A 125,390-nucleotide genomic window follows, 5' to 3' on the forward strand; every position below is an offset into this window, starting at 1 on the left:
CTTGCAAAATGTGGTGAAACTTACTTAACAATGTTCTAGCAACCAAAATGTTGGCTCAGAAACTCTGGAATTTGAAACACGCAAGTCTTAAATCTGTCAAGTTGCAAGACCTTTGCACCCCTAACCCTTTAGAAAAAAAAACCTTAGAGGTGTTCAAACTTAACAGCTTTAAGACTTGTGAACTTCAACTCCCAGAATTCCTCCTTTTGCTCTTCATCTTGATGATGTCCGGATGGGTGGGGGGAGGAAGGTGGAACCGGTTCTAAACGGCACTGTAGATATGTGGAACTTCTCCTATAGAAGAGGTTAAAACTGGTAAGCACCCACCCCTGGATAGAATCAAAATTATGTGAAGATTTAGTGTCACTTTACAAAAGCTTAGTACGACCACATTTGGAATACTGCATCCAGTTCTGGTTAGCACAATATAAAAAAGATGTTGAAACTCTAGAAAGATTGCAGAGAAGAGCAAGAAAGAAAAGGATTAGAGGACTGTAGGTTAAAACATTTCAAGAAAAGGTTCCAGGAATTTGGTATGTCTAGTCTAAGGAAAAGAGTGGGGGGAGACATGATATCACTTTTTCAATATTTGAGGGATTCAAATATGGTTGTTCCAAAGATGCTTTTTTCAAGAGGCAATTTCTTTTTTTTTCCTCAAAGATTTTTCACTTCTTATCCAAGAAGCTTCTTCCGGGTTAGGGTTAGGGTTCTTCTACATCTAATTTAATATTGAGGAATTGGAAGGGGAGAATCAAAGGAACCTCAAAGGAGAAGACTTACCTGCCATGGCTTCACAATCTGGGGTGATTGATGATAATTACCCCGCATTCTCCTCTTACTCCATTGGGAAGAAGAAGCAGCATTGAGGACCCAGGACACAGCTTGAATTATTTGGGAAATACTGGAGGAATCCTGAGACAGGATTCTTGCAATCACATCATGGGGTGGGAATTTCCATTTCTCTTTTTCTCTGCATTTTTTCCAAACTTTCTTAGATAACAGAGGACTTGAATAGGAACATTGGAATGCTTTCTTTCCATACACTAGGACCATAGATGCATAAGATTTATAGTCATAATACTGAGCCCTTCTCTTTCTATGGATGGGGAAGGAAAACAAAGCATGTTTATTTTGGAGATCAACGGAGTGGGCAAGCATACCTACACTTAAATCTGTCAAAGTTGTTGCCATCCACACCCGTCCCACAAGGGATGCAGTAATCATATCAATTCCTTTTATTGTTTGTGCTAACATAACTGAGGCTTGATAGTCCAGTTGGCATACTATAATTTTTATTTGACTTATCATAAGAGAATAGAACATGTTCCTTTTTTCTTGCACTTTTTCTTCAGCACTTGTCAGCATATTTGTTTCTGGGACGGTTCCTGAGATGACAATGCAAATCCCATTTTTTAGAGTGAGAACTTCCAAATGCCTTTTGAATTTTTCTCCTTTTTCATTGTCCCGAGAAAGGAGGCCAATCCACGTCCATTGGAAATGCAGGAGAAGCTGGACAATGGCTGAGTAAGGAGGTTCTTGGTTTGGGGTCAACCGATATGAAAAAGGCAAATGACGATTTTGCTCAGCCATCTGGTTGATGACACTGTAGTTGATCTAAAGATAAAAGAAAAGTTATTGGTAGTTTGTGCCAGTTTTAATGATAAATGTCAGGTAGTATATCTAAGGGCCTTTCCCCACAGCTGAGAGAAGTTTAAAACAATAACTGCATGAATATTGGTAGTTTGCTTGATGTCCTGTATTTTTTTCTTTGTATGCTCCCTTTGAAACCAGGGAGCTCTGAATTATCTGTGGGTAATGTTCATGGGTGATCCTCATAGAGAACCCGTCAGCTCACATTATAACTCACCCATTCACTCAGTCCATTAGTCAATCAGAATAGAACTGGGGTGTCTTCTATTCAAGCAGGACACCTTAGACCAGGGGTATCAAACTCAAGGCCCAGATCCGGCCTGCAGGGTGCTTACACCTGGCCCATGGGCCTGCCCTGAAAATAGCCCACGGTGGCTCTGCCAGCAAAAAGAGAGCTAGAGCATGATGCCCCACCTCACCCGAGCACTGTTTTCACTGGTAGAAGGTTGCAGGAGCTGTCCCATCTGAAAACAGAACTTGGGAGCCCATTTCTGCTGGCAGAGCATTTGAGCTATCATAGGCCCTCCCAGACACAAATGACATCAAGCTGGCCACATCCACCTTGGCCTCACCTCACCGCAAAAGTCAAACACAACCCTGATGCAGCCTTCAATGAAATCAAGTGACACCTCTGCTCTAGTCCTCAAGCAGGAGACCCAATACCATTTCAGACAAATGACTGTCCTGTCTCTTTTTGAAAACCCCCAGTAATGAAATTGTTTAATATTGGTATATTATTTCATTGTCTTCATTCATATAATTGATTTCAAATATTTCTATATAAACTCTTTAATTGGTCTGGTACTCCCATTTCTTTAAGAACTTGCCACAGTTTGTTGTGATCCACACAATGAAAGACTTTAGCATAGTCAATGAAGCAGAAGTAGATGTTTTTCTGGAACTCAAGCTTTCTCTCTGATCCAGCGTATATTGACAATTTGCTCTCTAGTTCCTCTGCCTCTTTGAAATCCTGCCGACACTTCTGGAAGTTCTTGGTCCACATACTACTGGAGCGTAGCTTGTAGGATTTTGAGCATAACTTTGCTAGCATGTGAAATGAGTGCAATGGTGCAGTAGTTTGAACATTCTTTAGCATTGCCTTCTTTGGGATTGGAATGTAAACTGGCCATTTCCAATCCTATGGCCACTGTTGAGTTTTCCAAATTTGCTGGCAGAATGAGTGTAGCACTTTTACTGCATCATCTTTTAAGATTTTGAATAGCTCAACTGCAATACTATCACCTCCACTAGCTTTGTTGTTTCTCAGACTTCCTAAGATCCATTTGACTTCACAATCCAGAATGTCCGGCTTCAGGTCAGTGATCACCCCATCGTGGTTATCAGGGATATTAAGCTCATTCTTCTTTTGTCCTTCTGTGTAATTTTGCCTCCACTTCTTAACCTCTTCTGCCTCTGTTAGGTCCCTGCCATTTTGGTCCTTTATCATGCACATCTTTGTATCAAAAGTTCCCTTCATATTTCCATTTTCCGTGAAGAGATCTCTGAATGGTCCTCCCTTTTCTATTGTTTTCTTTTTTTCCCCACTGTTCATTTAAGAAGTCATTCTTATCTCTTCTAGCTATTCTTTGGAATTCTGCATTCAATTGGGTGTATCTTCTTCTTTCTCCCTTGTCTTTCACTTCCCTTCTTTCTTCAGCTATTTGTAAAGCTTCCTCAGACAGCCATTTTGCTTTCCTGCATTTCTTTTTCTATGGCATGGTTTTAGTTGCTACCTCTTGTACAATATTGTGAACCTCCATCCATAGATCTAAGGAATCAGACCTAATTTCTTAAATCTATTTGTCACCTCTTCTATATATTCATCAGCAATATGATTAAGTTCATACCTGAGAGGCTTAGTGTGTTTCCCTATTTTCTTCATTTTAAACCCAAATTTTGCAACGAGAAGCTCATAATCTGAGCCACAGTCAGCTCCTGGTCTTATGTTTAATGTCTGTATAGCGCTTCTCCATCTTTGGCTGCAGAGCACATAATCAATCTGATTTCTGTGTTGACCATCTGGTGATGTCTAAGTGTAGAGTAATCTCTTGGGTTGTTGGAAGAGATTGTTTACTATGACCATCGTATTTTCTTGACAAAAGTCTACCAACCCGTGACCTGCTTCATTTTGTACTCCAAAGCCAAACTTGCCTGTTTTTCCAGTTAAGTTTTGCCTTCCTACTTTAGCATTCCAATCCCCCATGACATCATTTTTGGGTGTTAATTCTATAAGGTACTATAGGCCTTCATAAAACTGGTCAACTTCATCCAGTTCAGCACCAGTGGTTTGGGCATAGACTTGGATTGCTGTGATGTTGAATGGTTTTCCTTGGATTCAAACTGAGATCATTCTGTCATTTTGGGGATTGTTTCCCATTTCTGCTTTTCCTAATCTTTTATTGACTATGAAGGCTGCTCCATTTCTTTTGAGGGATTCTTGCCCACAGTAGTCTACCTGTTGATCATCTGAATTAAATTCACCCATTCATGTCCATTTTAGCTTTCTGATTCCTAAGATGTTTGTTTGTGTGTGTGTGTGTGTGTGTGTGTGTGTGTGTGTGTGTGTGTGTGTGTGCGCGCGCGCGTTTGTGCATACAGTGGTGAGATGCAACCAGTTTAACAACCGGTTCTGTGAGTATGCAATTTGCACCCATTTGCAGCATTTAAAATACACCAATTTCAAGCTCTACAGCAGTGATGGTGAACCTATGCCACACGTGCCACGGGGGGCACATTGAGCCATTTGTCAGGGCACATGAGGCGCTGCCTTGTCACCTGGCCAGCGTGCATGCACCCATTGGCCAGCTGAGTTCACCCTTTTAAAAAGCCTTTTTTCGCGCTCCCAAGGCTCTATTAGAGGCTTTATTAGAGCCTGGGGAGGGCAAAAACTGCCTCCCCTGCCCCTTCAGAGGCCCTTCGGAGGCCCTCCGGAGGCTTCATAAGCTTCCCTGAAGCCTCCAGAGTGTAAAAAACTGGCTGTATGGGCAAACCGGAAGTTCAGGAATGGATTTTCAGACGGTGGTTTTGACTGCTTCGGAGGCTTCAGGGAAGCCTCCTGAAGGTCCCTGAAGCCTTCAGAGCAGTCAAAACAACCTCCCTGGCAAACCGGAAGTGACTTCCGCTTTGCTCAGAGGGTCATTTTGACTGCTCCAAAGGCTCCAGGGAAGCCTCCTGAAGGTCCTTGAAGCCTTCGGAGCGTTTAAAACGAACCTCCGAAAAACCCGGAAGTGACTTCTGCTTTGTTCAGAGGGTCATTTTGACTGCTCCTTGAAATCCTGCACACTGGGAGGTGGGGTCACGCATTGTATTATGGGTGCGGCAAATCTGCACATGACCGCCCCTGCTCTCCCCCCGCTTATGGCACATGAGCTAAAAAAGGTTCACCATCGCCACTCTACAGCTTACCTTCTAAGGCCGCCCCCGTAAGTAAAACAGGTGAGTCACAGAAATCCTCTGTACCGTGTGAATCAGCTGAGCTGAAAATTGCATACATTTAAGACAGTATAGGGCGGGTCCGGGTGGGCAAGCCAACTGATCTTAGAAACTACATAACTACATATGTATGTGCCCGCACACATACAATTCACATACTTTGTGAATTAAAAATTATTTCTTACTCTCTGACTTTCAATTTATTTGGAGAACTTTATTTGGAGAAATATGTTCAAGTGTTGCCTTCTATTCAAATCTGAACATTTTACAACTTGGAATTAATTCCATTTTCCTTTATACCTGTGGAATTTTGTAGATGCTCATGACATTAGATATATGATCAAAGAGTTCAGAATCCATCTCTTCAAGAACTGCCAGCAGGTTCTTTTGTCTTCCACATCTGTAATTTGGGACGCTCTCCTGTCCTGTAGACAGCACATCCAGCATGGCCTCATATGTCATTCTTGCACTGAAAAAGTTCTGATAGATGTTGTATCCCAGGGTGATGTTAGGTAAGAGCCAAGAGTTCCGATTGACTTCATGAACAGCCAACAAGAAGGGCAGAAGGTGGTAAAAGGTGTTTATACTGCAACGTAAGAAATTTCATCATCTTTTTTTCCTCTATAGCAACGATTTATGTGATCAATTTAACAGCAATTATTGATTGCTGTTAAATTGATCACATTTTTATCGATCACACAAAATTATTCAATTCTACAGATAATTCTGTTATTTTGCAAAGTGATCTCCACTATTTGGCTCTGTCTTACCTATTGGTAAATGTAATCAGAATGTCAAGTATAAGGTAGGTGGCATTGATCTAGCAAATGACACTCACTTTGTCAGAGACCCAGGTGTACTTATCTCTGACGATTTATACTCCAAAGCTGACTTTATCAGCATTACTAAAAAAGCATTAACAGTTATAAACTTTATTTTGAGAAGCTTTTTTTCTGGAAACTTTGTATTGCTAATTAGCTCTTATAAAACGTACGGTAGACCAATTTTAGAGTTTTGTTCAACTCTACTCCTGCACTCTTCTTGCACTCTTCTGTACAAAATAGAGTTCTTTATGCTACTAGGCTCAAAATTCTCCGCTTGGATAACTTAGAACTGCATTGCTTGCAGTCAGACCTAGGTATTGCATACAAAATTATACGTAGTAATGTTTTACCTGTAAATTATTTTTTCTGTTTTATTCACAATAATATGTAAGCAAACAACCGCTTTAAACTCCATGTAAATCATTCTAAACTTGACTGTAAAAAATATGATTTCTGTAATAAAGTTGTCAAAGTCTGGAATGCCCTACATGACTCTGTTGTCTCAGCTACAAAATAGCAATAGCAATAGCAGTTAGACTTATATACCGCTTCATAGGGCTTTCAGCCCTCTCTAAGCGGTTTACAGAGTCAGCACATTGCCCCCAACAATCCGGGTCCTCATTTTAATCATCTCGGAAGGAGGGAAGGCTGAGTCAACCCTGAGCTAGTGAGATTTGAACAGCCAAACTGCAGAACTGCAGTTAGCTGAAGTAGCCTGCAGTGCTGCATTTAACCACTGCGCCACCTCGGTGGTTGAAAATTCACAGTTTCAGTCAAAAATTGACTTCCATGGACCTTACATAAAAAGTGCACTAATTTGCAAATTGTCCCTCTCATTGTATTTTTATTCTCTTGTTTTTCTTTGACAAATTCCAATAAATTAATCTTCAGTTTGGATTTTGATGAAAGCATGTCATATTTACTGTAGCTTTATATCTATGTGGTGCAAAGCCAAAAAGATAATCAGGTACTCATTATTCAATTAAAGTATTCAATTTATTTGGACTTTGCAATGGATAGACATTTTTGAAATTTCTATGAGATGAAAATGGCAAAAGTTGTAAAGGGTGGAAAGAAATACTGGAGAGGGTGGTATAAATTATGGAATAAATGAAGGGAAAGAAACAGTGGGGAGAAAATACATGAGATCTTCCTCTATTCTAAGGTATTCATTCAATCACTTTATTAGGAGCTACTATTGAACTATTATTCATAAATAAATTAAATAAATGGGAATAAATAAGTTGCTGACTCTCCAGAGCCTCATGGTCATTATTTTGAAAGTAGACAGAATTCCATCCACGCGAAGGTCATTGTGGGACAGTGTTGGCAGTACCCAGTTTTCCCGTGACACTTGTGGAAGAACTTGAAATGAACTTTTACAAAATCATCATGTTTCCCAGGAGCCTTTCCTCTAAAGGAAATTGGGAGAAGCAATAATGAATTTGCCTTTCTCAAGATAAGGAATCGGGGAATGGAAATCATTCCTAGAAAAGACATTGGAGCAGGTAAAATCAATCACCAGAATCCTGGACGTGCGGACAATTACCTTTTAAGTTGGTGAGTTGGAGACGTTGAGAACGAAAATTCATACAATCGAGCTACGATTCCAGACATTATTCCTGTAATCCAGTAGTCTCCTGGCTTGTAGTAATGGAACCATTCCTTTTCTTCTATTATCACCTTAAATGGACATTTCACCAGCATACTGGCACAGGGAATTTGAGACAGAATCTGAAGCAGAAAAAGCTGTATATGCATCAGCAACAACATTTGACATACACTGCAGGAAACCTTCCTATAGTTCTTTCTTCAGCACAGAGTTAAATCTCTGAGTCTACAATTACAGTGAAGAAGTTCCAGTTTGCCCCCAGATTTGGAAGTTTTATCTGCAATTTCAGATTGCTACAGTATTTGCCCAGCTTTACCCCAACCTCTGCTCTCATCACAGAAGGAGGCTGTTACAAATCAGAGAATCGGGTGCTGTCTATCCCATTTGTCGTCACATTGATTGGCAACTAATTGTGGTGGTGGAAATTTCAAAGGAGAATAAATAATACATGCTTATAAAAATTAGAAGGGGAATTGGGAATGAGCATTGCCACAAAAGTGTGCAGTTGGAGAAAAGAGTTTTATTTGACTCAGGAGAATAATCCTAATTTGAGAATCAAGAAGGGAACAATTAGGGGAAGTTTGATTGTTTTCTTAGTCTGAAAACTTATTCTTGAGTTTCTAAAGCGTCCAATGTGGAAAAGCAGTTCAATATCCTTAAACTAGGTAATGAGCCATTATGTTTGTTTGTTTGTTCGTTCGTTCGTTCGTTCGTTCGTTCGTTCGTTCGTTCGTTCGTTCGTTCATTCATTCATTCATTCATTCATTCATTCATTCATTCATTCATTTATTTATTTATTTATTTATTTATTTATTTATTTATTTATTTATTTGGAGTTTTTATATGCCGCCCAATCCCAAAGGACTTCGGGCAGCTTACAAGAAATATAAAAAGCACATACCGACAAAACAATTTAAAAGAACAGACACCCCTGATACATTCATTCTAGTTGGGGCCGGACCTCTACAGTGAGGTCAACAGCCCCAGGCCTGCCGGAACAGCCAGATTTTTACAGATTTCCTGAAGGCCATCAGATTGGGTATGGTCTGGATTTCTGGGGGGAGATGGTTCCAAAGAGTCGGAGCAGCCACCGAGAAGGGTCTCTACTGAGGGCCCACCAGCCGATATTGTTTGGGCGACGGCATCTGAAGGAGGCCCAATCTATGTGATCTTACTGGCCGCTGGGAGATATGTGTCAGCAGGCGGTCTCGAAGGTCTCCTGGCCCTAAACCATGTAGGGCTTTAAAGGTAATAACCAACACCTTGAATTGTGTCCAGAGACCAATAGGTAGCCAGTGCATCTCACGGCGGATAGGTGTAATGTGGGTGTACCTCGGCACACCCAATATCGCACGTGCGGCCGCATTCTGAACTAACTGCAGTCTCCAAACGCTTTTCAAGGGTAGCCCCATGTAGAGCGCATTACAGCAATCCAGCCTCGAGGTGACAAGGGCATGAGTGACCATTAGAAGCACATCCCGGTCCAAATAGGGCCACAATTGGTGCACCAGACGAACTTGGGCAAAGGCCCCCCTGGTCACAGCCAACACATGATGCTCCAATTTCAGCTGTGAATCCAGGAGGACTCCCAAATTGTGAGCCTTCTCTGAGGGGCGTAAATTTTCTCCCCCCAGGGTTAAGGATGGACTGTCCAAACAGTCCTTCAGGGGCAACATCCAAAGCCACTCAGTCTTATCGGGATTGAGCACAAGTTTGTTTGCCCCCATCCAGACCCTAACAGCCTCCAGGCATCGGCACATCACTTCCACCGTCCATTTCACTGAGCTGGCAAAGGGCAGAAAGATATAATTGAGTATCATCGGCATACTGATGATACTTTACCCCATGCTGTCGCATGATCTCACCCAGCAGCTTCATGTAGATGTTAAATAGGAAGGGGGACAAGACCGAACCCTGCGGCACACCACATTCGAGGGGCCTAGGGGTCGGCCTTTGCCCCCCCTGACCAACACCGACTGCGACCTGTCAGAGAGGTAAGAGGAGAACCCCCATAAAATGGTGCCTCTCACTCCCACCTCCCCCAGGCATCACAGAAGGATACCTGTTCTGTCCCCACTTCTCGGCTCGATAACAGATGACAAGACAAATAAACTTAAAAGGACTTTTCTTTATCAGTTCTCAGTTCAAAGTGGCTGCGAGCCAAAATAACATAAATACAGTCTCTGCCAGAAGATAACAAACTGAAAAACAAATCTTTCTTACGGCAATACAAGGTGAATCAAATGAAAGCAAAGCCCTTCTTCCAAAGTCACTACGAATCCGGGTTACAGAAGTCAAACCACTTTTCCAAGTGTACAGCAAAGAAACCACAATCAAGGATCAAGGAACGCACGAAGGAACATTGACTCCTGCGGCTAGGGCGTGGCAGCATCCATCCTTTTATCTCCAAACCTGCCTCTAACAAGCCCCAGCTGCATAATGAATCTTGTATCCCGAAAAGACCCACAGCAGACATCTGCTGAGTCACAACAGATACCATGGTCGATGGTATCGAAAGCCGCTGAGAGGTCAAGAAGCACCAGCTAGAGGAATATCCTCTAGCTGGTATCCCTTTGGAACGAGCTCCCCGTGGAGATTCGTACCCTCTCCACCGTCCAAGCCTTCCGCATAGCCTTGAAGAACTGGCTCGCCCGTCAGGCCTGGGGATAAGGATCGTTACCCCGCCCGAATGATGAATGTATGTTGTCTATTATTTTATTATATGTTGTTATCTTAATGTTGTATCCCCCCCTTCCTGGTTTTGTGTGAGCCGCCCTGAGTCCCCTCAGGGAAAAGGGCGGCCTACAAATGCTAATAAACCTAAACCTAAACCTCTATCCCTGGCCCACCAGAGATCATCGGTCAGGGCGACCAAAGCGGTTTCCATGCTGTACCCAAGCCGGAAACCAGACTGAAAGGAGTATAGATAATATGTTTCATTCAAGGTCCGGTGGAGTTGAAGCACCACCACCTTCTCAACAACCTTCCCTAAAAAAGGAAGGTTGGAGAAGGGATGATAGTTTTTCAAAACAGCTGGGTCCAGGGAGACGGCTTCTTGAGGAGGGGGTCTTACCACTGCTTCCTTTAATGGTTGTGGGAAAAATCCCTGCTGCAAAGTTGCGTTGATAATCATCTGGAGAAAGCCTTGTGCTGGTCGAAACCAACCAGGAGGGGCACGGGTCCAGTAAACAGGTGGAGGCACTCATCGCTCCCATGGCCTTGTCCACGTCCTCAGGGGTGACAAATTCAAACTCATCCCAAAAAATCTGATTAAGACTAGCCCTCAGCATCTCAGCTGCTACTGCCCAAGCGGAGTCCAGGTCTGTCTGAATCTGAGTGATTTTATCTGACAGAAACTGAAGAAACTCCTCAGCTCCTCCCTGCAAGGATTCCCCTGCCTCCTCACCTTTCAGTAGGGAGCAGGTCACCCTAAACAGGGTGGCTGGGTGAGATTCCGCGGACACAATAAGAGCAGAAAAATGCATACATTTAGCTGCCCGTATCGCCACTAGATAAGTACTAATAAAGGCTCTTAATAGTGATCGATCAGACTCAGAGTTACTAGCCCTCCAACGTCGCTCTAGGCGTCTCTTTTGGCGCTTCATCTCCCAGAGTTCCTCGGTAAACCAAGGTGCCCTCCTGGATCCGCTGCTGCGGAGAGGCCTCAAAGGCGCAATCCGATCCCATGCTTCAGCCGCCGCACTATTCCAGGTAGCAACCAAATACTTGGCCAGATTGCGGATAAGGGAGTCAGGTATCTCTCCAAGCTCCCACTGAAATCCCTCCAGGTCCATCAGGCACCTTGGGCAGAACCACTTAATTGGCTCAGCCTCCCTGCAGTGAGGGAGTAGTGTCATGAAGTTAAGCCTCAGCAAGGAGTGATCTGACCATGACAAGGGCAAGGTCTCTATTCCCCTTAAATCAAGATCACGTCTCCACTGCCCCAACAGAAATACAAGGTCAAGTGTGTGTCCCGCCCTATGAGTTGGACCCTGAACTACCTGGGTCAAGTCCATGGTTGTCATGGAAGCCATGAACTCCTGTGCCCCATCTGAGTGTTCACCGAGAGACAGCAGATTAAAGTCCCCCAATACTATAAGTCTGGGGAACTCCAGCGCCAACCCGGCTACTGCCTCTAGTAGCACAGGCAGGGCTGTCGTGACGCTGCTGGGAGGCAGGTACATCAACAGAAAGCCAAATTGAACCCTTAGGTCCAACTTCAAGAGGAGAGACTACACCCCACAATCTCTGGGGCAGGGATCCTGCAAGGAACTAACGACATTTGGACGATAAATGCTACTCCCCCACCCCTTTCTCTGGTATTGTGGTTGGTGGAGCACTTGAAAATACAATACAATAATTTAAAAGTGGGAACATTTTCTCTCACATTCATACACTCCCAGCAAACCAGCTAAAATGCCGTTCCTGAATAGACAGGCAATTAAAATAATTACAACGGTAAAAATAAATGTCCCGGAAGGGAAAGAGACGGGGGGAGCACACAGACAGAGGCACTGGTGAGCGGTGGCTGGGTCCAGGGTCAGCGTGGCAGGCACTGGCTGGATGTCCTGGAAGAGGGATTTCCAGATGGTGTAGTGCAGAGGCCCCATGTATTTCAATGTGGGGAAATCCTCATAGGCAAGACTCGGTTCGTGGATCTTCCCCTTCAGCCTCTCTGAGAGAGAGGCGATGCCTGCCAGGAAGTTGTGTTTGTCGGTTTCTGCCAGTCTTTTCTGCAGGATCTGGCTATCTTCCTGCACTTTACGTAGCTGCAGGCTGTAGCATTAGATCTTCTGCTCGATGTCAGTCAGCATCCGTGTCTGCTTCCAGCTCCTCCAACATGGCCTTCTGGCGTTCACAGAGCAGCCGATGCATCCGCTCAGAGGCCTCACCGATGTGCCCACGCTCGCTGTCCTAGAGGGTCTGCAGCTGCTCCTTCAGCTCCCTCTACAACTCCTCGAAGGCCTCGTCCAGCCCGGTGACCTGGTGCTGCTTGATGGTGCTGCAGGGTGGGACGGTCGCAGAAGAAACAGAATCTGGTTTGGGTGGCCTTAGGAGGCTTCTCGAGTCCTCCAAGGCCTTCGTTCAACACCTTTCCTCTCTCTCTCTCTCTCTCTCTCTCTCTCTCTCTCTCTCTAGGTCTCGCCCCTTCTTGGTCGGGGGTCAGGGGTCCGTGGGGGGTCTCTCGGGTGGGTGCGGGCGGAGGCGAGGGTTGCGGAATTAAACAGCATAATCACCTTGGAAGCCTTGGAAGCCTTGGCCGGGGAAGCAAGGCGTTGCGTTTCCTGCTGTTTTACCAGGAGTAGGTCTGCTCCACCATGGCGCCAGCCCTTCTCCTCGTCGTCCTCGTCATCCTCCCGCTGCCGCTCTTGGCTCGCTCCGTGTCTTGCGTTAACCCAGAGTTGTTGCCACCGCCGCCTGCTTCAGTTCCATGCCGTGAGAAATCCCCATGTGGGTGGGGCTCCTTTCCGCCTGGAGCGAGCCCAGCACAGCCTCCTCTGCTCTGAGGCGCCCTTGGCGGATCCAGGGGGGGGCTTCTGTGTGATGTAGATGGGGCCATCTTTCTCAATGGTTAGATCAGAGGTGATATTCAGCTGGTTCAGGCCAGTTTGGGCAAATGGTTAATGGTGACCTGTGGGTGGGGCAACCCCCTGGCCCGGCCCACCCCCGGCCCTCCCACACATCCGGCTCCATGCTGTCTTCTTTAGCCACAATTTTTAAGCCATGTGCATGAGGAAGGCACATCCATGGAACATCGTGCACATGAGTGGAAGGTGCACATGCTCACAAAACGAGAATGCACACACGGGGCGAACTGGTGGTAAATTTATGTGAAACCAGATCTTCCTCTTTCTCTTCTACAACAGTAAGCTGCCTTTTCCATCTCAAGAAAGATAACTGTCTCTTCTAATTTTCTTTTAGCCTGTGGTAGCTTTTGGTCCATTTCGTCCATTTTTTCCCCAGTTTGCTCAGACCTTATTTCTATTTTCTGTATCCTCTGTTTATTCTGCACTATCATTTGCTGGAAGTTCCCTATCTTTTCATCCATCTTAGGTATATTCATCTCACTCATTTCATTTTTGATCTCATCAGAGTATTTTGATATAACTTCCTGACTTTTGGACATGGCTTCTCTGATTGATAGTAGCATCGCTTGCATACTCTGCATGGAGCTTGACTTCTTCGGGCCTAACTAACAGGCCTCAATTTTTAATTAGATGGGCTTGATGCCTCCAATGATGTTGCTGATGATGATGTAGATGAGGTTTTCTTTCCGCTCTTTGATATGTTCGATGCAGGGGTGGGATTCAATTTTTTTTACTACCTGTTCTGTGGGCGTGGCCTATTTTGTGGGCATGGCTTAGCGGTCATGTGACTGGGTGAGATGGACAACTTGATGTCATTCACCAGGAGATGTCATGGATTGGGTAAAATGTGGTGAAGCTCTCTTAACAACGCTCTTGCTTAGGAACCAACATTTTGGGCTCAATTATAGTCATAAGTCAAGGACTATCTCTGCCTTCCTCTTCATAGCAGCTTTGTGCTAGTCAACTCCTTCTCCTTTCTGGCAATTTTCCTATCTGTTAGAGGCACCAAAATAATCCAGACAAGGTAAGGTTTCCTGCTGCAGCAGGGGGTTGGACTAGATGACCTCTGAGTAGACTTCTAGCCCTAAATTGCATGCTGTTTTTCTTTCTTTCTTTCTGTCTTTCTTTCTTTCTTTTTCCCTGCCCTCTGTGGGAAGCAACCAACACCCACCCACACACAGTAAAATATTACTCCCAGAATGGCTCATTCCACATGCCTGCCAGATAAATAATGGGATAATGAATCTATAGAAAGTTTGGTTCCATTCACAAGTTGGAAATCTTAAAAAAAGCTTCTGACAGAGGTGTGTTGGCATGGCCAAGCCACCATTACTAATGGACTGGTCCAGTACACCAGATTTTCACTACATCTTATGGCATACCGGACAGTACCAGTTCAATGTAATTGTCATCTTTGATAATCAAAAAGTACTTCTCCAAAATAGCAAACAAAGTAATTATTTTTACAATGTTTAAAATTATTTCCCATACTTCCTGGTGTATCACATTCAACTGGGGCATACACATACATCGGACAAACCAACAGAAGAATAAGTGCACGCATTGATTAACACAAAAACGCAATCAGAAAAGAGGAACCAACTTCTTCCCTGGTCCAACACCTTAAAGCCACAGGACATAAAATTGATTTTAATAAGACTAGAACTATCGCCAAGGCTGAACATTTCAACAACCGAACAATCAGAGAAGCAATTGAAATAGAAAAACGCCCACACAGCATGAACAGGCGAGACCATACCTCCCGCCTGCCAGCCATTTGGAAGCCTGCCCTTATTGATAAACGAGTCCCGAACATGATGAATGACACCAGGCCCACACTCACAAGAGCCACACAGAATATCACCACCAAACATCCACAAAGAAAACAGACAAAAACACAAACTGATGAGGAGGCACGACCGAGGACCAGAAGCCAGACTGCAAATGCACAATTAGCCTCTTTAAACCCCTCCTATCCTTACATGAAACACAAACCCCCAAACAATCAGAACACACCTCCACCCAATCAGGACACAGCCAAGCCCCCACCCAATCAGTTCAAACCCCCACTGGCAGTTAAAAGGAAGAAACAGCCGAGATCTCACATTGCTCCTGGAAGCACCAAGCCTGAAGTAACCTGAAGATGACGAATGAGGCTTCGTCGAAACGTCGCCAAGACATCTCCAATTTTACGCGGGAGAAAACCCGAATAACTAGAGACCTACATACTAACACCCACGAAAACCTCCAGAAAACACACACACACAGACATATATATATATATATATATATATATATATATATATATATATATATATATATATATATATATATATATATATATATATATATATATATATATATATATATATATATATATATATATATATATATATATATATATATATATATATATATATATAGTGTCACAACCCCTGGTATGCCCAAATATGGGAGGGAGCATACTGCTTCCCTTTTCTGTCTATCGGCTCACTCTGGGAGCCATCCAGGCTGAAATTCATTTTTTTAGGTTGCCTTGTTACATTTGTGTTGCATGTGTGCTGATAAATAAATAAAGGGAGACCAATATAGAGCTATTTCATGCTATTTAGCTTTCATCAGCTAGCCATACCCTTACTGGGAATCGAACCTGGGCTGTATTACATATTAGGCAGTTACATTAGCCACTAAGCCACAGGCTATCCTCCTTTATCAGCTAAGCCAGGGAAATAGGTATGTATTGTCTCTCTCTCTCTCTCTCACACACACACACACAAATACACATACACACATACAATGTTAATAATTAAGTATTAATCATTAATAATCAATTACTCATATGTCTTAAGAGTAAGCGCTTCCTCCATTTCTTCATTCAGCAGTAAAATTTATAATTCATATTAAATTTATCCACACTCTCACTATTGTAGTCCTTTGGGAGCCTTTTTGGAAATTAAAGTTCATAATCCACCGAGGCTCCAAAACCCATTAAGTCACTAAACTTTTTCCCAAAATAATATCTATATAGATGTATAGTTTCTAAGTTCACCAAGAATATTTCTCTTCTTTTTTCACTTTTCCATATCCAAATTGGTTAATGTCTTCTCTGAATATCACAAGACTCTTTATGGAGTAATTATAAATATTGCATCAGTCACTTCCCTTTTGTATGCACTTTTCTGGTCAGTATAGATGGTGACCTTGTTCTTTTTTAAATGCTGGAAGGCTTCTCCTTAAATCCGACATCAGTCCAACAACAATAATAGGAAGAATATTCCTAGCAGTCTTTGATTTTTTTAAAAGTTCCTTCAAAAAACTTAGTCTAGGCTTTTTTTCTAGCTCAGCCTCTGATTTTTTTTTTATTTCTTTGTTAATCTTTTCCGGACACGTCAATAGCTCTGAAAGCTTAGTTGCTGTTACTCTTGTGGAGTGAAAATCCTGCTACACTCCTTTTTTGAGTCCCGCTTTCAGTTTTCTAGTGCTATATCAGGGTAAATTCATTTGCAGAAGATTAGAGATTTCTCACCCAGGGCAGCCATGTTGCTTTTTGATTTTCATCTTCCTGTCTCTCACCAAGCTGTCACAGCTTTGGGTTGGCCATGATGACCATCTTCTCTCCAGTTGTCACCAAAGGGTTTCCCTGTGTTATATCAGGAGATTGCCTTTCTCCATATAGTCTTTGGGGCTTCTCCTCGACCTTTGCTAACTCCTCTGGGATTAAACTTGCTCTGAAGTTCATGTTGATATTCTATCTATTCTTAATATATGGAATGTTATATGCTTCTTTTTTTCTATTTCTTGATGTCTTACATTTATTTAATTGTGAGTGATCTTACATTATCCACCCAGAAGAGATCAATCAACAATACACAGCGTTTGATATTAACTCTTTTTTAAAACCACTTAAAACCACATATCGGAAAATCTCTGATAACTCTTTATCTAGCCTGGTTTCAGAAATTTTATTAATGTGTTTGATGATTTTTATGATTTAATATGAATTCAGATTATGACAATTGAAGGATATGGTTATTTCAAATAGTTTGAGTTGTTTTAATAACTTTTTATTCAATTATTATAATTCAAAATTCATAAGGAATGAAGAAAGATAAGCAACAACACATAAAACAATACTTCAAATTATGTGATTTAATGCTGGATGTAAACTGAACAAAAATAAATACCAACATAAGGAGCCTTAGTGAGTTTTCATCATCAGATGTTCTTTGGTGTTCAGGTCAGGTCTCAGGATAATAATGTGGCATTTGGGGATAAAGATGCAGCCCAGTAAACCCAAGCTGGATGCCAGAATGGAGAAGATCTGCACAGCCACCATATATTTCCCCTTGGTGCTCAGGTAGGTGGGGACAAAGGAGATCCAAACACTGCAAAAAACCAACATGCTGAAGGTGATCAGTTTAGCTTCATTGAAGGAACCAGGCAGCTTTCGAGCCAGAAATGCCACAAAGAAGCAAATGGCAGCCAGGAAACCCATGTAGCCAAGAGCAGAGTAGAACATGGTGACAGAGCCTTCATTGCATTGCAGCAGGATGTGTTCTGGTTGGGAATGAAAGTCAGAATCTGGGAATGGGGGAAAGATTCCCAGCCATATGATACAGATGCATACCTGAATACCGGAGCTGGATAAAACAATAGAGTTGGGCAGTCCCTTGCCCAGCCATTTCCTCATGCCGCTGCCTGGCTTCGTGGCCAAAAATGCAACTACCACCATAATTGTCTTTGCCAGCAAGGAAGAGACGGCAACTGAGAAAACGAAATAGAATGTGACTTGCCGAAGAAGGCAAGTCACTTTCTTGGGATGACCAATAAACAGAAGGGTGGTCAAGAAAGCAAGCAAAAGGGAGATCAGAAGAATGTAGGTGAGGTCCCGGTTGTTAGCTTTGACTATGGAAGTTTTTCGGTATTTAATGAAGATCCCCAGAATAAAGGCAGTGGTTAGGGACAAAGCAATGGCAAAGAAAGCCAGGATGAATCCCAACAACTCTTCATAGGATAAGAAGCTTATTCTTTTGGGGACACACTGATCCCTCTTCTTATTGGAATACTTGTCATCTGGACATTTTTCACAATGGGCTACATCTGGAAAAAATGGTTAGCATGTAACTGTTTCTGCAACTGTAGGAGCATGAAAACCGCATAAGAAATCAACTACTTCATTTTCAAGGAATAATATAATATTTCTGCCCAGGGATATTCATATGATACAACATTAACTAAAATAATCAACACTATTTTTAAAGGCTAAAGATGAATGTGATTATCAGCTCTCAAAATTTATCCTCTTTCCTAAAACCTAACAAGAAAGTAACTAGTCAATAGAAATCAGTTACCCTTCATTATTTATTTAAATGCTCACATCATCCTATAAAATTTGGTGTCCGAAAGATTTGGGAATGCTTTAAGAAAGTTCATGTTTTTCTTGCTTCTTTATCCAATATTCCCCCAAAACAATAGAGAATATTGATTATATCCTAATTTTTTTTTTGAAGGTACTTACTGTACCTTCTTGCACAGAGTATGTTCCTTCCATACACAGAGAACAGTCGTAGCAGCAAACTGGGGCTCCCTCTCTCACAAGCTTGGTGTAACCCGGGGAGCAACCTTCTGTACATCTTGCATAAGGCACCATCTAAACATAAATAGAAAGATTATTTCAAGGCATTGTATGAATTAGAAGGGTTTACTGAAATCAAGGGGCTTCCAGAAGCTCAGGAACACATTGAGCAAAATCAGTGAAGGAGTAGTGGCATGAACTTTGCAAGGGGCAAATCAAAGGCCATTCTCTTTTTCTATCAATCTCCACTGTAGATCCCAAAACAGACTCATTGCCCTATTCTTTTTTCCAAAGGAAATTAGATCCAGTGCAATTCTCCATGCTCGTTAGGGCATGTATGAGAATGCTATAACCTAGACCGTATTTTTGGAGTATAAGATGCTCCAGCCTATAAGAAACATCTAGGTTTTGTAGATGAAAACAAGCAAAAAAAAAAAAATCTGCCTCTGCCTCCCAGCATCCATCCGGTATTAATCTGGGCCATTTGCTGCAGCCCTTTCGAAATGGCCCATTTACCACTGCTCATTCGCTGTGGCCCATTTGCTGTGGCCCGTTTGCCACCACTGCCCATTCACCACTACCACTGCAGTCCATTTGCCACCATGGCCCATTCTAGAACAGCTGATTGGCACCATACCAAGCCCCCCCCCAATATTCCCTGTATAAGATGCACTGAATTTCCACCCACTTTTTTTTGGGGGGGGAGTACATCTTATACTCCAAAAAATACAGTATATTTTTTTCTCCATCTTTGCTCCCTCAGGAAACCTCTAACATGTAGCTTTCTCTAGAGTCCCTATCTTTCTTTCACACAACTTGTCATTGTATCATCATATGTAAATGACTTTTTAAAGCTGCCCTCATTTCCCTCACCACATTCTTAATGACTTCTTTCTCTTATGCTATTCAGTGGGATAAACCCTTCATATTCTATATTTTCTCCCAAAGGTGCTTCTTCAAAAGACAATTGATCTTTTTCCTCCCTGAAGACATTTTTGCCTCTCATTCCAGAAGCTTCTTCAATTCTGACTGAATGGTGGAGTATGGAAGGATTTATATGCCTTGCAGTCATCTGGTCATTTCTGAAACTTGTTGACACCACTTGGAATTCATGTGTGCCCTCAGGGTCATGTGACCAGTGAAAATGGGTGTGGAACCTTCCTGCAATTGCTGAATCTTTATCCTGTTTACAACACTGTCTTTTCAGCAGTTCCAAATCTTGCCATCCTCCACCATTCAGTCAGAACTGAAGAAGCTCCTTGAATGAGAAGTGAAATATCTTCAAGGGAAAACAAAATCCATATGCCATTTGAAATAACCATGGCCTGGATGAATGAGAATCTCCATAGACATACTGGATTTTCTCTTACTGAAAACAAGATGATTTGATGTACTGTAACTTATGGCAACATATTCCAGTTTAATAATGTAGATTGCCAGTTCCACATTACCATTGATGGTACATCAGGTTCCAATGTGCGATAAATTATTGAAAAACCTCTAAAGCAAAATTATATCTAATAAATTAATGAGGCTTAAAGTTCTCTTATTTGGAAGTTATTACAATTGGCCTCAATCAGAATTATTTCTAAGCAGAAACATTTCCACATATGGAGTTAAATAGAAGACCAAAAACCAAGGAGCGTCAGTTACTTTATTAAATGAAGTTGGCCATTGGATGGCACTTTGATTGACAGAAATCTTGACTTCCGAGGGGGATTGTCTTTCTACGTTCCCAAATTTCACACCCGCAGCAGACGTTTTAAAAAATGATGCCCATTGCATGATATCAAAGTCACCAACAGGAACTCCATTTTCATCAAAAGAAATCTCTTCTCTGGAAATATTGTGAAGTTGGAAGTTTCTCAGGAACCTATGAAGCTGCAGAAACATAGGAAAAAAACATGACAACTAGAGCCTTTATTCAATGTGTTTTTCTTGCTTTATTGTTCTAGATTGGAAGTTCTCTGAATAATTCAACCACTTCAGATCATCAAGACAACATGAAAGAGTTTCATTCAGCATTTCACAGGAAGCTTCTCTCAGTCATTCTCCAGGGCTTCACAACTCTTTTTCAGATATTTACATCACATTCTTGAAAATGTGGAATAGACATGACCACCACCAGGTAATTAGTTGACAAACCTCCAGGGAACTGCATCCATATGGTGGGAAGTAAGCAGTGAGGTAACCTCAAGGTTTCATCTTAGGCCCAGTACTCCTCAAAAATATCTTCATAAATGATTTCAATGAGGTAATAGAAGGGCAACTGATCAAATTTGTAGATGACACTAAGCTGGCAGGAATAGCCAAAACCCCAGAAGACAAGCTCAAGTTCCAAAAAGATCTTGAAAGACTTGAACGTGGGCCCTATCTAACCAAATGAAATTCAACGTAGATAAAAGTAAGGTTTTGCACTTAAGATGTAGGTATAGACTAGGTGAAACATGGCTTAATGCCAGAAACTGGGCAAGGGATCTTGGAGTCCTAGTGGACAATCAGTTAAATTTGAGCTAACAGCGTGTGGCAATAGCCAAAAATACCAGTACAATCCTAGGCTGCATTAATACAGGGATAGAATCATTGGTGGGTTTCAAAAAAAAATTAGAACCTCTTTAGAACCTCTTCAGCACGCAAAATCTGTCAAGTTACAAGACCTTTGCACCCCTTACCCTTTAGAAAAAAAAACCCCAGAGATGTTCAAACTTGACAGCTTTAAGACTTGTGAATTTCAACTCCCAGAATTCCTCCTTTCGCTCTTCATCTTGATGATCTGCGGATGGTGGGGGGGGGAGCTGGAACCGGTTCTAAAACAGCACTGTAGATTTGTGGAACCTCTTCTATAGAACAGGTTAGAACTGGCAGGAACCCACCCCTGGATAGAATCAATTATGTGAAGTTTTAGTACCACTTTACAAAAGCTTAGTACGACCACATTTGGAATACTGCATCCAGTTCTGGTCAGCACAATATAAAAAAGATGTTGAAACTCTAGAAAGATTGCAGAGAAGAGCAAGAAAGAAAAGGATTAGGGGACTGGAGGCTAAAACATTTGAAGAAAAGGTTCCAGGAATTTGGTATGTCTAGTCTAAGGAAAAGGAGGACTGGGGGAGACATGGTATCACTTTTTCAATATTTGAGGGGTTCAAATATGGTTGTTCCAAAGATGCTTTTTTCAAGAGGCAATTTCTTTTTTTCCTCGAAGATTTTTCACTTCTCATCCAAGCAGCTTCTTCTGCTTAGGGTTAGGGTTCTTCTACATCTAATTTAATATTGAGGAATTGGAAGGGGAGAATCAAAGGAACCTATAAGGAGAAGACTTACCTGCCAAGGCTTCACAATCTGGGGTGATTGATGGTATCCAGCCCGCATTCTCCTGTTACTCCATTGGGAGGAAGAGGCAGCATTGAGGACCCAGGCCACAACTTGAATTATTTGGGAAATACTGGAGGAGTCCTGAGACAGGATTCTTGCAATCACATCATAGGATGGAAATTCCCAGTTCTCTTTTTCTCTGCATTTTTTCCAAACTTTCTTAGATAAGAGAGGACTTGAATAGGAACATTGGAATGCTTCCTTTCCATACATTAGGACCATAGATGCATAAGATTTAAAGTCATAATACTGAGCCCTTCTCTTTCTATGGATGGGGAAGGAAAACAAAGCATATTTATTTTGGAGATCAACTGAGAGGTCAAAAATACCTACACTTAAAGCTGTCAAAGTTGTTGCAATCCACACCCTTCCCACAAGGGATGTACTAGTCATATCAAATATTTGTATTATTCCTGCTAACGTTCCGGAGGCTTGAAAGTCCAGTTGGCATACTATAATTTTTATTTGACTCTTGATAAGAGAAATGAACATTTTACTTTTCTCTTGGAAGACAGGGTCTCCAGCACCTGTCGGCATATTTGCTTCTGGGACGACTCCTGAGAGGACAATGCAAATTCCATTTTTAAGCGCGAGAACGTCCAAGCGTCTTTTGAATTTTTCTCCTTTTTCATTGTCCTGAGAAAGGAGGCCGATCCACGTCCATTGGAAATGCAGGAGTAGCTGGACAATGGCTGAGTAAGGAGGTTCTTGGTTTGGGGTCAACCGATATGAAAAAGGCAAATGACGATTTTGCTCAGCCATCTGGTTGATGACACTGTAGTTGATCTAAAGATAAAAGAGAAGGTATTGGTAGTTTGTGCCAGTTTTAATGATAAAAGTCAGATGGTAAATCTAAGGGCCTTCACTGCTGAGAGAAGTTTCAAACAATAACTGCATGAATATTGGTAGTTCCCTTGATGTTCTGTCCTGTTGTCTTTTATGCTCCCTTTGAAACCAGGGAGCTCTGAATTATCTGTGGGTAAGGTTCGTGGGTGGTCCTCATAGAGCACACCCTACGGGTCACATTATACCTCATTCATCCACTTAGTCCATTAGTCAATCAGAATAGAGTTGGGAAATCTTCTAATCCAACCGCCCTGGAAATAGCAAAGAACCGGCCTGTGTGGCCCTCCCAAGCTCCATTTTGCCTGGCAGAGGGTTGCAGGAGGCTGTCCCAGCCAAAAATGGAGCTCGGAGTGACACCGCTGCCCTATTCCAACCCCCTGTTCAAGCAGGAGACCCAATACCATTTCACACAAATTACTGTCCAGTCTCTTCTTTAAAAAAACCCAGTGATGAAGCACCCAAAACTTCTAGAGGCAAGCTGTTCTAATGGTTAATTGTCCTCACTGTTAGGAAGTTTCTTGTTAATTCCAGGTTGCTTCACTCCTTCATTAGTTTCCTCCCTTGTTTCTTGCCCTACCATCAGGTGCTTTGGAAAATAAACTGACCTCCTCCTCTTTGTGGCAGCCTCTCCAATACTGCTTTACACTCATGGAATATCTTTTAAAACTGACAAACATATTAATTTCCTCATATATTATTACTGCTAATTTGATTGTTTCATATGTTTAGATTGAAATATTGTTTGCTATATTCTCCCCAGCAATTGTTCAATATTGGTATATTATTTCATTGCCCTCATTCATTTAATTGATTTCAAATATTTCTATATAAAGTCTTTAATTGGCTGAATTTCTTTCAGGCATCTGGAATGCAGAAGTCAGTTTAATAACCTCACTTTATAAAAAAAAATCCAAGACAACTGGCATTGTGCCAAGCTCCAGTTCAAAATAAGAAAGAATATTATGACATATACATATTTATACACGCGCATGCACACATACACACACCCAAAAAAAAACAACCCACACACACTTACACACTTTGTGGATTAAAAATTCTTTCAGTTCTTCTAATATTTACTCTCTGATTCTCAATTTATTTGGAGAAATATATACAACTGCTGCTTTATCAGCAAGTCTGAACAATTTACAACTTGGAATTAATTCCATTATACTCTATACCTGTGGAATTTTATAGATGCTCAAGACATTAGAAATATGATTAAATAGTTCAGAATCCATCTCTTCAAGAACTGCTAGCAGGTTCTTTTGTCTTCCACAACTGTAGTTTGGGATGCTCTCTTGTCCTGTAGACAGCACATCCAGCATGGCCTCATATGTCATTCTAGCACTGAAAAAATTCTGATAGATGTTGTAGCCCAAGGTGATGTTGGGTAAAAGCCTTGAATTCTGGTTGACCTCATGAACAGCCAACAAGAAGGGCAGAAGGTGGAAGTAGCTGTTTTCACTGCAACAGAATAAAATTCCAAAGATCATCATCTTCAGTTCTAGTTTAATGAAAAGAAGGACTAGGGTGACATGATAGCTGTGTTATAATATTTCAGGGGCTGCAACAAAGAAGAGGGAGTCAACTATTCTCAAAGTTCCTGAAGGTAGGACAACAAGCAATGGGTGGAAACTAATCAAGGGGAAAAGCAACTTAGAACTAAGGAGAATTTTCCCGACAGTTAGAACAATTAATTAATGAAACAACCTGCCTCCAGAAGTTGTGAATGGTCCAATACTGGACATTTTTATGATGTTGGATAACTATTTCTCTAAAGTGGTGTAGGGTTTATTGACTAGGCAAGGGGTTTGACTAGAAGACCTCCAAGGTCCCTTCCAACTCTGTTATTCTATTCTATTCTTGATGGACATTCTTGGGCAGCCTTCCTCTAACCCTGTTTGTCTATGGAGCAGGATGTTCCTGGGTAACTCCCTGCCCTGTGTTTTTTATTTACTCTTCAAGGATGTGCCTAGCTTTGAAGCAAAAAACAGATGTGAGAAACCAGATAGCAAAGGATACAATTCTTAACAAGTGAGATTTAACATAACTTCTCTTCCCTCCTTGAATTTGGTTCTTAAAAAGTATCCCTTTCATTAAAAACCAAAAGGAACAGGGAAGCCACAAAAGTAGCAAAAGTGCTAAAGAGTGGAAAGAAAGATTGGAGAGGGTGGTAGGCAACATAGAGTAAATGTAAGGAAGTGGAAGAAATGGTGGGGAGAAAGTATAAGAGATCTCCCTCTATTCTAAGGCATTCATTCAATCACTTTATTGAGAGTTACTGCTGAAATATTGTTCATAAAAAATAAAATAAATATGAATAAACTGTATCAAGGTAGTCATTTGAAAGCAGGCAGAACCCCATCTAGGCAAGAGTCATTGTGGAATAGTGTTGACATTGCCCAGAGTTGAGGCTGACACTTGTGGAAGAACTGAAAAGTAACTTTTACAAAATCATCATGTTCCCCAGGAGCCTTTCCTCTAAAGGAAATTGGGAGAAGCAGTAATGAATTTGCCTTTCTCAAGGTGAGGAATCAGGGAGTGGAAATCATTCCTAGACAAGACATTGGAGCAGGTAAATTCAATCACCAGAATCCTGGATGTGTTGACAATTACCTTATCAGTTGGTGGGTTGGAGGCTTGGAGAATGAAAATTGGTACAATCGAGATGTCATTCCATACATTATAGCAGTAATCCAGTAGTCTCCTGGTTTGTAGTAATGGAACCATTCCTTTTCTTCTATTATCACCTTAAATGGACATTTCACCAGCATACTGGCACAGGGAATTTGAGACATAAACTGAAGCAGAAAGAGCTGTATAGGCAGCAGCAACAACATTTGACATACACTGCAGGAGATCCTCTCTATAGTTCTTTCTTCAGCATAGAGTTAAATCTCAGAGATCACAGAAGACCACAATTACAGTGAAGAAGGTCCAGTTTGTCCCCAGATTTGAAAGTTTTATCTGCAATTTTAGACTGCTACAGTATTTGCCCAGTTTTATCCCAACCTCTGCTCTCATCACAGAAGGAGGCTGTTACAAATCAGATTATCAGGTGTTGTACAGTATATCCCATTTGTTATCACATTGATTGGCAACTAATTGTGGTGGTGGAAATCCCATAAACCTTGTTCAAAGGAGAATAAATAACTATGATTTTAATAATTAGAAGGGGAATTGGGAATGAACATTGCCACAAAAGTGTGCAGTTGGAGAAAAGAGTTTTATCTGACTCAGGAGAATAATCCTAATTTGAGAGTCAAGAAAGAAACTCAATGAAGTTTGATTGTTTTTTTTAGTCTCCAAACTTATTCTTGAGATTCAAAAAAATAAAATGTAAAAAAAAAACCAGTTCAGTGCTTTTGAATAGGCAGTGAGCCATTATAATGAGTGGGGGATTCAATTTTTTTACTGCTGGATCTGTAGGTGTGGCTTGGTGGGCATGGCTTGGTGATGGTCATGTGACTGATTGGGCATGGCCAACTTGATGTAACTCATGGCAAAGTGGGGTGGCATGTTGCTGTGAGTGACATCGAGTTGGCTCTTGAACTACGCAGTGGGCCATTATAATCAGTGGTGGTATTCAATTATTTTTACTACTGGTTCTGTGGGTGTGGCTTGGTGGGCATGGCTTGGTGAGGGTCATGTGACTGAGTAGGTGTGGCCAACTTGGTTTAACTCACGGCAAGGGGGGCAACATGTTGCTGTGAGTTCGGCCAAGTATTCTCCTCCTTCTTGGCCTCATACACACAGCAAACATGCACAATCTATCAGACCTGGAAGCCATCTTTTACATTTTCTACTGTGGGAAAGTGGGAGGGGGGGATTACATAGAGGGTGGGTGATATATAGTCAAAATAACATTCTTTCTCAAGGACACCTCACCCTGCCGCTTTTATGAGATGACTGGGAGGCATCTCCAGTGTTGAATGGTGCCTGATTGGGCCATGTGATGGACATGTGGGTGCTGGGCAGGGAGTTGAACTTTCTTTTGGGTGGGGAAAACCTGGAAGCTTTCAGATTCAGGTTTTCCCAGATGTGCCAATTAGACATCTCTAATAAAGTGGAGCTTTGAGGAACCTCAAGCCTCGGAGTTTTCTTTCATTGTGGGTGTTACTTGGAACCTTGACCCACACCTTTTGGCACTGGGATCTTCTTCAAGGAGACATGGGCAAGTCCCTCCAGCGCAGTCGGCTATTCTAATGGCTGGGTCTGGCCAGCATTCCCTCTAAGCTGCGCATGTGAGCGGCCGTGCAGGTAACAAATAAACACCGCACACAAGTTTTAAACTGCAGTGCAGTGTTTTTTAATGTCTTTAAATGTGACTGAAAATATCCCCCTTCCTTCCCTTCTGAACTCTGATTTCTGATTGGTGAAATCAAGGAAGACTCTGCCCGGAGACCGATGATGCTAGAGAAGGGAGAATTCCCATTGTTCCTTGGGGCTTCGTCAGTTCCTGGGAAAATGGGATTTGCTGGTTGTAGCCTGCGTTTCTCTGCACATCCAGGGTTTCTCAGGCATTGCCTCGTCTGAAGCCCCATTCTGGGCTCAGCATTTTTTCTGTGATCCCTTCGCTTTGGGGAGAGAGGGAAGCAGCGTGGGATTGGACTGCCTGAGCCAAAGGGGTCCACATGATCTTGAGACTTGATTTTTGAGCAGTACCAATCCTTTCCACTCTTTCCTTTTCCTTTCTGTCCTTCTTCTAACTTCCTTTCTTTTTCCTTTCCTTTCTCTTTGCCTTTCCTTCTTTTCCATTTCCTTTCCTTTTTCCTTTCCTTCTTTTCTATTTCCTTTCTCTTTTCCTTTCCTTTCTCCTTTCCTTTCCTCTTTCCTTTCCTTCTTTCTCCTTTCCCTTCCCCTTTCCTTCTTTTCTATTTCCTTTCCTTTTTCCTTTCCTTTTCTTGTTTTCCATTTTCTTTCCTTTCCCTCCCCCTCCCCTCCCTTCCTTCCAGGGGGTCTGAGGGAGAGGGAGGGGACCCTTTTCCTCCTTGCCCCCCTCCCAACATCTGCTCTGATGGCAATTATGGCTAAAAAAAAATCAGGTGCTCAGGCATGAAAATGTGCTGCTCGAACACTATACTTTTCCACGCACACGGAAAAAAATTAGTCTGGCCGCAAGTGGCACAGGCAGGCAATGGGGTATCCGGCCAGCGCAAAGAACAGGGCAGCAACAGTGGCAATGGGCCTGGCCATGTCCCCACTGCCAGCAAAGCCTTGCTCACCCACAAATCCCACAATTTTGTAATGTGCATAAATATAAAATATTTATTTTAGGTTGTCTCATTGTCACACTGCCTGGTCCTTTCTTAAAAGATTGATCAAATTTTCTGCTGCACTAATCACTGCAAAGATCTGATTCCCATGCTCAGGAATAGCTACATTTCCAAAACAAATATCCGACTTCTGCAGCACTTTCTAGGATATAAAAAACTGGCAAATTAATAGCAATGTAGGTTCCCCCAGAACATGGAAGTCTATGACAGTCTAAGAGTGCAGAGAAGAGCAACAAAGACGATTAGGGGACTGGAGGCTAAAATATATGGGGAACAGTTGCAGGAACTGGGTATGTCTAGTTTAATGAAAAGAAGGACTAGGGGAGACATGATAGCAGTGTTCCAATATCTCAGGGGTTGCCACAAAGAAGAAGGAGTCAACCTATTCTCAAAACACCTGAGGGCAGAACAACAAGCAACGGGTAGAAACTAATCAAGGAGAGAAGTAACTTAAAACTGAGGAGAAATTTCCTGACAGTTAGAACAATTAATCAGTGGAACAGCTTGGCTCCAGAAGTTGTGAATGCCCCAACACTGGAAGTATTTAAGAAGATGTTGGATAGCCATTGGTCTGAAATGGTATAGGGTTTCCTGCCTAGGCAGGGGGTTGGACTAGAAGATCTCCAAGGTCCCTTTCAACTCTGCTATTCTATAAGAATTGTGTAAGGTCAATGGAAATAAAAAAGGGGTTAGTCTTACTTAGACTGTGATAATGTAATGACACAAAGTCTCACCTGAGCATTTTAGGGTCTATGGGTGGTCCCAGTCTGCAGTGTTTGCAACATCAGTGTTGGGGAGCAAGGCATTGGCAGCCTTGGAGGCTGGATATTGATGAGGGCCAGGGTCAATGTGGTGTTGGCCAAGAGGGCAGGATGGCTGAATGGCACCAGGGGCAGGGTGGCTATAGGATCAGAGATGGGCTGGTGGGAGTATTGAGGGCAGGGGCAAATGGTGAAATTCATTTCTTTTACAACCGATTCTGTGGGTGTGGCTTGGTGGGCAGGGGAAGGATACTGCAAAATCTCCATTCCCTACCCACTCTGGGGCCAGCCAGAGGTGGCATTTGTCGGTTCTCTGAACTACTCAAAATTTCCACTACTGGTTCTTCAGAACCTGTCAGAACCTGCTCAATTTCACCCCTGGGCAGGGGTCAGGATTGAGGGTAGGAGGCAGAACAGTGGCAGCGTTGGGGAAGGTTGGTGTCTGCAACAGTACCAGTTTCTCATGTATGGCTTTAAAGGTCAAAACCAACACTTTTATCCTGCATTTAGAAGCTAACAAGTACCAAAAATGTCAGCACAGAATCCCTTTGACCTACCAACAGCTGAATAATTGCATCCTAGTCCAATTGAAACTGCTGAGTGGTCTTTGAAGAAACACCTATGTACACAGGGGTGAGCTGCTAAGGGTTCGTGCAGGTTCGGGTGAATCCTTAGCTCCAGTGATTGTTTGGCCCCACCCACCTACCCCTGCCTTAGTCTGTCCTTTATTTCTGCAGTTTTGAAGGTCAGCTGTGGTGCAGCACAGTGGAATACCATGCTTCAGCTGTTTTACTCACCGGCCTTGCAGTGGAAAGTAAGTTGTAAAGCTGTAAAATGGTGGTTTTGTAATGTCCTGTGTATGTGCAAAGTGCACACTTGCAGAACTGGTTGTGAAACAAGTAGAAGCTCACCACTACAGGTACAGCATTTTGAAGGTGGGGAAAGGGCTTGAGTTATTCCAGAAAGTTCCTCTTATTCCAGATTATATTATAAAAGATGTATTAGACATATCTGGGAAAAGGTAGAAGGAAAGAGAAGAAGAACATGACTAGCATCAAGGTAGATAGACTCAACTAGTGTCGAAGTGTGTCACTGAGATACACAAAGGCCTAGGTTATGGATCATCCTGAAGATCTTCCAGCTATGATGTCAGTAGATGTTGATGCCCACATGACAGTTGACAATCAATCCATATGGATTTATTCTCTACTAGCTGATAATCTGGCATTGTCCAGGTATTTATTTATAGGGGGAAAATGTCCGGAACAAACATAATATCTAATGTTGGATTTTCCCCCTTACCAGAGAGAGCCCCCTTGTGGAGTACTGTGAAGCCGTTACCATGGCAACTCCACTGCACTGTACAGTAGAAGCATTTTACGGCAGTACAATAAAAGTAATTTTAAGGCACCAGGCTGGATTTTAACAGAACACCACCATCCCAAAGGGTCTTAGGAATGTCTTACTCTCACAGTATTTTTCTCCAGTTGTGGTGGAGCATACAGACACACATTATATATATGTGTGTGTGTGTGTGTATGTGTGTGTGTGTGTGTGTGTATGTGTGTGTGTGTGTGTGTGTGTGTGTACACACACACACACAGAGAGAGAGAGAGAGATAGACAGACAGACAGACAGACAGACAGAGACAGAGACAGAGACAGGTAGGTCCAAAATGCAATATTCAAGAAAAAATCATTCAAAACAATACTGATGTTACCTGGAAACAGAGGAGGATTGCCAATTTTTTTTACTACTGGTTTGGGTGTGCACATGCGCAGAAGCATCTGGGCGGGTGGCTGGAACCTCCCGCCACTGCTACTACTGGTTCAGCTTATCCAGGCCAAACCGGGAGCAACCCACCTTTGCCTGGAAGTAAGCATTTTGGAATATCTTGACCTTCATTGAAAAAGATGGTCTCATCTACACAAGATAGAATAAGAATACATTAAAATGTCTTCCCTGGGAGATGAAAAAGTTTTCAATTGTTTTACTACATGACAATCTTAAAGAGTGCCAAAAATACATTTATAGAGTTAAAAAAAAACAACCAGCCAGACTTTCCTGAATTATTCCCTTCTGATTATTAAATTTAGACTATGCCCCTGAGCCATAGAAAATTGTTTTTGCCAACTGCACTGTTCTGATGTAATAGTCATTCCCAATTCCCTTTCTAATTATTAAAACCATGGTTATTCATTCTATTTTGAACCAAGTTGATGGAATTTTCACCACCACCTTTCGTTTGAAAGGATGCGATTAAAAATGGGATGTAAACAACTGAAAAATCTGACTTGTAACTATCTCCAGCACTGTTGAGATAAGAGGTAGAATTCGGCAGGGACTATGCTCATCTGAAACTGTGGGTTTCTTTTCCATATCTGGGGTGAACTGGAAGATCTTCACTGTGGATGAGCTATTTTGCTATCTCTTCGTGCCAGAGAAAGAACTTAAGGAAGGATCTCCATCAATATCTGTCAAATGCTATTGCTGAAAACACATTTCTTCCTGCTTCTATTTCTGTCCCAATTTCCCTGTGCCACGATGCAGATGAAATGTCAATTGAAGGTGACAATAGAAGAATTTAAGAAGTTTAATTACTACAAGCCAGGAGATTACCTGATTACTGCAATAACATCTAAAATATTTTCTCGACGCTACCCATATGTTTTCTCTGAGGCTCCAACCCACAGATTGAAAAGGTAATCATTGGCAAGTACAGAATTTGGGTGATTGAGCTTTCCATCTCCAACGTTTTCCCTTTTCCCAATTCCTCACCACAACAAAGGCAGGTCATTAAGGCAGGTCATCAAGAAAGATTGCAGGAACTGGGTATGTCTAGTTTAATGAAAAGAAGGATGAGTAGAGACATGATAGCAGTGTTCCAATATCTCAGGGACTGCCATAAAGAAGAGGGAGTCAAACTATTTTCCAAAACACCTGAGGGCAGGACAAGAAGCAATGGGTGGAATATAATCAAGGAGAGAAATAACTTAGAACTAAGAAGAAATTTCCTGATAGATAGAACAATTAATCAGTGGAACAGCTCGCCTTGAGAACTTGTGGGTGCTCCATCACTGGAGGTTTTTAAGAAGAGATTGGACAACCATTTGTCTGAAATGGTATAGTTTCTTACCTAGGCAGGGGGTTGGACTAGAAGACCCCCAAGGTCTCTTCCAACTCTGTTATTCTATTCTATTCTGTTATTGCTTCTCCCAATTTGTTTAAGGAAAGGAAGGTTTCTAAGGTACATAATAATTCTTGAAAAACTGAGTGTGCAAAAGTTCCTTTTAACTTCTTCCACAAGGTCTCAACACTCAGCCATTTTGGTAGCACCCTTTGAAGATGATTCTTGCCTGATAAGGTTCTGCCTGCTCTTAAATAATTACTTGGTAGTGCGGAGAGTCAGCAGATATTTATTTTTATTTATTTATGTGCAAGTCATAGTTATATAGCTGCCCACAGTCTCATAATCAAGTAACTCAATGACTTTCAGCAGAAGGACTACTCTTGAAGTTGCCCCCCACAATCTCCTCCCTTACACTGCATTGTATCCTTCCTTCCATGCTTTCCAGCATTACTATCCAACCAATGGCCTTTGACCTATTTAAAAAGCTTTTGTGACTTCCATTTTATTTTTTATTTAAATATAAGGAACGCCTTTCAAAAACCTCTACCAAATGGAAGAAGATAACGTAAGAGAAATGAAGTTCCTGAGAGACTAAGAGAAAATGGTTGAAAGGAGGAAAGAAAGAAAAGGACTTACTAGTAGAATAAAATGAAATTTAGTAAATATAGCCTATGCTATACATTCAATATAATGTGTGGGAAATAGATTAAAACTATTACTTGTGGAAAACTAACTAAATGAAATGTTTACTATATAAAATTAAATTTAAGGATATATGTTATTAACAGTAAAACAGAATAATAGATGGAAATAATATGTTAAATTTGATTAATTTGGAGAGGAAAATAATGATATTGTAAAGATATTAAGAAGAAATTAAAATTAAGCGGGAGGATATGGAATGAAAAGAAGATGACTGAAATGTAAAATGGAAACATGATGTAAAATGTATTATGCATAAACAGAAGATGTAAAGGGGGGAAAACCAAGACGACACTTTATTTATAAAGAAACTGAATGCAGTATATCACATCTTTAATGTGATCCTCTGTAGCTAAAATGTTAGCTCATCATGTGAGGTCTTTATCCTTCTTGCATAGAGGTGGGTTTAATTAAATTATGTAACAATTTTTTTAAAAAAACTTTGAAAAAAACCCACCTCTATGCAAGAAGGATAAAGACCTCAGATCATAAGCTAATATTTTAGCTACAGAGGATCACATTAAAGATGTGATATACTGCATTCATTTTTGGTCGCCACGATGCAGAAAAGATGTGGAGACCCTAGAAAGAGTGCAGAGAAGAGCAACAAATATGATTAGGAGACTGGAGGCTAAAACATATGAGAAACGGTTGCAGGAACTGGGTATGTCTAGTTTAATGAAAAGAAGGACTGGGAGAGACATGATAGTAGTGTTCCAATACATCAGGAGTTGCCACAAAGAAGAGGGAGTCAAACTATTATCCAAGGAACAAGAAGCAATGGGTGAAAACTAAACAAGGAGAGAAGCAACTTAGAACTGAGGAGAAATTTCCTAACAGTTAGAACAATTAATCAGTGGAACAGTTTGCCTCCAGAAGCTGTGAATGCCCCAACACTGGAAGTCTTTAAGTAGATGTTGGATAGCCATTTGTCTGAAATGGTATGGGGTTTCCAGCCTAGGCAAGGGGTTGGACTAGAAGACCTTCAAGGTCCCTTCCAACTCTGCTATTGTATTGTATTGTAGTATATGTTTGAATATAGTGCATAAACTCTGAAGCCATCAATATTCTGCAGCAAAATAATATCTAGGTCTAACAAAGGCTTTTTGGGAAGAGGAGCATCTCCAGATAGGTGATATCATTTTCTCAAGAGTGAATCCATCACTTGACTCCACCTATTAGTTACCTCCTGACTCTAAAAGGTAATATTCAGCTGACTTCATCTGCAATTTGACAGTTCAAATCTCACCAAGCTCAAGGTTGACTCAGCCTTCCATCCTTCTGAGGTGGGTAAAATGAGGACCCAGATTGTTGGGGAAAATAGGCTGACTCTGTAAACCCCTTAGAGAGCACTGTACAAGCACTATGAAGTATATAAATCTAAGCGCTATTGCTATAAGTCTAAGTGCTATTTGTCATATTTTACAACATTTGGTTTTAGCATTCCTTTTTAGCATTCTGAAGGCTTGTGAAGACCTAGCTTTTCCTCCCAAGCATTGGGTTAGGATGGTGGTTTGTGATGTGGGGATGCCTGGTCCAGTTTCTGGGGTGAAAAGTTTGTTTTGAACAATATTTTTTTAATGGTGGTGTGCAATGTAGAGTCATTGTAGATAGCCTATTATTTTGCAGTAAGTCGGCAATGTTCCGTCATACTCTGCTCTTCCTCTTGGCTGTTCATGAGATCAACCAGAGCCCAATGGTGCTACCCAACATCACCCTGGGCTACAACATCTATGATAACTTCTTCAATGCAAGAATAACCTATGAGGCCATGATGGACTTACTGTCTACAGGGCAGGAGAATGTCCCAAACTACAGATGTGGAAGACAAAAAAACCTGCTGGCAGTCCTTGAAGAGACAGATTCTGAACTCTTTGATCATATTTCTACATTCTTGGGCATCTATAAAATTCCACAGGTATGAAGCTAAATTAAACTTAATTAATGTCATAAATGTTGCAAATTCTTCAAGTTAGCCCAGAAGGCACACATTGTTCATACCTCCAAATAAATCTGGAGGCAGAGAGTAGACACTGAAAGACCTGAAATAATTTTCTTTCTATTAAATGTATGTATGCATGTATTCAAAGGGACGTGGTGGCTCAGTGGCTAAAATGTTGAATTTGTCAATCAAAAGGTTGACAGTTCGGCGGTTCAAATCCCTAGCACCGTATGTTCAGTGAGTTCTCGTTACTTCTCCTAGCTTCTGCCAACCTAGCAGTTTGAAAGCACACAAAAATGCAAATAGAAAAATAGGAACCACTTTGGTGGGAAGGTAACAGTGTTTTGTGTACCTTCAGCATTTAGTCATGCCAGCCACATGATCACAGAGACATCTGAATGGTGCTTCTGTGTTCATTCCCCTACTAAATCATGAATGTTCCAATGCAACTATCTTACCAGAATCAATTGCAGAATAGAATAGAATAGAATAGAATAGAATAGAATAGAATAGAATAGAATTCTTTATTGGCCAAATGTGATTGGTCACACAAGGAATTTGTCTTTGGTGCATATGCTCTCAGATACATTCATGAGGAATCATAAGGTACAACACTTAATGATAGTCATAGGGTACAAATAAGCAATCAGGAAACAGTCAATAACAATATTAATAGTAAGGATACAAGCAACAAATTTACAGTCATGCAGTCATAAGTGGGAGGAGATGCATAATAGGAACGATGAAAAGTAATAGTAACGCAGCTTTAGTGAATAATTTGACAATGGTGAGGGAATTATTTGTTTAGCAGAGTGATGGCGTTCGGGAAAAAAACTGTTCTTGTGTCTAGTTGTCTTGGTGTGCAGTGCCCTATAGTGTCGTTTTGAGGGTAAGAGTTGAAACCATTTATGTCCAGCATGCAAGTGATCTGTAAATATTTTCACCACCCTCTTTTTGACTTGTGCAGTGTACAGGTCCTCAGTGGAAGGCAGATTGGCAGTAATTGGGTTTTTCTGCAGTTCTGATTATCTTCTGTAGTCTGTGTCTGCCTTGTTGGGTTGCAGAACCAATGTAGTAGTTGGTGACCCACACAGCGTTTAGGATTCATGTGTGTTAAAACTGTTGGTGGCAAAAGTGCCCCACACTGCATCTACTCTAATATGTAAATCACATGGCTTTGATCAGAAGGATGTGTTGACTCATCACTGGCTCCCTTTACTCCAAAGGAACTAGGACAAGAGGAAAGAACATCAAAGGAGCCAGCATATTTAATGCAGGTGTTCTTTCCTGCATATGTTTCTCAGCAGTGGAGAAAGGCCCTTACATTGAAACATCTAACTTTTATCATTAAGCTGACACAAACTAACAATATTAAAAGGTCTGTGGTGGTGCAGTAGTTAGAATGCAGTACTACAGGCTACCTCTGCTGCCTGCAGGTTACCTGCAATTTGGCAGTTCAAATCTCACCAGGTTCAAGGTTGACTCAGCCTTCCATCCTTCCGAGGTGGGTAAAAAGAGGAGCCAGATTCCTGGGGGCAATAGGCTGATTCTGTCAACCGCTTAGAGAGGGCTGTAAAGCACTATGAAGCGGTATATGTCTAAGTGCTGTTGCTAAATGCTAATATATTCTCTTTCATCTTAGATCAACTATGGGGTCATTAGCCGCATTCCTGATCAAAATCACCATTTTCCTTTTTTCTACCGGATGACCCCCAAACCAGAACCTCCTTACTCTGCAATTGTCAACCTGCTCCTGCATTTCCGATGGACGTGGATCGGCCTCTTTTCACAGGACAACGAAAGAGGAGAAAACTTTAAGAGAAGCTTGGAAATTGTAGCTGTTAAAAATGGGATTTGCATCGTCCTCTCAGAGACCATCCCAGCCACAAATGTGGATATACGTACTGGAGACATGTTTGTGGAAGAAAAAAGGAAAATAATACTTCTTCTTGTCAACACCGAAGTAAAAATTATAGTTTGTCAACTGGATTGTCAGGCCATAGGAATGCTATTAGCAATAATCTATGGCGCAGAAAAGATTAATACATTCATTGGGGGGAAAGTGTGGATTGTGACAACGTTGTCCTTTTTAAGTATAGGAGTATTTTCCTATAGGCTTGATCTCCAACATAAGCATGCTTTGTTTTCCTTCATCACTCAACAGACAAACAGAAGACAATACTACAACCTTAATTCATATTCCCCTGCTGAGAGAGAGTTTGTAGAGGAAGCATTCCAGTGTTCCTATTCAAAGCCTGTGTTGTCTAAGAAAGTTTGGGAAAGATGCACAGAAAAAGAAAGCAGGCTATTACCACCCCAGGATGTGCTTGCCAAAATGCTGACTGAGGATGGCTCCAGTATTTCCAGAGCAATCCAAGCTGTGGCCTTAGTCCTCACTGTTGTCTCTTCCTCCCACATGAGTAAAAGGAAGATGTGGATTGGAGACCATCTCTCACCCCAGATTGTACAGCCGTGGCAGGTAGGACCAGTGGTGGGATTTAAATAATTTAACAACTGGTTCTCTCCCCTAATAACCAGCTGGGTACATGTGGCTCAGTGATCATGTGACTGGGTGGGCGTGGCCAACTCAATATCACTCAGGTTGATGGGGTCTTCGCCTTAGCTGTTACAATGTAATAAGGGTTAACCATAGAGGCAGTTTCTGTAATCAGTGCAATACAGATTAGGCTAGAAACAACACCAGAATGTTTCCTTCCTGCCTTCCTTACAGGATTATCCCTGTAAACTGGAAAAAAACAAAAGGACATTTCTTCCAACAATAGGTTCTCCAAACTGCTTAGAAAGTTAACAATCTGAGTGAGCTCCCATTACTTGTCCCAGCTTTTGCCAACCTAGCAGTTTGAAAGCATGTAAAAATGCAAGTAGAAAAATAGGAACCATCTTTGGTGGGAAGGTAAAAGGATTCCATGCATCTTCGGTGTTTAGTCATGCCGGCCACATGACCATAGAGATGTCTTCAGACACCGCTGGCTCTACGGCTTTGAAACAAAGATGAGCACCATTCTCTAGAGTCGGGAAAAACTAGCATATATGTGCAAGGGAACCTTTACTTTACCTTACCATTTATTTATTTAGTGTATGCCATTGTTACATTAGCCAGGAGTTTGCAATGCTAATGGAGAGTAGTAGTTGGCTGCCTGTTTGCCAGCTCTGTTTGCATGCTTCCCAAGGTGCACTGGGCTAGCTAGCTCCGCACCAGAAACTAAGACAACCAACTTTTCCTGCAGCAGCATCCAAGACACTCACCCTCCTCTGAAGTCACCTTGCAAATGGCTGTCGTAACCAGGAAGGTTCAGTGTTAGCAAGATTCTGACTGACACACAAAGTGCTGGCTTGTCTTCCCACTGAACTGGTACCTATTTATCTACTCACATAAAACATGCTTTCGAACTGCTCAATGGGCAGAAGCTGAGGCAAGCGATGGGAGCTCACCTCCTCATGTAGTGCTAGGACTCAAACTGCTAGAGCAAGGGTGTCCAACTCACGTCATCACGACAGTGTCACGTGACATATGGGGACCTTTTCCCCACTTTGCTAAATTGGGCTAGGGCGGAGCCAGCACATGACGCATCTGGCCCATTGGCCATGAGTTTTGCACCCCTGTGCTAGAGTAAAGGTCTCTAGCATCATTAAATCACTGAGCTCTCCTATAATCAGCCTACATTTTTTCCTCCAATATTTTGCCTCTACAGCTTCCATGTAATCAGTCTCTCTTCACTCTCCATAGCCAATTGCTGGTGCTGGCTATGCTGTCTGAAGACTGAGTAAAAGCTGAAATAGAATGCTTGCAATCTACAAAGCAATTGACAGTGTGGTTTGCTCCCCGTACAGAAACTCTTTTAGATAGCAGGAAACGGGCTATGATTTCATAGGAAAACATTTGGATGTCTAACATAATTCAATTAATTCTTGAAATTTCAGCCTTAGGTAATTTTCATTTATATTAAAATATTTGGTAGGACAATATAGTGATTCCTTCAAGGAAATGGAAGACATATCAGAAGAAGAGCTAGTATTCCATGGAGAAAGAGGGAGAGAAGCTTCCTATGAAATCCTGAATCATTCTTTTTCAGATCAAAGCGATCAACCGAAGAATTGAATTATTCAGAGTACTTCCAGTCCAGAATCACAGCCAGAATAAAGCACTCCATAAAGGCTCAAATGTGTAAGCTGCATCTATGTCTTTGTAGCTTCATCGGTTGCTGAGAAACTTTCAGCTTCACAATATTTCCAAGGATGGAGTTTATTTGGATGAAAATGGAGTCCCTGTTGCTGATTTTGATATCGTGCACTGGACAGTTTTTCCCAACAAGTCAATTGCTGGGGTCAAAGTTGGGACTGTAGAAAGAGAAGCCTCCTCCGAAGTCATGGTCTCCATCAATCAGAGTGCCATCCTATGGCCAATATCATTTCACAAGGTAGCTATTGCTGCTTGCTTTTTGGTTTCTATTTATGTCCTCATGTATTCTGCTCCAACACAATTCATATCAACCTCCAAGTAACAAAACCTATAGCCCAATGGTGGGTTCTGGATCCCATCGCAAACGGTATGCTGCGACGGGGCCGGGCGTCCACCATGGGCATGCACGCTGCACACACATGCACACACATGGCTCTGCAACGCTCCAGCTGCTCAGCAGAGCATCTCTCAGGCACCTTACGCTGCATGTGTGTGCACAAATGGCCTGCTAGCTTAAAAAGAGGTAAGAAACAAGGGCAGGTTGGGGGGCAATGGAAACACCATTCGGTATGGTGGCAGCTGCTCCCAGCTGCCACTGATATGCCCGTACCAGGGTATACCGCCCGGAACCCACCACTGCTATAACCCCTTTAATTCCGTAGATGTTATGTATCTTTCGTAGTTCTTCTGTAGCTTAATCACTGACTGGGTGGGGATAGCCTGATGTAATAATATATGACCTTTTCCATAAAGGCTAATGTTATTTTAAATATGTCTCCAAGAGATAAAAAAGGAAAGAAGATGGGACCTAGCTTTTGGGGAGAAAAACAAGGGGGGGATCTGCTTTTGCTTCCCAGCAACCTGTCTCCTTGCAACAAACAGCAAACAGTACAGACAATATACACTGTTTATAGTGTTACATTTCAGACTATACTTGTACAGACGCTGTTAAAATTGATGTGCTTTCTGGAAGTATAGTTATTCTCTGATATTTAAAAGAAGATACAATAGCACTGGGCCTCTTCAGATGAAGCATTTATTTTAAAAAGCTTCTTCATTTTGTTAAGTTGTCTAGAACAATAATAAAGCAGTCTTTAAAAAATAAGTCTAATAATTTGAACATTCTACAGGCATTTATAGTTATTGACTTACTTCCTTACAGCCTGACAGCCAAACAGTCTGATTAGCACAAGGAAAAAAAAATCTGCTTCTGCCTCCCAGCAATTTGCCTCGTGGAGCAAACAGCAAGTTTCATTTTCAGTTTAAGCGTGCATCCTGATCATCAGCTGTTTCAGGCTGTAGGGATTGCTATAGCCTATTGCAGCCTCCGCGAGCCTCATATTCCCTGTTTGCTGCAAGGAAGTAAATTGCTGGGAGGCAGAGGCCAAAGGGTGGTGGATGGTGGGTGGGTGAAGCTACATTCAGTGTATAAGACATACCCAAATTTTCACCCTCTTTTAGGGGGGGAAAGGTGTGTCTTATACTCTGAAAAATACTGTAACTACTATGCCACTACTCCTTGGCTGAGTTGGCTCAGTGTATTTCTTGGCTTCCAGAAATCAGTTCACTGATGTAAACCCCTCTTATTTATATGTTGCCCTGGCTGAGCTCTACTTTTATGTTTAGACAGTACCGTCTTCTAGATGTTCCGAAAGTTGTTACCCAGGATATGCGAAGGTCATGAGAAAAGAAGCACCAGTTTGCTGCTACGACTGTTCTCTGTGTATGGATGGAACATTCTCTATGCGAGAAGGTAGGTGGCTATTGAAAAAGAGAGAGAATTAATGATGCAATCAAAATTTATTCCTGCTTTTCTGGCTACATTTTTTAAAGTTCTTTTCTTTCTTGCTAGTTATAGACCTAATTAATAGCATAGGATTTTTGTAATTCTATGAAGTAAGAAAAATGAAGGGTTCCACAAACTTTTCAAAGGTTGAGTACTATCACTCAATTTTGCCATTAAAATAAATAATGAAAAGCTGCTGTAATATCTCGAGTTGCTACTGCATCTTCTTACCTGGTTTCAGGAAAGAAGTCAAGTCTTATGAGTATTGACCATGTCATTGATTTTCAGCCTTTATGATTGTTCCTAAATTAACGTTGGGTCCTATAAAATGTATCTGAAAGAAATATTGAATTGTTCCTATGCATGCTACCAAGGCAGGTGCCAGGGTTCCAAATAGCATCCTCCATCAAATAAGAATGTGAGGCTAGAGATTCCTCAAAATTCAAATTTATTAAAGAAGCCATATTGGCACATCTGGGAAAACCTGAATCTGAAAGCTTCCAGGTTTTCCACACCCAATGGGAAGTTCAAGACCCTGCCCCAGCACCCACATGTCCATCACATGGCCCAATCAGTCACTGTCCCAAAGGAAGATTCCTCCCAGTGACACCCCTCCAGGTGCAGGGGCTAGATGACCTTGACTCTCTGAGAAGGAATGTTATTTTGGCTACATATCACTTATGCTCCATTCAATCCCCCCTCCCAGTTTCCCACAGTAGAATATGTTTGAATATGTGGCAAGACTTGAAGCCAAAGATGGGTTCCAAACCTGACAGCAGCAACCATATCCCAGCAATAATTAAGTTATTTAAAGCCAACGTTCTAGACTTGTGCTGACCCGATTCTTCAGATAGGATTTAAACAACAGTGTTGCCTGTCATTGTGATATGGGTCTCCCTGGTGGACAACAGAGTTCCAGCATGGGTCCTTATCTTGTCACAGTCCAGACTTGGTGTCCTAAGAACCACACTCCATAATGAAAATGAAGATTTCCCGCCCACCTATTTAGACATGAATGGTTATGATTAATATCACTTCAGTCCATATATTCAACAACTTTCTTCTACTTGTTGGAACAATCAAATGAGTGAACCTGGTATAACAGCCCAGAGAGCATCCCTTGCCATCATCAAATACGTTTCAGGGTTCCAAGTAACACCCCCAATGAAAGAAGACTCCGAGGCTTGAGGTTCCTCAAAGTTTCATTTTATTAGAGATGTTATATTGGCACATCTGGGAAAACCTGAATCTGAAAGCTCCCAGGTTTTCCCCACCCAAATGAAAGTCCACGTCCCTGCCCATCACCCACATGTCCATCACATGGTACAGTCGATGCACCATCCCAACTGGAGATGCCTCCCAGTCACGCCACTCCAGGTGCAGGCTGAATATCCTTGGCTCTCAAAGAAAGAAATGTTACTATGGATAGATATCCCCCGCATGTCCCTGAAATTCCCCCCCCTCCTCATTTTCCCACAGCACTATGTGTGGCAGATGGCTTCCAGGCAGTGGTGAAATTCAAAAAAAATTACTACCGGTTCTGTGGGGCTGGCTTGGTGGGCATGGCAGGGGAAGGATATTGCAATATCTCCATTTCCACCCCACTCTGGGGTCAGTCAGAGGTGGTATTTGCAAGTTCTCTGAACTACTGAAAATTTCCGCTACAGTTCTCCAGAACCTGTCAGAACCTGATGAATTTTACCCTTGCTTCCAGGGCTGACAATATGTATGCTAACAAGGCAGCGGCCACACCCCAACAATAATTAATAATTAAATTATTTAAAGCCAAATTTCTAGACTTGTTTCAACCTGATTCTTCAGGTAGGATTTAACCAACAGTGTGTTGTACTACATTTTAACTGTTCAGGCCAGGGGTGGGTTCCTGCCAGTTCTAACCTCTTCTATAGAAGAGGTCTATAGAAGAGGTTCCAAATGTACCATGCCATTTAGAACCGGTTCCAGCTCTCTCCTCCCGCCCGTCCGTACCACGCTTGCCCCACCCGCCACTCACCGATTGGCTGGCTCACCAATTGCACCGCCTGCCTCTAAAAATCCTATCTAAACCTTAAAGTCTTAAACCTGTCACATTTGAACACCCCTGGGTTTTTTTTCTAAAGGGTTAGGGCTGCAAGGGTCTTGTAACTTGACAGCTTTAAGATCTGCAAACTTCAATGCCAGAGTTCCTGAGCCAACATGACTGGAGGAGGAATTCTGGGAGTTGAAGTCCACAAGTCTTAAAGCTGTCAGGTTTGAACACCCCTGGGGTTTTTTTTCTAAAGGGTTAGGGGTGCAAGGGTCTTGTAACTTGACAGCTTTAAGACTTGCACACTTCAGTGCCAGAGTTCTTGAGCCAACATGACTGGAGGAGGAATTCTGGGAATTGAAGTCCACAAGTCTTAAAGCTGTCAAGTTTGAACACCTCAGTTTTTTTTTCTAAAGGGTTAGGGATGCAAGGGTCTTGTAGCTTGACAGCTTTAAGACTTCCGTGCTTCAAATGCCAGAGTTTCTCAGCCAACACTTTGGTTGCTAAACAAGAGCATTGTTAAGTGAGTTTCACCACATTTTATAAGTTGGCCATGCCCAGCCAGTCACATGACTGCCAAGCCACTCCCACTCACTCACATTGTTGGCAAGCCACTCCCACCCAGTCACATGGCCAGCAAGCCTCTCCCACAAAGCAGGCCACACCTACAGAAGAGGTTCTAAAAAAATTTGAAACCCACCACTGGTTCAGGCCATACTTGGCTGCATTTTCCATAACACTTCTTTACTTACTGCTCTTTTGTTCATTCATCCTTCATTAATATGTTTTCTCACCATTTAAGTTAGACCTTAATCAAGTAAAGTCAGAAAGTATTTTCTAATCTCCTTCTCTCCCAATGTTTCTTTTTACCTGATTACCTTTAGAAATACATTTTATGTATTGTAATATAAATTGGTTCATTAACATTTGCCATGATCCTACAGCTGCAGAAACAAACATGTGCCCTAAATATTTTTCAGATGCAGCCCATTGTGAAAAGTGTCCAGATGATCAGCATTCCAATAAGAAGCGAGATCAATGTATTCCCAAAGTTATAACTTTCCTGTCCTATAAAGAAAACTTGGGTCTCACTCTGGTTCTCTTTGCCACTTCCTTATCCATAACTACTGCTTTTCTTCTGGGAATCTTCATTAAGTACCGAGAAACTCCCATAGTCAAAGCCAATAACCGGGACCTTACCTATATTCTTTTGATCTCCCTCCTACTTTCCTTCTTGACTTCACTTCTGTTCATTGGTCGACCCAAGAAAGTGACCTGTTTTCTTCGACAAACCACCTTCAGCATTCTTTTCTCAGTTGCTGTGTCTTCCTTACTGGCCAAGACTGTCATGGTGGTGGTGGCATTTCTGGCAACAAAGCCAGGCAGCAGAATGAGGAAATGGCTGGGGAAATCTCTGGCCACCTCCATTGTCTTGTCTTGTTCTGGGGTTCAGGTAGGCATCTGTTTCATATGGCTGAGTATTTCTCCCCCATTCCCAGATTCTGATCTGCATTCTCAACCAGGACACATTGTGCTGCAATGCAATGAAGGCTCAGTCACCATGTTCTATTCTGCCCTTGGCTACATGGGGTTTCTGGCTGCCATCTGCTTCTTCTTGGCTTTTCTAGCCAGAAAGCTTCCAGGTACCTTCAATGAAGCCAAATGGATTACTTTCAGCATGTTGGTTTTCTGCACTGTTTGGATTTCCTTTGTCCCCACTTACCTGAGTACCAAAGGGAAATACATGGTGGCTGTGCAGATCTTCTCCATCCTGGCCTCCAGTCTGGGATTACTGGGCTGCATCTTTATCCCTAAATGCTTCATTATTATCCTGAGACCTGACATGAACACCAGGGAGCATCTAATAATGAAAAACTAGGAGGGCTCCTGATTTTAGAAACTATTTTTGTGCAACTTACTGGTGTTATAAAATAATATGCCTTGTAATTAATCTCCTTTGTAGGTATTCTAAACAATATTTGTCCATCCGTGTTAGATCTGGGTTATAACATCTAATTACAAGTAGTTTTTGGAGAATGACACTTATAAACTATTCAAAGGCAGGACTAGCTGTCCCAGTGACATGCTCATGAGCTAAGCACTTTGTCAGAGTTTTTGTTGCAACAGCACATCCAGCAAGCATACACAAGTAAATGAACTTCTGCAGGATTCAATTATATATAAGAAACTTCTTTATATGCAATACCATACAGCAGAATTAAGTATACAATATCAGGAACACAGAAGCAATATTCATAGAAGCAAGTCATTACAGAATAGAGAGAAACAGAGGCTAATATTGTACAGAGGTCAAACCAACTTTTATACAGTTCAGCAAGTCTAAGCCACGCCCAGACTCCAAACTCTTATGTCTCTTATGGCCCCATATAAACAAATACTATGTTTCAGTTTCCAATCAGTCCCCATTGGCTGACCTGTTGCCATGTCTATTCCAAAAATCCCCATTGGCTGACCTGTTGCCATGTCTATGCCAACAAACCCCATTGGCTGACCTGTTGCCATGTCTACTCCAGTCTATAAAATCTCATTCATACTCTGACACACTTGGCAACTGGCTCTCACTTATGCCACATAAGTAAGTTGTCAGGCCTCCAGCCATATTCCTCTTGGATCTTTGGCCTGCCACACTTTCTATTATTCTACTATGCCTTTTCTATTGTGGGAAAATGGGAGTGGGGATTGTATGGAGTTAGATGCTATGTGGCCAAAACAAAATTCATTTCTAGAAAACCAAGGTCATCCTTTGTTTTTGCATCTCCGCACCTGACCAATACTGGATGGGTGGAACTACCAGCATGGCAATGGCAGATTGGACCATGTATGGCCTGGTGGGTATGGGGCATGATCACGAACTTTCAACTGAGTGGGGAAAACTGGGAAACTTTCAGATTCAGGTTTTCCCAGATGTGCCAACATGGCTCTCTTAATAAATTGGAACTTTGAAAAATACTTGTCTTGAACTCTGATTTAATTTTGGATGCTATTTGGAACCCTGACATAAGACATCATCACCATTTGCAAGCTTTCTTTCTGGCCTCCCACAAGCAAATTTAACAGGGAAGCCACCAGGAAAAGCTGATAAGTCACTTCCCACCACTTTTTCACCCAAGAGCTTCCTCGCTGATTTTGCAGACATAATTATCAATGTATTATTTGGCATTTTAGCAATGTCTCTGAGCTATATTTAGATAACAAAAAAAGTTTAAAAACAATGCTTTGCCTATTCTGAAAGCCCAGTGTTCTAGAGCCTCCCACCCAAAAGAAGGGGAAGGAAACCAAAAGGGTGAAGAGCATTGAATTGGAGTAAGACACAAATGATGTGGTGCAGCCTTCCCAGTTGGTTTTTTGGTAAAGGGGGCATCAAGGTTCTGACTGACGAACCCAACCAAAGCAAATATGATCAAGATTGTACAAACTCCTTATGCAAAACTTTATTGAGTACATCATTTCGGCATGTTTAAAGCAGGGGTGGGTTTCAAATTTTTTTACTACCGGTTCAGTGGGCGTGACTAGATGGGGGGGCATGTGACTGAGCAGGCATGGCCAACTTGACATCACTCATGCACACTCAGTCACACGACCCCCTCACCAAGTCATACCGACCAAAATGGTGGGGAAAAGTTTTGATGGGGGGGGGGAACTCCAGCCTTGCCAGAGGTAAGGGAGCGCCTGTAAAAAAAGGCCCCCAGGAACACTCTGCAGGCTTCAGCAGAGCTGAGGGAAGGCAAAAATGACCCGTTTCTGCATGAAATGGGAGGAAAATGGACTGTTTTTCACAAAAACATTTTTCCCTTCCCCCAGGACCGTTGAAGCCTGCAGAGTGCTTCTGGGGGCTGGGGGAAGGCAAAAAATGCCTCTGTTTTTTGTGAAAAATGGCCCATCTTTGGGACCACTCTGGGATTGGCATTCACACACCATTAAAAAAGGAAAAAATATATATTTTTTCAATGAAGACTATTCTGCATATGTGCAGAATAGAAAATAAAGATGGCGGCATCCAGGATAGAACCGGTACGGTCATGTGTCTGGCCAAGTTACTACCTATTTGGCCAAACCGGTCCAAATCGGTAGGAACCCACCTCTGGTTTGAAGTCAAAACTGGACCTAGATCTTTCCCACACTAACCCCTATAGTTAAAGTTCAAATTCTAACAACCCCCACCCCCTTTATCTCGGGTCACATTGTCCAATGCGGTTTCTGGATTTTGTTATGGGAAAGTCTTTTTTGGCTTCTAGAAGCACCTGATGAAATTTCCTTGGGTCTCATGCTGATATCTTGATGCCTGGGCCATTTTCTATCTCCCTCTCTCATAGTTTGTTGACAAGCTGAGTGTTAACCCTGAAGCATATCCAGCAAATTGTTCTTTGAGGAATATACCTGCCTCAGAGTTCTGCTTTCAATGGGTGCATTACTTGGAACATTGACACTGAGATGTGATAATAGTTGCAACAGCAAAAGAGTTTTGAAGTTTGACAGGAGGGGTCTCTAGATTGTCTATAGCCCTTAAGGCAGCCATTTTGTCAGGATGCCTCTCACCTCTTCTGTGAATATATCCACCAATCCGAAAACTTTATCAAAAAATGGTTATGGTTGTTGATGCTTGAAGCTAAATGGAAATGATGGGAAACCAGACTAAAAGAGTTTGTGATGTTTTCCTTAATACAGAAGCATTCCAGTTGTGGCTTCAGTGCAAATACATTTTCCGCAACATAGTCCCTGCTTGAAATCCCAGCCCATGATCTTGGTGTCCCAGGAGACATCGGAGAATGAAATAAGATTGATTTGGCATGATCTGTTTTTAATAAACCCATGCTGGCTACTAGTTATAACTTTATTTGCTTCTATTCCAAGCTTAATGGAGTTTTTTACATCCTTTGCTGCAGTGGTGGGGTTCTAATAATTTAACAACCGGTTCTCTGCCCTAATGACCAGTTGGAAAGACGTGGCTTGGTGGTCATGTGACTGGGTGAGTGTGGCCAACTCAACGTCACTCATGTCGATGGGGGCGTCATCTTAGCTGTTACAATGTAATAAGGGTTAACCGAAGAGGCAGTTTCTGTAAGCAGGGCAATAAAGATTAGGCTAGAAACAACACTGGAATGTTTCCTTCCTGCCTTCCTTACAGGATTAGTGAAGTGGAAAAAAACAAAAGGAGATTTCTTCCAACAACCAGTTCTCCGAACTGCTTAGAAAGTTACCAACCGGTTCTCCCGAATGGGTGCGAACTGGCTGAATCCCACCACTGCTTTGCTGTCAGTTTTCTCATGTTTCACTTGCTGCAAATTTTTAACACTATATATTTAAAGATAAATACTGACACTTTTCCCAGAGCTTCACCAATGGAAAAGAAAAACCATGACTGTGATTTTTACAATTACAAAGGATGTAATACTACTGCCATGTTCTTAACCTGCTCCTGTGCAATAACTGGAGAATAGCTGAATGCTGTATTTTTCATAGTATAAGACACATCGGAGTATAAGACACATCAAGATTATGAAGAGGCAAATTTTTTAAAAAAGGTTTTCCACTCTGCAGATCTCCCAAAAACGGACTGTTTTTTGTGAAAACGCCCCCTCCCCTTTTTTAAAAAAGGGCACGCATAACTTTTAGGAGGCTTATAAAGTGTTCCTGGAGGCTGGGGGGAGGGGGGGAAATTGAGCAAAAAAACAGCTCATTTCTTCGCTCATTTCTGCCCTCCCTAGCACCCAAGAGCACTCTGGAAGCCTCCTAAAGGCTATGCATGGCCATTTTGGTGAAGGGGCGGGGTTTCAGGAGGCAAAAAATGCTGTATTCAGTGTATAAGACACACCCAGATTTTCAGCCTCTTTTCTGAGGGAAAAAGGTGCATCTTATATTCCGAAAAATATGGTAGCTGAAGAAACTATGCTGCAGGGATTTGCCAGTGTGACTATATGTATTTTTATGCTACACTATGAGGCAAAATTAAAGAAGCTGTTCCAAAACACTGCATGGAAGTGAGAACTTTCCTTACTGTTAAATTAAGAACACTGTTTTCATGGTAGCTGCACTAAATGCCTCTGGGAAGCTCCCAAGTGGGACCTAAAGGGTGATTTTTGCTCCTCTTTTTAGAATCTCAAAAATAAGTTTCTAGTGCAAAAGGGAGTCAAACCTTCTTCAATTGTTTGCTTCCTGACTCTTAAACTGGAAGTAAGCCCTTGAGTCTGGCAAATTTGTTTTGTCCAACTGCACACCACTGTTGCGACAGTCATTCCCAATTCCCTTTCTAATTATTTAAAACATGATTATTTTTTCTATGTTGAACAAGGTTTATGAGATTTCCACTACCACCTGTGGCAAGAAATGGAATATACAATGACTGAAGATGTGACCTGTAAGTACCTCCTTTTCTGATCAAAGCAAAGAAAGGGATAGAATTAGACAGGGACTATGTCAGTGTGAAATTTCAGATTCCTTCTCCAGACCCAGGGTGGATCATCTTCAATGAAATTATCTTCTTTTGTGAGCTCTGAGATTCAATTAAAAAAGAAATTATAGGAAGACTCTGCATTAATGTATGTCAAATGTTGCTGCTGGAAATACATCTCTTTCTGCTTCTGCTTCTCTTATAAATTCCCTGTGCCATGATGCTGATGAAATGTCCATTCAAGGCAATAATAGAAGGAAAGAAGGAGTTTAATTATTATAAGCCAGGAGATTACCTGATTACTGCGATAACCTCAGTAATATTTTCACATCTTTACCCATATGATTTTTCCAAGCCTCCACCCTATAGATTGGAAAGGTAATTATCAGCATGTACAGATTTCTGGGGGTTAATTTTATCTGTTTCTATGTCATTTTATAGGAATGATGTCTTTTTACCAATTCCTCAACATTAGAATAGAATAACAGTTGGAAGGGACCATGGAGGTATTCTAGTCCAACCAACTGCCTAGGCAAGAAACCCTTTACCATATCAGACAAAAGGTTGTCCAATTTCTTCTTAAAAACTTCCAGTGTTGGAGCATTCACAACTTCTGGAGGAAAGTTGTTCCACTGATTAATTGTTCTAACTGTCAGGAAATTTCTCCTTAGTTCTAGTTTGCTTCTCTCCTTGGTTAGTTTCCACCCATTGCTTCTTGTCTGCCCTCAGGTGCCTTGGAGAATAATTTGACTCCCTATTCTTTGTGGCAACCCCTGAGATAGTGGAACAATGCTATCATGTCACCCCTAGTCCTTCTTTTCATCAAACTAGACATACCCAGTTCCAGCAATCAATTCGTATTATGTTTTAGCCTCCAGTCCCCTAACCATCTTTGTTGCTCTTCTCTGCACTCTTTCTAGAGTTGCCACATCTTTTTTACATCATGGTAACCAAAACTGGATGCAGTATTCCAAGTGTGGCCTTACCAAGGCATTATAAAGTGGTATTAACACTTCACGTGATCTTGATTCTATCCCTCTGTTTATGCACCCTAGAACTGTGTTGACTTTTTTGGCAACTGCTGCACACTCATATTGAAATGATTGTCCACTCGGACAAACTTGAGAAAGGCAGGTCATCATTGCTTCTTCCAATGTACTTTAGGGAAAAGGCTCCTAGAACACATGAAAGCGGAGCATAAAAAATTTACTTATAGGTTCTTCTACATGGGTCAGTATCCAAACAGGACAAGATAACTCTTGCCCAGGGTAATAGATTCTGCCTGTTCTCAAATTTATTACCTTGCTACTGTAGAGAGTCATCAAAGACTCTGTGGTTAAAAGGTTAAAAGAAAGGAAAACATGATAGTTATGTAAATGTACTAGATATATGGACTTGAATAATTACTGTATTAGAAAACTATATGTAAAATTATAATGATTTGCTGCTAAAATTGAATAAATATGTTTCATTCTCTTTTTCATTTTTTTTTAGGAAGTACTTTTTATGTGTTTTTTTACATTGCTGATATAATTTTTTATCTTTGTATTTTTCCATTTGTATTGCCACTACTTTAAAACCAATCAAATGATAAAAAATTTAACATTAGGTGTCTGATGATATTTTACGCCTTGCAATGTAGAAATATAAATCCCCCATAAATATGACTTTATTGAACTGAAGAAGAAAATCCAGATGGGTAATGTGATATCTGTTACGTTGCAGTATGAATACGAGCTTCTACCATATCTTGCCCTTCTTCTTATCTGTTCATGAGATCAACCAGAGCCCAAAGATGTTACCCAACATCACCCTGGGCTACAACATCTATCAGAACTTCTTCACTGCAAGAATGACCTATGAGGCCATGATGGACTTGCTCTCCACGGGGCAGGAGAATGTCCCAAACTACAGTTGTGGAAGGCAAAAAAACCTGCTGGCAGTCCTTGAAGAGACGGATTCTGAACTCTTTGGCCATATTTCTACTATCTTGGGCATCTACAAAATTCCACAGGTATGAAGCTAAAGCAAACTTAATTCCTTGTTGGAAATTCTTAATCTCCAAGCAAATCTAGAGAGACAGAGTAGATATTAAAAGAGCAGAATGAATTTTCTATTGCTATTGCTATCTATAACTTACATAGATATTTTTTTTTGCATCCCTGGCATAAAATGGCTAGGAAACAATGCTTAAGCTTTATGATGTCTTTTTTTTTGCCACTAAAGAATCCTTTTTTCAAAAAAGGATAACAGCATGTAGTTAGTTGACTTTATTAATTAGCCCTTGGGCCATGTCAAAGTGCAGAGTTCCAAACACAAATTATGATTAAAATCTGATAAAAACAATTTTAAATGGAATAAAATAAAATACAATTTAAAATGAAATTGGAATAAAAATAAAATAACTTAATATATGGATAAATAAAATATGATAAATTTATAGTTCAGTGTCACCCCTACAATGTACCCCAATCAGTCCCACAAATGCCAATCTCAACCAAACCATTTTGCTCAAGTACTGTGCTGTATTAAATATTGTTTTCAAATTCTGCACAGAAGTTAAGTTGTTTTGATATGGGATTCCCAATGGATTATTTGTTTAGTTATAAACCAAGGTACTTGTCTCTCATCCTCTTATACAGTAAACAATCAAATAGGATGTAATGAATGTACATGAAGTAAGGTCCCTTGCTAGACTATTATTAAAGTTGAGCAAAGAAATGTTAATACTTGGAGAAAGGGAACAGGTACAATGTGGCCTGTTTCAAGAATTGGTATTGGTTGAAAAACCCACAATAGCTCCATAGAACAATGTGTTTCTGCCCACTTTGTGAAATTAATATGTGTATTGATAATGGTCACAAGCAATACTAAGATGAATTGGATGAAGTAGCCATTGGATTTTTGAAAATGGGTATGACCAACAGGAAGACAGAGACCCAAGAATATATGAGCATAGAAGGAGCGAGTTTTAAATTGAAAAGTTAATGACCAGAACTAAAGAGGCAACTTTGATCATAGAAACATAGAATGGAAAAATACTACGGGGGCCTTGAGCTGTTCAGAACTGTTCAGGATGCAGAAGTGGTGGGCAAGTGTACGTATGGGTGAACATTCCCACTTGCACGAGCAGTGGGCAAGCACATGTACGCGTCAGTGGTTGGTTGCTGCCGGTTTTACTACCGGTTTGCTTCTCACACACTTTGCGCATGCACAGAACAATTTACAATGAACTGCGTACTCACAGTCACTAGAAAACAACATGGTGGCGGCATCAGCGGCAGTGAGGGAACTGTTCGGGGTGTGTGTGTGTGTCAAGCCTGGGTCACCACACTGGTTCTGTGACCCAGGCCAGTATTTCACTACCGGTTCAGCCGAACTGTGCCAAACCGGTAGCAACCCACCTGTGGTGTGTATGCACTATTTGTGCAAGCAGCAGGCGTGCATGCCCACCACTCACACAGACCCATCCCCTCTCCCCCGCCTCTCCTGCTAGTCTGCAAAAGCAGAAAAGTTGGGGAACTCTGCTCTAGTCCAACCCCCTTTCCAAGGTAGGAATCCTCAGATTATTACAGACAAATGGCTGTCCAACCTCTTCTTTAAAACTTCCAGCTATGAAGCTGCAAGAGGCAGGCTAGTCCAGCACTTAATCTCTTTCAGAATCAGCAGATTCCTCATTTGTTAAAGTATGAGTCTAAAGATCAAATTGTAGAAGACAGATATGATGGAAAAGTGAATGGGTCTAAGACAGGTCGGGAACCTACAGCTCTGGAGCCGCATGTGGGTCTTTCATAGAGCCGAGGTGGCGCAGTAGAGCCGAGGTGGCGCAGTGGTTAAATGCAGCACTGCAGGCTACTGCTAGATCAGCAGTTGAGCGGTTCAAATCTCACCGGCTCAGGGTTGACTCAGCCTTCCATCCTTCCGAGGTGGGTAAAATGAGGACCCAGATTGTTGGGGGCAATATGCTGACTCTCTGTAAACCGCTTAGAGAGGGCTGAAAGCCCTATGAAGCGGTATATAAGTCTACTGCTATTGCTATTGCTATCCCATTGCTGTGGCTCCATCACCAGTCGGCTCCTCAATGGATAGGGTTTTCATTTAGGACAGGTAGAGGAAAAAGGACGCCACACTAGGAGGAGACTCTATGGTGGGGGAACAGGACTTCTGGTTGGCAGAGGAAAAAGGACTCCATGCTAGGAGGAGACTCTATGGTGGGGGAAACGGACTTCAGGTCAGCTCCAGAATTGAATGGGGGCTTCTGGTTAGGACATTTGTGTCTCTTTGAGTGTTTGAGCCAAGGTGGCGCAGTGGTTAAATGCAGCACTGCAGGCTACTGCTAGATCAGCAGGTCAGCGGTTCAAATCTCACCGGCTCAGGGTTGACTCAGCCTTCCATCCTTCCGAGGTGGGTAAAATGAGGACCCAGATTGTTGGGGGCAATATGCTGACTCTCTGTAAACCGCTTAGAGAGGCCTGAAAGGCCTATGAAGCGGTATATAAGTCTACTGCTATTGCTATTTAAGGTTGCCGATCCCTGGTCTAGGAAAACCATAGAAGAGCATGGAGAGTTTAAGGCATATCCAGACAGAAGTTTTAACATGCTTCCTGTAGCCCATAAGATAGAACAAAGGATGTCACCATGAATTTATTCCTATCTATTATGAATTGGAACTTGCCACGATGTCAATTCTCTTGGATTAAAGGTAATAGGAGGGGAATTTACCACATTTGCAGATGATACTAAACTGGCTGGAATAACTAACACTCTAGAAGATGGGCTCAAGATCCAGATGGATCTTGACAGACTTGAACACTGGGCCCTATCTAACAAAATGAAATTTAATGTAGAGAAAAGTAAAGTCCTACACTTAGGTAAGAAAAATCAAAAATACACATATAGACTGGGTGAAACTAGGCTTAATAGCAGTAGCTAGTTGATGTTCATGAACCCTTGTTTTCAACTGCTGTTTGTCCCACATAGAATTGTTTACAATGTGATTGATTTTGTATACTATTGTAGGAAATTAAAACCCACCCCTCTCCTAGAAAAATGAAATATCCTGGGAAATATTGAAAAGGCAGAATATTATATTTCCCTGGATAAGAAATGGAGAAACATGTTTTTAGGCAGGAAACAGACTCACTCTTAATAGCCCCCACCTTTGTCAATGGGCCATTAAAAATCCTGAGCCAGTCTATTCTACATAACACAGATCCCCCCTTCAGCTCCAGGATGATGTGTTTAAGGCATGATAGTATTAGCCCTTTACCAATCTCACCACAATTCACCAGGAAGAAGCAATGCTCAACCAAATTTGGACTCAAAGCACAGCTTAAAGAGTTGTCCCTGCATGGCCCCATGGGACTCTGACAACCAATCAGAATACAAGTTCAAGATCAAAAGCCAGATGGGGCATAAAACTAGGGACTTTCAGCATCTCTGTCTCTTTTTCTTCCTCACCCAACATCTTGAAGCATGTGATTCCCTCTTTTCTGTTCAGGAACTCAAACCATGTGATCCTCTCCACCATTAAACCATCTTTCCAAGCAGCCTCCATGTTTCCAGTATCTTTCCCCCTAGTTGGAGCTGAACCCAGATGGACATGTCTTTCAACACTATGTTGCTGTTAGATTTAAGCTGTTAGATTTAAGCAGCTGTTTTTTGTCATTAAAAGTGACACAAACCACCAATGTCTTTTCTTTCATCTTAGATCAACTACGGTATCATCAGCCATGCTCCTGAACAAAGCCATCACTTTCCATTTTTGTATCAGTTGACCCCAAAACAAGAACCTTCTTTCTCTGCAATTGTCAAGCTGCTCCTGCAGTTCCGATGGACATGGATCGGTCTCATTTCTCAGGAAAATGAAAAAGGAGAAAACTTTAGAAGAAGCTTGGCCAATCTAGCTGTGAAAAATGAGATATGCATTGTCTTTTCAGAGATCATTCCAACGATGAACATGGACCGAAGTCTTAGAGGAAAAAGAACAGAAGGTCTCCTTTCTGTTTTCAGTAGCCAAGTCAAAATTATAATCTGTCAACTGGATTATCCGGCCACAGCAACGCTATCAAGCCTAATACAATATATGGATTCAGTGAATGAATTCATTGGGGGGAAAGTGTGGATTGCAACAACTTTGTCAGATATAAGCTTAAGAATATTTTACCACTCTGTTGATCTCCATCGTAAACATGCTTTGTTTTCCTTCCTCACCCAGACAAAGACAAGGACACAATATTATATTTTTAATTCATTTTCTCATATTGCCACACAGTTTGGAATGGGAGCATTCCAGTGCTCCCATTCAAAGCCTGTGTGGTCTAAAAAAGTTTGGGAAAGATGCACAGAAAAAAAGAAGTGGGAATTCCCACCCCATCATGTGGTTGCAAGAATCCTGTCTGAGGATGGCTCCGGGATTTTCAAAGCAATCCAAGCTGTGGCCTTGGTCCTCAGTGCTGTCTCATCCTCCCAATTCAGTAAGAAGAGGATGCTCTTTAAAGACCACCAATCAGTCCAGGTTGTACAGCCATGGCAGGTGAGAAGAAAGTTCGACTGATGCTCCCCTTTCATTTCTTCAAGTAATGCTTGATTGACTGTAGGGAGGGGTAGGATATTCCAAACAGCAAATCATCATCATTTAACGATCCCATAATCCTTTGAGGGATGGAGTGTGGGCCACTGAATGGAGCTAGCAGAGTGTTTAATGGCCAGGTGCTCTTCCTGTCGCCAATGCGGAGTTTTGTTCAGCAGATATATATTCTCAGTGTGCCCAGAGAGAGAAATATCTGCCTCTACTTAGGATCGAACTCATAGCCTCCTGATTGTGATGCGAGAGCTCCAGTAAAGCCGAGTTTACATTATTTGAGAATGAACATAAGAAAGATTATGGGGATAAATCTTTCAAACTGTCTGTGCTCTTTTGAGATGCTTTAATGACAGAGATAGCTGTATGGTGATAAAGCTATTTTCCCCATTTGCAAATTAAATAAGCATCAGGATTCTCCAGCAATCCTCAGCCTTTTCCCTTGAGCATACTTGCTGCTCTTGTGCATTTGCTAAACCAAGGACTTAGTCCTGACTGTTCTGATCTTTGACCTACATATCTTGTAGGTCTCATCTCTTTTTACATTCTGATTTGCCTTGGCCAACGCTCTTGGGCTTCTTTTGTTGCATTTATTAGTCCAGTTCCTGTCTTCTTAAGACAATGCTCTTAATTCTAGACTCTTTATACTCATTATAATCTACCTCTTATCGAAATACCTCTCTTCTACATCTACTCCAAACTATACCTCCAAATTGTTGAATCATTATACCTACATATTTCTCTATTGTTCACTTCTCTATCTCCCCATTTCTATAGCATCAATGTCTACATTCCTAGGTGTGTGTGTGTGTGTGTGTGTGTGTTTGTGTGTAAAGGGGATATCTATTCTGATTTCCAACCACAGTCACTCACTTTTATCTCTTTGGAATATCTCTTTTCTTCTGCTCCATCAAACACTCCACTTTTCCTACAATGACCTAAAGAATAGAATAGAAAAGAAAAGAAAAAAAATGGAATAGAATAGAATAGACTTCTTCATTGGCCAAGTGTGATTGGACACGCAAGGAATTTGGTGCATATGCTCTCAGTACATATGCTCTCAGCTAAAGGTGGGTCTTTGGGATCCTTCTTTGTTCACGGTTGAAGTACTTTGGGCTTCAGGAAGGCTCCCATTTGGTGCTCTCTGGCTCACCTTTTTCACAAGTCACTTGGATATCCATCAGCTGGCAGGTTTTTTTGTCATTTCTCCTGGGTACTATGACAAGCCTTCTTGTTTCTCCCACTAACTCCACACTACAGCTTCCATGCAATTGCTCACCCTTCACCATCTCTCTCTCTCTCTCTATCTATCTATCTATCCATCCATGTGTGTATGAACACACATATATACACAAAGATTTTATTAATAAATTAAAGTAGAATAAATTGTAAAAGTATTATGCAGTATCACAGGAAAACATTTGGATTTAATGTGATATAGTTTCAATTTCAGCTATATGTGCTTTTATTTTTTGTTAAAATTCTTATGCTAAGCTATGATTTGGTAGGATAACTGAAGAAGGAGGGAGAGAGGTTTCTCATAAATTTCTGAATCATCTCCTTGCAGACCAAAGTGCTGAGCTAAAGAGGTTGAATTATTCAGTGCACTTCCAATCCAGAATAGCAGACAGAAAACATTGGATAAAGGCTCAAAGGGGAATAGCTAACCTGCACAGGTATTTTTTTTCCTATGTCTTTGCAGCTTCCACAGAAGCTAAGACACTTCCAGCTTCATAATATTTCCAGAGATGCAGTTTATTTGGATGAAAATGGAGTTCCTGTGGCTGACTTTGATATCATGCACTGGAGAATGTTTCCCAATGCGTCGGTTGTTGGTGTGAAAGTTGGGAGTGTAGAAAGAGAAACAGCCTCTGAAGTCAAGGTGTTCAACAATCAGAATGCCATTATATGGCCAACATCATTTAACAAGGTAGCTGATGTTGCTTAGTTTTCCTATTATCTCTCCACATGCAAACACTTCTGTTCCGAAATAATTTTCATTGAGGACAATCAAGGTAACTTTCAAATAAGGAAAGATAAGACACCATTAATTCATTAGATACCATGATTCTTTAGAACTTTCAGTAATCAAAGTGGAATCTGCCACACCAATAATTGCATTAGCTCTTTACAGTCTATATTATTAAATGGGAATATGGTATCCTACTCAATTGTTGTGGTCCTCCAGCAGCCAGCAGAGCAAACTCAGACAGTGAGGAGGTTGGGGAGGAACATGGGCCAGTCCTGGAGTCTGAGGAAGGCTCTGATGAGGGCTCTGTATCGGAGGCAGAGATGGGGCTAGTGCATCTGACAGTTATCTGATAGTTATCAGCTACCTTCTGAGTCACATATCAGTGGGGCAGAAGAACAGCTGGAGCCTGTTCCCAGGGTGCACATGAGCAGAGCTGCCAGGAGAAGGGAACAGCTAAGGAACAAGGGCCGACTCTGGAGTAAAGGCATAGGTGGAGCATGAATGGGTCCTCCGATGGGGAATAAAGAGGAGGGAAAGGGGAGAGGAGTTTGCAGGAGACAATTAGTTCAATTTATTAGAGTGAAGATCTGTTCCTGATTTGTTGCCAAGTAATTGCTGCTACAGAGTGGCATTTGAAAGATATCAGCCTGGCAGCTCTCCAAGCCTGATAATGATCTGTAGTTGTGAAATCTCTTGAAAGACTGTTGGCCGGGACTTTGCTGGAGAGGAATTCCCTTTAACCTAAATAAAAGGGGTTTTATTGGGATGAGGAGTCGGCTTCATGCGTTTGGGAAGCCTAGGTCATAGCATCAATAATCTATCTTATTTTCAGAAGAGAAAAGCCAAAGTTTCAAGGGAAGAGCACTCTGCATTACATGAGAGAAAGATATCAAGTTAGTAATGCAGTGAAGGAAATTAGGGCAGTTTTTAAAAAAAAGACATTTTCTTGATGCAACGTTCCATTGCAGGAGAGAAACTTTTGTCACACTGACAAAGAAAGCCAAGTTTTGGAGATTTCCTGCCAAAGCAAAGATGGAAAGTAAACTACAAGATGTAGCATTCCCACACTTGCCTAAAGAAAAATACATTTTTCAATGGAACTACTTTCCTTTACAATGGAGAATAATAGAAATAAAATGTTTCTGGATTGCCAATAGATGTGATAGAGAAATCTATCTCTTTCACTTGTTGCTTGTCTGCAGAGTCCATTCCCATAAAAGGTGAATGTTAGATGGTACCCCCAATGGTTAGAAATTGAAAGTTGAAGGTTTGCTATGCTAGTACTCCTTGGTTGAGTTGATTCAATGTGCTCTTTGTCACCCAGAAACCAATTGATTAAAATATTCATATATTGCCCGGGTTGATCTTGATTTTTGTATTTAGATGGCACCTTCTTCCAGATGTACAGAAAGTTGTTACCCAGGACATGCCAAACTCATTAGAGAAGGTGCCCCAATTTGCTGCTATGACTGTTCTCTTTGTATGGAGGGAACATTTTCTGTGCAAGAAGGTAGGTGGCTATGGAGACAAAAAAGAATTGAGAATGCAATCAAAATTCCTGGTTTTTTGGGAAACATTTCTAAAAATGTCCCAAAAGTACTTTTTTCAAAAGGCAACTGGGCTTTGTTTTTCCTTGAGGATGTTTCGCTTCTCATCCAAGAAGCTTCTTCAGCTCTGATGCAAGAAGAAGCTTCTTGGATGAGGAGCAAAATGTCCTCAAAGAAAACCAAAGTCCAGTTACCTTTTGAAAAAAGCACTTTTGGGGCAACCGTAACCTGGATGACTAAGAACCTCCACAGATATCTCTAAAATTTCTTTCCACAGACATTTCTTTCCTGTTGGTTATATACCTAATGGCTAGCATGGTTTCTTTTACAATTACACAAAGTAAGAAAAAAGTTCATAAACTTTTCAAGGATTTGGTAACATGTTGCCTGACGATGGGGCCATTAAAATAAATAATGAAAGGTTGCTGCAATCTCTCAACTTGTTGCCCTCTTACTGGTTTCAGTAAAGAAGATAAGTCTTATGAATGTTGATGATCACATTTTTCTTCAGCCTTTAAAAAAAAACCTGTGTCAGGGTTCCAAGTGATACCCCCAACAACAAAAAAAAGACTCCAAGGCTTGAGTTTCCTCAAAGTTCCATTTTATTAGAGATGCCATATTGGCACATCTGGGAAAACACGAATCTGAAAGTTTCCAGCCACCCCTCCCCAATGAAAGTCCATGTCCCTGCCCAGCACCCTCATGCCCATCACATGATCCATTCAGGCACCATCCAAAACAGGAGATGCCTCCCAGTTACATCATCGCAGCTGCAGTCCCAGATGTCCTTGACACTCTGAGAAAGGAATGTTATTTTGACTATATATCTCCCATACTCCATATAATCCCGCTCCCATTTTTCCACAACATTATATGCGGCAGGCCTGAAGTCCCAATTCAAAAGATGGCTTCCAGGTCTGACAACCTGATGATTATTTCTAATTAATGTTGGGTGCTTTGAATATACAGTAGAACCTCCAGTCATGACCATAATTCATTCCATAACTTTGGTCGGAGCCCAATTTGGCCGTTACCTGAAATTTGGTGTTTACTAAAATGCAGAAGGGGAAATTGGCTGCATTTGATCACCACCTGAGTATGTGTTCACGACCAGATTCAAATCTTTTATTAATTTTTTGGTTGGAACCAGATTTGGATGTGGTCAGAAGCGTTTGTGATCAGAAGTTCTACTGTATCTGGTATCTATCTCTGAGTTCCAGTATGGGTTGTTTTTTCCGTCACAGGCCAGACTTAATGTGCTAAGAGCCACACTCCCTAATAACAATGGAGAGAATACAAATCTGTACTTTACTTAAATTAATGAATGATTTCAATTAATACCATTTCAGCTCATACTTCCAACTATTTTTTCCTCTTTTGAAATAGAGACCCCTGGTGGCACAATGTTTAGAATGCAGTATTGCAGGCTAACTCTGCCCACTGACAGGAGTTTGATCCTGTCAGGGTTTGAGGTTGACTCCACTTTCCATCCTTCTGAGGATAGTAAAATGGGGACCCAGATTGTTTGGGGAAAAATGCTAACATTGTAAACTGCCCAGAGAGTAAAGCACTATATGGGGCTGCATTGTTGGAGCAATCCAGTGAGTGAATTTAATATAAGTACCCCAAAAGCATCCCTTTCCATTAAAATATGAGGAAGGCAACAACACAACAACATCCAAATAGTAATTAAGCCATTTAAAGCCAACATTCCAGATTTCTGCCCATCTGATGCCTCCTGTAGAATTCAAAACACAATGTTGCACAACACTTTTACATTTCAGGTGATATTCAGGCCTATGTTCCATACGATTTCTTCAGTATTACTTGTTCATTTATCTTTCATGAATATGTTTTCACACCATCCAACATGGTGTGAAATAATAACTAATAATAACTACAGTGGGAAAGTATTTTCTGATATGTTCTCATCTCAACCTTCTCCAATATCCTCTCTCACTCCATCACATTTAAAGAATAGCAATGTTCATGATTCCACAACTGCAGAAATAGATACATGCTGGCAAATGTTTTTCAGATGCAGCCCATTGCACCAAGTGTCCAGATGACCAGTATTCCAATCAGAAGCGAAATCAGTGTGTCCCCAAAAATATAAGCTTTTTGTCTTATGAAGAAATTTTGGGTCTTATCCTGGCTTTCTTTGCTCTTGCTTTGTCCCTTACCACTATCTTTGTCCTGGGAATCTTCATTAAATATCGAGAAACTCCCATAGTCAGAGCCAACAATCGGGACCTCACCTATATTCTCCTGGTGTCCCTCCTCTTTTCCTTCTTGACATCCCTTCTATTTATTGGTCATCCCAAGAAAGTGACTTGTTTTGTTCGACAAACCATTTTCAGTGTTGTCTTTTCTGTTGCTGTGTCTTCCTTGCTGGCCAAGACTGTCATGGTGGTTGTAGCATTCCTTGCCACAAAGCCAGGCAGTAGGATGAGGAAGTGGCTTCGGAGGAGTCTGGCAAACTCCATTGTCTTATTGTGCTCTGGTGTTCAGGTATGCATTTGTATCATATGGCTGGGAATCTTCCCCCCATTCCCAGATTCTGACTTTTACTCCCAACCAAGACATATCTTGATGCAATGCAATGAAGGCTCTGTCACCATGTTCTACTCTGCCCTTGGCTACATGGGCTTTCTGGCTGCCATCTGCTTCTTGGTGGCTTTCCTGGCCCGAAAGCTACCAGGAACTTTTAATGAAGCCAAGTTGATCACCTTCAGCATGTTGGTTTTCTGTAGTGTTTGGATCTCCTTTGTCCCCACTTACCTGAGCACCAAAGGGAAATACATGGTGGCTGTGCAGATCTTTTCCATCCTGGCCTCCAGCCTGGGTTTACTAGGCTGCATCTTTGCCCCAAAATGCTATATTATTATTCTGAGACCTTCCATGAACACCAAAGAGCATATGATGCTGAAAAACAATGAGAGATCCTGATAATGGTGTTTTTAAAAAAAATAGTGTATAGGTAGTGAAATAATGTATCTTGGAAGTAATTTTTTATGTGTTGTAGCTTATCTTTCTTCATTCCATGTGAATTTTGAATGATGATAATTGACTAATAAAGTTGCTGAAACAACTCAAATTGCTTTCAAGTTCTTATATTCTTTACCTTTTGCTGTCATAATTCATGTTAAATTATTTCCATTACTGAAATTAAGCCAGATAAACTTTTATCAGAGATGCTCTGCATGATGTAGCTTTAGAGGAAGTCATTGGCTATGGCTAATGGTGATGACTGTTTTTGTTACTATATTTTGAGGTTATATTTTATTTGCTTGAAATTTATTCTGAGATTTTAAAATTTCTATTAGTTTCAAATATATATTTGGCTGAAGGATGGGTAACAGGGTTGCAGGAAACAACTCTCACTCGGAATGCAACAGACAATATTCTTCTCATCTTTTTTTTATCCAATAATATCCAGTAATATTCTCCAGTTTATCTTTTTTGTTTACATTGGCTAATAGGCACATCTTAAACTGATTTCTGCAAATTTCCTTGGTACCGCTATGTACTCCACTCTACATCTGTACTTTAGAGCTGAGTTTCTGAATCCAGACCCTCATATCTGACAGCCTCCAGTTGATTTGAATGTTCCTTAGCCATGTCACATCTGAAGTTGCCAAATAGTCTTTAAAGAAACATTCACGTACAGTGCTTTGAAATAGTCCAAGCAAGTCTATGGAGATTTTCAGTCATCCAGGTCATGATCATCCTGAATGTGCTTTTTCAAAAGGCAACTGGACTTTGCTTTTCCTTGAAGACGTTTCACTTCTCATCCAAGAAGCTTCTTCTTGTGTCAGATCTAAAGAAGCTTCTTGGATGAGAAGCAAAACATCCCGTCAGGCCTGGGGTTAAAGATTATAATCCGTCCCCTCCCGAATGATGAATGAATGTTGCGTATATTTTAATTACGTACTGTTTTTATATGTCATTGTGTGTACTCCCTTCCCTATATGTTGTAAGCCGCCCTGAGTCCCCTCAGGGAAAAGGGCGGCCTATAAATAAATTTATCTACAATTTATCTACAATTAACGAAGTCCAGTTTTTGAAAAAGCACTTTGGGGACATTTTTAGAAATGTTTCCTGGAAAACCAGGAATGAATTTTGATTACATTCATTAGACTAGACACACATTGGGTGTGTCTAGTCTAATGAAAAGAAGGACTAGCGGAGACATGATAAGAGTGTTCCAATATTTGAGAGGCTGCCACAAAGATGAGGAATGTGTTTGTCAACCTATTTTCCAGAAAGCAAGACAAAAACAATGGATGGAAGTGGCTTGGTATGGTATCGGATTGGTAAGATCCCAAATCTTTGTAATTTTAGCTGACAAGGGAAAAAATAATATTAGATTGTTTCAAAGTCCTCAGTAAAAAAAATCTTCTTAGTACACAGTATTGCATAAAAATAAAACTTCAGGTATTAAAATATCTTTAAATTACAAATTTCCCATATCATTCACTGAACTTGACTTTGAAAGAAACAATTTCGCTTATTCTCTTGTTTCTCATTAATTGTCTGAGAAGTGAATTTGAGGCATAAATAATTATGAATGAAAGAAATTTGTAGTGCAATAAATTGAGTAAACGTTTAACTGATCAATGATTTTTTTTATTGCTACAAGAGAATATCACAGCTTCTTACTAGTAATCAGGTCCAGGTTCTCTGTCCATGTAAAAAAGACAATTCTTCCAAACTTCATATAAACCACCATATGTTGGGGGGGGGTGCCTTCATGTCAGCATTTTGTTTTCAAATTAACAATTGAAATTGTATACATGATCTGTAAGAATTTCTTTTTAAATAATGGCTTCTTGGTACCTCAATTTCATTTATTAGGTCTAAATCAAAGCTGACATAGAAGAAAGAGAGACTTCCTTGTAGATTCTGGTGACAAACTAGCTTATTTTATACCCTGTTTCTCCAAAAATAGGCCCTCCCCAGATAATAAAATCAATCAGACATTGAACACATGCACTAAAATAGGCTCTCCCCCAAAAATAATCCCTCCCTGAAAATATTGCAACACAGCAACAGCCATGAGGTGCATCTCAAAAATAATTAGGCCAAGCACTTATTTAGAGGGTCAACACAGTATTTCTAAAGCTTCTCTCCCCCTCTCAATGAAACATCAAAATCATGAAGCCTCCTAGTTTTTCATCATCAGATGTGTCTTCGAATTCAGATCAGGGCTAAGAATGATGATATAACATTTGGGGACAAAGATGCAGCTCAGTAAACCCAGACTGGAGGCTAGGATGGAGAAGATCTGCACAGCTACTGTGTATTTCCCTTTGGTGCTCAGATAAGTGGGGACAAAGGAGACCCAAACACTGCAAAAAACCAACATGCTGAAGGTGATCCACTTGGCTTCATTGAAGGTCCCTGGCAACTTTCGGGCAAGGAAAGCTGCAAAGAAGCAAATGGCAGCCAGAAAGCCCAAATAGCCAAGGGCAGAATAGAACATGGTGACAGAGCCTACATTGCATTGCAGCAGGATCTGTCCTGGTTGGGAATGAAAGTCAGAATCTGGGAATGGGGGAAAGATTCCCAGCCATATAAGGCAGATAACTACCTGAACTCCAGAGCAAGACATGACAATGGAGTTGGCCAGAGTTTTCCCTAGCCATTTCTTCATTCTACTGCCTGGCTTTGTGGCTAGAAAAGCCACGATCACCAGAACGGTCTTAGCCAGCAAGCAAGATATGGCAATTGTGAACAGTATATTGAAAGAGATTTGTTGAAGAAGGCAGGTCACTTTCTTGGGGCGGCCAATGAATAGAAGGATGGTCAAGAAGGAAAGCAAGAGAGCCATCAAGAGTATGTAGGTGAGGTCCCGATTATTGGCTTTGACTATGGGAGTTTCTTGGTATTGAATGAAGATTGCCAGAACAAAAGCTGTAGTTGCAGATAAGACAATGGCAAAGATGGCCAGGATGAGACCCAGCATTTCTTTGTAGGACAGGAAAGTTACATTTTTGGGGATACATTTGTCTCGCTTCTTATTGGAATGCTGATCACTTGGACACTTTTCACAATGAACTACATCTGAAAAACATAAGCAACCAATGAAGTTAGTAACACTTATCACTTTACGACCAAGCAACCACAATGTTGGAGTGTGACACAGCTAGGATATTAATTATTTATTTTAACTGTCTCATTGCCTGGACTTTTCTTACAAGACTGGTTGAGTTTTTTGCTTCACTAATCATTGCATATATCTGATTTCCCCACTCAGGAGTGCTTGAACATATCTCCAGTCCAAAAGTCTGTTTTGTGAGGCATTTTGTGGGAGAGGAAACTGGCAAGAGAGTAGCAACTGAGGTTCTTCAGAACATGGAAGTCTTTAACAGGTTTAGATTCAAAGCAGGATGAGACTTGATATGGCCATGATGGCGAACCTATGACACGCATGCAACAAGTGGCATACAGACCCCGCTCTGTGGGCATGCAAGTGATCACCCCAGCTCACCTCCACTGTGCATATGCCTCATGTGTAAATAAAACCAGCCAGCTGATTTTCATGTCTATACCCACATTTGTTGGGGGGGGGATACATGTGGGAGATGCACATGCATGTGTGGGAGTGGGGGGAGCACAGGAGGGTCATGCACACATACACAAGGGGTGGGGCGTGCAGGGGATGTCATGCACACATAGCATTATGTGCTTTTGGCACATGATGACAAAAAGGTTATGTGGTATGGATTTGTATAGTGCTCCTTCTTTACTCCTGAGCTACCTACCTTCCTTGATGGAGATAGTTCCTTCCACACATGGAGAACAGTCATAGCAGCAAACTGGTGCTCCTTCTCTCAGGAGTTTGTTGTATCCTGGGAGACAACTTGGAGTACATCTAGAAATTGGCACCTTTGTAAATAAAGAATATCCTGGATAAGCAATTTTAGGGGTTTATTATATATCACATTTGGAAACTGCCCAAATCTCACACTCAGAATGTCTGGGTTCCAGTTAAATGAATGGAAATTACTTAATGGCCTGGTTAAGAAACAGTGCTAAACCAATGGTGAAATTCTAATTTTTTACTACCAATTCTGTGGGTGTGGCTTGGTGGGCATGGCAGGGGAAGGATACTGCAAAATCCCCATTCCCACCCCACTCTGGGGACAGCCAGAGGTGGCATTTGCCGGTTCTCTGAACTACTCAAAATTTCTGCTACTGGTTCTCCAGAACCTGCTGGATTTCACCCCTGTGCTAAACCATAGTTTCCTTAGATGGGAACATAAGCATTACACACATTACACACATTTACAAAACCCAATATACGCAGTTAGAAAGTCATTTGAGCTAAAAAGTAATCAAATCTAAAAAAGGCTTAATAGAGTGAATGAAGGAGCATTGAGCAGAATAAGAGTTGTACTGAACTTGGTTCTTAGCAGAAATCAAGGTCTTCCAAGAATTGTAAATTTTCTTAACTCAGAATGGTACTGTATCTAAACTTGTTAAATGTTGGAATTCTGCATGTCCACTTGACTTATATTTTGAAAATATGGTGCTTTCCCCCCCCAAAAAATAATTTTCTTCTTTTTCTAAAGAATACCCAGAAGTAGACCTATTTTAGCAGGATTTGACTCTAGAATTGGCTCAACATTCATATACAGCAGGGATCTTTAGCTTTCTGTTCGAAGATGATGTGATTTGGATATCAAATCCCATCATCACTGCCCACTTCTAACATCTATCTCTTAAATATCTATTGCTATTTGTAATGCATGCTCTAATTCAGACAAAGTCTCCATTAAGACACTATACAGCTAGTTCATCCTCCTTGAAAGAGATTTGCTGAATGTCACATTTCCCTAAAGGCTGCAAGAAAGGCTGCAAGAAACAGAAAAATTCATCTTACAAGACTGGTTGAGTTTTTTGCTAATCAGCGCCCATCAACCTGAGTGATGTTGAGTTGGCCATGCCCACCCAGTCACATGACCACCAAGCCCTGTCTACCCAGTTGGTCATTATGGCAAAGAACCGGTTGTTAAATTATTTGAATCCCACCACTGGAGAGCCCTGCTCTAAATAATCAGCCCAATTTACCGGGTTAAATGACGTTGGCCATGTGATGGCATTGCGGTCAATGGAGAGCTTGGTTTTCAAAGAGGTATCTCTTTCTGTATTTCCAATCTTCACCCCAAAAGAGGACTTGTTAGGAAATACTGCCCAGTTCATTATATCAAACTGAGCAACAGGAATTCCATTTTCATCCAAAGAAACACCATCCTCGGAAAGATTGTAAAGCTGGAAATGTCTGAGAATAAGATGAAGCTAAAGCACAAACACACACACACAAACACATTAAAAATCAAGAAAATTACCCCTGTACCCTCCCTGTTCCCACTTGAAACTTAGTCTGCAAATATTGGGTGGTGGATTGAAGTTAACTATGTGCCCCCACTCCCTCCCTCCCTTCCTCACTTTCTTTCATTGTTTCTCATGCTGCAGATCTGCTACTTCTAAGATCCTAGAGGTAATGCTGTCAGAACTCCCTATATCTACTATTCTGTTGTGATTGCAGAATATTTTCCCACTGGCCAACAATGCACAAAAATGACAGATAGTAGAAATGGAGAATTTGCTTCCATTCTGACCCATTATATCTGTGATGATGAGCCTATGGCACGCATGCCACAGGTGACACGCAGAATCCACTCTTTGGGCACACGAGCCATTGCCCCAGGTCAGCTCCACCGCGCATGTGCCAGCTGATTTTTGGGTCTCTGCTGCACATATGGAGGGGGGGTGCACCCCACCCCATGGCCCGTTTTTGCTCCCAGGAGGCTGCAGGGAGGCCTATCTACTAGGCTCAAAATAGGGCAATGTGGGTGGCCATGTACACATGTGCAGGGGGAAAGGGGATTGGTGGGGGGTGGAGCATGTGGGGGGTTGCATGTGAATTGCATTATGGGTGCGGGTGTGCGTGGGTGCTGTGACACGTACATGCATGTGCTTTTGGCATGCATAACAAAAAGGTTAGCCATCACTGCATTAGGTGTGCATAAGAGCACAACAAGGCCTTTTGGAAGAACTTAAAAAACAATGGCAATACATTTCATGCCTGTGCATTTTTCCCATCTCCTGGGTTCTGAAGTTTCAATTCCTCATAGCTTTATGAAATCAACTGATGGTGCTGGGAAATAGAAGGGGTGGAGGAGTTGATGGGGTACCACATTCTAGATTTTTATTTGTAATGGAGGGAAGTAGGAAAGAGCCTTGGGACTTGATTCTCCATGTTCAGGGCCGGATTTTCCTATAGGTTAACTAGGCTTCAGCCTAGGGCCTCAAGATCAAGAGGGGCCTACATTCAAATTGTTAGCAAAATTAAAATTACACTATTCTAAAAACAGTGAACACTAAAACACTAAACCGAAAATAAGGAGAAATTCTACACATATAACTAATAAACAAACATAAAAATGTATTGGTTAAGATCGTTCCAGCGCCACGGCAGTTGGGGAGCCCGCCCACATTCCTGGCAACGGCGGTCGGGAGAGAGGCACAGCCGCTCCCAGTAGCCGCCCCGTCGATGCAGAGCCCACCAGCGGCCAGTCAGGTGAGGGCGAGGGGGCCGAGCTGGGCAGCTGAGCGCAGCAGGGGAGGCGGCTGGCCTCACTGCCTTTGCCGCAGAGCAGAGCCGCCCTCCGTTGGGAGGCCAGCTATATATATTGATATATATTGATATATATCACAGTAATGATGTATTTTATTGTCTCTCATGTAATTTACAAACTTAAAAATGGGAGGTGAAAGGGCCTCATAAGTGGAATAGCCTAGGGCCTCTTTTCATCTAAATCCGGCCCTGTCCATGTTGATTTCTCCATGGTAAATTTCTCCTTATTTCCAAGTTGAATCTCTCCTTTATTCCTTCTCCGGCCTTCAGGTGTTTTGTAAAATAGCTTGACTTCCTCCTCTCTGTGGTAGCCCTTCAAATATTGGAATACAGCTATTGTGTCTCCCCTGGTCCTTCTCTTCACTGCACAGTTCCAGCAACCATTCATTGTATGTTTTAGCCATTATTCAGCAACAGCCTTTCCTTCATATTCTCGTTCTCTAAGCATGTTGAGAACTAACACTAGAGACTGGATAACTGCTTTTCGGCATAGCCACCCCTACTTCCCTACTCCAAGAGATAAGGAAGGAACTGAAGGGGTTCTATCAGAGGAACTTCAAAGGGGGAAGCTCACCTGCCATGGTTGTACTTCCAGAGATATCCAATGGTTTCCAACCCTCTTTCTTCTCCTGTTCAATTGGGAGGAAGAGGCAACACTAAGGACGTGGGAGATAACCTGGATCGCAGTGGAAATGCTAGAGCCATCCTGAGCCAGGATACTTGCAACCATATCCTGGGATAGGTTTTTCCACTTCTCTCGTTCAATGAATCTTACCCAAATCTTTTTAGATAACACGGGTTTTGAATGGAAGACCTGAAATGATGAAATCGCAAACTGTTTTATAGGATGAAAAGATGTTTTTAAATTGTAATTTTGTGCTCTTCTTTTTGCCTGGGATAAGAAAGATAATAGAAGGTGTTTATGCTGCAAGTTAACGAATTTGTAAAAATATCTCACGCTTCGGTCACTCAGAACGGAGGCAATCCACACTTTCTTCCCAAACACTTTAGGAGTCTGGTCAAATTTTGATATTGCTATGGTTAGAATCATTGCAGATTTTAAATCCAAATGACATACAATAACTTTCACTTCCTTGGGGATAAAATGAAGACTTTTCCTCATTTGTTCCTCTTCATCATTCTGTGGGATGTTTTCTGAGAAAGCAACACAAACCCCTTCCTTTATAGCTGCAACCACAAAGGAGTTTCTGAACTTTTCCCCGTTTTCATTGTCCGGAACAAAGAGGCCGATCCATGTCCATCGGAAATACAGGAGCAGTTTAACCATTGCCAAGGGAGGAGGTTCTTGTTTTGGACTCAACCGATAGAAAAAAGGGAAATGATCTTTCTGCTCAGGAATGTGGCTGATGGTCCCATAGCTGATCTAGAAAGAAACAGAGAAGACAGTTGGTTTCTCTTACAGACAAAAAGGAGTATTAAAACCTGTGAGTCCCTTGGACTGCAAGCCAATCAAAGCAGTCAGTCCTAGAGGAAATCAACCCTGACTGCTCTTTAGAAAGCCAGATCCTGAAGATGAAACTCAAGTACTTTGGCCACCTAATGAGAAGGAAGGACTCACTGGAGAAGAGCCTCATGCTGGGAAAGATGTAAGGCAAGAGAAAAGGGGGACGACAGAGAATGAGGTGGCTGGATGGAGTCACTGAAGCAGTAGGTTTGAGCTTAAATGGACTCCAGAGGATGGTAAAGGACAGGAAGGCCTGAAGAAACTTTATCCATGGGGTCACAATGGGTCGGACACAACTTCACAATTAACAACAACAAAATCTGAAAATCTTTTCCTCTAAACAGCGAAATTATTTTTATCTTCCCTTGATTTTCAACCACGACTTGTGGTCTCTCTGCTTTAAGAACTTTTCTGTGTTAATAATCTTAACCTCTCATCTGATTTGCCTCCATGTTGAAGGAAGGGGAAACATAATATTTTAAAAACATCTTAAATTTACATTTTGATTGTGTGGGAAGAACAGACAAGATACTATGGCCATGATGGGAAACCTATGGCATGCGTACCACAGGTAGCGTATGGAGCCATTTGTTAGGGCACGTGAGCCATTGCTCTGTCAGCTCTAGCACATATGCATGCACTGGCCAGCTGACTTTGGCCTTCATTTGGGAGGGTCGCACACATAGCATTATGGGTGTGGCATGCCCACACACGACCCCCCTGCACTTCCCCCTCTTTTGGCACGGGAGCCAAAAAAGGTTAGTCATACTATGGTAACATCTCTCGATCTAGCCATGTCTCTTCTGGATTGGACATGATGTAACAGAAAACAATATGGTTTAAATGTTTTTAGCTGATAGAGGGAAAAGATTCACTAATATTTTCCCCATCAGCTTAGGCTTGCTTGTGCTTCGCTGCTATCTGACTGCCATGAGCTGAAATGGGGAGCTAAAGTGGGGAATACCTAGGGAAACAAATGTAAGTGTTGCATCTCCTTGAGATGCTGCCTCAAGGTAATCCACCTGGAAGAAAGTGAGGGCCGCATACCAAATTGATTTGGATTGACCATTATGAAAACATCTTGCATGAACCAAAAATGCTTTTTCAAGAAGCAACTGGACTTTTTGGGTTTTCTCTGAAGATGTTTCATTTTTCATCAAAGAAGCTTCTTCAGCTCTGACAGGATGGTGGGGAATGAAAGGATTTATACTCCTTGCAGAAAGTCCAGTTGCCTCTTGAAAAAGCATCTTTGAGACAATCTGGATGACTGATGCATAGGGATCTTGCCTGAACTGATTGGTTACACTATGGTGAGCAATGAGAGACAGTTAAGGGAGGGGAAAGTAGAACTTAGGAATTTTGCCATGCAATTTTCAGTTCTGGCTTTGCAATGTTGCAATACACTTGATCTCTAATAAAGCTATTCCTTTCGCATCAAATAGAGCCAAGGATCATTTTTATTTAGAGGTTCAAACTGTGGGCAATCTGACAGTCCCCTTTTCAACTTATTGAGTCTTTCTTTAAATCTGGATGGATTTTGATAAATAATTCTTTGGTCTTAGAAAGAAGTCAGAGGATTGCAGTGACTGGAAAACTAAAAGAAGAGACAGGAGAAGGATTGCCGAGTAGGATGGGTATTTCATTCAGAGATTGGGTTCCAGTGATTCTTAGCTTGAATGCAATTCAACAGCAAAAAATGAGGAATTTGCAAAACAAATATAATTTCAAAAACAGTGCTGTAAACTGATACCACAAGGAATGTGCACAAATGGATAGACTAGTACTTAAAGTTAAGGAAAAGAAAGACACTGAATATTTTTTAACATGGGTTTCATTTTATCAATGGTTAGCCAATAAAAAGAGAAGTTAGAAACATGGAAATATAAGGAAAAAACTAATGCTATAAGGAAGGATTGTTAAAATGGATATGCAAATCTTATTGTTATTATGTGGATAATCTTTGGTGAGATTCACAGCCTTTGGGGCTGGTTGGTAGCTCAACAGCTCGAGTCCTAACCAAGGACCTAGGAACTGTTAAGGTAACGTCGGAGGATATAAGCTATCCCAAGTAGGGTGGTTTTTTGTAGAATCAGAATGTTCAAGTCTGATAAATTTAGAATTTCCAAATAGCGAGGTAGCCCTTTAGGTATTGCTCCAAGGGCTCCAATTACAATCGGGACAACACACGATTTCTTTTTCCACAGTCGCTCAACTTCAATTTGCAAGTCCTGGTACTTTGTGATTTTTTTCTTGCTGTTTATCTTCAATTCGTGCATCTCCAGGTATTGCAATGTCAATGAACCATACTTTTTTTCTTTTCAACTATTGTTATGTCAGGTGTGTTGTGGGCCAAGTGCCTGTCAGTCTGAATTCTGAAGTCCCACAAGATCTTGACTTTCTCATTCTCTAAAACCTTCTCAACCTGACGGTCCCAGTGGTTTTTGCTGTACTCAAATCCAAACTTTTGACACAATTTCCAGTGAATGATCTTAGCAACGCGGTCATGGCGTTGTAGGTAGTCAGTTTGTAAAATTTTGCTGCACCCACTGATCAAGTGGTCGACTGTCTCGTCTTTTTCATTACAGAGGCGACATTTGCTGTTGGTGGTAACATGTTGAATTTTTGCCTTCATGCAGTTTGTGGCTAAGGCTTTTTCTTGAGCTGCCAAAATAAAGCCTTCTGTTTCTTTTTTCTTTATTATTGTTTCATTATTATTATTATTATTAGTAGTAGTAGTAGTAGTAGTAGTAGTAGTAGTAGTAGTAGTAGTAGTATTTGATTAATATCAATATAATGATTATCATTTTAAACATGGTTGTGATTTCTTAAAATTATTTGTACCCAGACAACATACTGTTCACTTAGAAATTGAATTTGTATATGCAATAAAATAAAATAACATTATTAAAAAAAGAAATAAAGAATTATTTGGATGCATAATAGGAAAAACCCCAATTATGATTCTTTTTTAACTTCTGACATATCAGTTTATTTCTTTATCTTTACCATAGTCACCGTTTAAAATATCCAGAGAATGTGCCCAGTGAAATTAGCATAAAACCTCTATTCATACCTGTGGGATTTTGTAGATACCCAGCATAGTTGAAACATGGTTAAAGAGCACAGAATCAGTTCCTTCAAGCACAGCCAAAAGATGTTTTTGTCCTCCACATCTGTAATTTGGGATAGTCTCATTCCCCGTAGAAGGAAAATCCAACATGGACTCGTATGTCATTCTTCCATTGAAAAAATTATCATAGATGTTGTAGCCCAGCGTGATATTTGGTAACAGCCTTGGATTCTGATTGATCTCACGAATGGCAAAAAAGAAAGGCAGGACATGCCACCAGGTTTGAAATTCACTGCAAGGTACAAAAAATTAATAGGCCTTGGTTTGGATTTTCATCTTAGTTTCTAAATTCTTTTTTGTCCCATTCCCTGAAGGGAATTTATAACTCATAGGTTGCATTTCTATCTTTTGACTACATCTGTGATGGTTAAGACATCTTAGTCTGATGTCAGTGGATGTGTGAGGGAATCAATCGTTTAAATCAAGGGTGTCAAACTCAAGGCCCAGGGGCCGGATTTGGCCCGCGGGTCCTAGATCTGGTCAGTGGGACTGCCATGGAAACTGCAAAAGCCTGGCCCACAGTGCCTCTGCCAGTGAAAACAGAGCTCCATTTTCACTGGCAGAGGGTTGTAGGACGCCATCGTAGAAAATGGAGCACAGGAGCCTGCTTTCACTGGCAGAGTGCTTAGGTCACCACAGGTGCCCAGAACATGAGTGGCGTTGAGCTGGCCACGCCCTCCCTGTCCACCACCACCACCACCCTGAGGTCAAACACAACCCTGATACAGCCCTCAATGAAATTGAGTTTGACACCCCTGTTCTAAAAGGTGGAAACAAATCTGGATGGTCTCTTGAATGGTACAAAAGGACAGAATCTCATTCTTATCAAATTGCAATGTTAGAGTTATTGCCTGCGTAAGCGGGGAACTTTAAAGGACATGCCAGTCTTTTGTTCCCAGAGTTGTTCCATTGGGTTTTGAGTTAGAAGAATTTGGGGTGCCTTTTTTGAGAGGGTTGGCTAGAAACTAAATAGCTGTGGTTAGAATTCTGATAGGGCTTTTTAAAATTTTATCTCTATCTCTATCTCTCTGATGTGTGTTTAACATTTATTGCTTAATTAAAAACTACATTATTTTTGAATCATTTATTTATAGGACCTGTCCAGAGTGATGGACTTTCCTCTCAGAATGGAAAGTCCCATTTACCCCCAAGGGAAGTTGTGTCCAAAAGGCACATGAGGAACTTTTTCTTTAGGAATTTTTTTTCTGAATGATGACTTAGTACAATTGCCTTCAAATGTGGCATGAGGACCCTTATTGTCTAGCTATATTAGACAATATTTAATATTTAGCTAATATTTAGCTATATCCTACAGGTCATTTTTTCTACATTCAGACATCTCTGCAATGTTCCCTCTCATTTAAGCTGCTGATTTTGCTCTACACCCTAAACCACAATGTTCCTGAATGGACTGCACCAAATTTTCTTTTTAATAAATGTGTACCTAATCTCCATAAAACTAAAAAAAAAACAACAGATAAAGGATAGATCATCCTAGAGAAGGGCAATCTGTGGTTGTCATGCCTGGAAGGCATCTTTTGAATTGGGCCTTCAGGCCTGCCACATTCCATGCTGAGGGAAAATGGGAGGGGGATTATATGGAGTTTGGGAGATATACAGTCATAATGACATTCCTTTCTCAGAAAGTCAAGGACATGTTGCAATGCATCTTGAGGGGTGTGACTGGGGGTAATTTGAATTTTCTTGCAAATGTGATGGAACTTTCATAGTGTCAGGATATTGGATCACCCATGGCCACCCTCCCTCTCAAATTCTACCTTTAAAAAAATGCATGGAAAACCCTTTTTCCTAAAAGAAATAAGGAGAAAAACTGGGACATGATCAACAACAGCAAAGAACCAGGAAATGGGAATCTTTCTCTGCTAAAAAGAAGACAGTGGAAAAGATAAACACCAGAGTTAAATACCTTGCATATCTGTGGAAGGGAGTCCGGATGAAAAGATATGGTGCATAATTTCTAGCCGATGTAGATATTATTCCGTTTATCAGGAAATCTCCTGGTTTGTAGAAATTGGAAAAGTAGTTCTCTTTTAACATACTGAATCGGCAATTCATCATCAACTTCGTACAAGGAAAATAAGACACAAGGAGAAGCAACAGCAGCAGCATTTGACACATCATGAGGAGATTTTCTGCCGCAGTTCTCTTACACAGGTGCCACTGTCTTTCTTCTCAGATGTTGCCTTATGGAGAAGCACAATTCTCTCGCCAAAGAGCACAGCCACACTAACTCTGTCAAGGGAGATTAAATGCAGTCTGGTACATTAAAGGTACAGCATTAAATTTCAGACTTACATCGTCTGGGCTATAGGATTCTGATCATGTGGCCATCAGAGAGCTGAAGGTATTTTGGAATTTTGGTTAACATGAAGTGTTGTCAAATATATATCATGTTTGTTTGGTTGGAAAAGTATAAGCATTCTTTGCATTGGTTACCAAGATGATTGGGGAGGGAGGAGGAGGGACAGCCCATATGCCTCTGCTCTGTGTAAATAAAGTAAATCACTGTAATTTTGATAATCATCTCTACAAGTGCAACTGGAGAAAGAAAGTTTTGTGACCAGAGTCATAATTCCAGTTGAAGTGATTAATAATTCCATCAAGGAACCAATTCCAGAAAATTTATCTTTTACTCACCAAATGTGTTCTTGAGATACTAAAAGTGATAATGAGGTAAAGAAAACTGAGTAGGTTGCCAGTGGGATGTTCTGAATTCTTTCCCACTCTGTCTGCAAACACCTACCAATGTTCAGATGAGATGCCCCAAAACAATCATATCCAAGTGATAATATTTCTTTTTTTTTTTCCAATCTTTTATTTTTATTTTTAAACATAAAAATAAAAAAAACAATATTTAAAAAATGCTCTCATCCATTACATACAGCATGTCGTTTGGTTACAAGTGTTTTTGCATCCATATTCTCAAATACATTTACAATCACAGATTTTTCATCTAGTATAACTAAATACCTCACTTTCATTGTACAACGTATATTCAATTTCAATTAATATTATTATTTTTTCAATAAACCTAATTCCCTTACCTTCTTGATTGTCTATTTAATAACAGTATACCTTTATATAATCACAGATCCCAACATGAAAGAGATTTACCAACCATTTATATTTGTATATCACTGTTTTCAATTATGTATAATTCTACCAATCAACTATCAAATATGCTTATGTTCATTATTGTCCTTGTACATCATATATTCAAACAAAGATGTTATTCCTTCATTTTTCAACAAGGTATTCTAAATAGTCACTTCATATATATACCAATTTTTAATTACTTCCTTATTAAAATTATTTATCAACTACAAGATATTTTTGTAATATATTCTTAGGGTTATACATTATATCACCAATCCTCTATCAAGTATACATAAATTCATTGTTATCCTTATCCATTTTAAAACAAAAAGTTCTAAGGTATTCAATTCATATATTATCAGTTTTTCATTGTATCATTGTTAATCTATTTCACAGCATGATTGTATTATCACTTAATTCCTTCAGTTAAAACATAAGTAAAACATTTTTCATTTCCAGGTTTTTCCCCACTGGAATAACAATCTAATATTTCTTTTTGACTATGAAAGGCAACTGTTCAAAAGTTATTTTCACCAGTTTTTGCTTCTGTCAAGCCTGAAGCCGACCTGGCTGTGGCCCATTTTCTTTCTGGGGGGAGGGGGTGTCTTCTTTCCTATTGAGGTGCTTACCACAAGGTTTCAGGTTGACACAATTTGGAGCTGTGTAGAGACAGGTGTGGGGTAGTACTCAAAACAACATAGCTCTCTGATGTGTCAAGGACATTCTAAGGGCTGGCTGGCCAGAAGAAGAGGAGAAATGTAACCAGGCAACCAGCTAGTATCCAGTTTGGACAACGTGATTTATTGTTTTCGGAAAACAGGAAAGTTTTTCTTTTAATGTGGTGGAAAGCGTGGGAATATTTAGAGCTGGCTTTCCACCAGTTGTGCCAAGATGGTGTCTCTTAATAAATCTGTTCTTTGAGGAATCAACCTGCCTCGGAGTTCTGTCTATAATGTGGTTATTACTTGGAACACTGACAATTTTGTTTTCTTTTTCTTTTCTTTTTTTGAGTTTTGTATTTTAACTGTTTGAATAAAAAGGTTGATAGCAAAAAAAAAAAAAAAACCCTTCTTCTGATTTCTGCAGATCAAAAACCAGTCATCCTCATGTCTATAGTTAGCATGGACATCTGCCCCATTTCCAGAAGTGTTGATATGTAGCACAGAGTCCCTCAGAGGGGGTCTTCATTCGACTCATTGGGCAAATTGAAAGCTTGTGAAGGCCATTACAAAATGGCTGCTTTGGAAGACATGGGCAGTCAAAAACATGGCTGGACTTTTATTACAAGCCATGGTGGCACAGTGGTTAGAGTGCAGTACTGCAGGCTACTTCTGCTGCCTGCAGTTTGGCAGTTGAAATCTCACCAAGCTCAAGGTTGACTCAGCCTTCCATCCTTCTGAGGTGGGTAAAATAAGGTGACCAGATTTTAACATTGGTAAAGAGGGACACCATTGACCGGGGGGGGGGGGGTGATTAAAAAAATATTTTTTCACTTAACAAATGTGGCAAGAAAAATTGTAAAATGGGGCAAAACTCAATAAATTTCTCACTTAACAGCATAAATTTTGGGCTCAATTGTGGTCGTGCATTGAGAACTACCTGCACTTATCTTCAGTGTTACTTCATTCTGCTATAGCATTAAATTTCATCTAGAACAAGCTTGTTCTTTCAGAATTGTGGAATTGTTATATAACTGTCTACCTTTAGAAAAGTTTCTCTTGAGTTAAACTCAGCTCCTATAATTTTATTGATGTGTCGTAATTTTCTTAGCAGTAGTATGGAAATTGTCATTGTTGCTTTTGGACAATTTTTAATATTTTCCTATTAAATATACAGTACTGAAATTCCCAGGTGGATTCCCCTCCAATTATTAGCCAGGTTCAACCCTGCTCATCTTTTTAAGAGCAGGCAAAAACAGCGAGGTTACATCCCTACAAATTGAAAGCTCTCTCCCTCCCTCTCTATCTCTCTGCCCTCCCTTCCTCTCTCTCTGTCACTCTGTGTGTATATGTATGTGTGTGTCTGTCTGTCTCTCACTCACTCACTCACTTAATCACTCACTCTGTGTGTGTCTCTCTCTGTCTCTCTCCCTCCCTCTCTCTCTATCTCTCTCTCTCTCCCCTCCCTTCCTCTCTCTCTGTCACTCTGCGTGTATATGTGTGTGTGTGTATGTGTGTGTGTGTCTGTCTGTCTGTCTCTAACTCACTCACTCACTCACTTAATCACTCACTTTGTGTGGATCTCTCTCTGTCTCCCTCCCTCCCTCTCTCTCTATCTCTCTATCTCTCTCCCCTCCCTTCCTCTCTCTCTGTCACTCTGTGTGTATATACCAGCCCATCCGGGAAGATGAGTAACATGAGGACGATCCCTCATGTTACTCAGACCAGCTGAGCCTCCCTGGACGTCGCAGCAGCAGAAGCCCCAAGTGTGCCGATCTCGGCATTTTTCACATCGGGGCGTGCTGCAAGAAGAGGGAGTGAGTGAAGACCTTTTCTAGCCAGCGCAAAGGACTTCCCCAGACTTGCTTTGCAGCAAACCAGAAAAGGTCTTCACTCACTCCCTCTTGCAGCCCGCCCCATGCGAAAAGCGCTAAGATGTTAAGCAAGGGAAACATCTGTTGCTTCAGTTGGAAAGGAAAGCAACTTGAGAGCTACGGCTGGCATCTGGCCGGCAAAGGCTTCCCACTGACCTCCCCACCACCACCTCTGAGTTCCTGATAGATGGAATTATTTCAGCAACATCTCCCCCCACCACGGCACCCCGCCCCACCCCCTCGCACGTCACCTCCGCTCCGTTCTCCAGCAAGCCTCATGGGGTTTTTTTGCCTTTAGGAATAAGAATGTTTAAAAGGCTTTTTAAAAACATTTGGGGGAAAAAGATGATGCAGGTTCTGCAAGAGCAAATCTCCATCGCACGGCTACGTTTTTTTCTTCCTCCAAGTAATGGTCACTGCTTATTGTAGCGAGTCAGCCTCCTAACTTCAGTCCAGGCTCTGCAATTACCTTCTCTCCCCCCCCCCAAACCCGCAGAAACAGGAGGGAATTAGTCATTATCATTAGCACTCTCTCCCACGCCTAGACTCCCCTTCGGAAGTAAGGGGTGGGGAAGAGCAGATCTCCCAGAGACACAAATATTCCCCAAGTGGCCACCACCTGCTTCTTATAGCTCCCCCCCCCCCCCGAAAATGGGAGAGGAGTGAAATAATGTTATGCTTTGGAAACGCGGATCTCCAACACCAGGTCCATGCCAGGAGGTTTGGGGCTTCCCTCCAGGCCACCTGCACAGCCAACAGCCGCGTCCACAGGCTCCATGGGGAAAGGCGGGTCATGGGAAAGGGGAGCAAGTGCGCTCCCCGCCTGCCCGCTCCAATCTCGCCCGCCCAGTTCCCAAACCCTCTCTTTGGAAAGAGTTCTCCAGCACCCTCTGGCAAGGTGTTTTCTCCACCCCACTCGGGCCGAAAGCAAATAAAGCAAATAAAATATAAAATGCTGGTTTACCTTTCTCTGCTGCTTCTCTCCCAGGCTGCAGCCGAGAGGCAATCCTTGTCCTAGTCTTCCTGCTGCCCTCATGGCATGGGGAAAACGGACGGTACTTTGTCCCTTCTGTCACCCCGTTGTTCAGAAAAGCAACTCTGGGAAGGTCCTTTGGTGGCAGCAGGCGTCCTAGAACCTGCCTGCTAGCAAAGGACCTTCCCAGAGTTGCTTTTCTGAGCAACGGGGAGACAGAAGGGACAAAATACCGGCCAGCTGGGATGGGTATACAGGGCTGGGGGCAAAGCAGGCTTACTTCCGGGTCCGGTCACAAAAATCGGGACTTTTTAAGACACAACCCCCCCCCCCCCGGGACACAGGACAAATTGTGCAAAAGCGTGACTGTCCCGTGAAAATCGGGACATTTGGTCACCTTAGTAAAGACAAAGAAATAAACTGATATGTCAGAAGTTAAAAAAGAATAATAATTGGGGCTTTTCCTATTATGCATCCCATAATAGGAAAATGCATCCCATTTTCCCATCCAGTTGAAAGTTCAAGATCTTGCCCCCACACCAGTGGTGGGATTCAGCCAGTTCACACCACTTCGGGAGAACCGGTTGTTAACTTTCTGAACAGTTCGGTGAGCTGGTTGTTGGAAGAAATCATTAGGGCAGAGAACCGGTTGTTAAATTATTTGAATCCCACCACTGCCGCACACCCACAAGTCCATCACATGGTCCAATCTTCCACTGCTATGCTGGCAGTTCCACCCATCAGTTCTGGCCAGGTGCAGAGACAAAGGATGACCTTGGAAAGAATTTTGTTATGGCTACATATCATCCAACTGCATATAATCCCCCCCTCCCATTTTCCCACAATAGAAAATGCATAGTAGAATAATAGAAAGTGTGGCAGGCCTGAGATCCAAAAGAAAAGGTGGCTGCCAGCCTGACACCCTAATGGTGACTCTTCCATCACAGTTCTCCTCCTCTGGGACAGTTTTTGTCCCCTGACACAAGGACAGCCTTTCTGGACTTCTAGAAAGAAGTAAAAACATAGCTGTGATAGAAGGACTTTGATTAACTACAACCAAGAGTACCAAATTCTATCAAATGAATTTTAGCTGGTGGCTTTTACTAGTTTCAGTTTCAGTTTAATAGAATTTGTATGCTGCCCACTCCCATAGGGACTCTGGGTGGCTCACAAGCAAGATAAAAAAAAACATTTAAAAAATTTAAGAAAATATACAATTATTAAAATAATACACCATCCATTCAGTCTAAGTGGGGCTGGATATAATCAACAGCCCCAGGCCTGCCGGAACAGCCAGGTCTTTATCGCTTTACGGAAGGCCGGGAGAGTAGTAAGGGTCTGGATCTCTATGGGTAGATCATTCTACAGGGATGGTGCAGCTACAGAGAAGGCCCTCCCTCGGGGGGCCGCCAGCCGGCATTGTCCGGTCGACGGCACCCGAAGGAGGCCCAACCTGTGCGATCTTATTGGTCGTTGGGAGGTAAATGGCAGGAGGCGGTCTCTCAGGTAGCCAGGTCCTATACCATGTAGGGCTTTAAAAGTAACGACTAGCACCTTGAAGCACGTCCGGAGACCAATGGGGAGCCAGTGCAGCTCGCGGAGGATAGGTGTAACATGGGTGTATTTAGGTACACCCATTATCGCTCGCCCAGCTGCGTTCTGGACCAACTGTAGTCTTAATTAATTTAACAGCCAATTAGACTGGAGTTCTTATTTTAATTATTATGTTGTTTTTGTAGTGTATTTTATATGACAGCTGCTAAATAAAACAGCAGGCAAATCTCATAAATAAAGCACAGGCGGTCCTCAACTTAGGACCACATTTGGGACCAGACCCAAAGGTGCTTTTTCAAGAGGCAACTGGACTTTCTTGTTTTTTTTTCTTTTGAAGACGTTTCGCTTCTCATCCAAGAAGCTTCTTCAGCTCTGACAGGACAACCTTGTCCTGGATGACTGAGAATCTCTACAGATTTTTAGCTATACAATTTGGGATGAACGCCCTTTAAATGGTGCGGGAGTAGGAATGGATTTCCAGAGAACAAAACTGCAGGCTACAGGAACCATTTGCACTACTCAGGTGACTCTGAGGACACAGATCAACCTCCAAGGGCTTCAAGGACCCTCTAAATGGATGCAACTGACCAGCTGTCTGCAAGGAATATAAATCCTTCCATTCCCCCACCATCCTGTCTGAGCTGAAGAAGCTTCTTGGATGAGAAGTGAAATGTCTTCAAAGAAAAAACAAGGAAGTCCAGTTGCCTCCCGAAAAAAGCATCTTTGGGACAAAACGATGACCTAAATGACTGAGAATCTCTAGACATTTGGTATCAGAATTTCTAAGCAAGGTGAGTTGAGTTGAGCCCCGTTCTGCGATCTTTTTTTGTCATGGTTGATAAGTGAATCGTGTGGTCATTAAATGAGTCTGGATTCCTCCGCTGATTTTAATGAGAATTAATGAAAATTAATGAGGAAGTCAGATCCACTTGTAGGAAGTTAGCACCCACCCCTCTCCTAGGAAAATGAGATATTTTAGGAAATATTAAAAGGGCAGAATATTTCCCCTAAAATGGAGGCAGACACTCAGCCCTCCCTCTTTGTCAATGGGCCCTTAAGGCCTGGGCCAGTCTATTCTACATAACATAGATCTACCTCCTTCTGGCAGAGCCATAATAGGAATCCCAAAGCCCTTTCATTACATCATCACCCTTCACAGGATGTGTATCAAAGTTATAATACAAATACAAATACAATAGCAGAGTTGGAAGGGACCTTGGAGGTCTTCTAGTCCAACCCCCTGCCTACGCAGGAAACCCTATACCATTTCAGACAAATGGTTATCCAACATCTTCTTAAAAACTTCCAGTGTTGGAGCATCTACAACTTCTGGAGGCAAGCTGTTCCACTGATTAATTGTTCTACCTGTCAGGAAATTTCTCCTCAGTTCTAAGTTGCTGCCCTCCTTGATTAGTTTCCACCCATTGCAGTGTCTTTCTCCCCACTTGGAACTGAATCCAGATGGATATTTCTTCCAACACATTCAACAACTGTGTTACTAACTTAACAACTGCAATGATTCACTTAACAACCTCACCTCCACTAGACCAATTAGATCCCACAGATTAGGCCTTCTCCGAATTCCATCCGCCGGCCAGTGTCGACTGGCAACTACCCGGAGGAGAGCCTTCTCTGTGGCTGCTCCGACCCTCTGGAACGAACTCCCCGTGGAGATTCGAACCCTCACCACCCTCCAGACCTTCATCAAAGCCCTCAAAACCTGGCTGTTCCGACAGGCCTGGGGCTAAAGAGCTGTTGCCCCCGTCTCGAATGGTATGACTGTTGTGTATTTTTAAATTATGCATTGTTATGTTTCGTTTTTTTATTTTTTGTCTGTACCCCCCTTCCCTGATTTGAATTGTGAGCCGCCCTGAGTCCCCTTCGGGGGAAAAGGGTGGCATATAAATATAATAAAATAAAATCAAATCAATCAGATCAAATCAAATCAATTGTGGAAAGGTCATAAAATGGAGGTAAAATTCACTAAATTGGCTGACTCACTCTGTAACAGATATGTCCGGCTCAGTTATGGTTGTAAGGCAAGGACTACCTGTACTGCAATGGCTTGGAGTCCACAGCATAGGCTAAAACCAAACTTTCTTCTTTTTTTTTTCTGGTAGTGGGAATGAACTCCAAAAAGCAGTACGAGCAGGATAAATATTTACTGTAATTTAGTTTTAAAAATTACAGTTCAACAGGAATTTTTGGAGGCCCCTTGAGGAATTCCCCAACTCTTTCAGGGATTGCATGCAACTTCAAAGAGATAAATAAATCCATTGTGATTCTCCATATTTTCTCTTTACGATTGTTATTATTTTACTCCAGTACAAAGAAGTGTGCCCTTTGATGTAGTTTCTGGAGTAGACCAGCAGGAGACACAATTGAGCATCCATAGATTTCCCAGGCAGATCTGATTGGTGCCAAGGGGAACAAAATACCTGTCTTTTCAGAGATCCATCCCTATATTTCTTATAATTATGCCAACCTGATTGTGCAATTACATTCCCTGTATTAACAAACTATATTAACAAAAGTTGAGCAAGCACTGATCAGGTGTTTTAAGGCCTTTAAAAAATAATGAAGATCCTCATTCTGCGTTTGTGAATTCTGTGCTCTCAAACTGACCTTTCCCCAGGGTGACTCGGACTGCAGTAATTTCCTTTGACACCTGCAGTAATGACAATATAATGACCGAAATGAAGAACCTGGTGCTTAAGTCAATCCCTGGGGGCCCCAGCGGCTTTCAAAGTTGCCAAGGGCAGCTGATTGCTTTGTTCTTTTCCAACTTTCTTTCATTCTCCCTGAGAAAATTGAGACACTTATAATCATAATAATTAAGTGATTGGGTTTGTTTCTTTTTTTGATTCTCCATACTCCTCCTTCTAAGGCACATAGAGTTTTTAATAAGCTGTGAGAGGTAGTGACACAAAGTGTAAGGGGAATATGGCTGAAATTAAAATAAATAATGGCAAAGGGCCAAGCATTTCACATTGCACAACAGATAAATTGCCTTGTCTTCCTTGCTACACAGATGGTGAGGTATCAGCAATTAGATGAAATACAATACACGCTTAGGCCTGCCTGCGAGCAGCTGCTTTGCAGGCTAATGTTAAGAAATGACTTATCAAATGAATTTATTGTATAGACTTCATTGGTGATTGCCACCTGCTTCAATGAAATGCAATGTCAGTTAGGCACACAAAACTGTATACAACTGAGACTTGGATTCAATGAATCTCATTTAAAGGACTTTGGATGCAGCAGACCAAACCATTTTTGTATCCTCTTGTAATGTAAAGTCAAGTTCAAGCTACTGAAATCACTGGAATAAGAGAACATGGTCGAATTCACGAATCACCTAAGTCATGATGTGGTTTATTTCATTTTGGCGTAGGTAAAATGTACTTCAAATACATATCTGCCCAACTTTAAGAAAGATTAGACGTGGCTCATAGCATTAGGAATCTTCAAACAACACTTAAGATTCAAAGATGGAATTCTATCTTGACTACTCAAGGTGCTGAAAATTGAATAGTTGGCAATTTCTAACCCTTTTTCTTTATGCAAACTTTAACCTTCTCACAAATTGTTACATAAGCAAGTTGGTAGTGTAATACCCACTATTGCACGGATCTCATGGGAACATAAAATATTTATGCTCTACTGAAATCTTGAACAATTCTGCTAAAATATCGTGAGATTTCAACCACCGTTTTCGCCACAACCAACCTGTGTGATTATCATGGACCATAGAGGGGCAGGGCCAGTGGTGGGATTCAATTTTTTTTACTACTGGTTCTCTGGGCATGGCTTTGTGGGTGTGGTGTGGCTTTATGGATGTGGTAGGGGAAGGATACTGCAAAATCCCCATTCCCTTCCCACCCCATTAACCTGCTTTACAGCTCCGTTCTCCTGTTCACAATCCCAAGTAGTGCATCCTACAGGGCCACCTTCCAAATGTGTGAGACCACACAGCTCGCCCACCGTGCCCAGCCAGCAGGGTTGCTCGAGAAGGAGCTCCCTTTTCCATGAAGGGCTGGGCATTAGGGATGAAGGGCCAGCTCAGTTCCATCCCAAACCCGGAACCAGGGGTAGATTCTTTCTCCCGAGAAGGATGCGTTTGGGAAGAAGAACATGGTAGCTTTCGTTTCTATGTTGAAAAATTCTACCTGTTGATAGATGTAATCCACAAACACACGAATCCTCCGGGGCTTCTTTCCAAAAGGAAGTCTGGTGTGTTGTGGTTCAGTAAAAGCTATGTAATTTTCTCTCCCCCCATATGCTCCAATGGCCCAGATGCCTTCTTGGGGGCTAAAAGCAGTCAATCCTTTTCTCTTCACTGACCCCCTGGCAACTCCCACACCCCATTCTCCATTGTGTTTTATTTCTACCTCCCAACAGTGTTTTCCTGACTGAAACGCATTCTGGCCCAGAACCCACACCCGTCTGTCAAATCTTTTATCGCTATCTGGAAGTGGTCGTTCTTCCGCTCCCCATGACGCAGTTTTCCGATTGCTGGAAATGATAAGGCGGCGATGAGCAGTGTCTGGGTCAAAGGTCACGGAATCTACAAGATAAAAGCAAAATGGCGAAACTTATTTGCAGTCCTTCGGTACTTTTTTCCTTTCAAAATCTGCATGATACAATCTCGGTTCTTCAGCTCTCTTTTCAGCAGACTCTGGAGGCTGCAGACAATATTTGGGCGGGCTCTCCAACTGCTTGGTGGCGCAGTGGTTAGAGGGCAGTACTGCAGACTACTTCTGCTGACTGCTGGCTGCCTGCAATTTGGCTGTTCAAAACCCACCAGGCTCAAGTTTGACTCAGCCTTCCAGCCTTCTGAGGTGGGCAAAATGAGGATTGTTGGGGGCAATATGCTGATTCTGTAAACCGCTTAGAGAGAGTTGTAAAGCACTGTAAAGTGGTATATAAGTCAAAGTGCTATTGCTATTGCTCAAAAAGTTTATTGTTTTCATAGCTGTTGAGCCAGTTAATTTTGAGGGGAGGGGGAGTGCATCATCTGTCATTGATGTAAATTATATCAATTTCCACAAATGATGCAATTTCATGCAGATAAATGCAATTTCAATTATAATGGGCATTGGACATTCCTGGATATCCTTCCCCTACATGTTCAAGTCTTGTTGCATTATTTACATTTAAATAATGCAAGTGTCAGGTTTTATTGGCTTCTAAGAGAAAAGCTACAAATAGTGTTCATAAAAATAAATCCAAGATTTGAAAGTATTTGATGAAAATGATTTATATTTTGCTTCTTTAAGTGAGTTTATTAAAAAAGCAAAACAGTCTCAATGAGTATTTGACAGAAAATGATCTTAGGAATGTTAAGCAAACAAAAATAACTGTTAAAATTCTAAGACTGTTTTATTGTATGTACAGATTAAATTATGATCTATGGTATTAGAAAGGTTTATTTCTTGTCCAGCTCTAATAATCCCAAGGAAATCATTGTATTTATGGGGACAAGGGCATGTCACAAATCCATTTATCATTCTTGGGATCATGATATCTCAGAGTTCACAGAACCTCTGCATGATACCCCAATGTGAATGTTTGGATTGGCATGCATTGTGTAAAATTAAAAATTAGGGTAGCTGAGTAAAATAATGTGTAATGTGTCGTGGTACTACAGTTTTTTACTACAGTATTGTAAAGGATAAGTTGCTGCAATTGTCTTTCCCAGGGCATTCAGAGAGATCTGGACCAGTTCTATATCAGCGGTGTCAAAATGGGTTTGATACCACATCAGGGTTGTGTTTGACTTTGGGGGGGACAGTGTGGGCATGGACAGTGTGGGCATGGACAGCTCAACATTACTCATGTCGAGGCGCCTGTGGGGACCTTGAGCACTCAGCAGCGAAAAAAGGCTCCCAAGCTCCATTTTCAGCTGCGACTGCAACCCTCTGTCAGCGAAAACAGAGGTCATGATGGCCGCAATCCGCCCTTTTGAGCTCTGTTTTTGCTGGCAGAGGCACTTCAGGCCAGTCCTTTGCTGTTTCCAGGGCAGCCCCGCAGGTCAGATATAAGCATCCTAAGGGACGGATTACGACCCTTGGGCCATGAGTGTGACCCCCTTGTTCTATATTATGAACAACTTTGATTGATTTGCTTTGGTTCTCAGTATTGTAAATCCTGATTTCCAAAAATTAACTCCCCCCCAAATAAATAATTTAAAATTACCTGTTGCGCTACCTGGGATCAATTCGCATGCATTGGTTGAAGTTGATGGGTTCAAAACACTTTTTGCCTGAAATACTTTTTAAAAAAAGCTCAGGTTATTTGATAGGAAATGCTATACATGCAATTGTTATTTCGGTTCAGAAGTAGAGCATAAATCATTCCATTTGCATATAAAATGAAAATACAGAACAGAAGTTTGGTTTGCAAGATTACCACAAATGCCCAATCATAAAAAAGGAATTTATAAATCTGAAGTCGATGCCAATAAAGGTAATTGAAAGAGTAAAAAAACCAAACAATTGCAGCCCAGACTTGGTAGCTAATAAACAGAGGGGAATATTAGTAAGGAATGGTCAGATAAAGAAATCTAAATCCCAGGCATAAATGCAATTTGAGAAAACATCTCAGACAGGAAGGACCCTTCCTATTTCTTATGAAAATAAAGGGAGGAAAGGGAGAAAGCACATTCAGTTTTGCAGGGTTCTGTTACTGTAACCATATAATAAAAGTAATGTTAGGATTCCAAATTTTCGGTTTTCTGTTCTGCTCTACCTTAAAGGGCCAATGATTGGTTTCCCCCAAACCTTCAAGGAAATACAATCTTCCTGGCTATAGGAACTTAATGAAAAGATATGAGCAGGGAAAGTGGTAGCTACCTAGTGGGAATCAACCAGTGGTATCAGAAGGGAAGGGGAAGAGGGAGAGATATTAATAAAAACAATGTTAGGGGTATCTCCGTTGGGAGATAGAAAGTAGTGCAGCGGAATGTACAGCTAGAGAGAAAGAATGTTGCTAGTAGAAAAACACATGAATAGAGTTTCAGACACTGCTAGTAAAAACAAGTAGCTTTACTACTGATAATTGCTTCATAAGCAGTGATAGTAGTTATTAGTCAAAATACACTTCAAAGAACAAACAATAGCTTACGGTCGCAGTTCACATTCAAGTCATCAAGTCATCAAGCATAGGAAAAGCAGAGAGAGTGAGCTCTCTTGACTCCTTCTTATAGTAAAGTTAATTACACTTGATAAGTACGTCCACTCATTTAAAACAACAACAACCATTTGTTATTGTATATAGATATATATTACCTATCCAACACTAGTATACTCCCAACAAACAACATTGTGCCATTACATTGTACGTAAATGCTGTCCACTTTGTACAGACAGTGTGTCATCAGCAGTGTCATCAGCAGTTTGTGTAAAAGAGGTGGAGCTCAAGGCACAGTTACACAACACTGCTTTTGTCGAAAACAGCAAGATACTATGAGGGAAATGCCAACTAGTGGAATCAGTTTAACATCCTACCTTAAAGGGCCAATGATTGGTTTCCTCCAAACCTTCAAGGAAATACAATCTTCCTGGCTATAGGAACTTAATAAAAAGATATGAGCAGGGAAAGTGGTAACTTTCAATGAAGCATCGTTGATGGTCAATCATTAATGGTCAAAGCTTCAACTATCGTCTTTTGAGAAACTAAAGAACTACGGCCATGATGGCGAACCTATGGCACACGTGCCACAGGTGGTACATGGAGTCCTCTCTGCCGGCACACAAGCTGTCTCCCAGCTCAGTTCCACCATGCATGCGTGCGCCCCTCCTGCCATCCATCTGATTTTCAGGTGTCTGCTGTGCCTGCGGGAGACACACACGCATGTGTGTGTGTGTGGGGGGGTGTTGTGCCAGCATGCATGGGGGGGCGGAGATCACACAATTATGCATGGGGGCGTGGGGGACCATGGGAGGCGGTGTTCCCCCCTCACCCTTTTTTGGTTTCAAGAGGCTTCAGGGAGGCCTGCTAGGCCCAAAATGGGTGCTGGGGTGGTGGAGGTTACACGCATGTGTGGGGAAAGCAGAGAGGGGCCACGTGCATGCGCAGGGGGAGTGCAGGGGGGGGTCGTGTGCATGCACGGGGGCAGGGTGCATTGCATTATGAGTGTGGGCATGTACGTGCAATTTCAGCATGCAAGGAGAAAAGGGTTAGCCATCATTGGACTAAGAGATTGGATCAGGAACAGTTTTGGAGCTAATGAGGCCCACATGAGGTTTCCCCAGATTTTATTCCCACAATGCCAGTGGTGGGTTTCAAAAAATTTGGGAACCTCTTCTGTAGGTGTGGCCTGCTTTCCGGGTCCACTGGTGGAACCTCTTCTAACCGGTCTGGTAGATTTGATGAACCGGTTCTACCGAATAGGTGCAAACTGGTAGGAACCCACCTCTGCACAATGCCAACTCTGGGAAGTGGATTTGGTGGAAAGAGAGGGGCTGGTCTCTAGGGCTTAGCCGAGATTTGAACTTTTATCTCCCCAGTTGAAATCCATCTCCGTAACTCATTCCCCTCCTGACCTCAGATACTTACCTATCAGAAGAACAATTAGGGCCACATTCAAAGCAATGCTAACTCCCAGTATGATCCAGAGTGTGATTCGGCAGCATTTCAAAGGACCTGTGAAATTAACCTTTCGTTATGGACTTTCCGCCAAAGATTTGCAAGGTTACAAAGAATGAAAAACAGTCATAAAATCTCCCAGTCACCATGTTCTCACCGTTCTTTCCTGAAGCCTGGGGAGGGTGAAAATGCCCTCCCCTGGCCCTCTGGAAGGCTGGAAATCAGCTGCATGGTGCATGCATGTGCGCCAGAGCCAACAGCTCGCCTGCCAGCAAATATGGCTCTGCGTATCACCTGTGGCATGCGTGCCATAGGTTCGCCCTCGTGGTGCTAAGTGAAAGCCAAGGAACAATGGCTCTTGCCTAATCTCTTTGCAGTTTATTAAAATAGGTTAAGGTTGTGCACACAAAGAGTTAGGAGACACCTGGCGATTGTGGCTATATTGGTGAAAATATTCTCTAATTGAGCAATGTTGGTGGTTGGCACTTATCTTCACAGTTCCTGCCTGCCAGCCAATTCTATCCATTGTACCACTCTGGGTGCATACAGACACTACTGTAACTGACCCCAATTGTTTTGTTAAAGACTGAATGCCTGAAGCTTATGATCTGCACTATATATTTCTATCCCTGTTGTGGTTTTGCTACTATGTAAAAATACGATGCTTATTTAAGAATTAATATAACAATTGGAAATATTGCTGTTTGCGGGGGAGGGGAAAACATCTCTATTTGTTCAATCTGTTATTCATTTTGATGAGGCAGTGTGGTGGTTGAGCACTTAAGATGCTGGGCTTGTCAGTTGGAAAGCCGGCAGCCCAGGTTCAAGACCCGAGTGCCACATGATGGGGTGAGCTCCCGTCCTTCCTCCACCTCCTGCCAACCTAGCAGTTTGAAAACATACAAATTTAAGTACTGTATTTTTCGGACTATAAGATGCACCGGTGTATAAGATCCACCAATATTTCGAAGAGGTAAGTAAGAAAAAAAAGTGTTTGCCTTCTCTCAGCCCCCAGCAGGCTTCAGCAGTGTTATGTCCCCGTTTTTGCCTTGCCCCAGCCCTGCTGAAGCCTGCAGAGTGCTGCTGGGGGCTGAGGGAAGGCAAAAAAGCCTCAGTTTTTGTGAAAAACAACCCATTGTTCACAAAAATAGGATGTGGGGGTGGGGCTTTGGAAAGCCAAAATGGCTGCATTTGGTATATAAGATGCACAAACATTTCCACACTTTGGGGGGGGAGGTGCGTCTTATACTCCGAAAAATACAGTAGATAAATAGGTATCGCTTAGGTGGCAAGGCAACAATACTCCATGATGTCATGCTGATCACATGACTGGGGAAATGTCTTTGGACTGTGCTTGCTCAATGGCCTTGAAATGGAGATGAGCACCACCTCCTATAGTCGGAAATGACTAGTGCAGTAAAATCCGCAGGGACTCCTTTACCCTCTTTTAACCTGTTCATTTCAATGAGAAAATGTCTCTTTTTGCCATTTCAAAGGTGATAAGAATTGCAGTGAAATTTGGATGTGTTCAGTGAATGTTTTATTGTGGTTATTTAGTTATGATGAGGTGGCCAAAGGTTGGGGGGTGGGGTTCTGAATATTCTGTCTTCCCTGGTACCATCACCTCTCTAAGTATTTTCTGCAGCTTCCTTGCCTTCCATTCAATCCCCAAGAAAGCCATCAGGTAGAAATCCTCCTATGGAAATCTAATTTACTGAACCTACTGTATTTTTCGGAGTATAAGACGCTCTGGAGTATAAGATTTTGAAGAGGCAAATTTTTTGAAAAAGTTTTTGTGCTCTACAGACCTAAAAACGTCTCGTTTTTCGCAAAAAGAGGTCTTTTTTTTAAAAGGGCATGAATAGCCTTTAGAAGGCTTGTAGACTGCTCCTGGGGAATGCAGTAAACAGTCTGTTTTTCATGAAAATGGGCCCATTTTTGTCAAAAAATGGCATGCATAGCCTTTAGGAGGCTTATAGAGTGCTCTTGAGGGCTGGGGGGGGGCAATATATATATATATATATATATATATATATATATATATATATATATATATATATATATATATATATATATATATATATATATATATGTAGGTCTCTAGTTGTTCGGGTTTTCTCCCGCGTAGAATTGGAGATGTCTTGGCGACGTTTCGACGAAGTCATATTCGTCATCTTCAGGCTGCTGCTGACTACTTCAGGTTTGGTGTATATATAAAAGAATAAATGAAAGAAAGTATTCATCTCCTTGAAACTTAGCTTTAAAAAGCAGAAACATCTCCTATAAAGGAGGGAAAGGAACCTAAATTGATTACTCAATGAAGAAATTGTTTTGACAAAATCATTTCGGGTTTGGCAGACTTTCAAGTTTCTCTCGGCTGGCGACCCCCCGGGGGAGGGCCTTCTCTGTTCCTGCCCCGGCCTTATGGAATTATCTCCCCGTTGAGATCCGGACCCTCACTACTCTTCCGGCCTTCCGTAAGGCCACTAAGACCTGGCTGTTCCGGCAGGCCTGGGGCCGTTGAATTGGCATCCAGCCCCATTTTAAGTAGTATGTATGTTGTGGTATTTTAAATTGTTGTATTTCTATTTTAATTTTTATATATTCCCTTGTTTGTCTGTAAGCCGCCCAGAGTCCCTAGGGAGTGGGCGGCATACAAATGTCAATAAACTTCCAAACTCTTAACATTGTGTAACTGGATACGTTTCTTCCTGGAAAGTTAGGCAAGAAGAGGATGCAGCTATGAAGACACTTTTCTCAAACCTTTGACATAGTTCTGAGTGTCTATTTTGGCATTTTTTGTCAAAAAGAGAAAGAGAGCACTGTGTCATTTCACCACAAACTCTGCAAATACAAGAGGCATAGAACTTGTGCTCCAACAGTCTGACACTCTTTCATCAGATCCTGCTCTTTCCTGGCCACTCCTTTGCCTCCATCCAATTCCTCCTTGCCCACATAATTCACACTATACCCTTTCTGGTTTGCTGCTGCTACCTCTGGGCTATTTATTCAGAACAGAACAGATAAAAACAGCTGGAAGGGACCCTGGAGGCTTTCTAGTCCAACCCCCTGCTCAAGCAGGAGAACCTATGCCTTTCCAGACTAGTTGTTGTCTCTTCTTAAAAACCTCTAGTGTTGAAGGACCCACAACTTCTGGAGGCAAGTCCTTCTACTAATTAACCGTTCTCACTGTGAGGAAAATTATCCCTAGTTCTAGATTGTTTCTCTCCTTGTTTAGTTTCCTCTCATTGTTTCTTAGAATAGAATAGAATAGAATAGAATAGAATAAAATAAAATAAAATAAAATAAAATAAAATAACAGAGTTGGAAGGGACCTTGGAGGTCTTTTAGTCCAAGCCCCTGCTTAGGCGGGAAACCCTACACCACTTCAGGCAAATGGTTATCCAACATATTAAAAATGTTGGACAATTCACAACTTCTGAAGGCAAATTGTTCCACTGATTAATTGTTCTAACTGTCAGGAAATTTCTCCTTATTTCTTGGTTGCTTCTCTCCTTGATTAGTTTCCATCCATTGTTTCTTCTCCTGCCCTCAGGTGCTTAGGAGAATAGCCTGACCCTCTCTTCTTTGTGGAAGCCCCTGAGATATGGGAACACTGCTATCATGTTACCTACCTCTAGTCCTTTTCATTAAAATAGACATAGATGTTAAAATAGACATTCATTGTTCATCTCAAGGGTTGCCGCAAAGAAGAGGGAGTCAAACTATTCTCCAAGGCACCTGAGTGTAGAACAAGAAGCAATGGGTGGAAACTAATCAAGGAGAGAAGCAACTTAGAACTGAGGAGAAATTTCCTGACAGTTAGAACAATTAATCGGTGGAACAGCTTGCCTCCAGAAGTTGTGAATGCCCCAAACACTGGAAGTCTTTAAGAAGATGTTGGATTGCCATTTGTATAGGGTTTCCTGCGTAGGCAGGGGGTTGGACTAGAAGACCTCTAAGGTCACTTCCAACTCTGCTATTGTATTGCATTGTATTGTTCTAACTGTCAGGAAGATTCTCCTTCGTTTCCAAGTTGTTTCTCTCCTTGATTAGTTTCCACTCATTGCTTCTTGTCCTACCCTCAGGTATCTTGTCTTGCTTTTATTTTATTCACCTCTATTTATTTATTTTATTTACTTTATTTTATTCACCATTTTGAAAGTTTGCGGTTTTTTCTAATAGCAATAGCAATAGCAATAGCAGTAGACTTATATACCGCTTCATAGGCCTTTCAGGCCTCTCTAAGCGGTTTACAGAGAGTCAGCATATTGCCCCCAACAATCTGGGTCCTCATTTTACCCACCTCGGAAGGATGGAAGGCTGAGTCAACCCTGACCTGCTGATCTAGCAGTAGCCTGCAGTGCTGCATTTAACCACTGCGCCACCTTGGCTCTAAAAAAAAGTTTCCCACTCTTTCCCACCCCTCACTCTATTTTTTCTGATGTTATACCTAATAAAAACAGTTCAGGTTTAAAATCTACATGTTTCCCTGTCATCTTTTCTAGCCACCCATGTATCTTTGCCCAACTTTTTTGTTTTGTTTTCAGTGTATCTTTTCTGAGTGGTGTTTATCATCATTCTTCAGCATTTTTATTTCTTTCCCTCTAAATTTGATGAGATCTGACCATAGCAGAAACTTGGAAGGAAAGAAAAACAAAAGACTTGATGAAGTTGATCACAGCATTCTGCAATGTCATCTTCGTTATTTTCAAAGTGTTCACATTAACCTTATCTGGAAGTCTCCAGATTACAATCCCATCGTTTCTCTGAAAGCACAATGGAAACTGTAGCCAGGTACATCATGAAAACACTAGTCTGTGCAATATAGTGCTTTTCAGTGCTTTCCCTGGCAAAAAAACAAATTAGCCCCGGAAAAGAGAGAGGAGTAAACAGGAAAATCATCATTTATCATTTATCATTTACTTTATTTGTATGCCGCCCTTTTCCCTGAGGGGACTCAGGGCGGCTCACAATTCAGGGGGAGGGAAGGACAAACAAGTTACAAACATGAAGACAATACATCATTAAAAAAGCACAACAGTCATACTATTCGAGTGGGGTTGGAGTCTTTAGCCCCAGGCCTGTCGGGACAGCCAGGATTTAAGGGCTACGCGGAAGGTCTGGAGGGTGGTGAGGGTACGAATCTCCACGAGGAGTTCGTTCCAGAGGGTCGGAGCAGCCACCGAGAAGGCTCTCCTCCGGGTAGTTGCCAGTCGACATTGGCCGGCTGATGGAATTCGGAGGAGGCCTAATCTATGGGATCTTATTGGCCTAGTGGAGGTAATTAGCGTATGATCACTGCAGTTACATAAAAGTATATGTAAATGGTAGTAGATAGTGAGAAGATTGTTCAGGGAAGAATTAAGAATGAAAGTGAGAGGGGCACTTCTCAGGCTGATCACAAACAAACACACACACCAAGATGAACTTTGTAGAGTAACTACCTGTAGCTGGGCTAAAGGAAGACCTTGATATATTAACTCATCTCTCCTTATCATCATCCAGCTAGAGCACTGTAATATTCTCTTCTCAGGACTGCCCTTAAAAACTACTCTCTTTTTGGGGCATTGCATACTAGAACAACTAGACATAAGGACAGTTTCTTCCCCCCCTCCCCCCCCACACAGACCATGCCATCACTCTGCTAAATAACTAATTCCCACAACACTGTCAAACTATTTACTAAGACTGTATTACTATTATTCCTCTCATCCTTCCTATTACCTGTTTCCTTTTCTACTTATGATTATAACTTTATTGCTTGTATTTTTATTATTTATATTGCTTTATTTAGTTTCCTAGTATGATTTATGTTGATTGCTTATATAGCATCCTATTACTATCACTAAGTGTTGTATCTTATGATTCATGATAAATGTATTTATGATGACTGTGGTCATGGTTTATCACTTATATCTTTTATAAAACACCAAGAGAGTATGCACAGAAGACAAATTCCTTTTGTGTCCAATCACATTTGGCCAATAAAGAACTATATTCTATTCTATTCTATTCTATTCTATTCTATTCTATTCTATTCTATTCTATTCTATTCTATTCTATTCTATTCTACATCTGGCAAACAAATCAATGGGGAAGCCAGATTCACTTAATATTATTAATTTAAGAACTGCACGGATTTGCTTAAAAACTGTGGTAAGAAAGGTCATAAAATGGGCTTAACAAATGTTTTACTTAGCAACATAAAGGTTGGACTCAATTGTGGTCGTAAACTGAGGACTACATGTATTAGTTCTTACTATGCGGATCCTGCATTGGCTACTGATTGCTTTCTGGATACAATTTAAAACTCTGGCTCCAGGCGCAATTGATCAGATCAAAGAAGAGAAAAGAGAAAACGTTACTATCCCATAGTTTTGTGATGTTTGGGTAGCTGAAGCACGAGGGGGCTGCTTTGGGGAAGCAAAATCAATTTTGTTGAATATTCAGGGATCAGGCAAAATTGATGCTGCCACCAGTAGAGGTCGGGCTTGCTCCTTCTGTGCTGATGTCGCAGAAGCTACTAAAAACAGAGTTCTTTCAAAGAACCTACCATAGTATCACCCACTTCTAATTTTACTCTTTGTATTCTTATGTTTCCTTGTTGTTTTTCTGAAAGTTTGTACTGTGGGTGTTTTGCTTGGTTGCTAATATTCTGTGTAAAGTTGCCAAGAGCCTTTGGGTTGTGGTGGGATAGAAATGTGAAAAATAAAGAAATTAATGGTAAGCAAATTATTTTTAATTAACATAAACATACTGTGTTTTCCCAAAAAACCTACCCCCAAAACAAGCCCCTAGCCCTATTTTCATGCCTCCACATGATATAAACCCTATCCCTAAAGTGAGCTCTAGTTAAGCCCAGCCCACCACCTGGTTGTACGAGGTGGGGCAAGGGACATTTGTAAAACTCATGCTAGCACGGGGGTGGAGGGGCAGAGGTGGGTTCCTACCGGTTCAGACTGGTTCGGCCAAGTAAGTGGTAACTCGGCCTGCCACGCCCCTGAACCGCTTCTATCCACCGGCAGCACCATCTTGATTTTTGGTTCTGCGCATGCGTAGAACAATCTTCATTGCAAAAATGTAATTCCCCCACCCCTCTTTTTAATGTTGTGTGCATGCACTGACCATTTTAGGGGCAAATGCACATGTGCGTGAAGTGTGCGCATGCAAAACAATTTGCAAGTTGAACCAGCAGTAATGCCAGCAGCAATCCCACCCGTAGTGGGGGGTGGGGGTGGAGCTGCCCCCACTTACCTTAGGACTGCCACAGCCAGGCCTCCCATGACCCAGTGCCAGAGGGCAGGAAGCATGGCTTCAATGGTCCCAAGGTAAGTGGGCAAGACATTATTTCGAGGATGAAAAGAACATGAGACCAGGTTTTATTTTGGGGGAAACATGGTAATATGACACTGTATTTATGCAGAAAAAAACACTTCAAACATAAACAGACAATGAGAGACCTCAGGTTCAATAATAATATATATGAAAAAAATATTTAAGGATTTTAACAGACATGCCAAATAATATGATTTAGTGGTGTGAAATGACAGCAGGAAAGGGAAATGTCACTTAGGGTTATATCTACAGGAAGATCTGCATAATACGTAAGTCCTCAACCTACAACCAGAATTGAGCCCCAAATTATGTCGCTAACTGAAACATTTGTTAAGTGACATTTGCGCCATTTTATGACCATTCTTATAGTTGTTAAATCACTGCAGTTCTTAAATTAGTAACATGGTTGGTAAGTGATTCTCCAAAGCAGCAGAAGGCAGGACAAGAAGCAATGGGTGGAAACTAAACTAGGAGAGAAGCAACTTATAGAACTGAGGAGAAATTTCCTGACAGAACAATCAACCAGTGGAATGGCTGGGTGAGATCATTCGACGGCACGGGATAAAATACCATCAATATGCGGATGACACTCAGTTGTATCTGTCCGCCCCGTGCCAACTCAGTGAAGCAGTCGACGTGATGTGCCAGTGCCTGGAGGCTGCAGAGTCTGGATGGGGGTTAACAAGCTTGTGCTCAATCCAGACAAGACCGAGTGGCTGTTGTGTTTCCCTCCCAAAAATTTGGTTAGTATTCCATCACTCAGGCTGGGGGGTGAAATTTTACGCCCCTCAGACAGGGCTTGCAACTTGGGAGTCCTCCTGGACCTACAGCTGGCTTTAGAACATCATTTGTCGGCTGTGACCAGGGGGGCATTTGCCCAGGTTCACCTGGTGCACCAGTTGCGTCCCTACCTGAACCGGGAGGCACTCGCAACAGTCACTCACGCCCTCGTGACCTCAAGACTGGACTACTGCAATGCGCTCTACATGGGGCAGCCCTTGAAGAGCATTCAGAGACTTCAACTGGTCCAGAACGCGGCAGCGCGAGCGATTGTGGGTGTACCTTGATACACCCACATTACACCTATCCTCCGTGAGCTGCACTGGCTTCCAATCGGTCTCCGGATACGCTTCAAGGTGCTAGTTATTACTTATAAAGCCCTTCATGGTATTGGACCTGGGTACTTGAGAGACCGCCTGCTGCCAATTACCTCCCAAAGACCCATTAAATCGCATAGGGCCGGCCTCCTCCGGGTTCCATCCACCAGCCAATGCCATCTGGCTACGACCCAGGGAAGGGCCTTCTCTGTTGCAGCTCTGTCCCTTTGGAACGAACTCCCTGCAGAGATTCGGACCCTCACCTCTCTCCCTGCTTTCCCAAAAGCCATTAAAACCTGGCTGTGTCGGCAGGCCTGGGGTTGATGAGCTCCCCTCCCCTCTCGACAGGTGTGGTTGTTGGTCATTTTAATATGTTTATTTTGTACTTGTATGTTTCCCCTTCCCGTTTAAGTTGTTCGCCGCCCTGAGTCCCTTTTAGGGAATAGGGCGGCATATAAATAAAATAAAACTTAAACTTAAACTTAAACTTGTCTTTGGAAGTTGTGAAAGCTCCAACACAGGGCTCCAACGGGACATTTTTAGGGCCATTTTCAGGCCATTTTTCGGGCCAAAAAAGGCCTGAAAAATGGCCTGAAAACAGCCCCCAAAATGGCCAATAAACAGGTCTACATATACCAGCCAGCTGGTCTTCGGGTTTCTGGCGCTCCGGTGTGCACACATGCACGGACGTTCTTGAGAGCCAAAGTGGCGCAGTGGTTAGGGTGCAGTACTGCAGCCACTTCAGCTGACTGCTAGTTCTGCAGCTCGGTGGTTCAAATCTCACCGGCTCAGGGTTGACTCAGCCTTCCATCCTTCCGAGGTGGGTAAAATGAGGACCCAGATTGTGGAGGCAATATGCTGACTCTGCAAATCTCTTAGAGAGGGCTGAAAGCCCTATGAAGCGGTATGTAAGTCTAACTGCTATCGCTATTGCTATTCCAGTTTGGGCATGTTCCAGTTTGGGCACTCGGTGCCAAAACGGTTCACCATCACTGATATAAGTTTTCCTGCCTAAGCAGAGGGTTGGACTAGAAGACCTCCAAGGTCCCTTCCAACTGTTACTCTGTTCTATTCTGTTCTATTCTGTTCTGTTCTATTCTATTCTATTCTATCACAAGGTCCCTTCCAACTCTGTTTTTCTATATTTGCTATATTCTATATGGAAGATGAGAGGAATTAATGGCAAAGAACACAGTTACATTGGGGATGAGAGCACCAGGCTTGAAAGAAGGTTCTTAGTCTCCCAGATCAAGCCTAAATACAGATAGTCCTTGATTTATGACCACAATTGAGCCCAAAATTTATGTTGTTCAGTGAGACATTTGGGGATAGATTGTCATGAAAAAAAAATCAATGTATGTTTGTTGTTAGTCGTAAAGTTGTGCCTGAGCCATCGTGACCCCATCTACAACATCCCAGTCCCCTATAAAATTACCACTCTGGGCCCCATTTTCTCTGTAGAGAAACCCCTTTGCTTTTGGAAATAAACATACTGTCCTCACAATATGTCTGGGTTTCATTTCAATTTGTTCCTGCACAAACCTTGCAACCCCAGATTAATGATTTGTCGCAAGGAAGGATGCATTACTCACATCAGGTTGTGACAGGCTTCAGATGTCATTGCTGACAAACTTGGCTAGTCCTATGTTTTAGGAGTGGCTTGAGAAGTCCAAAAAAGCTATTCCACCTGTAGAAGATACTAAGATTTTCTCAAGCTGGTGCGAGGCAGAGACACAAAGACTTAGCTTAAATTTTGTTCCATTGAAGTAGTTTTATCACACAAATTTAAAGTATGTATAACACTCTACTTTTAATCATATTGCTACCTCTACACAGGCTGTGCCTATTTCCTACTTATTTTCTTTCTGCCTGCCTTAATCTACAATTGTCCTATTGCTAGAATTTACATCAAGTTCTGCCTCATCCAATCTATGAATGTCCATCTGTCCTGTTAAGTCTACTGTACGTTTGTATTCCTGTATTCTTAGCTTGATTTCCCCAGATCTTTAACTCTTGTAGCAAAACAAGTCCATTTGCATTTGAAAAGGTCTTTTTGCTCTTTTTCTATGTACTTGTAGGATGGACTTTTCTCTCCCTCCATATCCTTTCTTAGTGCGGGTGTTTGGTGAAACTCTACACTTTTTTCCCACTATAGAATTGCTTTGGTGGCCTCTGCAGATGCTGGTGGGAATCTCCTCTTTCCCCCTCCCCATCTTTTGGCTCAGTCCTAGTAGATGATTGCCATTGAATTGCTTTCCTTTGAATTAAAGGCGGTTTCCCAATCTGTCCAGACTTGGAGACTTCACTTCCTCTTTCTCTACACACCTGCTGAGTTTGTGGTTTATCCTGAGAGGCATTCGCCAGTTAAGAAGAAGGTAGGACCAATTTAAAATTATTTGCCAGATGGCACTGAAACTTTGGTTTTAGGAGGGAAGGAAAAGCACCCACTCATTTGGGGGCAGTTCCACTGAAGAGGAACTAAAAACTAGTGTTTCAGTTTAACGTTCAGGAATTATCTCATTTGTTTGACTTGCTTCCTGTGAATTGCTTAGATTACTATGGAAGATGCAGAGGGTTACATGGTAGTAGAACCTTCCAGACATACCTACATGGATGCTTTACCCAAGAAGATGGAAGGTAATGATTGAAGTTTCTGATGGCTTTAGCTTGTTATTTAATGATAGTGCTGGTTATAGATCTTAATAAAGAGAGCTCACTTGGGATGAAGAGTTACAGAAGCCTTTTCAATTTATTTAATTTCCTTCTGGGTATGTTGTGATTACAGTATGACTCTGGAATGTGGACAGGGTGGATTAGAGTTTGAATAAAATTATGAAAATGCAAATTCATGATGCTCAGTTTATGCTAATTCTGTAAGCAGCACTAAATTATACAAGCAATGTAATGAAGCAGATTGGTGACTGGAGTTACATGGTAGGGCTGTGGATCAGTTTATCAAATAGTCTGAAGCTTACATTAGACTACCATGGAGTGAAGCCTTAATCACAATCCATAATTGTGGTTTGTTAATGTTTATCTTATCTTAGCCATAGTCTGGTATGTTATCGGATCCCAGGTTAATGGCTAGGAAATGATTACGCTGCTCTTAGTCTTCTAGAATTCAGAAATTTAAAACATGGTTGAGTGTTATTAAATGAAGATGTGCTTAGTCTGATGTATTCACTTTATTGATAGAATATCATTCACCTTTTCAGGTAGATTTAAAATTAGGTCATTTCAAATCTTTCCAGAACTTGCAGAATTGCCAAAAATCATTCCAACTTAAGCTATTTTTGGGTGAAATGAAAGGCAGTCAAAGTCAGTTACCTCTTCCTATGCTAGATTTAGTGTAGGGTTTCCCACATGTTACCTTCTGACAAAAAATACTTTGCAATACATCTTCGCCTTGCAAACTAAACCCACAAACTATAGTTTACAAATTACCTTGGCTGCCAACAAGAAGCCACATGATCTCTTAGTGTGCTACATACAGGTAGTCTTCAACTTACAACCACAACTGAGCCCAAAATTTATGTTGTTAAGTGAGTTTTGTCCCATTGTATGACCTCTCTGGCCTGAACTGTTAAGTGAATTACTGCAGTTGATGTTAGTTGTTAAGTGAATCTGGCTTCCCCCATTGACTTTGCTTATCAGAAGGTTGCAAAAGGGGATCACATGAACTTGTGACACAGCAATGGTCACAAATATGAATCAGCTTCCAAGCATCTGGATGTTGATCACATGATCATGGGGATGTTGGAAAGGCCATAACTGAGAAAAATGGTCATAAGTCACTTTTTTCAGTGCCATTGTATCAATAGCCCTTAGAATTATATACCGCTTCACAGTGCTTTTACAGCCCTGTCTAAGTGGTTTTACAGAGTCAGCCTATTGTCCCCAACAATTGGGGTCCTCATTTTACCGACCTCAGAAGGATGGAAGGCTGAGTCAACCTTGAACCTGGTGATACCCGAACTGCCAATCTGCAGAAGTAGCCTGCAGTACTGCATTCTGTTCTAGATGTTTGGACTCTAGAAAGAATGCAAAGAAGAGCAACAAAGATGGTTAGGGGACTGGAGGCTAAAACATATGATGAAAGTTGCTGGAACTGGGTATGTCTAGTTTAATGAAAAGAAAGACTAGGGGAGACATGATAGCAGTGTTCCAATGCTTCAGGGATTTCCACAAAGAGGGAGTCAAGCTATTCTCCAAAGCACCTGAGGGTAGAACAAGAAGCAATGGGTGGAAACTAATGAAGGAGAGAAGCAACTTATAGAACTGAGGAGAAATTTCCTGACAGTTAGAACAATCAACCAGTGGAACAGCTTGTCTTTGATAGTTGTGAAAGCTCCAACACAGGGCTCCGACAGGCCATTTTTAGGGCCATTTTCAAGCCATTTTTCAGGCCAAAAAAGGCCTGAAAAACAGCCTGAAAACAGCCCCCCAAATGGTCAAAAATGGCCAATAAACAGGCCTACACGTGCCAGCCAGCTGGTCAAGCTATTCTCCAAAACACCTGATTGTAGGACAAGAAGCATTGGGTGGAAAGTAATAAAGGAGTAAAGGAGTAATAAAGGAGAGAAGCAACTTAGAACTAAGAAGAAACTATCTTCTTAAAACTATCAGTGGAATAAGTTGCCTCCAGAAGTGGTAAATGCTCCAACACTGGAAGTTTTTAAGAAGAGATTAGATAACCATTTGTTTGAAGTGGTGTGGGGGTTTCCTGCCTGAGCAGGGGATTCCAAGACCTCCAAGGTCCCTTCCAACTCTGTTTTTCTATTCTATTCTAACCACTGCACCACAATGGGTCTTTGAACAGTCACTAAACAAACTATTGTTAAATTGAGCACTACCTGTACAGAAGTACAGAATGCAGGTACAGTCCCTTAATTACTCTGTACTCAGAATAATCACCCTTCTATTTTTAGGGTTTATATATATATTGTGTTATAACCATAACAAACCACAAAGCACATAATATTGTGGCTTATTGTTTTATTAACTGCGAATATTCTGGGAAGGTAGCCGTTGTGGTTTGTAAACGATGACTTATAGTTTACTGCTACAGCACTGTGTTTCACAACGTTGGCAACTTTAAAACATGTAGAGTACAGTTCCCAGAATTTACCACCTCAAAGTTGCCTCCGTTAAGAAATACTGCTGTAGCATGTTATTCTGTGTCTCCATTTAAGCTGCCTCCCCAAAATGGGCGGGGGAATTTTTTATGTATATTTTGGTTGTGTTATATTGTTCCACTGTTTTTAGTTAATCCACATTGTTATTTTTGAACTTCTTCATAATATCCTTCACTACAAGGTTCAAAGCAAATTTGGCTCTTGCTGATATTCCGGTCCTCCTTGCTCATGAGAGAGAATACTACGACAATTTATTGGAGTGAGGGGTGGAAAGAGTGGGAAACCTTTTTTAAAAAAACTGCAAACTTTCAAAATGGTGAATAAAATAAAGTAAATAAGATAAAATAAATAAATAGAGGTGAATAAAATAAAAGCAAGACAAGATACCTGAAGGTAGGACAAGAAGCAATGGGTGGAAACTACTCAAGGAGAGAAACAACTTGGAAACTAAGGAGAAACTTCCTGACAGTTAGAACAATACAATACAATACAATACAATACAATACAATACAATACAATACAATACAATACAATACAATACAATACAATACAATACAATACAGTACAATAGCAGAGTTGGAAGGGACCTTAGAGGTCTTCTACTCCAACCCCCTGCCTACGCAGGAAACCCTATACCGTTTCAGACAAATGGCTATCCAACATCTTCTTAAAGACTTCCAGAGTTGGGGCATTCACAACTTCTGGAGGCAAGCTGTTCTACTGATTAATTGTTCTAACTGTCAGGAAATTTCTCCTCAGTTCAAAGTTGCTTCTCTCCTTGATTAGTTTCCACCCATTGCTTCTTGTTCTACCTTCAGGTGCCTTGGAAAATAATTTGACTGCCCCTTCTTTGTGGCAACCCTTGAGATGAACAATGAATGTCTATTTTAACATCTATGTCTATTTTAATGAAAAGGACTAGAGGTAGGTAACATGATAGCAGTGTTCCCATATCTCAGGGGCTTCCACAAAGAAGAGAGGGTCAGGCTATTCTTCTAAGCACCTGAGGGCAGGAGAAGAAACAATGGATGGAAACTAATCAAGGAGAGAAGCAACCCAGAAATAAGGAGAAATTTCCTGACAATTAGAACAATTAATCAGTGGAACAATTTGCCTTCAGAAATTGTGAATTGTCCAACATTTTTAATATGTTAGATAACCATTTGCCTGAAGTGGTGTAGGGTTTCCCGCCTAAGCAGGGGCTTGGACTAAAAGACCCCCAAGGTCCCTTCCAACACTGTTATTCTATTCTATTCTATTCTATTCTAAGAAACAATGAGTGGAAACTAAATAAGGAGAGAAACAATCTAGAACTAGGGATAATTTTCCTAACAGTGAGAACGGTTAATTAGTAGAAAGACTTGCCTCCAGAAGTTGTGGGTCCTTCAACACTAGAGGTTTTTAAGAAGATACAACAAGTAGTCTGGAAAGGCATAGGTTCTCCTGCTTGAGCAGGGGGTTGGACTAGAAAGCCTCCAGGGTCCCTTCCAGTTGTTTTTATCTGTTCTGTTCTGTTCTGAATAAATAGCCCAGAGGTAGCAGCAGCAAACCAGAAAGGGTATAGTGTGAATTATGTGGGCAAGGAGGAATTGGATGGAGGCAAAGGAGTGGCCAGGAAAGAGCAGGATCTGATGAAAGAATGTCAGACTGTTGGAGCACAAGTTCTATGCCTCTTGTATTTGCAGAGTTTGTGGTGAAATGACACAGTGCTCTCTTTGTCTTTTTGACAAAAAATGCCAAAATAGACACTCAGAACTATGTCAAAGGATTGAGAAAAGTATCTTCATAGCTGCATCCTCTTCTTGCCTAACTTTCCAGGAAGAAATGTACCCAGTTACACAATGTTAAGAGAAACTTGAAAGTCTGCCAAACCCGAAATGATTTTGTCAAAACAATTTCTTTGTTGAGTAATCAATTTCTGTTCTTCCACAGTTTCCTTCCTTTATAGGAGAAGTTTCTGCTTTTTAAAGCTAATTTTCAAAGAAATGAATACTTTCTTTTATTTATTCCTTTATATACATACATACATACATACATACATACATACATACATACATACATACATACACACACACACACACATACACACACACACATACATATATACAGTATGTATATGTTTGTGTGTGTATACAAACACACACATACATACACTGTACATGTGTATATACATACACATACGAATATACATACATATACTATCTATCTATCTACATACACATACATACATACATACATTTTTGTGTGTGTGTGCGTGTGTATATGGGAATGAAGAAGTTCTACTATGCACAGAGACAGAGACAGACAGAGAGACAGAAACAGATAGAGACACAGAGAGGTAGAAATAGAGAGACAGAGAGAGGGAGACAGAGAGAGAGAAAGAGATGGAGAGAGAGAGAGAGAGGGAGGGAGAGAGAAAAAGAGAGAGACAGAAACAGATAGAGACACCGAGAGGTAGAAATAGAGAGACAGAGACACAGGGGGGAGACAGAGAGAGAGAAAGAGAGGGGGAGGGGGAGAGAGAGAGAGAAAGAGACAGAGAGGGGGGGAAGAGACAGAGAGACAGACAGAGGGGGGAGAGAAAGAGAGAGAAAGACAGAAACAGACACACAGAGAGAGAGAGAGACAGAGAGAGAGACAGAGGGAGGGAGAGTCAGAAAGAGTGGGGGGAGCGAGACAGAGAGAGTGAAAGAAAAAGAGAGACAGAGAAAGAGAGAGGGGGGGAGAGATTGTTGTTAAGCCATTTAGTTTATTGTTGGAGATGGCCCTAGACGCTTCCCAACAGCACTGCCCTCTGTTAAAAAGCATTTTTACTACAGGTAGCCCTTGACTTATGACCACAATTGAGCCCAAAATTTCTGTTGTTAAGCAAGACAAGTGAGTTTTCCCCCAATTTTATGACTTTGCTTGCCACAATAGTTGTGTGAGTCGCTGTAGTTGTTAAATTAGTAACATGGTTGTTAAGTGACTCTGGCTTCCCCATTCACTTTGCTTGTCAGATGGTCACAAAAGGTGATCACGTGACCCTGGTACCCTGCAACCACCCTGAATATGAGTCAGTGGCCAAGCTTCTGAATGTGGGTCAAATGACCATGGGGATGATACAATAGCTGTGTGGAAAATGGTCATTAGTCACTTTTTTCAGTGCGGTTTTAACTTCAAACAGTCACTAAATGAACTGTTGTAAGTCGAGGATTACCGGTACTTCGTAGTTTTCTTTTGGCTTTTCATCCATCAGAAACATTTCCATAGTTGAAAATGCTTTATTACTCTTTATAAAGCTTGTGCTAGTTTTTATGTTATTTGTAAAACAGGGGAGACATGATAGCAGTCTTCCAATATTTGAGGGACTGCCACAGAAAGGAGGGGGCCAACCTGTTTTCCAAAGCACCCAAAGGCCAGACAAGGAGTAATGGATGGAAACTGACCAAGGAGAGATTCAACCTAGAAACAAGGAGAAATTTTATGACAGTGAGAGCAATCAACCAATGGAACAACTCAGAAGTTGTGGGGGCTTCATCACTTGAGACTTTCAAGAAGAGACTGGACTCCCATCTGTCAGAAATGATGTAGAGCCTCCTGCTTGAGCAGTGGGTTGGACTAAATGACCTACAAGGTCCCTTCCAACTCTGTTAATCTGTTATCATTTGTTAAAACTTTTAATAACATTTAGAAAGAAAGACAGATGGCTGGTAAGTAAGTAAATGTTTGATAGGTAGATGATAAGTGGATGGTACATACCATATTTTTCAGAGTATAAGACACCTTTTTCCCTAAAAAAAGAGGCTGAAAATCTGGGTGCGTCTTATACACAGAATACTGCATTTTTTGCCTCCAGAAACCTCGCCCCCTTCACCAACATGGCCATGCATTGCCTTTAGGAGGCTTTCGGGGTGCTCCTATGGGTTGAGGAGGGCAGAAATGAGCAAATAACGGGCCCTTTCTTTGCTCAATTTTGCCCCCCCCAAGCCCTCAAGAGCACTCTATAAGCCTCCTAAAGGCTATGCATGCCATTTTTTTGACAAAAATGGGCCCATTTTCATGAAAAACAGACTGTTTACTGCATCCCCCAGGAGCAGTCTACAAGCCTTCTAAAGGCTATTCATGCCCTTAAAAAAAAAAAGACCTGTTCTTGCGAAAAATGAGTCATTTTTAGGAGGTCTGCAGAGCACAAAAACATTTTTTTTAAAATTTGCCTCTTCAAAATCTTATACTCCAGAGCGTCTTATACTCCGAAAAATACAGTAGGTTCAGTAAATTAGATTTCCATAGGAGGATTTCTACCTGATGGCTTCCTTGAGGATTGAATGGAAGGCAAGGAAGCTGCAGAAAATACTTAGAGAGGTGATGGTACCAGGGAAGACAGCACTCTGCAGGCTTCAGCAGGGCTGGGGCAAGGCAAAAATGGGGACATAACACTGCTGAAGCCTGCTGGGGGCTGAGAGAAGGCAAACACTTTTTTTCCTTACTTACCTCTTCGAAATCTTGGTGGATCTTATACACCGGTGTGTCTTATAGTCCGAAAAATACAGTACTTAAATTTGTATGTTTTCAAACTGCTAGGTTGGCAGGAGGTGGAGCAAGGACGGGAGCTCACCCCATCATGTGGCACTCGGGTCTTGAACCTGGGCTGCCGGCTTTCCAACTGACAAGCCCAGCATCTTAAGTGCTCAACCACCACACTGCCTCATCAAAATGAATAACAGATTGAACAAATAGAGATGTTTCCCCTCCCCCACAAACAGCAATATTTCCAATTGTTACTTTAATTCTTAAATAAGCATTGTATTTTCACATAGTAGCAATACCACAACATAATGTTTTGAGCTTGTGACAGGGATAGAAATATATAGTGCAGATCATACGCTTCAGGCCTTCAGTCTTTAACAAAACAATTGGGGTCAGTTACAGTAATGTCTGTATGCACCCAGAGTGGTACAATGGATAGAATTGGCTGGCAGGCAGGAACTGTGAAGATAAGTGCCAACCGCCAACATTGCTCAATTAGATAATATTTTCACCAATATAGCCACAATCGCCAGATATGGCTCCTAACTCTTTGTGTGCACAACCTTAACCTATTTTAATAGACTGCAAAGGGATTAGGCAAGAGCCATTGTTCCTTGGCTTTCACTTAGCACCATGCCATAGGTGGTACGCGGAGCCATATTTGCAGGCACGCGAGCTGTCCGCTCCGGCGCACATACATGCTCCAACCAGCTGATTTCTGGCCTTCCAGAGGGCCAGGGGAGGGCATTTTCACCCTCCCCATGATTTAGGAAAGCCCCCGGAGCCTGGGGAGGGCGAAAAACAGGCCCAACAGAACTTCCGGTTGGTCCATTGGGCCTGTTTTTTGCCCTCCCCAGGCTTCAGGAAAGCCCCTGGAGCCTGGGGAGGATGAAAAACAGATCCAATGGCCAACCGGAAGTTCAGAAATGAATCCATTTCCAGCTTCTGGAGGGCCTCCAGGGGCCCGAGGGAGGCCATTTTCACCCTCCCCAGGAAAGCCTCCAGAGCCTGAGGAGGGGAAAAACTCCCCCCCTGCAAGGACGAGGGGAGGTTGTGCTTGTATGTGCAGGGTGGGGGGGTCACACGCTTGTGCAGGTGGGTGAGGCATATTGAATTGTGGGTGTGGGCGCGCACACACACACGCAGGAGTGCACGTGCGCACAATTTTGGCACGCCTTTACAAAGAGGTTTGCCATCCCTAGCTTAGCATATTGTGTGAGGCCAGCTGTTGGGGCTTACAAACCATGGCTTATACCCTGCTGTGATAGGTAACACCCAACCAATCCTAACTTTTATTCAACAAATCATGTTTAAGCATGCCACGGGTTAGAACACAGTGAGAACATGGTGACTGGGAGATTTTATGACTGTTTTTCATTCTTTGTAACCTTGCAAATCTTTGGCGGAAAGTACATAACGAAAGGTTAATTTCACAGGTCCTTCGAAATGCTGCCGAATCACACTCTGGATCATACTGGGAGTTAGCATTGCTTTGAATGTGGCCCTAATTGTTCTTCTGATAGGTAAGTATCTGAGGTTAGGAGGGGAATGAGTTACGGAGATGGATTTCAACTGGGGAGATAAAAGTTCAAATCTCGGCTAAGCCCTAGCTGGGCCCTCTCTTTCCACCAAATCCACTTCCCAGAGTTGGCATTGTGCAGAGGTGGGTTCCTACCAGTTCGCACCTATTCGGTAGAACCGGTTTGTCAAATCTACTGGACCGATTAGAAGAGGTTCCACCAGTGGACCCGGAAAGCAGGCCACACCTACAGAAGAGGTTCCAAAATTTTTTGAAACCCACCACTGGCATTGTGGGAATAAAATCTGGGGAAACCTCATGTGGGCCTCATTAGCTCCAAAACTGTTCCCGATCCAATCCCTTAGTCCAGTGATGGCTAACCCTTTTCTCCTTGCATGCTGAAATTGCACGTACATGCCCACACTCATAATGCAATGCACCCTGCCCCTGGTGCATGCACACGACCCCCCTGCACTCCCCCTGCGCATGCACGTGGTCCCTCTGTGCTTTCCCCACACATGCGTGTAACCACCACCACCCCAGCACCCATTTTGGGCATAGCAGGCCTCCCTGAAGCCTCCTGAAACCAAAAAAATGTGAGGGGGAACACCGCCTCCCATTTTCCCCAACGCCCACATGCCCCCCCAGATGCTTGCACAACACCCCCCCCCACATACACACATGCATGTGTGTCTCCCACAGGCACAGCAGACACCCGAAAATCAGATGGACGGTAGGAGGGGCGCACGCATGCGTGGTGGAGCTGAGCTGGGAGACAGCTCACGTGCTGGCAGAGAGGATTCCATGTGCCACCTGTGGCACACGTGCCATAGGTTTGCCATCATGGCCGTAGTCCTTTAGTTTCTCAAAAGACGATAGTTGAAGCTTTGACCATCAATGATTGACCATCGACGATGCTTCATTGGTTGCATTTCTGGATGTTAAACTGATTCCACCAGTTGGCATTTCCCTCATATGATCTTGCTGTTTTCGACAAAAGCACTGTTGTATAACTGTGCCTTGAGCTCCACCCCTTTTACACACACTGCTGATGACACACTATCTGTACAAAGTGGACAGCATTTACGTACAATGTAATGGCACAATGTTGTTTGTTGGGAGTATACTCCTAGTGTTGGGTAGGTAATATATATCTATATACAATAACAAATGGTCGTTGTTGTTTTAAATGAGTGGATGTACTTATCAAGTGTAATTAACTTTACTATAAGAAGGAGTCAGGAGAGCTCACTCTCTCTCTCTCTGCTTGTCCTATGCTTGATGACTTGATGACTGGAATGTGAACTGTGACTGTAAGCTATTGTTTGTTCTTTGAAGTGTGTTTGGACTAATATCTACTATCACTGCTTGTGAAACAAGCATCAGTAGTAAAGCCACTTGTTTTTACTAGCAGTGTCTGAAACTCTATTCATGTGTTTTTCTACTAGCAACATTCTTTCTCTCTAGCTGTACATTCCGCTGCACTACTTTCTCTCTCCCACCGGGAGATACCCCTAACATTGATTTTATTACTATCTCTCCCCTTCCCCCTTCCCTTCTGATACCACTCGCGGATTCCCACTAGGTAGCTATCACTTTCCCTGTTCATATCTTTTTTATTAAGTTCCTATAGCCAGGAACATTGTATTTCCTTGAAGGTTTGGGGGTAACCAATCATTGGCCCTTTAAGGTAGAGCAGAACCGAAAACTGAAAATTTGGAATCCTAACATTACTTTTATTATATGGTTACAGTAACAGAACCCCACAAAACTGAATGTGCTTTCTCCCTTTCCTCCCTTTATTTTCATAAGAAATAGAAAGGGTCCTTCCTGTCTGAGATGTTTTCTCAAATTGCATTTATGCCTGGGATTTAGATTTCTTTATCTGACCATTCCTTACTAATATTCCCCTCTGTTTATTAGCTACCAAGTCTGGGCTGCAATTGATTTTTTTTACTCCTTTCAATGACCTTTATTGGCATCGATTTCATATTTATAAAATCCTTTTTTATGATTGGGCATATTTGGTAATCTTGCAAACCAAACTTCTGTTCTGTATTTTCATTTTATATGCAAATGGAATGATTTATGCTCTACTTCTGAACCGAAATAACAATTGCATGTATATCATTTCCTATTGTATAACCTGAGCTTTTTTTAAAAAGTATTTCAGACACAAAGTGTTTTGAACCCACCGACTTCAACCAATTTATGCGATTTGATCCCAGGTAGCGCAACAGGTAATTTGAAATTATTTATTTGGGGGGGAGTTAATTTTCTGAAATCAGGATTTACAATACTGATAACCAAAGCAAATCAATCTAAGTTATTCATATTATAGAACAAGGGGGTCACACTCATGGCCCAAGGGTCGTAATCCGTCCCATAGGATGCTTATATCTGACCTGTGGGGCGGCCCTGGAAATAGCAAAGGACTGGCCTGAAGTGCCTCTGCCAGCAAAAACAGAGCTCAAAAGGGCGGATTGTGGCCATCATGAGCTCCGTATTTGCTGACAGAGGGTTGCAGGAGGCCATCGTAGCCGAAAACAGAGCTCCGGAGCCTTTTTTCGCTGCTGAGTGCTCAGGGTCCCCACAGGCGCCTCAACATGAGTAATGTTGAGCTGGCCATGCCCCACCCTGTCCATGCCCACACTGTCCCCCCCAAAGTCAAACACAACCCTGATGTGGTGTCAAACCCAGTTTGACACCGCTAATACAGAACTGGTCAAGATCTCTCTGAATGTCCTGGGAAAGACAATTGCAGCAACTTATCCTTTACAATACTGTAATAAAAAACTGTAGTAACACAACACATTACACATGATTTTACTCAGCTACCCTAATTTTTAATTTTACACAATGCACGCCAATCCAAACATTCACATTGGGGTATCATGCAGAGGTTCTGTGAACTCTGAGATATCATGATCCCAACAATGATAAATGGATTTGTGACATGCCCTTGTCCCCATAAATACAATGATTTCCTTGGGATTATTAGAGCTGGACAAGAAATAAACCTTTATAATACCATAGATCATAATTTAATCTGTACATCCAATAAAACAGTCTTAGAATTTTAACAGTTATTTTTGTTTGCTTAACATTCCTAACATCATTTTCTGTCAAATACTCATTGAGACTGTTTTGCTTTTTTTAATAAACTCACTTAAAGAAGCAAAATATAAATCATTTTCATCAAATACTTTCAAATCTTGGATTTATTTTTATGAACACTATTTGTAGCTTTTCTCTTAGAAGCCAATAAAACCTGACACTTGAACATGTAGGGGAAGGGTGTCCAGGAATGTCTAATGTCGATTATAATTAAAATTGCATTTATCTGCTTGAAATTGCATCATTTGTGGAAATTGATATAATTTACATCAATAGATGATGCACCTCCCCCCCCTCAAAATTAACTTGCTCAACAGCTCTGAAAACAATAAACTTTTTGAGCAATAGCAATAGCACTTTGACTTCTATATCAGTTTACAGTGCTTTACAACTCTCTCTAAGCGGTTTACAGAATCAGCATATTGCCCCCAACAATCCTCATTTTACCCACCTCAGAAGGCTGGAAGGCTGAGCCAAACTTGAGCTTGGTGGGTTTTGAACTGCCAAATTGCAGGCAGCCGGCAGTCAGCACAAATAGCCTGCAGTACTGCACTCTAACCACTGCGCCACCAAGCAGTTGGAGAGCCCGCCCAAATGTTGTCTGCAGCCTCCAGAGTCTGCTGAACAGAGAGCTGAAGAACCGAGATTGTATCATGCAGATTTTGAAAGGAAAAAAGTACCGAAGGACTGCAAATAAGTTTCGCCATTTTGCTTTTCTCTTGTAGATTCCGTGACCTTTGACCCAGACACTGCTCATCGCCGCCTTGTCATTTCCAGGGATCAGAAAACTGTGACATGGGGAAAGGAAGAACAACCAGTTCCCTATAGCGATAAAAGATTTAACACACGGGTGTGGGTTCTGGGCAAGAATGCGTTTCAGTCAGGAAAACACTGTTGGGAGGTAGAAATAAAACACAATGGGGAATGGGCTGTGGGAGTTGCCAGGGGGTCAGTGCAGAGAAAAGGATTGACTGCTTTTAGCCCCAAAGAAGGTATCTGGGCCATTGGAGCATATGAGGGGACAACAAATTACATAGCTTTTACTGAACCACAACACACCAGACTTACTTTTGGAAAGAAGCCCCGGAGGATTCGTGTGTTTGTGGATTACATCTATCAACAGGTGGAATTTTTCAACGTAGAAACGAAGGCTACCATGTTCTTCTTCCCAAACGCATCCTTCTCGGGAGAAAGAATCTACCCCTGGTTCCGGGTTTGGGATGGAACTGAGCTGACCCTTCATCCTTAATGCCCAGCCCTTCATGGAAAAGGGAGCTCCTTCTCGAGCAACTCTGCTGGCTGGGCATGGTGGGAGAGCTGTGTAATCTCACACATTTGGAAGGTGGCCCTGTAGGATGCACAACTTGGGATTGTGAACATTACACAATCAGGGCTCTTGCAGAAATGCTTACTTCACAACCACCCCTACATGGCACTCTAACCTCCTTTCACCTACCTACCTAATACCTTTAGGAAATTTTAGGAATTGTAGATATGTCACCCGTTTGGGGAAGCCTAGCCTAGACTGTGTAAAAAGTTGCAACCTAGTTAATTCTGGGCAGCCATAAGAGTAAGAGGTGCAGATATCTCTCCAGATAGGAGTAAGCTTTTGTAATTTCAAAGTATGAGTCTTTCCAACAGAGGTCCATTGTATTCCCCAGTATTCCATGCTACAGGACCATCTTAACAGCATTATGGCAGAGGTGGTATACAACAGGTTCTTATCAGTTCTGGAGAATTGGTAGTGGAAATTTTGAGTAATTCGGAGAACCGGTAAATACCACCTCTGACTGGCCTCACCCCCATCTATTCTCTGCCTTCTGAGTCCCAGCTGATCAGGAGGAAATAGAGATTTTGCAGTATCCTTCCCCTGCCATGTCCAACAAGCCAAGACACACCCACCAAGCTATACCCATAGAACCAGTAGTAAAAAAAATTGAATCCCACCACTGCATTGTGGGCCTCGGGCAAAGCAGTGTACTGGGGCCCTTATGACAACTACTCACAGGAATAAAAATATATAAATAAATACAAATAAAAAAGAATATCAAACCAACACAGAATAATATGCGGGCTCATCTCATTATCTACAGGGGGAAAATCAGTCTTAATTTTAATGCATGTTAGTATTAATTAAAAAATGTAGAAAAATGTAATAAATATGTTGCTGTATTTGTATGATACAAGGTGCATTGAAGGGTTAACATACACAGTTTAGTATGGGGTCCCTATGCTCCTGGGGCCCACGGGCAAGTGCCCATCAGGCCCATGCATTAAAGACCCAGAGGTGGTATTAAGCCAGCTCTGGCAGGTTCTGGAGAACGGGTAGTGGAAATTTTGAGTAGTTCGGAGAACCAGCAAATAGGCTGGCCCCGCCCCCGCTGCCTCCCAGCCTCCAAGATGACCTTCTTTTGTTGCCCTGAACAGGAGAACCTAGCTGTAAAACAGGTTAGTGGGGTGGGGAGGGAATGGGAATTTTGCAGTATCCTTCCCCTACCACATCCATAAAGCCATGCCACACCCACAAAGCCATGCCCAGAGAACCAGTAGTAAAAAAAAATTGAATCCCACCACTGGCCCTGCCCCTCTATGGTCTATGATAATCACACAGGTTGGTTGTGGCGAAAACGGTGGTTGAAATCTCACGATATTTTGGCAGAATTGCTCAGGATTTCAGTAGAGCATAAATATTTTATGTTCCCATGAGATCCGTGCGTCATAGCAGTAGTGGGTATTACACTACCAACTTGTTTATGTAACAATTTGTGGTAAGGTAAAAGTTTGCATAAAGAAAAAGGGCTAGGAATTGCCAACTATTCAATTTTCAGCACCTTGAGTAGTCAAGATAGAATTCCATCCTTGAATCTTAAGTGTTGTGTGAAGGTCCCTAATGCTATGAGCCACGTCTGATCTTTCTTAAAGTTGGGCAGTTATGTATTTGAAGTACATTTTACCTACGCCAAAATGAAATAAACCACATCATGACTTAGGTGATTCGTGAATTCGACCATGTTCTCTTATTCCAGTGATTTCAGTAGCTTTCACTTGACTCCCTCTTCTTTGTGGCAACCCCTGAGATATTGGAATACTGCTATCATGTCTCCCCTAGTCCTTCTTTTCATCAAACTATACATACCCAGTTCCTGCAACCGTTCTTCATATGTTTCAGCCTCCAGTCCCCTAATCATCTTTGTTGCTCTTCTCTGCACTCTTTCTGGAGTCTCCACATCCTTTTTACCATCCCGATTTCAGTGGGATAATCACACTTTATAACAATTTTTCCCATTTTAAAAAAGTCCCGATTTTCTGGCTTCATGTTGAAAGCCCAGTGGATTTGCTTAAGAAATCCTAACCGGGGCAAGACAAAAGACACCCTGTCTAATCCCTCTCTGTCTCTGTCTCAGTAGTTTCATTGAAGATATTAAAACGTTAAAGCAACAAAACGGACCCCGCCCTGTGCCCCTTTTACTCACTTTTATAAGAAAAAATGACCAAGTACCATGGAGCGCCAGGAAACACATGGCTAGAGAGGGAAGCGACTGTTACTTCCTGGATTTTCCAGAGGGGAGGGGCACAGAGGTTGGAGGTCTGCTCCAAAATGGTGGCAAAGTTTCTTTGAAAAATATTTCCCTGACTAATTTCACCATTTCAATTTGCTCAGTTCTTTGTATTAACATCTACATCATTCTGGGTTTACTTGGAGTGCAAGCCTGCTGGTAAGTGAGCTGGGGTTTTTTCTTTTACTTTTTTAATGTATTTTAAAATAATATTTTATTTATTGTGCATAGGATTTTTTAAAATTCTGTGTGGATTCTTTTTTTAAATTGTCTTCGACTATTTAAAAAAAGATTCTATCCAAAATAAATTGAAGTGAAACCATGTTTAAAAATTCTATGCACAATATTTTGAAATATATTGTGCATAGAAAGAATAGTTTGAAATGTTTTACTTCAATTTATTCTGTGTGGATTCTTTTTTTAAATTGTCTTAGGCTATTTAAAAATAGAGTCTATCCAAAATACAAAATACCAGCTGCAGTTATTCACATAAGAACTGCGGCAAGAAAGGTGGTATAATGGGCTTAGTGACCAGTTACAATGGCATTGAAAAAAGTGACTGATGACCATTTCCACACTTAGCGACCATTTTCACACTTAGCGACCGTTGCAGCATCCTCATGGTCCCACGATCAAAATTTTGATGTTTGGCAATAGATTCGTATTTATGATGGTTTCAGTGTCCTGGGGTCATATGATCACCTTTTGACAAAGTCAAATGGGGAAACCAGATTCACTTATGTTACTACCTTATCAGCTGCAGTTATTCACTTAAGAACTGTGGCCAGAAAGGTGGTATAGTGACCAAAGTTACAATGGCATTGAAAAAAGTGACTGATGACCATTTTTCACACTTAGCAACCATTTTCACACTTAGTGACCATTGCAGCATCCTCATGGTCACGTGATCAAAATTTTGATGTTTGGCAACAGTTACAATTTATATTTCTAAATTGTTGTTATGTTGAAATAAAAAAAATATTACAATACTATTTTTGCATTGTATGAAAAATTTTGTTGCTCCGTATAAAATTTTTAATCAACATCCCCACCCCCCGGGCAAAGGTGTCCCTCTTTACCAATCTGAAAATCTGGTCACCTTATTTTTACCTCATGGCAACCAAAACTGGATGCAGTATCCCAAAGGTGCCTTACCAAGGCATTATAAATTAGTATTAACACTTCACTACTTGGGATGCAGCAGGCCTCTTACTATTACAAGAGGATGCAAAAATGGTTTGGTTTGCGGCATCCAAAGTCCTCTAAATGAGATTCATTGAATCCAAGTCTCAGTTGTATACGGTTTTGTGTGCCTAACTGACATTGCATTTCATTGAAGCAGGTGGCAATCACCAATGAAGTCTATGCAATAAATTCATTTGATAAGTCATTTCTTAACATTAGCCTGCAAAGCAGCTGCTCGCAGGCAGGCCTAAGCATGTATTGTATTTCATCTAATTGCTGATACCTCACCATCTGTGTAGCAAGGAAGACAAGGCAATTTATCTGTTGTGCAATGTGAAATGCTTGGCCCTTTGCCATTATTTATTTTAATTTCAGCCATATTCCCCTTACACTTTGTGTCACTACCTCTCACAGCTTATTAAAAACTCTATGTGCCTTAGAAGGGGGAATATGGAGAATCAAAAATCACTTAATTATTATGATTATAAGTGTCTCAATTTTCTCAGGGAGAATGAAAGAAAGTTGGAAAAGAACAAAGCAATCAGCTGCCCTTGGCAACTTCGAAAGCCGCTGGGGCCCCCAGGGATTGACTTAAGCACCAGGTTCTTCATTTCGGTCATTATATTGTCATTGCTGCAGGTGTCAAAGGAAATTACTGCAGCCCAAGTCACCCCGGGGGAATGTCAGTTCGAGAGCACAGAATTCATAAGCACAGAATGAGGATCATCATTATTTTTTAAAGGCCTTAAAAGACCTGATCAGTGCTTGCTTAACTTTTGTTAATATAGTTTGTTAATACAGGGAATGTAATTGCACAATCAGGTTGGCATAATTATAAGAAATATAGGGATGGATCTCTGAAAAGACAGGTATTTTGTTCCCCTTGGTGCCAATCAGATCTGCCTGGGAAATCTATGGATGCTCAATTGTGTCTCCTGCTGGTCTGCTCCAGAAACTACATCAAAGGGCATACTTCCTTGTATGGAGTAAAATAATAACAATTGTAAACAGAAAATATTGGGGTTGTGGTTTTTTTTGTGTAGTTGATGGCAAGTTGAATTGATGTAATTACTTAATAATACAACATAATATTGACTATGTAGTAGTATACATGTGATTATATGTTATGAAAATGGAAAATTAAAAAAATATGTAAAAAGAAAATATTGAGAATCACAATTGATTTATTTATCTCTTTGAAGTTGCATGCAATCCCTGAAAGAGTTGGGGAATTCCTCAAGGGGCCTCCAAAAATTCCTGCTGAACTGTAATTTTTAAAACTAAATTACACTAAATATTTAGTTTAGTTTAGTTTAGTTTTGGTTTGGTTTATTTGTTTGTTTGTTTTTTTCTATAAGGCTTTTCCTTTTATTTTCTTTTTTTAAAATTTTATTTTATTTTATCAATTTCATATATACATTCACAATTATATGATCTCATAACTGTTATTAATAATATGTATTTATAACAATTTTTCCCTACTGTTGACAATATACTTGAAGATTGCTTTTTTAACATCCCATAGATCCATCTTATCTTACAACGATCCTACTTCTTCTTCCCTCCCTCCCTCTTTCCTTCCCTCGTTTCTTCTCTCCTACTCCCCTTCCTTCCCTCCCTCCTTCCCCTTCCCTCCTTCTCTCCTTCCCTCCTTCCTTCCCTCCTTCCCTCCTTTCTTTTCTCCTTCTCTAGTTTTGGTTAGGGTTTTGGTTTATTTGTATGCTGCCCTTCTCCAGGAGGAACTTAGGGCGGCGAACAACTCAAAGGGGAAAGGGAACATAAACAACAGTACACATAATTAAAATACACGAAAATCACACAGACATACCAGTCAAGAGGGGAGGGGAACTCATCAACCCCAGGCCTGCCGGCCCAGCCAGGTTTTGATGGCTTTCCGGAAGGCCTGGAGAGAGGTGAGGGTCCGGATCTCCACGGGGAGTTCATTCCAAAGGGCCGGAGCTGCTACAGAGAAGGCCCTCCCCCGGGTAGTAGCCAGATGGCATTGGCTGGTGGACGGAACCCGGAGGAGGCCGACCCTGTGAGATCTGACGGGTCTTTGGGAGGTAATTGGCAGCAGGCGGTCTCTCAAGTACCCAGGTCCAATACCATGAAGGACTTTATAAGTTATGACTAGCACTTTGAAGCGTATCCGGAGACCGATTGGTAGCCAGTGCAGCTCGCGGAGGATAGGTGTAACGTGGGTGTACCGAGGTGCACCCACAATCGCTCGCGCGGCTGCATTCTGGACGAGTTGAAGTCTCCAAATACTCTTTAAAGGCTGCCCCATGTAGAGCGCATTGCAGTAGTCCAGTCTTGAGGTCACGAGGGCGTGAGTGACTGTTGCAAGTGCCTCCCGGTTCAGGTAGGGGCGCAACTGGTGCACCAGGCGAACCTGGGCAAATGTCCCCCTGGTCACAGCCGACAGGTGATGTTCTAAAGTCAGCTGTGGATCCAGGAGGACTCCCAAGTTGCACGCCCTGTCTGAGGGGCGTAAATTTTCACCCCCCAGCCTGAGTAATGGAATACTGGCCAAATTCTTGGGAGGAAAACACAACAGCCACTTGGTCTTTATCCTTCTCATACTGCTTTTTGGAGTTTATTCCCACTACCAGAAAAAAAGAAGAAGAAAGTTTGGTTTTAGCCTATGCTGTGGGCCCAAGCCATTGCAGTACAGGTAGTCCTTGCCTTACAACCGTAACTGAGCCCGACATTTCTGTTGCAGAGTGAGACAGCCAATTTAGTGATTTTTACCTCCATTTTATGACCTTTCCACAATTGTTAAGTGAATCATTGCAGTTGTTAAGTTAGTAACACAGTTGTTGAATGTGTTGGAAGAAATGTCCATCTGGATTCAGTTCCAAGTGGGGAGAAAGACACTGCAATGGGTGGAAACTAATCAAGGAGAGAAGCAACTTAGAACTGAGGAGGAATTTCCTGACAGTTAGAACAATTAATCAGTGGAACAGCTTGCCTCCAGAAGTTGTGAATGCCCCAACACTGGAAGTCTTTAAGAAGATGTTGTATAGTCATTTGTCTGAAATGGTATAGGGTTTCCTGCCTAGGCAGGGGGTTGGACTAGAAGACCTCCAAGGTCCCTTTCAACTCTGCTATTGTATTTGTATTTGTATTATAACTTTGATACAAATCCTGTGAAGGGTGATGATGTAATGAAAAGGCTTTGGGATTCCTATTATGGCTCTGCCAGAAGGAGGTAGATCTATGTTATGTAGAATAGACTGGCCCAGGCCTTAAGGGCCCATTGACAAAGGGGGAGGGCTAAGTGTCTGCCTTCATTTTAGGGGAAATATTCTGCCCTTTTAATATTTCCTAAAATATCTCATTTTCCTAGGAGAGGGGTGGGTGCCAACTTCCTCCACGTGGACCTGACTTTCCCATTAATTTTCCTTGTCAGAAGGTGGGAAAAGGTGATCACATGACTCCGGGACATTGCAACCATCATAAATATGAGCCAGTTGCCAAACATCTGAATATTGATCATGTGGCCATGGGGATGCTGTAACAGTTCGTCCTTAATCCTTCAAGTTTCACATAACTATCATGGCTAATATTCTTCAGTGTGAATAAATGCTTACATGGCTAATATTCCTTAGTGTGAATAAATCCTTACTGGAATTGCAAACCTGAAGTTTTAAGTTTAGCACAGGTAATTCTCGACGCACAACCATTTGTTCAGTGAACTTTTGAAGTTCTGAGCAGCACTGGAAAAAGTGACCAGTCCTCATGACCATTGTAGCATCCCCATGATCATCTGTTCAAAATTTGTGTGCTTGGCAACCGGCAAACTGGTACTTACAATGGTTGCAGTGTTCTGGGGTCATAAAATTGCCATTTGTGACCTTTCCAACTGGCTTCCAACGAACAAAATCAGCGGAGGAATCCAGACTCATTTCATGACCACACGATTCACTTATCAATCATGACAAAAAAAGATCGCAGAATGGGGCTCAACTCACTCAACCACCTTGCTTAGAAATTCTGGTACCAAACGTCTAGAGATTCTCAGTCATTTAGGTCATGGTTGTCCCAAAGATGCTTTTTTTGGGAGGCAACTGGACTTTCTTGTTTTTTCTTTGAAGACATTTCACTTCTCATCCAAGAAGCTTCTTCAGCTCTGACAGGATGGTGGGGGAATGGAAGGATTTATATTCCTTGCAGACACCTGGTCAGTTGCATCCATTTAGAGGGTCCTTGAAGCCCTTGGAGGTTGATCTGTGTCCTCAGAGTCACCTGAGTAGTGCAAATGGTTCCTGTGGCCTGCAGTTTTGTTCTCTGGAAATCCATTCCTACTCCCACACCATTCAAAGGGCATTCATCCCAAATTGTATAGCTAAAAGTCCATAGAGATTCTCAGTCATCCAGGACAAGGTTGTCCTGTCAGAGCTGAAGAAGCTTCTTGGATGAGAAGCGAAATGTCTTCAAAAGAAAAAAAAAACAAGAAAGTCCAGTTGCCTCTTGAAAAAGCATCTTAGGGTCCGGTCCCAAATGTGGTCCTAAGTTGAGGACCGCCTGTGCTTTATTTATGAGATTTGCCTGCTGTTTTATTTAGCAGCTGTCATATAAAATACACTACAAAAACAATATAATAATTAAAATAAGAACTCCAGTCTAATTGGCTGTTAAAATAAATAGTAAAAGCCACCAGCTAAAATTCATTTGATAGAATTTGGTACTCTTGGTTGTGGTTAATCAAAGTCCTTCTATCACAGCTATGTTTTTACTTCTTTCTAGAAGTCCAGAAAGACTGTCCTTGTGTCAGGGGACAAAAACTGTCCCAGAGGAGGAGAACTGTGATGGAAGAGTACCATTAGAGTGTCAGGCTGGCAGCCACCTTTTCTTTTGGATCTCAGGCCTGCCACACTTTCTATTATTCTACTATGCATTTTCTATTGTGGGAAAATGGGAGGGGGGATTATATGCAGTTGGATGATATGTAGCCATAACAAAATTCTTTCCAAGGTCATCCTTTGTCTCTGCACCTGGCCGGAACTGATGGGTGGAACTGCCAGCATAGCAGTGGAAGATTGGACCATGTGATGGACTTGTGGGTGTGCGGCAGTGGTGGGATTCAAATAATTTAACAACCGGTTCTCTGCCCTAATGATTTCTTCCAACAACCAGTTCACCAAACTGTTCAAAAAGTTAACAACCGGTTCTCCCGAAGTGGTGCAAACTGGCTGAATATAGCAATAGCAATAGCAATAGCAGTTAGACTTATATACCGCTTCATAGGGCTTTCAGCCCTCTCTAAGCGGTTTACAGAGTCAGCATATTGCCCCCAACAACAATCCGGGTCCTCATTTCACCCACCTCGGAAGGATGGAAGGCTGAGTCAACCTTGAGCCGGTGAGATTTGAACCACCGAACTGCAGATAGCAGTCAGCTGAAGTGGCCTGCAGTACTGCACCCTAACCACTGCGCCACCTCGCCACCCTTCTGGTGTGGGGGCAAGATCTTGAACTTTCAACTGGGTGGGAAAACTGGGAAGCTTTCAGATTCAGGTTTTCCCAGATTTGCCAATATGGCTCTCTTAATAAATTGGAACTTTGAGGAATACTTTGCCTCGGATTCTGATTTACTTTTAGATGCTACTTGGAACCATGACAAAGAGCTTCTTTTCTTGCACCTTTGGATAGAGACCTATAGCCAGTGCTCCCTTTCAGATAGAATAGACAGGAACATTTTGGAAAAGGCAGTCCCATAGTAGCAATAGAGGTGGTATTCAGCAGGTTCTGACCAGTTCTGGGGAACCGGTAGCTGAAATTTGAAGTAGTTTGGAGAACAGATAAATACCACCTTTGACTGGCCCTGCCCCCACCTATTTTCTGCCTCCAAAGTCCCAGCTGTTTGGGAGGGGATGGGGATTTTGCAGTAACCTTCCCCTGCCATGTTTGGATGTTTATTATACTTGTATGCCGCCCTATTCCTAAGGGACTCAGGGCGGCTAACAAACAAGTGGGGAGGGGGGAAATACAAAAAACAAACAAGACAGAAAGAAGATACAGGAAACAGATTAAAAACAACACAACAGTCACAGCAATTCAAGTGGGGCTGGGAACTCATCAGCCGCAGGCCTGCCGGAATAGCCAGGTCTTCACGGCTTTGCGGAAAGCTAGAAGGGTGGTGAGGATCCGAATCTCCACAGGGAGATCATTCCAGAGGGCCGGAGCAGCCACAGAGAAGGCCCTCCCCCGAGGGGTTGACAGTCGACATTGGCTAGCTGATGGTATTCGGAGGAGGCCTAATCTGTGGGATCTAATTGGTCGTAGGGAGGTAATTGGCAGGAGGCGGTCTCTCATCTGCCATGCCCACCAAGCTATGCCATGTCTACCAAGCCACACCCACAGAAACAGTAGTAAAAAAATTTGAATCCCACCATTGACCACTATTAGACCTGATTTCTGCAGCCTAATAAACCAACATATGGTTTAATTGTTTGGCTGAGCTACCTATTAGCATTTACATCAATTTGGATTTACATCTTAAGGCTGCATCGGAACCCAGGCAATTCTGATTTAGACAGAAAACTGTGTGTTAACAAAAACGTGGCTCAGTGTAAACATATGAATATGGAATAACACCGCAATCCTTCATTTGTCTTTCAAAAGTAAATCCCATTGATTTAGCATCTTCCCCCAGTAAGGCATCTCACCAGATATTTGGGGGGGGGGGTGACAAACTCCTAGAACTTACATGATCATTTGCTTTGCTGGCTGGGAAGTTGGGAAATAGTTGTCCTAGTATAGGTGGAAGTCCACCTGGTTGAAAAAGCTTTTAGAACAGAGCTCCAGATTAAGGACTATAAACTTGGGAATAAATGCCACAAAACACAGAAAGACCTGCCATTGGCTGGGTTGGCCTAAAGTACTAACCATTAGGTAAAGGTAAAGGTTCCCCTTGCACATATGTGCTAGTTGTTCCGACTCTAGGGACGGTGCTCATCTTCAATTGAAAGCCAAAGAGCCAGCGCTGTCTGAAGATGTCTCCATGGTCATGTGGCTGGCATGACTAGATGATGAAGGCGCATGGAACGCTGTTACCTTCCCACCAAAGATGGTCCCTATTTTTCTACTTGCATTTCTTACGTTCTTTCAAAATGGGTAGTTTGGCAGAACCTGGGACACATAGCAGGAGCTCACTCCATTACCCTGTGCTAGGGATTCAAACTGCCAACCTTTCAGATCGACAAGCTCAGCGTATTAGCCATGAGCATGTTGTGCAGAATAAACCAGCTTGCCTAGTTTAGGTTTCAGTGCAAACTCAGAATTAAGGCTGATTTAAATAAAGGATGTGTGTGTATTGTAGAAAGACAATTATAAAAATATCCAATGAGTCACTTACAAGTTCCTGCTCAAAAATATCACTGAAAAACACATGGGTCACATCTATCTTCTTTTTTGTTAATGGCTTTTCTTCCTTGTTCTACACTTGACTTGTACCTTCCCTTTTGTCGGGCATAAAAGTCCAGGACCATACATGAAGTTCCAATTAAACTGATTTATCAGTAATCATGTCTTTGCACAATCTAATCCACTAATAGTGAGCACTATCTTGGCATTAGATAAGGACCAACGAAGTTCAAGAGAAGTTGGACTTAGTCCGTTTTATGGGTACTTATTGACTCTAGGCTGACTCCTCTTCTGATTGCGCCCAGTTTCCGCCACTCCTTCT

The 125,390-nt window shown here is 41.8% G+C and overlaps 5 protein-coding genes across 5 annotated transcripts; 3 read left to right on the plus strand and 2 right to left on the minus strand.

Annotated features, from left to right (window-relative positions):
• Positions 1–34,413: 34,413 nt before the first annotated feature.
• LOC106545077 (vomeronasal type-2 receptor 26-like) lies at positions 34,414–44,605 on the plus strand. Its single transcript, XM_087708151.1, has 5 exons — positions 34,414–34,692; positions 36,359–36,679; positions 38,928–39,155; positions 40,544–40,670; positions 43,707–44,605. Exons 1-5 carry the CDS (start codon positions 34,414–34,416, stop codon positions 44,603–44,605), a joined length of 1,854 nt encoding a protein of 617 aa, XP_087564277.1.
• Positions 44,606–50,861: 6,256 nt separating this feature from the next.
• On the plus strand, positions 50,862–62,186 carry LOC148047776 (vomeronasal type-2 receptor 26-like). Its single transcript, XM_087708152.1, has 4 exons — positions 50,862–51,149; positions 57,421–57,648; positions 59,074–59,200; positions 61,276–62,186. The coding sequence occupies exons 1-4, from the start codon at positions 50,862–50,864 to the stop codon at positions 62,184–62,186; spliced, it is 1,554 nt and encodes a 517-aa protein (XP_087564278.1).
• A 1,729-nt stretch (positions 62,187–63,915) lies between these two features.
• On the minus strand, positions 63,916–75,554 carry LOC148047777 (vomeronasal type-2 receptor 26-like). Its single transcript, XM_087708153.1, has 8 exons — positions 75,406–75,554; positions 73,422–73,710; positions 69,842–70,267; positions 69,458–69,697; positions 67,314–67,514; positions 67,032–67,097; positions 66,005–66,128; positions 63,916–65,303 (listed from the first exon to the last, which is right to left on the minus strand). The coding sequence occupies exons 1-8, from the start codon at positions 75,552–75,554 to the stop codon at positions 64,405–64,407; spliced, it is 2,394 nt and encodes a 797-aa protein (XP_087564279.1). The 3' UTR covers positions 63,916–64,404.
• A 9,447-nt stretch (positions 75,555–85,001) lies between these two features.
• Positions 85,002–97,530, minus strand: LOC148047778 (butyrophilin subfamily 1 member A1-like). The gene is made up of 5 exons (XM_087708154.1): positions 97,502–97,530; positions 93,088–93,245; positions 90,215–90,301; positions 87,854–87,928; positions 85,002–86,222 (listed from the first exon to the last, which is right to left on the minus strand). The coding sequence occupies exons 1-5, from the start codon at positions 97,528–97,530 to the stop codon at positions 85,699–85,701; spliced, it is 873 nt and encodes a 290-aa protein (XP_087564280.1). The 3' UTR covers positions 85,002–85,698.
• Positions 97,531–100,972: 3,442 nt separating this feature from the next.
• Positions 100,973–115,047, plus strand: LOC148047779 (E3 ubiquitin-protein ligase TRIM7-like). Its single transcript, XM_087708490.1, has 5 exons — positions 100,973–101,054; positions 101,232–101,316; positions 109,760–109,846; positions 112,008–112,082; positions 113,685–115,047. Exons 2-5 carry the CDS (start codon positions 101,238–101,240, stop codon positions 114,206–114,208), a joined length of 765 nt encoding a protein of 254 aa, XP_087564616.1. The 5' UTR covers positions 100,973–101,054; positions 101,232–101,237; the 3' UTR covers positions 114,209–115,047.
• The last annotated feature ends 10,343 nt before the right edge of the window (positions 115,048–125,390 follow it).

This window comes from Thamnophis sirtalis, unplaced genomic scaffold, assembly GCF_051295495.1.
Source record: "Thamnophis sirtalis isolate CommonGarterSnake01/CBP01778 unplaced genomic scaffold, rThaSir2_p1.2 scaffold_3, whole genome shotgun sequence".
Classification (NCBI taxonomy): domain Eukaryota; kingdom Metazoa; phylum Chordata; class Lepidosauria; order Squamata; family Natricidae; genus Thamnophis; species Thamnophis sirtalis.

Bases quoted from the DNA above. Each gene is read 5' to 3' on its own strand.
- LOC106545077 (XM_087708151.1), top strand. From the start codon at position 34,414: ATGTTCCGTCATACTCTGCTCTTCCTCTTGGCTGTTCATGAGATCAAC. The intron at 39,156-40,543 runs GTAGCTATTGCT...TTTTATGTTTAG, and splicing joins GGCCAATATCATTTCACAAG to ACAGTACCGTCTTCTAGATG. The intron at 40,671-43,706 runs GTAGGTGGCTAT...AATATTTTTCAG, and splicing joins AACATTCTCTATGCGAGAAG to ATGCAGCCCATTGTGAAAAG.
- LOC148047776 (XM_087708152.1), top strand. From the start codon at position 50,862: ATGAATACGAGCTTCTACCATATCTTGCCCTTCTTCTTATCTGTTCAT. The intron at 51,150-57,420 runs GTATGAAGCTAA...ATGTCTTTGCAG, and splicing joins GCATCTACAAAATTCCACAG to CTTCCACAGAAGCTAAGACA. The intron at 59,201-61,275 runs GTAGGTGGCTAT...AATGTTTTTCAG, and splicing joins AACATTTTCTGTGCAAGAAG to ATGCAGCCCATTGCACCAAG.
- LOC148047777 (XM_087708153.1), bottom strand. From the start codon at position 75,554: ATGAATTGCCGATTCAGTATGTTAAAAGAGAACTACTTTTCCAATTTC. The intron at 73,711-75,405 runs GTATTTAACTCT...TGTACCTTGCAG, and splicing joins CCCTTCCACAGATATGCAAG to TGAATTTCAAACCTGGTGGC. The intron at 69,698-69,841 runs GTGAGATATTTT...TCATCATTTCAG, and splicing joins CCGTTCTGAGTGACCGAAGC to GTCTTCCATTCAAAACCCGT.
- LOC148047778 (XM_087708154.1), bottom strand. From the start codon at position 97,530: ATGGGAGGCCTGGCTGTGGCAGTCCTAAG. The intron at 93,246-97,501 runs GTAAGTGGGGGC...CTGAATAAATAG, and splicing joins CTGGCTGTGGCAGTCCTAAG to CCCAGAGGTAGCAGCAGCAA. The intron at 90,302-93,087 runs GTTTGTGGTGAA...TTAATTTCACAG, and splicing joins ATGCCTCTTGTATTTGCAGA to GTCCTTTGAAATGCTGCCGA.
- LOC148047779 (XM_087708490.1), top strand. From the start codon at position 101,238: ATGGAAGATGCAGAGGGTTACATGGTAGTAGAACCTTCCAGACATACC. The intron at 101,317-109,759 runs GTAATGATTGAA...TTAATTTCACAG, and splicing joins TTTACCCAAGAAGATGGAAG to GTCCTTCGAAATGCTGCCGA. The intron at 112,083-113,684 runs GTAATTTGAAAT...TTTCTCTTGTAG, and splicing joins GATCCCAGGTAGCGCAACAG to ATTCCGTGACCTTTGACCCA.